This window comes from Vigna angularis, chromosome 1, assembly GCF_016808095.1.
Source record: "Vigna angularis cultivar LongXiaoDou No.4 chromosome 1, ASM1680809v1, whole genome shotgun sequence".
Lineage (NCBI taxonomy): Eukaryota > Viridiplantae > Streptophyta > Magnoliopsida > Fabales > Fabaceae > Vigna > Vigna angularis.
In genome coordinates, this window is record NC_068970.1 from 27,205,521 (window position 1) to 27,349,699 (window position 144,179).

At 33.4% G+C, this 144,179-nt stretch overlaps 7 protein-coding genes and 1 non-coding gene across 18 annotated transcripts in view; 6 read left to right on the forward strand and 2 right to left on the reverse strand.

Moving 5' to 3' along the window:
- LOC108343510 (probable magnesium transporter NIPA1) overlaps positions 1-4,676 on the forward strand; it is a 5,839-nt gene extending 1,163 nt beyond the window's left edge. For all 3 annotated transcript variants that reach the window (XM_052867556.1, XM_017581835.2, XM_052867558.1), the window contains exons 4-9: positions 848-938; positions 1,071-1,231; positions 1,342-1,469; positions 1,542-1,679; positions 2,251-2,343; positions 4,111-4,676. In XM_052867556.1, coding sequence (XP_052723516.1) covers positions 848-938; positions 1,071-1,231; positions 1,342-1,469; positions 1,542-1,679; positions 2,251-2,343; positions 4,111-4,278 — 779 coding nt within the window. In that variant the 3' untranslated portion in view covers positions 4,279-4,676. The remainder of the gene's footprint in view (positions 1-847; positions 939-1,070; positions 1,232-1,341; positions 1,470-1,541; positions 1,680-2,250; positions 2,344-4,110) is intronic.
- An 8,132-nt stretch (positions 4,677-12,808) lies between these two features.
- Positions 12,809-12,890, reverse strand: TRNAS-AGA (transfer RNA serine (anticodon AGA)). Its single transcript has one exon. It is a non-coding gene; the product is annotated as a tRNA-Ser (tRNA).
- A 71-nt stretch (positions 12,891-12,961) lies between these two features.
- On the forward strand, positions 12,962-14,995 carry LOC108341755 (stress response protein NST1). Of its 3 annotated transcripts, none has more exons than XM_017579401.2 (2): positions 12,962-13,115; positions 13,215-14,995. In XM_017579401.2, exon 2 carries the CDS (start codon positions 13,369-13,371, stop codon positions 14,713-14,715), a length of 1,347 nt encoding a protein of 448 aa, XP_017434890.1. In that variant the 5' UTR covers positions 12,962-13,115; positions 13,215-13,368; the 3' UTR covers positions 14,716-14,995. The 3 variants fall into 3 exon arrangements, with proteins under 3 accessions (XP_017434890.1, XP_017434889.1, XP_017434891.1); XM_017579400.2 differs by having other exon boundaries at positions 12,963-13,115; positions 13,193-14,995; XM_017579402.2 differs by having other exon boundaries at positions 12,970-13,115; positions 13,272-14,995.
- A 24,770-nt stretch (positions 14,996-39,765) lies between these two features.
- On the forward strand, positions 39,766-68,535 carry LOC108342797 (beta-galactosidase 9). Of its 3 annotated transcripts, none has more exons than XM_052873425.1 (19): positions 39,766-40,150; positions 40,625-40,720; positions 40,853-40,965; positions 42,018-42,084; positions 42,501-42,593; positions 43,516-43,659; positions 43,849-43,937; positions 44,818-44,923; positions 49,488-49,575; positions 49,671-49,792; positions 52,413-52,616; positions 53,512-53,744; positions 54,359-54,474; positions 55,961-56,058; positions 56,941-57,051; positions 58,000-58,107; positions 66,914-67,122; positions 67,454-67,868; positions 68,251-68,535. In XM_052873425.1, the coding sequence occupies exons 1-19, from the start codon at positions 39,902-39,904 to the stop codon at positions 68,404-68,406; spliced, it is 2,817 nt and encodes a 938-aa protein (XP_052729385.1). In that variant the 5' UTR covers positions 39,766-39,901; the 3' UTR covers positions 68,407-68,535. The 3 variants fall into 3 exon arrangements, with proteins under 3 accessions (XP_052729385.1, XP_052729388.1, XP_052729390.1); XM_052873428.1 differs by having other exon boundaries at positions 39,768-40,150; positions 67,520-67,868; XM_052873430.1 differs by having other exon boundaries at positions 40,081-40,206.
- A 318-nt stretch (positions 68,536-68,853) lies between these two features.
- Positions 68,854-85,786, reverse strand: LOC108342913 (uncharacterized). 4 transcript variants are annotated; one of them, XR_001833446.2, is made up of 17 exons: positions 85,328-85,784; positions 85,137-85,238; positions 84,893-84,959; positions 84,031-84,212; positions 83,340-83,588; positions 82,941-83,024; positions 82,797-82,844; positions 82,642-82,706; positions 82,239-82,287; positions 80,140-80,398; positions 78,606-78,727; positions 77,804-77,884; positions 77,609-77,683; positions 77,067-77,257; positions 76,774-76,924; positions 72,036-72,323; positions 68,854-70,915 (listed from the first exon to the last, which is right to left on the reverse strand). XR_001833446.2 is itself a non-coding variant. In XM_052876345.1 (17 exons), exons 1-16 carry the CDS (start codon positions 85,697-85,699, stop codon positions 72,510-72,512), a joined length of 2,109 nt encoding a protein of 702 aa, XP_052732305.1. In that variant the 5' UTR covers positions 85,700-85,786; the 3' UTR covers positions 72,184-72,323; positions 72,472-72,509. The 4 variants fall into 4 exon arrangements, 3 of the variants coding, with proteins under 3 accessions (XP_017436305.1, XP_052732304.1, XP_052732305.1); XM_052876345.1 differs by lacking the exon at positions 68,854-70,915 and adding an exon at positions 72,472-72,521 and having other exon boundaries at positions 72,184-72,323; positions 85,328-85,786; XM_017580816.2 differs by lacking the exon at positions 68,854-70,915 and having other exon boundaries at positions 71,869-72,323.
- Positions 85,787-116,266: 30,480 nt separating this feature from the next.
- Positions 116,267-116,904, forward strand: LOC108341391 (uncharacterized). Its single transcript, XM_017579078.2, has one exon. It carries the CDS (start codon positions 116,412-116,414, stop codon positions 116,784-116,786), a length of 375 nt encoding a protein of 124 aa, XP_017434567.1. The 5' UTR covers positions 116,267-116,411; the 3' UTR covers positions 116,787-116,904.
- Positions 116,905-131,602: 14,698 nt separating this feature from the next.
- LOC108343456 (peptidyl-prolyl cis-trans isomerase CYP40) lies at positions 131,603-136,151 on the forward strand. 2 transcript variants are annotated; one of them, XM_017581761.2, is made up of 10 exons: positions 131,603-131,707; positions 131,870-132,129; positions 133,515-134,015; positions 134,215-134,302; positions 134,426-134,478; positions 134,587-134,691; positions 134,827-134,902; positions 135,205-135,242; positions 135,550-135,610; positions 135,759-136,151. In XM_017581761.2, the coding sequence occupies exons 2-9, from the start codon at positions 131,959-131,961 to the stop codon at positions 135,601-135,603; spliced, it is 1,086 nt and encodes a 361-aa protein (XP_017437250.1). In that variant the 5' UTR covers positions 131,603-131,707; positions 131,870-131,958; the 3' UTR covers positions 135,604-135,610; positions 135,759-136,151. The 2 variants fall into 2 exon arrangements, with proteins under 2 accessions (XP_017437250.1, XP_017437249.1); XM_017581760.2 differs by having other exon boundaries at positions 131,624-131,711.
- A 4,870-nt stretch (positions 136,152-141,021) lies between these two features.
- The window catches only part of LOC108343197 (CDPK-related kinase 5-like), a 4,879-nt gene continuing 1,721 nt past the window's right edge, over positions 141,022-144,179 (forward strand). The window contains exons 1-8 of the mRNA XM_052878899.1: positions 141,022-142,011; positions 142,237-142,367; positions 142,638-142,679; positions 142,792-142,900; positions 143,388-143,466; positions 143,564-143,860; positions 143,943-144,055; positions 144,138-144,179. The exon at positions 144,138-144,179 is cut by the window's right edge and continues 66 nt beyond it. Coding sequence (XP_052734859.1) covers positions 141,460-142,011; positions 142,237-142,367; positions 142,638-142,679; positions 142,792-142,900; positions 143,388-143,466; positions 143,564-143,860; positions 143,943-144,055; positions 144,138-144,179 — 1,365 coding nt within the window. The 5' untranslated portion in view covers positions 141,022-141,459. The remainder of the gene's footprint in view (positions 142,012-142,236; positions 142,368-142,637; positions 142,680-142,791; positions 142,901-143,387; positions 143,467-143,563; positions 143,861-143,942; positions 144,056-144,137) is intronic.

The following is a 144,179-nucleotide window of genomic DNA, read 5'->3' on the forward strand; positions in this document are numbered from 1 at the left end:
ATTTTACAGTTAAGGGTACAAGGATGTAGAATAATTTCTACTTATTTGGGCTACCAAAAATTCTTGATTTCTAATCGATTTCTATCTCTAGTACAAAGTATGCAAAAGTAGAGGTATTCCGATCCTTTTACTCCACCAAGAACTGCATAAAGTGATGGTCTGACATTATTAGTCCCCCCTCTCTTCTTACGAAGATACAAACAGTGGAAGGATGATGACTATTTCCTTCTTCCATTCTTCTATAATTTGATGACTGTTGACTTTATGTTTTATTTGTTTTTTCTTTTGATGGTAGTACATTAAAGGTTAAGAATAAAAGCAACGAGCGAAGTAGGTGGACTTGACTTGCGGGTTTTTATATTTGACGAAGCTTTGAAAGTTCAAAATTGGGACCTGTTTTTATCATAAACTAATGAAAAATTTAGTCAGACGAAGGACTGACTGGGGTTTCATACTTTTACATGATATACAGTTGGGGGATATCTAATACACCCCTTTTTTGTTTTACGTTGGCTTCCATATTCATGAGACTTTATGAAAGAAATAAGCTTCCAATCTATTCATACCTTAAGTAATATTGAGTACGTGTCACTGCCCCTGTTTACTACTGTTTCAAGAATTGAAGTTTCAACTTCATATGATTACAGAAGATGCCTTGGCAGAGATCGATGTTGTGCAATCTTACGCACGCATATATGTGTGTGTGTGTGTTTTTTTTTGTGTGTGCATACATATACATCTTTGTACTCTATAACCAGAAATAACGTATCTGCAAATATTCTCACTTCTTACTAATCTGATGAAAAATTCATCTACTAATTCTTTATGTATGCTTAAATTTTCGTAGTGATTGTTGGAGAAATAGCCAATTTTGCAGCCTATGCCTTTGCTCCTGCACTACTAGTAACTCCTTTGGGAGCTTTGAGTATCATTTTCAGGTACAGAACATGGTATTCTGATGGCATTTGCTTCCTTTGAGACAACTGTGGATGCTCATCATCATCCATCAAATTTGAATTTGGATGCTGTTTTCGTTTAAGAAATAATTGCAAACTAATATCACCATGCAGTGCAGTACTAGCTCACTTTATACTAAAGGAGAGATTGCACATATTTGGCGTGCTTGGATGTGCTCTCTGTGTGGTAGGATCTACAACTATTGTGTTGCATGCTCCCCATGAAAGAGTTATTCACTCTGTTAAGGAAGTGTGGGAACTTGCTACAGAACCTGGTAACTTTTATCCCTGATTGCTTGGTTTCAACATTCTTAACCATTGAATGGATTCAAGCATTCATGTATGATTAATTAAGCTGTCATTGACTTCTTTTATTCATCAACAGGATTTTTGATCTACGGCTGCATAGTTGTGGTTGTGGTTTGCATCCTTATTTTCTATTATGTTCCACGATATGGGCAAAGCCATCTGATTGTATATGTTGGAATATGCTCTCTCACAGGCTCAATTACGGTATCCATTATATCTCCAATGCTCATAATATAGCTAACCTCTGTAAAGTTAACTTTGTTCCTTGTTGGGTAGGTTATGAGTGTGAAAGCAGTTTCAATAGCTATGAAGCTTACATTTGAAGGCAACAACCAATTCGTTTACTTTCAGACGTGGTTCTTTACAATTATTGTCATAGGATGTTGTCTTTTGCAGATTAACTACTTGAACAAGGTAAACTTTAATTAATATCTGTTACTACATGTTCCTTTGGTGACATGTTCCGAAGTACAACTCGATATAATTATGCTGAAGTTAAATTTATTTTTCAAAACTTTCTATTGGTGATTAGAGTGCTAGCATTGAAAATACTATTTTTGTTTTTTCGAAGATCTTTAACATTTGAACTTGATGATTAGTTTGTAATTTGTAATACTTAAAAATATCTAACCATGCTTTTGTACAGAACTCTATCATTTGCTAAATGGAAATGTCTGCACTTTTAATCTAATATTTGGCATTTGGAAAAGTTATAAGTTATAACAAAAGGTTTTCTGTGGTTTATTTATCTTAATTGACATTGAACTAGTTCATTTCCTTCCATCTTTAGTTAAAAACGAATAATACTCAACATGCAATACTTTAGAAATGGCATGGCACATTCAGCATACTCTGTACACTTTCTTTAATAATTAAAATCAAGAATGCTAAAATCCTTGAAATAAGTGTAATGAGTTACTAGTCAAGACAATATGCTTATTTATTGTAATGCTATTTATTTATTTATTTTGGAGACATATTTCAGGCTTTGGACACTTTTAACACCGCAGTTGTATCACCAATTTACTATGTCATGTTTACATCATTCACCATTTTTGCCAGCATAATGATGTTCAAGGTAACTAATTTTTTTCTATGGTTCCATATTACACATATTTTATATTGTTTTATACTTTTTCTTTAAAATGTGCTTGGGGATGCTACTAATTGTTTCTATTAAGCAAGTATGCACTAGCATCAGTATATTGTCTGCAACCCCAATTATGTTGAAACATTATATTTCATCAATAATCTGCAACATACTTAGATATTATTAGTAAGAAAAATAAAATATAGTCTGTCGAAAGTAAGTCAATACATCTATTATCCTCTCTATATATGAGATGCTTGAAACCTCGTCTTCATAATGGCCATACAATTCAACCATCTATTGAAAAGTCTTCAAGGAATACAATATTAGAACTGGTGAATGCGTAGATTGCACTTGTTGTATCACTCACTCTCAATCCATAATTTTAACCATTTCTTTCCGTGAGTAATTTTAATAGCATTCATTCATAATAGCAAAAGGCTCCGGTTTAACGTCTGTGTCCGTATAGAGAAATAGAAAAACAACTCATCATAGCAGCTCTATAATCACAAAAAATCCCACTACAAGCTGCATTCAAGGAATCATCCATCGCTGTTTTCCCATCATTAGTACATTTCACCCATCCACAATCAGGAAGTTCCTAATTAACTTTACATTAGTTGCCTTCTTGGGATGACAATCAACTGAAAAAGCTTTGATAAATTCCCTAATGGTTCATACAACCCATGCAATGGTATTCGGCTATATTAACATAAGAATAAATGATATTCTCATAACACACTAGATTACGGTTATACCATATTTCAGAGATAGTATGTATAACAGTGGCAGCTGAGACAACTTTAGCTTGATCACTCCAATAATTTTGCAAAATGGAGGATAGAACCAATTGAAGAACAAACATATTAATCTGCATCAGACCATTAAGCCATTTCCAAAGTTCAGCACCCATATCATATATTAATTTAAAACTATCAACAACAAAAAGCCTGCTTTCACTTGGTGGAATCAGCCACATAATCAAAAGATGCCATTGTGCTTACAAATCTACAAATTTTGTAAGAATTATGTTTTATATTAAAATGCCTAAAGGATATATAGCACGATAAGGACAAAATCCAATTTAGGTACTTCAGATATAAGATTCTTGTTTCACCTTGTTTTAGTTAGACTACGAAGAAAACAGAACTACCGCGGAGTAAGAATTATTTGAGGGAAAATAACATTTTTCCTTGTCATGATTTGCTTATAACTTGACGGTTTTTATTTGTATATTTCAACTAGAGTGGTAAAATTTCTAGAATATGGATCGAGATCAGGGTTTATCCCCTTCGAAATCATGTTTAGAATAGGATTTTTAATAGCATTTAAAAGACCAAGAGTATACAGTGCAGTCTAAGAAAAATTGAAGTTCTAGTAAAAAGATATGGCGACAAATAATAATTCTTCTAAGGTTAAATGGATTTAACATTTATAAGAATAGGTTAGTGATTACCTAGAAGATGCTTGAGTATGGTTTTTACAAATTTATAATGAGCAATGAGATCATTAGAGAAATCATTACCGTACACCCTAGAGGACTAATAACATGAATAGAATAATGGGTGATGAGATTTTGACAAGGCTACAATGCATGATTAACATCTACGATTGGTCAATTATCTGAATTGCTGTATTGTCTTCTAGACTCATCTGATCTGCAGTATAATTGCTCTTAAATAATATCTTCAATCGGTAGTTTGCAAATGGATTGCAAATCATTAACTGCTTTTCTGCTTGGTTGATTTTCTACAGGAGTGGGACACACAAGATGCATCACAAATTGCTACTGAGGTTTGTGGCTTTGTTACAATTTTATCTGGGACCTTTCTTCTTCACAAAACCAAAGATATGGGTAATAAACCCATACAGACTCCAGTTTTTACAGCTCCAGAGCATGAGGATAATAGCACAGCGACTTGATATCCATGTTGTTTTTAAACTCTAGCCTGGAAAACAGTGGTTTTTCATCTATGTTTCCAGACTACAGAGGGTTTTCAAATCCTATGAAGATTAAGCTATGTATGAATTTCAAGAAGAAGGTCAAAGAATGAGTGGTATTTCTTGGTTTTAACAAGCTTGTAGTGTCAGGAAAGGCAAAACAGAAAGTAAGAAGTGATAAAGGTTACAAGAAGCAGACAATATTAGAGATTAATATCATAATTTAGTTTCCTGTAATCTTTTCTTACGATTTTCCTTTTGGCAATTTCTATGAGCAGATGATTTTTTTGTGAAATTGTGAATAGCTAATACTCTAAAATTTGTCTTCATATGAGATGACGATCCTTGAAATCCATTTGAAAGTCTTGTTATGGTCTTCACACCTCAATGTTGTCTTGACTCATGAATGAAATATAAAAAGTTGAATATTCATTTTGGCTGAGTGTACTTGTATATAAGATCAATTAAAAAGGGTAGAGTCAATTTTCTAAAGATTTATTTTTTCTAGCTAGGTCTAATGTAACATTAATAGAAAGGTCGAAAATAATAAAAAAATTGAGATAATTTGTTAACTCAATTTGTATATACTCTGTTAGAATTATCTATGTTTATAGCAAGATCAATCTTAGCTGATATAAGGCAGTAATAGATAATTAACTATATAGCAACTGTCATATAAAGTTCCTCCCCTCGAACTTAGATTAACCACTCTAGTTTGGTGGTCAATTCACAAAAAATTGAGTATGTAAAAAGAGAAAAAACAAATTACATAAGGAGGATTGAATTGTATATCTAAAACTTTTTGAATATTTTCGTCATTCACCATGTGAAGGTATATCATTAGACACAACTCTTGGCTTGACATATGCATTGTCAATAAATTGTCACAAAACTTGTTTATGAAAGACTCTCCTTTTTGTTAGATGCAAATGAGTAACAAATAATATGAAAGAAGAGGTAAACATGATTTGTTAATGAAAGATTATGTCTAATTCTTCATCAACACAAACAAATTTCATTAAAGCATACTAATAAAAAAAAAATACAATTGAGTTCTTTGGACCTTAGTTATTCCATGCTAAAAACCCAAGTATTTTTCTTAAAAACAATCATTTCGGATTAAATCACTTCTTGATATCTTGAGTATTATTGATATCTTGAGTATTCTTTAGAATGAAGTCATTTCGAATTAAACAATTGTGATTTAAAAAGATTACATATTTTGTTCATTAAAAGGAGATAATATGTTAAGACAAATACAAAAAAGTTCGTTCTTTTAAAATATTATTGAACACAAATAATATTTTTACTCACAAACTTAGAGTTTAAAAATACCTTGATCGCTTAGAAAAAAATGCAATAGAATCTTTTATAACCTTTACTTCTTAAGAAAAAGGTTGAAAGAAAAAAATTGTTCAAAATCCTTTAGAGCCGTTTTGAGATTTTGAGATTTTAAGAAGTTCTTTTACTTCATCTTGCATATGTCCACATTTAAACTTGAAAATACATTAAATATTATTTATATAATATTAATTGCATATTTCTTCCTCAAATAACACTTTCATATACTATATAACTTATATCAAGCCTAGGTAATATAACTTTTAATGCAAAACCCTACACAACTGGTATTCCTTGCAAAATTAACATACTCTTAAATCAAAGGAGTTGTTGATGGGATTTTAGGTTTTGAAAACATAGGAGACGTGTTATATGAAAGAGCTTTTCATTTTATTTTATTCATATAATATATATATATATATATATATATATATATATATATATATATATATATATAATATCAAATATTCATAATATCTAAATCTTAATTTCTTAAATATAAATAATAAAATGTGTTTCTTTATGTAATTTCTTTTTAAATTAAAACATTTCCTAAAAAATAATTTAAATGAAAAAAAATTAAGTATTATCAATAATATATTGTTGACATGAAGCAAATTTAAGTTCATTTTTCAATAAATTCTTGAGGTAGATAAGTTTTCAGGAAATCCTTTTGTTAGAATGAGAAAAACAAACATTCTATTCATAAATAAAATAAATACTTATATATTTGAGTACATATAATGAAATGCTTACGTATGTCCAAACTTAGCTTATTAATTAGACTAAACTATTTGTGTCTATTATGATATGATGCTTATAAAAGCATATTTTACGCTTTGTTGTAAACAGTTAATCAAATCAACTTGAGATATTTATAGTACATCTTTTAGGTTTGGAAATAATGTCTACAATAGTTATGAGATAGTATAATATGTAAATTTTATTCAAGTGCATATTTAAATCCATGCATTAACTATTTTTAAAATTTTTAAGGCTTTCGTTATTTATTTATTTTATTCAATGTAGTCTCAATACTAATAAAAGTTACATTCATTTGCCTATTTAAAAACGTTACTATATGGGATGATTTTTCATCTAATTAATAATAAAAAATTGTCAATAAATAAATATTAACGATTTCAATTCACATATATAATCTATAATAAACTTATAATGACCCTTTATAAAATTAATAACAACAATTTCAATAAATAAAAGGTGACATTGTTAATAATAATACTCTTGTTAAGGTTCAATCGGTTTTAATATCTTTCTAGGTGGATTGCTTAATTTTTAGGCTAATTAACCAATCAAACTCATTTTCTAACTTGTATGATTTTTTATATTTAATTTTGATGTAACATGATTTTTCATACACTTTATGTAATTTTTTCATGTTTCTTTTAAATAATAATACTTGATGAAGTGTTAATGGTAATTGTTTTTATAGAACCGGTCCTCTCCGGTTTGAATGGGGGATTGTGCCTGCAAGACACTCCAACCTTTAAATAAGCCAAATGCGATTGAAGATAATAAATGTTCTAATGGAATATATAATTGATTTATCTTATATATTATGTTACTTATATTACGAACTTTTAACTGGAGCTAATCTTATTGATATAACTAATCATTCTAATTAATCTTTAGTTAATCAAATTATTTAATCATATTTTTACGATGTTAAATCAAGATTTTTAAATATCAATTCCAGATAATTGACATGAATTCAGCTAAGCCATATTAATAATAAACAAAACATTAGGGCCAAGTACTGCATGGATAGGTTATGTATCTTCGGACAGATATCGTACAGTAGTGAACATTTAATGCTCATGGGAATTAACTGTGTTTTGAAAATAACAGTTTAGTGAGAATTAATTATAGACTAGAATCAGATCAGTAGAATTTTGAGTGAATAAAATATCATTAACATACACTAGCTAATGTAGAAGCAATATAAAAAGAGTTAGGATTAAAATAATAATTCGTAAATATTATTACCATAAGAGTACACTGTACATACATATCATATCCCTTAACAGTAAAGGTAATATATAATATTATAAGTTAATGTATTTAGTTGTAATTTAAATAAAAAAAATAAAGGGACCAAACTGTAATCCTCAAAACCATTTGGTCCTACCATTGGATGGATCAGACTTGCATAATTTAAATGCAGTCCCAGTAATTTATAAGCAAACCTTTCAACCACACCTTTGGTGGCTGTTTTAGGGCATCTAATGATGTAGCTTTCATTGGCAGCTGTCTCATGTTATTGAAAGCGACAACTAGATTGATCATGATATTATAATAGTTACATATTGGCAGCACAGCAGAACCTCCCCAAATAACTTTATCACTTACATATGTTATTATGAATGAACATAAGTATGAGAATATATGAGAGAGTTTGAATTTCATAGTTAAATATGGAGTTTTTTTTTTTTCCAGTAGTGAGATATTATATTTGTATATGAATAAATAAATATAATAAACAGATTCTTTTATTAGATGATAATTTTGAAAATATTTGATAATCAATTATTATATTATAAAATGTTTTATAATATTTTTAAGTATCTACAACATATATTTTAGTTTAGCATTATTTTTTGTGAAGCTTTTAACTTCTTATTTCAATTTCACATTAATACGAAAGTTAAAATAAAATATAAAGTGCTAGTAGATTTAATTAAGTTTGTGAGATTATACTGAGTCATGACAGGTAGTTGTATGAAGATATGTGATAAATTTTTTAAAGAGTTAAATATGTTTTAGTCTTTAATTTTGTACGAAAAATTGATGTTAAATGGTATTTTAGATTGACATTTAAGTTTAAACGGGTTAAATAGTATAAACAACTCAAAAGATAATATAAAATGTCATCTAACACGCCAAAAAAGTTTTATGTAATTGGGTTAAAAGGTTCATACTTATTATTTTTAAAGTTTAAGAACCAAATTGTATTAAAGTTTGAAATATGAATGAATTGTAATTTTGAGTCCAAGTTTAGAGACTAAAAACATATATTTAACTCTTTTTTTAATTATTATTTTTAATTGATGTGTATTTGAGGATTTTGTGTAATGTTTTTAAGTTATATCTTTGTTAAAAGAACATTATTTGTTAAATATGTAAATAAATTGAGTTATAATATAAGAGTTATTCCACACGACAATTTATTAAGACAAGAATAAATATAGTGATGTATTTAAAATAAAGTAATAAGTGTGTTTTCATAAGTTGATGTAGAGGTTAGTTCATACATATAAAAAACGTTTTGTGTAACATCCTAAAATATAACATAACACTATATCATAGATTAATCACATATAATAATAAGGTAGATCAGTTCATCAAGGGTTAGTAAAGTATTTAACATTACAGTTATCCAAAATAACCATAAAACTAAAAACTTTACAAATCAACATAAGTCTGATACAAAAATACAGACATAAACCGAACGGTGATACAACAGTCTGTATAACCCGACCGGTTTACAAAAGATAAACTAAACCTATTGACCGAACGATCCAGTCTAAATCTATACACACCCGATGACCGAGCGGTCTTAACTTAAGCAACAGGGTCCTCGCCTTCCAATGCTTGTTCCACCGAACACTCATCACCTTCTGCTCACATCCACAGGATGATCATTGCAAAAGAAAAGATAACCAGACAAACAAAACAAGACAACAAGAAAGTAGGGTAAGCTAACGTAATTTAATTATAAACACATATATACAATTCATGCAAGTTCAATACGTACAAAGGCGAAGGTACATCATGCAACACATAATACATTTAGTCACATACAAAGCGAACACCACCATTCATTATATATATATAAACTGAACACTATGACTTGACCATCCGGATTGTATGAATATGTAGCTAGAGTCGTCCTTGCACTTGTGGTAGTGTAACAGCTGACACTAATCAAGCTACTACCCAAGGTTAATCTCATAATACCTACCCGACACCTTGAGGTGGTAGGACCTCCTGCTATTCTCACAAATGAAATACCTCTCTGTGTGTGAGAATGATACTCATAGAATTTCAGGATGAACGCCAGCTTAGCATATCCATATTCATACTTTACAATTCCATAACCATACACGAGACATTCCGCCTTGGAATTCTCTTCCACAGTATAAATACGTCCAAAATTCTCATATTAAACATAATATGTCATTCATCAATTATATTTTCATTCATATAATAAAGAGGACATGTGAACGTTAGAGACCAAACACTTTCCCACTACCCAACCAAGAGAACCAAATGCTTCGTAAGAGACAGAACAAAAGAAAATGACCGAACGCTATTATTGAACGATCGATATAGAAACTGACTACTAGGAACTTAATCCAGTTCTGAATAACTTACACCGCACACTCATAACTCAAACCGAACTCTAGTTTAATATCAGAAAATTGTGATCAGACCGAACGATCATACTTAGATAATACCTCTAATAGACCGAACACCTGTAAATGATTAAGTACATAACACGGCCAAACGGTCAATCAAAGCAAAACTCTGAATAATACTTCTTAAACCAAAACAAGACATTTTTCTTAATTTCTAAACTTCCAAACTTGATTTCTAAGTTATTTTAAACCTATTCCACTGAACCTATTACACACTGCTCACCACTCATATTTTCACATGCTCTCATTCCCAAACCAGAAATGACCAAACGTTCTACAACAGGCAAACCCCAGTCGAGTTCACATGTCTAGGCCAAACACATAATTTGAATACAATTCAATCAAACACACCATTATTCATACATGCAAGCGTCCACACATGAATTCCAAACACAGAAAAATATAATTAAATCATTAGCTTCCCTTACCTTGAATAAACTATGCACTTCCTAAGCTTCCACCACTTGACTAACCAACAACCACTTTCTAAATCAGCCTACTACAATTCCGATCGGTGAAAAAGGACCAACCAAAGGATTAAAAACAGAAACAAGTTCAGAGAGAGATAGATGAAGAACACATGCAAGCTGCACAGTGCTTGCATGTTCCAGAAAATACCGAAACTTAAAAAAAACGAATAAGTTTACTTACCCACTTCACACAACAACTAGATTGATGGAAAAGAACTTCTTGCCACCAAGGAAGAACTCTTAATGATGATCAAAAGAAGGAGAAAATGAGAATTTTTAGAGAGAAAAAGGAGAATTGTAGAAAGAAGGAAGAGAAACTCAGAAAGTTGGGAGAGAAGAGGTGCATGCAAAAGTGGTTCAACGTTTGAAAATTTTGCTTATATACTACCGTCAAAAACTGATCGGCCAATCAGCTACACACACCTGTCTTTCACTTTCTGAATTTTCTAAACCCTTTCACCTACACCTGGTTTCCACTCACAGCTGAAATTAATAGTTCTAACATTTTGTAATGATATTTCTTAATTAATAATTTCGTTTTTATATTTAGGCCTAAGGTTTATTTTTGTTTTCTATATATTTTTTATTTAATTGAGTTTTAATGTTTTTTTATTAGATTCAATTTGATTCATTAGGTTAAATTGACATTTGGAAGGTGTCATGTGTCAAACTAGATAAGTCATAAAGTATAAAATGACACATGACACATTTTAAACTAGGTTAACACCTATTTAATAAAAGAGATAAATTATTTTAAGAAAATCAGAAAATCACAATAAATCTTATTTAAATAATAAGAACTCAATTAAATAAAAAAATTATAGAAAATAAAATAAAACCTAAATATATAAACTAAATTACTAATTAATTTTTTTTTATTTGTAAAGTTGAAGTTGTTAAATAAACTCTAAGATGACTTCAAAAGATTGTATGAGAGACTTGTGTAACTATATCGAAATGTTCTAAACATTGTAACCTTGCAATGTAATTAAACTAAAACATCACTTGATAACAATCTACATGTTGCAAGACATACATTTAACATAACCTTGTAGAAAAAATTGCAAAAGTTTATCTCGAAATATATGCATTGATGCATTCTTTAAATTAGACTTAATATTTTTTAATATAATGTATTTTATTAGAAAATATTAATTTAGAATTATAAATATAAGTAATTATGTATTAAATTTTAAATTTTGAATAATTATGAATTAAATTTGAAGATTTAAACCTTTTAGAAGCAACAAACACAAAAAAAAAGTCAAGACTACATATAAAATTTATAAATTGTAGTGTAATGATTTTAAGTTATATCTTTTTTAGAAACATTATTTGTTGAATATGTAAATAAATTGAGTAATATGGGTCATTTGACATAATAAACAATTTATTAAGATAAGAACAAAGTAATAAGTATGTTTTGATAAGTTGATGTATAGAGCTATACATATGCAAGTAATTTGATTTTCATATTTACATTTATAATTTATTTTGGTTCCAATTCAACGAAAGAGATAAATTGAATCTTTTTTAAAAAAATTAAAAAATTATAATGAGTTTTTAAAAAATAATAAGAACTAATTAAGTAAAGAAAAGTTAGAAAATAAAATGAATATAAAAATCTAAATATATACATTATTAATTAAGTTTTTGTAAAGTTGGAGTTGTTAAATAAACTTGAAAATGGACTTTAAAAGATTGCATGAGACTTGTATAACTATTGGAATGTTCTAAATAATCTAGATGTTGCAAGACATACGTTTAACGAAACCATGTAGAAAAAATTGCACTGTGTAGATTAGACTTAATATTTTTAAATATAATGTATTTTATTATAAAATATTAACTTAGAATTTAAATATAAGTAACTATGAATTAAATTTGAAGATTTAAACTTTTTAGAAGCAACAAACACAAAAAAGCGTTATGACTGCATATAATTTTTTTATAAATTGTTGTGTAATGATTTTAAGTTATATATTTGTTAGGAGTATTATTTATTTAATATGTATATAAAGTAAGTCATTTTGCATAATAGATAATATATGAAGACGAGAATAAAATATTAAGTATGTTTTGATAAGTTGATGTATAAATTATATGTATATAAAAATATTTATAAATTTTTAATTAGTAAATTTTTATTATATATTTACATTTATTATTCACTTTTGTTTTAATATATTTTTCACTCAATTAAATTTTAAATATATAATATATTTTATTTTAAAGAATAATTTAGAATAACAAAACAAAAATCGTGAACAGCAGGATTCGAACCTGCGCGGGCTGAGCCCACATGATTTCTAGTCATGCCCGATAACCACTCCGGCATGTCCACTACTTTATTAAGTGATATCCAACTAATATATATAAAACTAATACTACAAAAATTTAGTATTATTCTGGAAACAAAATTGGCCGGAAAAACTTTGGTTGCAGCAGCTTTGGAATATAGCTTCTGGTCACTTCATTCTCCAGTGAGTTATTATTTGGATATTTTCTCGAGAAAAATTAACTTTTCCGGGAAAGTCAAGCCGCTCCTGTAATTCCAATTCCGAAAAGGGTAAGCGAGCTCCATCCTTCTTCTTTTTCATTTTTTTTTTAGATTTCGTAGAGGACATTCGATTAACTGATCACTAGGTTAAATTCGCGGATTGAAAAGGCGAAAAAAAAAAAATTAAAGCAACTTGCTCGATCTTGGCGTTCTCGATGCAATCAGATTCGCTATCGGAAAAGGTTTTGGTGCTGACGGAGGAGGAGGGGGAAGAAGAAGAGGAAGATTGCGCAAGCGTTAGCGTAGTGATTGTTGGTTCCCGATGATTCCTCCGAGGCGGAAGAAATGGACCGAGGCCGAGGAGAAAACCCTAATCGACAAGTACGGGGAGATGGTGGCGGACGGTTCGCTAGCGAAGATGCGGACTCGCGAGAAGAAGTTCAAGCCGATTGCTTGTCACGTGAATTCGGTGCACCACGTGCGCGATCCTGTGGCGTACCCTTGGCAGTGGAGTTGGAAGGACGTTTCGACGAAGGTGCAGAACATGAGGCACCAGTATCTACTGGTGAAGCAGAAGATCAAGAGGCCTGAGTTTTCGGGGTCCGGAGGAGGTGATTGTGATGATGGGAGTGAGTTTGATTGGGTGGAGGGGCTTACTCATTGGTCTAACTTTCTAAGGTACAAGGATGTGTTTGGGGATGTTGCACTTGTTGTTGGTGGTCATGGTGGCAATGAGTTGATGGCAATCGAGGATGGGGATCACGGGGATCACCATGGGGATCATGGGGATGGTTTTCTTGCTGGTGGTGGGGGGATGGACATGGTTGAGTTTGGGCAGATGGGTCATTCTGGGGATGGGGATTTTGGGGCTGCTATGGATGGTGTTGACAATGAGGTGATGGGATTGGGGTTTGAGTATGAGGCAGAGGAAGGGGAGGTGAATTACAATGGGAGTGGTCGGGAGAGGGAAGATGCGGCGGAGAATGGTTTTGTGTTTGAGGAGGAAGGGGAGGTGAATGGGTCAAGTTTGAAGAAGAGGAAGGTGGTAAAGGGGATGGAAAGGAAAGTGTGGCGGATTCTTGGTAACCAACTGGGGCAGTTAAGGGAAATGGAAGCGCGGTTTGAGCAGCGTGAGGTGGAGAGGGAGCGTGAGAGGCAGAGGAGGGAGAACTTGCGAGTGGAGCTTGATAAGCAGTGGGAGAAGAAACTGGAGGAGAGGGAAAAGGAGAGGGAGGAGAGGGACAAGGAAAGGGACAAGCTTAGGAGGCAGAGAATGGCGGAATGGGAAGCTATGGAGAAGGAAATTGAAGAGATGGAAAGAAAAAGAAGAGAGGAAGAATTGATTCATGAGAGGGAATGGGAGGAAAGAATGAATTGCAGGAGGCTAGAATGGAAGAAGAGGGTTGACGAGATGCTAAGCCAGCACCGAGCAGAAATGGGCCAGATGCAGACTCGGTTTCTTCATGAGCAACAAAATCTTACTAGCCAATTGCTTGGTCTATTCTCTCAATGGCCTGCCCAACCTGCTGGCCTATCTGATCATACGAGTGCCAGCAACCATTATCTTTCACAAATGATGCAAAATTTGCATCATGTGAATGGAATTGTTCATGGTGACACTAGGGTCGAGGGAGATAATCAAGAAGATCAATTCATTGTTGATGGATGATGTATCCCTCCTGCCATTTTGCGCATCTCTCTATGCTGGGGAATCCGGAAACATTTCTGTCACAAGAAGTGTCAAAAAAGTGCACATAACTGTTGAATGCATTTTTCATTGTACTTTCTTCAATTAAGTATGATTGTATACCTTGTAGTTTATAATATTTTAGTGTAACTAATTGATATAAATAATGCTCTTCATTTCTTGTTTTTCTCTGTACCAAACCAAGAAGCGGAGTGTAAAGGTAACGGTTGTTGTCCAATACATGTTTTAATGCTTCTATTCACACTTTATATAATTTGAAGCCTATAATATGTTCATGCATTTAAGGATTAATTTTCTTTTTGATTTTTAATGTGCTATTCAGCCCTTTATAATGCTTAATGAAACAGCAGATGATATCTAGACTTGTTCATCCTTTGTTACTGTTTCCTGTTACACTTTAACCGAGTTCATATCCTGTATTGTATCCAAATTTTAACCATAAGGAAATCTTGCCCTTGTTTAACCCTTGTGCATGTGTCAGATGTGTATTAAAGGGGTTCTCATAGAGTAATGAAATTGAGAGGTGTATTTAGATTTACATTTAATTGTCCTTTTCCTTCCTTACTTTTATACATAGTTAACTTGTACACTGCCATGTTCTCTTTGTAATCGTTAGTTACTGGTGTTCTTCATATTTGGATTTTCTTGTGTTGATTTCTAGTTTTGTTTTGCAAGATTATGGTGATGAGCCATGAATGAAGTTGATTGGTAACTTAACTAGAAACTTTTGTATAATATTTTTTAAATTGATATAGCTCATCTCGTCGTACCCTAACAGAAAATCCTATCTCAGCATTCACCCTTGTTATACCAATACCCAACCAAGTCAAGTGATTGGGGCTGACTATTAGCAAACAATACCTATTCATGACTATCTGTCCCGTCTACTGGAGTTTCACATTCTTTGCTAGTTGTTTAACTGCAAGACACAATTGTTTTATTTTACAGTTACTAACATCAACTATTGGTATCGACTTTTAACTTGCAACAATGTTTATCCCTGTTAAATGTTGCCTAATGATAACTTTTGGTCTTCTGTCATATTATCCTAACTTCCCTATACTTTTTGGGGTAGAAGTTTCCATTATTTTTAAAAGTATACACAAACGTGTCAGTTTGGGTAAAATTTCATAACAAGCATTTATTGATGAAGAAAATTCATTGAACTTTTTTCAAGAAGTTAGGCGAGAGAACTTGAACTTGTTAGAAAGTTGAGGTAAGTTAATTTTATATTAAAGTAACAAGTTATTTTATGTACATAGTTTCTTATGCAGGTAAAAATATATGCTGTTAACTTGTAATAAATGATAAAAATATACTAACTTCCAATTCCTAACCAGAATATAGTTTGCGAGAGCTCCACCTGAAGGCCGTGGTTATTATTTTGAGATCAGTTATGCATACTGAAAGCCCCACCAGAAGATTAAATAAATTTCTTTGGCTTTACAATTTTTGGTTGCGACAAGGGAATTCCGACAATTGGCCAGCTTTGTGGTGTTATTTTTTAACGAACTTTTTCATAAAGGATTTTTAAGAGAAAAAATAAATTAACTATTTTAGAAGTTAATTTAATTTATAGAAATTGTGTATAATTTATAAAAAAAACTTGGAGATAAACTAGTTTTAACCTCTGGGAATTTTATTTATTTTATTTTATAATTGTTTTCTTGAAATTCTTTTTGAAAAGGATGATTCTGGAAGGACTAACTGTCTTGTTATCTCTTGCTATGGTTGGCATTGTATTAGCATGAACGACACGCATGTCCATATAAAGCAGATTGATTTTCTGGGCAAACAGTGAGATTTATCTCTATTTCAAGAATTGAAGAAATAACCGCGACTGGTTTTGATTTATCTCTCTGACTGTTTGAAGAAGTTGAACAAAGCTCCCGATGCAGAGTGCAAATTTGGAGACAAAGTAGCAGGAGCAGCAGACACACATATACATACACTAAAGCAACTTTTTGGTAGCTTTTTAGGAATTTTTTTCAGGCCTTTTCAAAATATGTTGGAAATGTTTTTTTATACCTCAGCAGAGGAAAGGGAAAGGGGGAGTTACATACATTTTATTTTTTCTTTTCTGAAGCAATGGAATTCCCTTGACCTTTTTCTTAGTTCTCATCCTATTTTCCATCTTAACAATGACACAATATTAGTCTTTAGTAGCTTTATTCACTGCATTAACGTCTATTCTACTATTCTTTTGACTTGAGTTCAGCAATTAGTACAATTTCTTTATTCTTTAGTTTAGCTCAATCATTGTTTTTAAGTTTAACGTTCAACCCAGTTTCCTTGAGCAACTTCATTAAAGCTATTTTCCACTGAGTTCACTTTGAAACCGTTTCCACTATCAGGTTCTTATTCTAGCTAGTTGCTGTTTTTTTTTTCCATTTAGTGTGCTATTTTAATTTATTTAGTTAATCCCATGCTTGTTGTCCGATACAACAGTTTTTATCTTGCTTGCTGGTTCTTCATCCATGTTACTCTCGGATTTCGTTCATCTTTCCTAGTTATGCTTTGATCTCTTGTGTGTTCTCTTATGCTTGTTTACTTCTACTAAAGAAGCTCTAATCCAGTGTTTTCCAAGTTCTTAAACTTCATTTTCAGTCTATTGTTGCACTGGCCCGTGTTGAACACTGGGTTAGAGTAGTTGTTGTTGACATCTTCTTTTAATATTTCTTTTACACTTCAGTCTAAGCATGTATTTCATCCAGTCTGCATTGCACTTTACATATCAACTTTTCACTTTAACATTCTAATTTTAGTGATGTGCATGTTCATTGTTTTTCTCTTATGTTTGGTTTCATCTAATACTATTTCCCTCTAGTACTATTTCTCTCTTGAGTAGATTTCAGTTTTAAGTTATGCTCCTCTTTTATGGTGTAACCCACATTATCGTCATTTTAGATAAGATCACCGGAGACACCTAATTACGTTATATTTGATGTCTGAAGTAAAAATTATTCTTTTGGATTGTAACGATCTTCCAAATATGGTGAGTGTCTATCGGTTGGATGATTGAAATTTTTTACAATGGAGACAGTACATTCCAAGGATTCACAAGAGACATTCAAGACTAGATCACATAGATGGAGGAGGGCTAGGATCAGACAACACTCATTTTTCAATTTGGGACAATGAAGAGTCACTAATTATGACTTGGATGTAACATTCCATGATTCTTGCGATAAGTCGAAATTATATGTTTCATTCTTATGCCAAAGAGACATGGGATGATTTATAGAATACTTTAAAAAAGGATTTGGTTGCATGCTATGACATTGAAAGCATGATATTTAATACAAAATATGGCTCCCTTTTCGTATCAGAATATCACAAATCCTGAATGGACTTTGGATTGACTAATATCAGAACCAAACAATAAAGATGTGCAAAATAGATGCTGCCACACTTGCAGAAGCCATGGAAAAAGGAAAAATCTTAAAATTTCTCCATGGCTTGAATCATGAGTACGACCCAATCTGGGTACAAATCTTAGGAAGAGAAAAATTACCATCCATATCAGAAGTTTTTTTTATGGTAACAGGAGAAGAAACTCGGAGAGTTGTCGTGCTTGATGAGGGGATCTCCAACAAAGGCTTTGCCATGACAATAAAAAAGGGAGTCCATAAGGGAACAAATGCTGGAGGAAAGTTATTTGAAAAAGATACTCATGGGGACTATTGTTCATACTGTAAAAGATTTGGACATATCAAAGAAACATGCTTCAAACTCCATGGAAGAAATAATATTCTCGAGCTTATGGGAAACAATAAAAGGTCTACTTAAAGATGGGTAAATCATACTACCTCAGAACAGGAAGCCATCAATCAATCTAGTCATTCACAACCACTAGATCTTGAAATAAAGGCTTATAAGGAGGAACTCGAGTGCTTGAAACCAATGGTTGAATTAATGAGTGAGCCCTCTAGATCATGTACTTTGTCCATGAAAGGTAAGATTTGTCTCAATAATGTTGGTCATGTGTCTCAAGGTATTTGGATCATTGATTCAAGAGCAACTGATCATATGACACCTTTTCATGTGTCCAACTCATATGATAAAAGAAATAGAGAACAACTTAATATAGTTATGAATGGTTAGGGTACACCTATTTATGGCTCTTGGAATATAATTTTCAACTCATCTATTGTATTAAAGGATGTTTTACATATTCTACAATTAGCCAATAGTGTTATCTCTATGCAAAAACTTACAAAAGATTTAAATTGTTTAGTAACATTTTTCTTAACTTATTATGTTTTTCAGGACCTTGCCATAGGGAAGACGATTTTAGCTGCTAAGGATCAAAGTTGGTTGTATCTTTTGGAGTCTGATGACCAAAGCAAAACAAAAATCATGAGTCAACAAGATACATCTAAGACGTAGGAAAATTCCTAAATATGTTTGCATCATCAAAGGCTTGGACATCCTTTATTCAATCTTATCAAGTCCTTATTTCCCCATTTTGTTTACCAAGACGTCTGTTGAGTCTTTTAATTGTGATATTTGTTAGTTGTCAAAATACCATCGTGTATCTTATCCTATTAGTAATAAAAGAGTACTTCTCCATTTGATTTAATTCACTCTGATGTTTGAGGACCTGTCATAAAATCTATTTTTGGAGCCAAATGGTTTGCTACCTTTATGAATGATTGTACTTGTGTCATGTGGACAACCATATGAAAAATAAATCAGAAGTTTTTCAAATTTTTGTTAATTGTTTTCGTCTTGACCAAAATCAATTTGGAAAAAAATATCAAAAGAATCAGGTGATAATGGTATTAAATATATGAATCATGAATTTCTCAATTTTTTGTCTCATAATGGTATTGTTCATGAACTAACATGTGTAAACATCCCTCAACAAAATGTGGTTTTAGAAAGAAAGAATCGTCATCTTTTTGAAGTAAATAGAGCTCTCCTTTTTCAAATGTTTTTTCCAAAAATTTACTATGGAGAAGCTATGTTAACTGCCACATATATTAAATGGCATTAGTCCTATAGAGTCTCTATTGTCTTTTGTTCCTTCTTCTTCCCTAATAACGAGTCTACCTAGTCAAGTGTGTGGATGTATTATTTTTATTCACTCTCATCATCCTAATCGTAGTAAATTAGATCTCAAAGCTCTTAAATATGTCTTTATTGGGTATCGTTCTAATAAAAAAAGTATAAATGTTATCATCCTCATAGTTGTTGCGTCTTTATCACAATGAATGTCACCTTTCATGGAACATAATCATTTTATGTCAGTCCACCACTTCAAGGGGCGAAAACACTTGAAGTGGATGAACTCTCATTCTTGTCATTACTTTGTTTGTCTTTGCAATATGCCCAAGATCTTAGCAATGAAGCTACCATAGTCTACAATGAGGAAGAAGTGGAAGAAGACAAATTGTTTGGAAAAAAATATGAAAGAAGAACCACTTTGACTCTCGAGCAAGAAAAATTGCCTAATCCGAATGTGAGGATCCTTGAAGATATGAGTGGGAGGTAAGTATTACTAAGGATTTACCCATTGCATTATGAAAGGAAAGAAGATCATGTGCTAAATATCCTATTTCTCATTATGTTTGCACTAACAATATCTTTAATAAGCACAAAAGCTTTATTATTGCTATTGATGCCACAAAAATTTCTACCTCAATCTAGGAGGCCATGAAACTTGAACATTGGAATCAAACCATGGAAGAAGAGATGAATGCATTAGAAAGAAATTCAACTTGGGAGATTGTGTATAAGCCAAGAGACAAGAAGGAAGTAGGGTGTATATGGACATTCACAGCGAAACATAAAGCATATAGGACAATAGAAAAATATAAAGCTAGATTGGTGGCAAAAGGATATACCCAAACATATGGGATTGACTACGAGGAGACATTTGCCCTAGTGGCAAAGATGAATACAATTCGAGTTGTTCTCGCTTTGACTGCTTATTTTGGATGTGACTTACACCAGTTGGATCTAAAAAATGCCTTTCTTCATGGAAATCTAGAAGAGGAAGTGTACATGGAGATTCCCCCAGGTTTTGATGTGAAAAATGAAAGAAACAAGGTATGTCTCCAAAAGAAAGCATTGTATGGTCTTAAGTAATCCCCTAAAGCATGGTGTGGAAGATTTACAAAATTAATGGTTTCCTTGGAATATGGACAAAGCCAAGGAGATCATACTCTATTCATAAAACATTCTTGTATAGGTAAACTTACTATATTGCTTGTTTATGTGCATGCTATGATTATCGCAGAAGATGATGAAATAGAAAAATTGGCGTTAAAAGAAAAATTGGCAGCCCAATTTGAAATGAAATACCTACAAAAACTCAAATATTTTCTTAGAATAGAGGTTGCTTACTCTAAGAACAAAATTTTCATCTCCAAAAGGAAATATGTAAGTGATCTTCTCAAAGAAACAGGAAGCTGGGATGTAGAACCTTAATAGTTCCTATAGAACAAAACGAAAAAATTGGAAGTGAGGAAAATGCTCCTGTAGAGAAGGCCCCAATATGAGAGATTGGTAGGAAAATTGATTTATCTATCACACACAAGACTAGACATTGCTTATGTAGTTAGTGTAGTGAATCAATTTATGCATGACCCAAGAGAGAGACACATGTAAGCAGTTGACGAAAGAGGCTATTATTCAAAAGGGAAGATACATTGACTATGAAAATATATATATTGATGCTGACTATGCAAGTTCTATTACTGATAAAAAATCTACTGCTCGATATTGTGTGTTTCTTGGAGATAGTCTGCTAACGTGAAGAAGCAAAAAGCAAGATAAATTATCTCGTTCTAGTACAAAAGTTGAGTTCCAAGCTCTTGCTCAAGGAATGTGTGAAAGACTCTAGATTAAAATAATTTTGGATGACCTTAAAGTCAACGTGGATAACTCCATGCAACTACACTATGACAATAAGTCTGCCATGAACATAACCCATAATCCTATACAACATGACAAGACTAAATGCATTGAGATTGATGAACATTTCATCAAAGATAATATAGGGTAAGCCTTTGTTATTACAACTTATGTTCCTACCAAACTTCAGATAGTAAATATTTTTATAAAGGGCTCCCTCCAGGTAGATTGCAAGATCTTGTAGACAAGTTGAAAATGATTGATATTCGTTTACCAACTTGAGGGTTTATTTACGAACTTGAGGGTTCATTTAACAACTTGAGGAGAGTGTTGTAATAAGAGGAAATATCTATAAAATTTTCTTAATTAGATAAAATATCTATAGAATCTTCCTAATTAGAGAAAATCGGTGTATGATCTTCTAGATTATTTTTCAGTATATTGCTTTCTTATTTCCCTTTTTTAGAATATTAGATTGCTACAAATAGAGGTAATGATAATGTAATTAATATGAATTAAAATAATAAAATCATTTTATTTTTTAAGTCCTAGCCTTTTTCCTAAGGGTAATTGGATATCTAAGTCCTCATATAGAGGTCTTGAACTGGATTCAAGTTCGTGTACATTTGGAAATCAAAGGTTATTCAATGTATATTAAAGGATTAAGGGTAGTTACCTCAAGTAATGTTGGGTTGGATTGTTGGAAATGGACATATTATGGAATGACCTTTGTCTTTCTTGTATAAACCAGTTTTTTCCCAAATTTTACATCAACCCCATCTTGAGTGGATTTCGTGGGTTCCTTATCAGTTGTTACACTTTTAGTCCCTATTTCTGGTCCTAAACTTAAGCCAGGGAGCATAAAGGGATCATCTTCATTTCTGGAAGCTTCCCCCTAAAGATGATCTTGGTTGAAGTAACTTTTATGCTAAAAAAATGTGACATTTCTAGAAACAAATAATTTTTGGGATGGTGGGTGATAACATTTATGTCCCTTTTGTGTTGATGAGTATCCTATGAAAACACATTTTAATGCTCTAGGATCAAGTTTACCTCTATCACCATTGTGAACATTGACAAAAGAGACACACACAAATATTCTTGGAACAAGGTGGTTGGATGTGGACACATTAGAATAAAAAGTGGACAAAACCCGTGTGACACGAGTATAGTCATGTATAAAGGTAAAAAACCAACGGGCACCAGAAACATTTAGGACAGTTGAGGAACCCCACACATCAATATGAATTAAATGGAAGGAAAAGTGTTTGTATTATTACTAACTGGAAAAGGAACACGTTTATGCTTAACAAGCTCACACACTTCACAATTGAGACTTACCACATCTAATTTGCTAAAAAGGAAGGGAATGACGATTTTATGACCCTAAAGGAAGGATGTCCAAGGCAATATTGGTGTAGGAAGATCTTCTTCTTGTTGGTCTTTATTGAATTAAAGAAAAAAAGAGGTGTTGTTTTCCAAGTTTGGTGGCAGATTTGGATGATCCAAGTAATACAAGTCATTCCATTCTTTAGCATGTCCAATTGTTCTCCCTGTTGGTCTTTATTGAATTAGAGAAAAAAAAGGTGTTGTTTTCCAGGTTTGGTGGCAGATTTGGATGATCCAAATAATATAAGTCATTCCATTCTCTAGCATGTCCAATTGTTCTCCCTGAGTACTTGTTCTGTAGAATACAAACATTGTCATAAAAAATAACATTACATGAGAGATCTTGTATGATTTTTTTATAGAAATCAAACTAACAGACAATTTATGAATATGAAGAACATTTTTAAAGGTTATGGATGGACTTATTTTTAAGGGTTTATCATGTTCAAGTGAACCAATACAAACCTCAACAGAACCAACACAACTAGAGTTACAATCCCTACACCAACACCTACAACCTTGGCTATAAAGACCAACCAAACCTTAGATATGGACCAACACACATTGAGGAGTGGCAAGGAGCTACAAAAATATGCTCATAACAAAGGAAAACTCTATTAACCAAGAGGTGCAACAACAACTACCATCACAATAGGCATAACTAGTGTCATTGCCCTTCCCATCAAGAGTTACATCAACCTTTAAGAAAGTAAGGGATGAGAAAGAGTTAATGGATATCTTGAAGAAAGTGGAAATTAACATTTGACTGCTGGATGCAATCAAGTAACTCCCTAAGTATGTGGAATTTTTGAAGGAGCTATGCATATAGAAAAGGAAATGTGAATAACCAGGGCACTTTATTATCCCCTACATTATTAGGGAAATCACTATTGCTAATGTTCTACCAGATTTGGGAGCTTTTATCAATGTCATGCCAACTGCGATGTACCAAATGTTATTCCTTGGAGACTTAAAACCAACCAATATGGTGATCCAAATGGAAAAAGAAAAAGCAAAACTCAAACTTTGGAAGTGGTAGAAGATGTGTTGGTAAAAAGTAAATAGGGGTTAATTTTTCTAGTTGACTTCTACAATTCTCGATATGCATGATAATCATTCAATGCACCGAGAAGACACAACATCAATGAGACATGAGCTCAACTCACACATAAGGGATTGACACCACCTCGAACCCAAAACCTTAAGGTAATGAGTTTATGAGTCTTCATCCTTGTATGATGCTTAACTTTCTCATTTTTATTCAATGTGAAATTTAGACTCAAGCATTGTCTAATGCTTTAATTATTCCTCCATCATCTAATGACTATTACTCATCATATCGTTTACTCAATATAATTACACTCAACATCTAACTAGTGTATTGTACACCCTTTATCTATTCTATGTAAAATGCATCCAACGTTTATCTTGTGCAATTACATCTTTGTACCATCACTTATTCTAACTTTGCATTTCAAGCTAACTTTCAAACATAGCATCTAGCCAATTTAAACTACACACTTCATCTTCTTATATTTTGATACACATATCTTCTTATGCTTTCACAAACACAATCTTTTGATACATAACATTCCCACACACGAGTAGTATTTTGACCCCAAGTCCAGGCTCTACTTAGCCATATCGAAAATCACTGTGTATGTTCGACTAACTTAGACCACTTCTCGGATCCTCCCTTGAGTCTCTACTCAAGCTCAATAGTTTCAACCCCAACTCTAGCACCACTCAACCTTCTTGAGCTTCTTGCTCATCACCTCAGTGGTTTTGGCCCCAACCCACACATACACCAATAACTCTAATTCTCCATGGTATGAGTTCAGAACTATCTACCCCATTACTCGTTTAATGGTACCTTGTCTAGTGATCCACTAGATCACCACGTGTCAAATCGCTCTGGTTGTCTAATACACAAGGTCGTCTAATAGCCAAGTTGTCTAACAGTCCAAGTCGTCTAATGAACTAGGGTCATCTAATGAGTACCAAATTTGGTTTGACCCATCAGATTAACTCTTGTTCATTAGATACACTTTCACTCATGGTGTCTTGTTTAGCCTTACATTTAAAGGTGGTGCAATTACACAGATAAAAAAAAAAAATATTGCAAGATCGACAATGACATAAAAATTTGGTACTCTTGAAATGATTGAAAGTTAAGTTGAGTGGTTGAGAAACTTCCTATTAAATGTTCTATTAAGAATGAAACCAACCCTATTAGTGTCGATATATTATGATTTTTAGTCAATAATAATTGTAGCTGAAAACAAGTCTTATATCGAAAAAAAGATACACACAATTGAAACATGATTTGATAAAGTAGTTGCTAAGGAGTTAAAGAACTTTCATTGATTATATTAAGTTAAAATAAAATCTAACAAATCCTTTGATGAAACCCTTGAAGAGAAACACAAGTTTAGAAATATCAAGGGGAATGAAACTCAAGCCAACTAAAAATAAAAAAGTAATAAAAACCCTACTTTTATGATTCTAGATCCCACTAATAAGGTTCGTATAGGTAAAAATAAAGTCACTTGCTAGTTCTATTTACACTAAATTGATTTAAATCAATTTGGTGCATGCCTATAATATGTCAAAGTGTTAGATATTTCATTATTAGGATAACAAACTTTGTAGTTAAATTCCATGTCATATGAGGAATCTTAATTTTTAACAAAGTTTTTAGTGATTTTATAAATGATATATGATTTATAACATATAAGTAACAAAATAATATGTCAGTATTAAGTGAGACCGCTTGTATGAGATTTCTTTACAATATTTGTAGAACACTTGTAAGTAATAGACACATGACCTAATAAGTGTAACGCAATGATAATAACAAGAATTATGGGATATACTTTAATTAATTAACTCCTAATTTTTATTCATATAATTTATTACATAAACTACATCATGTAGGCTTGGTTTATAACTTTGTTATTTTTTGTTCTTTTGTAATATATGGATGATTGTTACAATTTGAGAATTCAAAAAAGGCACCGAATATTTCCTAGTTTATTTTCTTTCGAGGAGTTTGCATACCAAGACACTTTATATAGCTTGTAAGTGTATAAAAGTGATAGTGAATGTCACAAGTATGATGCTACGAGTCTCATTTAAACTTTTTGTGCATGTTTCAATTCAAACTCTTGCCAATTTCCCCTTGCGTGTGCGATGAAGAGGTCTAAGCCATTTGCTTTATTTATTTTTATCTTTTATTAATAATATAAATCCTTATCTTTTATTAATATGAATCTTTATCTGTTTTTCTATGAGCTATCTTGGTTCCATGTTTGTGGGATCTTGTCCTCCACATCTCACTTGTTGGACGTTGCATGTAGAGGTGTCATTTGAGCCCCTGGCCCATGGGTTGACCCTAACCCCTTCTAAAATCAAGCCCCAATTTTCTAGCCCCCTTAATAGGGGGCTTTTTAAAAGCCCCAACCCATAAAGCCCCACATAAAGTGGGTTGGGGTAGGGTTAGGATGGGGCTAGCCCCCAAACTAAATTAATTCACTTTTAATGTTTTTTTAGTTATTTCTTTTATTTACTTTACAAGTTCAATAATTTTCAAAATTTACATGATATTTAATATCTTTTTAATTAAATATAAATGTATAAATATTGATTTTATAAAAACTTATTTAAAATAATTTTTTAATTATAAGTATATTTTAAATATATAATTTTATTATTTTGGAAAGTTAAAAAAGAAAATTTTTATTATTATTTTTATTTAAAAGAAAATGAAAAAAATTTCAAAAAAGAAATTATAAAAGTAACACAGTTGAAAATTTGATTTTTCAATAATCGAATTCTGATATCTATATAAATATTTGAAATATTAATTATGGATAGATTTTAAATTCAAATCTACTGATTGGATGAATTTTTAATATATGTGTAAAATTTTTATTTTTTATAGTTTGTCATATAAAATTCTTTTGTTGAATGTTTTGTATAGATATATATACATTAAAAAATTAAACCACAAACTTTGTAAAGTTTAAAATTAATTTCACGTAATAAAATAACTAACTTTTTAGTGAAAATCCTTATTAGGCAAAATTCTTATGAATATCATATATGTTAGTATACAAGATCTAGATGTAATCCCAGTGGTTATAAAATCATATTTTTTTTCTAACCTTTTAAATTAAATTAATATTTTAAAATCATACTTATCTTTATCCAACAAAGATCATTTTTATTGAATTATTTATCATAATTGAGCCGATTGTAATAAAAAATAATTAAATAATAGATACAATATTTTTAAATAAATATAATATTATAATTTATAATACTAAAATTAAAATTATTATTGTATTTAATTATTAACATATAAAATAAATAAAAATTATAATAATTATAATAATAAATAAATTACATCAATGTCTCTTAATAAGAAACTAATAAAAAAGACAAATGAATATAATATAAAATATATGAAAAAGACATAAAAATATATAAATTGATGTAAATGACTAAATTATACGTTTCATAAATTTTTTTTAAAAGAATTATATAACTTTGTAAATAATAAATATTAATTTTATTAAATTTGGAAAATTAAAAAAGTTAAAAAGTTATTAAGTCAAAATTTTAACATGTTCACACCAATTAAAAATAATGTAATTTTGATCACAAATCTTAATCGAATGATATTGATTTAACCTAGTGACAAAATAGATTATCATCTATAAATAAATTCGTTAGTCTATCAAAATTTTACAAATTAAATCAAATTTTTTAACTTTTAAACCTATTTTATGTGGATATCTCTAAACCGTCAAATTTACAAACCAAAATTAAGAAACCAAAATTAAGATGAAAAAATTATCAAAACAAAATTTGAAAATTAAGGAATAATTGTATAAAAGCATTATTATTAAACTAATTAATATAGAAACAGTTATGAAGTAGAAAATTAATTTTATTGGTAAAAAAATATAATTATACATGAATCAATTATGGTTATAAGTTATTACTAACAAAGACAAAATGAAAGCTGGATAAAAAATACACATGATTTGTGATTACTTGTATGATGATATTGTTTCTGGACTTAAATTTTGGAAAAAGGAAAGCCCATGGGCTGGCCCTGGCCTATAGGGCTTTAGGGGTTTTTAGCCCTGTGGGCTTTTTTAATAAAGAGTTATTTTGGCCTTGTGGACTTTTTTGGCCCCAACCCACATGGGCTAGGGCCAAATCTTATTAAAGGGGCTCATTTGACAGCTCTAGTTGCATGGTAATGTTAGGGCGTTGGACGTTCTATGTTATCTTTGCACACATTACTTCATTCTCTTATGTAACGTTCACCCTTAGTTGGTGCAAGATACATGTCGGTAGTAGGAATGTGTAACTGTGTAGATCATGTTTGTTTTCTCAAGTAGTTTGAAGTAATGTGATTATTGAAATACCATCCATGAAGTTTCTTCTTGTACCAGAAAGACTTACATAACATTGCAGACAAGTCTCATCAATGCCCAAGAAAATAATTGTTTTCACTACAAAATCTTTTAAATTAACCAACAAAATAGTAAAAGGAATATATTTCAAATTGTGCATAATTTGTATTTATACTTATTATTTTGAATTATAAATTGGAACATAGTTAGAAATATAAATTGTTTCGTTGAAAAAGACAATTCCAAATTACATAAGAAAACGTGTTGGGAACTTGCTACTCGACCTAAAAAAAATTCATTCATTATTTGAACGGATGCTCGTTTAAAAAATATCTGTGGATATTTTACAACTTGCGGATGTCAGAGCGGCTGCAGCGGAATAGTTAGCGTGGAAACAAACCAAGAGGGGGGGTGAATTGGTTATATTCAAATATTATCCCTTTTTAATATTTTTCTCTTAATTTCTTACTAAGCAGATAATTAAAGTTAAATAACAGAGTAAGGGAAAGAGAAAAATTACACAGGTATTTTATCCTGGTTCAGATCACTAGGATCCTACGTCCAGTCGCTTATCTCAAACAAGATAAACCTTTTTCACTATCACAAAACTATTACAAATATTAGTCACACAGAAAAACAATTTGTAACAGTTTAGAAATTACCACCTCTCTTGAAACCACAAGAGATGAACTTACACCTCCTTTGAATCTTCACAAAGGATGATCACCTCCTTCGAATGCTTCACGAAGGATGATTCTCTTCCAGACACTTCCTCAGACACACCAAGGATGATCAAGCTATTCCTCTGTCACCGCAGTACCACTTCAGGACTTTGCAGACAAGAGTTTCCTTAGCTTCAGCAATTTCACAGAGTTCTCAAAAGAGTTCAGAGTACTTGAGCACAAGGGAAGAGTTGTTGTTGAGAGAAAATGAGAGTCTATTTATAGACTCATCAAAAGACTCTTCCATTTTTCGTTTTCAGCCTTTCTGACAGTGTTAATCGATTAGCTACAGTGGTTAATCGATTAACATCCCAACGGATACTTCAACGGCTCTTAAAAAACGGCTAGTTTTTCAAACGTTCACCTTGTTAATCGATTAACAGCCCTTGTTAATCGATTAACGCTAATCGATTAACATCCTCTGTTAATCGATTAGCACTGCACTGCTGGGCTTCTTCATGGCGCACTGGAACAATCGATTAACACCCTCTGTTAATCGATTAACGTTAATCGATTAACACCCTCTGTTAATCGATTAACACTGCACATAATTTTGCTTATGATTTATTTTTACATCACTTTTGAATACATACATGAAACTACTAATTTTCCTATGTTCATACAATTATTACAAAATATTTCAAGTCTACAAAGATCATTCTTCATGAGTCTTGATTGTTCTTGACTTGATTTGGACATCATCAAAACTTCATCTTCATCATTTTGCTAATAATCTCCCCCTTTTTGATGATGATCAAAACCTTCTTGTTTTAAAGCTTTTGGTAATAATCTGTATTTGAAATACAACTTAAGGAAGAAATAATTTGTTAGTGAACATAGAGATAATTTGAAGACTTTAAATATTTCTCCCCCTTTTTGATCATTATTAAAAAGTGATGTAGAAGTGCTCCCCCTAATTTGATTAGAAATTATACTCCCCCTTAATAAAAGCAAGTATGCATAGAAAGAATAAGAAAAGACCACATACATTTTATTGAATATTAAGATGCAAGCATACAAGGAAATATAAAGGGCACACACTAATAAAAGCATAGAAACATAAATTTCCTAGGGCTCATCATCGCTATCGGGTACATAGAGTTTTGCCAGTTTGTCATCAATCTCCTTAAGATGATTATCAATTGCATCATATCTAAGAGCATGATAAGCCATCATATCATCCATCCGTGATTGCTGCATAGAAGCCATATCTGCAATTTGTCTAGATATACTCTCTAGACTATATTCTTGGGGAGGATGGGATGGTCCAGCAACATTGGTTGGATGAGGCATAGGTATATCTTCATCTTCTTCAGCTGATGCATCATCTTCTGGTGCAATATCATCTGCAGCACGAACAAACAAATTTCCTTGTCGTATAAAGCCCATTTGATGCAAAGCTGATTCCTCAATTTCATGACTTCTTAAGACGGAGAGATGTTTCTCTCCCGTAACATCAACTCCTTTATACACACATATTAAGGAAATAAGGAGTGGATATGGAAGATGACCTCTATCATACCTCTTTGCCCGGACCATAGTGTCGGAGATGAGATCTGCCCAATTGATTTTGATATTTTGAGTAATGGCAGACATGAGCATGAGATCAATTTCAAAGCATTGGGCTAGGTTTGAGCCTCTTGGACACAACAACCATACAATAAGATAATGAAGAACCCTTTCCTCCATTCTAAGATTTCCTACAAGAAGATATCGCCTATTTGGTAGAGGTTGTTGAGGGTTGCGCATGAAAGAACGATATGCCAAAATTTTGTTAAAATCACCAAAGTCATTTGGCACATGCATGGTATTTTCTAAAATGGGAAGATGAGCAACATTTGTCCAAATGTCATTATCCAGAATGATATCTATCCCTTTTACACGAGTGTAAACAATACCATTTTGGGATTTTAGATTGTAGTAGAATACTCTTACCAAATCTGGATAATAATGCCCTTGAAGTTGCATTAGATGCTGGACGCCTTGCTCAATCAATTGCTGAGAAAATTGAAATTGATGTGTGGTGAACCAATTGAGATTTACAAATTTTTGACGAAGAATCTTGCGTTCTTTCCACATTTGTAGATATTCGTCATGCTTTCCATCATCGGAAATCCACCCATGAATGTTTGGACCACGTGCAAGAGGTGTGCTTTCCGATCCATAGCTTCTTCTTCTTCTTCTTCTTGATGGTTCAGCCATGAGAGTGTGAAAGAAGGTTTGGACAGCAAAAGAATGGAATTTGAGTGAAGAAAAGAAGTGAAATTGAGTTGGAGAAGGATGGGTAAAGTGAGTGGGTAAAAATGATGGATAGAATGGGTTTAAATAGGCCTACAAAGGACCCCCCAACGTTCAAAATTAAAAAATGACCGTTTATAGCCGTTTATAACGGCTAGATTCTGCAGAATTTACTGCAGGTTACCGTTGTTAATCGATTAACAGGGTGTGTTAATCGATTAACGTTAATCGATTAACAGGACATGTTAATCGATTAACAGACGCTGATTTCCGAAAATCAGCAAATTTGTCCCTTTGTCCAATTTTAAGATATTTTTAATATTCCTAAGTCTCTTCTAAGCTCATAGAATCTATCTTTAGGCAATGCTTTGGTGAAAATATCAGCTAATTGATGTTGGGTATCAATATATTCTATTTCACAATCTCCTTTTTGCACATGATCTCTAAGAAAGTGATGCCTAATCTCAATGTGCTTGGTTCTAGAGTGCATTATGGGATTCTTTGTAAGATTTATTACACTTGTATTATCACACTTAAGTGGAATATGATCTAAGTGAATGTCATAATCCTCTAATTGCTGTTTCATCCATAAAATTTGTGCACAACAATTTCCAGCAGCAATATATTCAGCCTCAGTTGTTGATAAGGCTACACAGGCTTGTTTCTTAGAATGCCAAGAAACTAAGGAACTACCTAGAAGATGACATGTTCCACTAGTGCTTTTTCTATCTATCTTACAACCTCCATAATCAGCATCTGAAAATCCTACAAGACTAGGTTCCGTTCCAGATGGATACCATAAACCAAATGATGCAGTTCCCTTAAGATATTTCAATATTCTTTTAACTGCAGTAAGGTGAGATTCTCTAGGACTAGATTGATACCTAGCACACACACAAACACTTTGCATAATATCTGGTCTACTAGCAGTGAGATATAGCAAAGAACCTATCATACATCTATATTTAGTTTGATTTACCTCTTTACCTGACTCATCTTTGTCAAGATAGCAAGAGGTTCCCATAGGAGTAGATGCTTCCTTTGCTTTGTCCATTTCAAACTTCTTAAGAATTTCTCTACAATACTTAGTTTGAGAAATGAACGTACCTTCTTTCATTTGCTTAATTTGAAGACCAAGGAAGAATGTTAATTCTCCCATCATAGACATTTCAAATTCACCCTGCATAGTCTTAGCAAATTCTTCACAAAGAGATTTATTAGTTGATCCAAAAATAATATCATCAACATATACTTGAATAATCAAAATATGTTTTCCGACTCTTTTAATAAACAAAGTGGAATCAACTTTTCCTCTATTAAAATCATTTTCTAAAAGAAAATTGCTAAGTCTTTCATACCAAGATCTAGGTGCTTGTTTTAAACCATAAAGTGCTTTCTTTAATTTATAGATGTGATTTGGAAATTTAGAATCTTCAAAACCGGGTGGTTGTTCAACATACACATCTTCTTTTATAAAACCATTTAGAAATGCACTTTTAACATCCATTTGAAATAATTTAAATTTCATTATAGATGCATAAGCAAGAAGTAGGCGTATTGCCTCTAACCTGGCAACTGGAGCATATGTCTCATCATAATCTATACCTTCTTCTTGACTATATCCTTGAGCCACAAGCCTAGCTTTATTCTTGGTGATGTTTCCATCTTCATCCAGTTTGTTTCTGAATACCCATTTTGTTCCAATTACTTGATGAGTATCTTCTCTAGGAATCAATTCCCAAACTTGATTTCTTTCAAACTGGTTGAGTTCTTCTTGCATTGCAATACACCATTGTTCATCTTGAAGAGCTTCCTTAATATTCTTAGGTTCTATCTGCGACATGAAAGCTACATTCATACAAAAATTAACTAAATTTCTTCTAGTGTTTACCCCTTTTGATATGTCGCCAATGATGTTGTCCAATGATAATCCTCTAGGTTGTTGCCATATTTTGTTTAGATCTTCATCATCTTGAGGATTATTCATTTTCTCTTCATTGGTTGTCTTTTGCAAGTCTTCATTTTCACCTGCATCTGATTCATCTGACTCAAGAGGTTTTACCTCAAGGTCCACAATTTCATCAAAGACAACATGCACAGATTCTTCTATGTCAAGTGTTTTCCGATTAAAAACTCTATAAGCTTTGCTAGTTAGAGAATATCCTAGAAAAATAGCTTCATCGGATTTGGAATCAAATTTTCCTAAATTTTGTTTTCCATTATTTAAGACAAAACATTTGCATCCAAAAATTCTTAAATGTGAAACATTTGGTTTTCTACCTTTAAAAAGTTCATAAGGAGTACATTTCAAAATAGGCCTAATAAGCATTCTATTCAATACATAACATGCAGTACTCACAGCATCAGCCCAAAATTGTTTAGGAACACTATATTCATTTAACATAGTTCTAGCAAGTTCCTCTAAGGATCTATTCTTTCTTTCTACAACTCCATTTTGTTGAGGAGTTCTAGGTGCAGAAAAATTATGAGAAATGCCATATTCTTCACAAAAAGTTTCAAAATATTCATTTTGAAATTCACCTCCATGGTCACTTCTAATAGCCTTTATTTTCAAATCCTTTTCATTTTGAACTAAATTTGCAAACTTTTTAAATTCTTTGAAAGCTTCACTTTTAAGAGTAAGAAAGAAAGTCCAAGTATATCTTGAATAATCATCCACAATAACTAAAGCATAATAATTTCCTCCAAAACTTTTTATCCTAGAGGGACCAAATAAATCCATGTGCAAAAGTTCTAAGGGTTTTTAACTAGAAACAACATTTTTCGAATGGAAAGATGATTTCACTTGTTTTCCCTTTTGACATGCATCACACAATTTATTTTTCACATATTTTAGTTTTGGTAAACCAATTACTAAGTCTTTAGAAATGAGTTTATTCAATTGTTGCATATGAATATGTGCAGCTCTTTTATGCCATAACCATGGATTTTCTTCTTTTACTACTAATCATGAAATATTCCTATTTGATGCATTTTCTAAATCAATCAAATAAATATTGTTATGCCTAATTCCTTTCAAAGCAATTTCAGAAGAATCATTTTTATAAATAGTGCAAGAATTTTGTTCGAAGGTTACCTTGAATCCTTTATCGCATAATTGACTAATGCTAATTAAGTTATGCTTTAATCCTTCCACATATAGCACGTCTTTGATCATCAAGGTATCTTCACTTCCAATATCTCCAATTCCAAGGATTTTTCCTTTGTTGTTATCACCATAGGTGACAAAGCCTCGTTCCTTTTTCCGGAAGCTTGTAAATTTCTTTTTATCTCCGGTCATGTGTTTTGAACATCCACTGTCAAGACACCACATATACTTCCTTGGTTTTGATAATTCCTACAACATAAAAAGAACAAGCTATTTAGGTACCCAACTACTTTGTATGGGTCCTTTGGGTTAGATTTAAGAAGATTAAAATCATTTTACAACCCAAGCATATCTACCACTTGGAACACCATAATGCTTAATTTTACATTTGTTTGATGTATGACCCTTTTTCATACAATAAAAGCATGATGCAACATTTGTGTTCCTATAAGTTGTTCCTTTTTGTACCCAAGTTCTACGGGTTCTATGATTATGTTTAATTTTAGGAACATACTTATTTTTAACATCCTTATTTTCATTAGTTTTACTACATTCTCCAGTGGTTGTATTTTCAGAAAAATATTTGAATTTTATGCAAGATTCACATTCATTATTAGCAACATATTTTTCTTTTTCATAATATAAAACTTTACTTTTTAAATTTCTAATTTCTTCCGCTTGATATAAAAATTTATTTTTCAAACTTCTGTTTTCTTCAGAGAAATTTGTAAATTCAGTTTTCAAATTATCATTTATTTTAGAGAAATTTTCAGAAGTAATTTTCAAATTTTTATTTTCTTCAAGAACATTTTCAAAATTTAATTTTATCTCTTTGAAATCCTTTTTCAATTTCTTATGAGCTATATCTAATTTTTCGGATTCTACTAATAAAGCAGCATAAGTATCATGCAATTCAGTTTCACTATCATATTGACTAGAATTATCTGAATCGTTAGATGTACTTACTTGGCTTCCAGAGTCATCGTCATCCGCCATTAGACATATGTTTGCTTCTTCATCAGAACTGCTCGAGTCAGAAATTGATTCGTTGTCATCGTCCCATGCGATGTATGCTTTCTTTTTCTTGAAGAACTTCTTTTCTTTCTTTTCTTCACCCTTCTTTTGATTTGGGCAGTCTGCTTTTAAGTGTCCTTTTTCTCCGCAACCATAGCATCTATAGTTTGAGGAAGATCCTTGATTTTCTCTCTTTTCATTTCTGAATCTTCCTTTACCTTTTGATTTCATGAACCTATTGAACCTCTTGATGAGTAAACTCAAATTTTCATCTTCTTCTGAGTCTTCATCTTCCATTTTGCTTTTGTTCTTTTCTACCTCAAATTTGAAGGCTAGAGTCTTTTTCTTAGTTTTTGCTTCTTCTTCATCTAGTCTTCCGAGGTCAAGTTCATGCTCTCTCAACTTTCCAAATAATGCAGCCATTGTCATTGTGTTGAGATTTTGTGACTCAGAAATTGCAGTCACTTTTGGTTGCCAAGACCTGTCTAAAGATTTCAAAATTTTAATATTAAGCTCATCAGTATCGAAAGACTTACCTAATCCAATAAGATGATTTACGATGTTGGTGAAGCGTTTCTGAACATCTACTATTGTTTCCCCTTGCTTCATCCTGAACATTTCGTATTCCTGGATTAATGTATTCTTTCTTGCTCTCTTAACATCATCTGTACCTTCATGGGTTACTCTAAGTACTTCCCACATTTCTTGTGCAGTTTTACAAATAGAAATCCTGTAAAACTCGTCAACAGTTAAAGCAGATGAAATAATATTACGAGCTTTTACATCATTACCAAATTTTCTCTTTTCTTCAGTAGTCCATTGGTCACGGGGCTTTGGTTCCTGCATATTGTTAGTTGGAACAAAAGGACCAGATGCAACAGCATCCCAAATATCTATATCAATAGATTCCATAAAAATTTGCATTCTTACCTTCCAGAATGCGTAATTTTCACCTGTGAATAGTGGTGGTCTATTGATAGAAGTACCCTCTGCAAAGGTTTGATGTGATCCCGCCATTTGAATGACTATCAAAGCAAGTTCTGATACCAATTGTCAGAGCGGCTGCAGCGGAATGGTTAGCGTGGAATAAACCAAGAGGGGGGGTGAATTGGTTATATTCAAATATTATCCCTTTTTAATATTTTTCTCTTAATTTCTTACTAAGCAGATAATTAAACTTAAATAACAGAGTAAGGGAAAGAGAAAAATTACACAGGTATTTTATCCTGGTTCAGATCACTAGGATCCTACGTCCAGTCGCTTATCTCAAACAAGATAAACCTTTTTCACTATCACAAAACTATTACAAATATTAGTCACACAGAAAAACAATTTGTAACAGTTTAGAAATTACCACCTCTCTTGAAACCACAAGAGATGAACTTACACCTCCTTTGAATCTTCACAAAGGATGATCACCTCCTTCGAATGCTTCACGAAGGATGATTCTCTTCCAGACACTTCCTCAGACACACCAAGGATGATCAAGCTATTCCTCTGTCACCGCAGTACCACTTCAGGACTTTGCAGACAAGAGTTTCCTTAGCTTCAGCAATTTCACAGAGTTCTCAAAAGAGTTCAGAGTACTTGAGCACAAGGGAAGAGTTGTTGTTGAGAGAAAATGAGAGTCTATTTATAGACTCATCAAAAGACTCTTCCATTTTTCGTTTTCAGCCTTTCTGACAGTGTTAATCGATTAGCTACAGTGGTTAATCGATTAACATCCCAACGGATACTTCAACGGCTCTTAAAAAACGGCTAGTTTTTCAAACGTTCACCTTGTTAATCGATTAACAGCCCTTGTTAATCGATTAACGCTAATCGATTAACATCCTCTGTTAATCGATTAGCACTGCACTGCTGGGCTTCTTCATGGCGCACTGGAACAATCGATTAACACCCTCTGTTAATCGATTAACGTTAATCGATTAACACCCTCTGTTAATCGATTAACACTGCACATAATTTTGCTTATGATTTATTTTTACATCACTTTTGAATACATACATGAAACTACTAATTTTCCTATGTTCATACAATTATTACAAAATATTTCAAGTCTACAAAGATCATTCTTCATGAGTCTTGATTGTTCTTGACTTGATTTGGACATCATCAAAACTTCATCTTCATCATTTTGCTAACAGCGGATACTTACGGGTACCCGCAAATATTTAAAAACAATATATTTTAATAAATTATTAAAATAAAATTATAAAAAAATATATAAAATATAATATAAATTTAATTTTAATTTTAATTAAATTTAACCTCATAAATATAAATTATTTTAAATTTAATTAAATTTAACTTAATAAAATATAACTTAAATTTTTATTTTTATTTTTTGTGAGTAACAGATACTCGTGGATACGAATAGGATAATACCCGTACCTCTGTTTATAAGCGGATATCAAAATACCCGCTACCCGCGGGTAACAAATGTTTTTCGTGGATTTTATCTACGGGTACCACGAGTGTGAATGTTTTTGCCATCCCTAGATGTCATAAACATTTTCTTTTACTTCTAAACTGATTTATCTATACATATTTACAAATTATATAATCCAAAAACCTTTCCAACTAATTAATCATGCTTTTTGACATTTTCCATAGCGTAGGAAGAAGGGGCGAGAAAGCAAAAATTATAATTTTAGAATTTGTTCCTAAAGAGAACTATGTTCTAAAGAGTGAAACACAGGAAAAACTATAAAACACTATAAAGGGAATTTGAATAATGTCTTAAAATTTTTTCATAATATAAAGTTTAATAACTTTTGTAGGGGTTAGATGCTTTGCAATAGTTGTTAGACGCTTCTGTGTTTAACAAAACGTTTAGGAAAACATTTATAAAGCAAAATAATAACATACTTATTTTTATAGTGGTTCGCTCCAACTTAAGTTACTTTTCAGTTCTCCCTTAAAACCTCTTAAGGGATTCTATTAATCTTTAACAAAGATTACACGAGTTTTACCACTTTTGGTTTATAATGAGTATTAAACACTCTTGGTGTCAACAGTAGTCAACTGACCATCGTTTAACTCAACTGAGCTAAACATCAAATGTTTTAATTCAATTCTGAATTTACAAGATAACCAAAAAGGTTTTTCAAACAAGATACATATTTGATAACTTTTAAAAAGAGAATAAGTTTTCAATACAAAGCAAAATTTGAAACACTTGTAAAGATTTTCTCTTTAAACGAAAGTATTAGACGATGTAGAGAAAGAGAGATAGTGTAACAACAAGCTTGTTAATATGCACATATTCTTCTTTTTTTCTCTTCATGAAATCATCTATATATAGTCTTTTTCGAGAAAAATATGATAGTTTGAGAGTTGACTTCTATGTAGACTTTGTAGCCTTTTTAGGTAGATAGTCAGATTTAGGTCTACATTGCAGAGCTACTGTGCTTTATTATAACTTTGACAAAAATAGATTTGTACAATTCTATAGAGCTTGAAGCTTTAAGGAAAATTCCCAAATTGTTTTTCTATCTCTTAATGTTTTTATGGATCTTATATATGAATTTGAGTAAATTCTTATACTTTCATGATCTACACACATAAAAGGAACAAAACATATAATAAAAATAATGTAATTTTCGTACATGCAATAAATGTTTTAAAACATTTTCACACATGTCAATTCGTTGATAGAAACATAGTTTAAATTTAATACATAATCTTTAAAATGTTAAAAGTTTATATTATAAAAGTGTTTGTAAGTTATATTGGTCAGGGAACTTTTCTAAACGATTCTTTTCTTTTAAATGATTAGTTTCAACCTATAAAATTTTAAACTTCATTATTTATTTGAGCGTACACTTATACATTTTTTTTTAAAAGCTGTTTGTTTAAAATTTTCTTTTAATCGATATATGTTGAAAACGCTATTTGTATAAAATGTTATTTAAAAGATAATTTATTTATAAATGTTTATTTAATTTATTTATTAAACTTTAAAATATAAAGATCTCTGTACGTTCTTGTTTTAACAAATGTGTTAACAAATTGATATGAAAAAAAGTGGTTGGTTTTTAATAAATAATTATGAATATGATGTTTTTTAACCTCTTTGGGGTTTATTATTGAAAAATAAATAAATTCATGTGATAGTTTTACAATTAAAAAGGTGAAAATAGAAATAAAATTTCAAGCAAACTCCTCTATATTTTTTTTCTCTCATGTTTATATATATATAGTAATAGTTGTTGAAAAAATAAATAGCAAGACGAAAACAATGGATAAGTGCAAGGCAAATTTCATTGTCATCTTGAATAGATTCTACTAGAAGAAAGAATCAATCGTTTATTCCAAATTTTATATAGTTTTCAACGGTGGTTGCTATTGCGAACACACTAAAAGTCTCTTGGAGAAGAGCAATGTTGAAGAAGATATTGCGGAGTTCCAGTTGCAGAGGAGGATTAGGAAAGAATAGGAAGGAGATGATAGTGGCAGTGATATTTTTTTGCGTTTGCTTAGTAACAATCGAGTGTGGAGTAAGAGTGACGGAGGCAGAAGAGTATTTCAAACCGTTCAATGTCACCTACGACCACCGCGCTCTCATCCTCGACGGCAAACGCCGCATCCTCATTTCCGCCGGAATCCACTATCCTCGCGCCACTCCCGAGGTCTTAATTCCTCATCTTAATTTAACTCTTCGCCGTGGATGAACTGTAATATAACAGTAAGATGAAACCGCAACTTAACTGAATCATTGAAGTTTTCTCTCTCTGTTTAATTGAGTTCTGTTAGAGCTTGTTTGCTCTGTTTGATTTTTTGCTATTGTTTCATTGCCTCCACCAACCTAGATCGTTCTCAAAAGTCAATTTAGAAACTAATGCTGTTTTTTTCTCAGCATCGTGAATGAGCTTTTGAAAAAAAAAAAAAAAAACAAGAATTCGATCATCGTGAACATCCGAGATTTTGCATTTCGGCATTTTCAGCACAAGTGAGCTTGTGTTTTGAATTTCATATTTGTCTGCATAGAAAATTGAAAATTCTTCTGAAACTAAATCGACAAATTAATCACAATTCTTTTATCAGTCTCATTTAACCATAATAGGATATGGAGGTGTCTTATTGTGCATTTGGTATGATGTTAGATGTGGCCTGACTTGATTGCAAAGAGCAAGGAAGGTGGAGCGGATGTGATTGAAACTTATGTTTTCTGGAATGGGCATGAGCCAGTGAGAGGACAGGTGGAAAATTATATTTCTCCCCGCTTTCCGGGCAGTGACCTTGTCTTGTATCTTCAACTATGTATTTGATATTTTTTTATTAATACTAAAATATCAATTCCCTTTTCATTTAATGTGCTTGCACATATGCAGTATAATTTTGAAGGGAGATATGATCTTGTGAAGTTTGTGAAGTTAGCAGCAGCTCATGGACTCTATTTCTTTCTCCGTATAGGCCCTTATGCGTGCGCCGAGTGGAACTTTGGGTCTCAGCCTTTTTCAAATATTATCGTTTAGCATTTCTTTTTGTTTCTTAAGTTTGATGTTTCCATATAGAAAAACAAGAGATTGCATGATGATAGTTAATTAATTACACTTCTAAACAGGAAAAATCCTCAATTAACTTTTATGCCATGCTTTACAATTTTTTCATCTTTTCTTGTTGAAAGTCCTTGTAGTAATGGTTTGGAGTGAGAAACAGTTTTCATTTAATCATTTACGTTTTATGCGAGGCAAAACACTAAAATGGTGCAGTTTTATTTGGAAATTACTGATCTGGTTACCTTTTGTAAAAAAATAGGTAAATTGGTAAGTTGTGCTTTTAAGTAGAACTTTGATCCTTTTGTTTTTGTTTATTTATTTTAATACTAAAGTTGTGCTTTGAAACAAGATTTTAGTATTTTTTTAATATAGAAATTGTGCTTTGAAACTTAATTTTAATATTTTTTTAATGTAGAAGTTGTGCTTTAAATTATGATTTTAGGTCTTTTTAAGGTGAAGTTATGTTTACAAGCATGATTTTTAGTGCAAATTAAATTACTCAAAAAAGAAAATCCAGAGTGAGGTTAATTTCTGCTTCACACAAAGGAAATAAACACAAACTTGTACAATGCTGGTATTATAATTGGTACTTGATGGGAACATAAGTTAAGTTTTGTTTGTGATCAATACATGCTGATCTTGCCTGTTTCTCTATTTGGATATTGCCTGTTTTATATCACCACTGTCTTGATTTTTTTTTTGATCATCATCATCACTGTCTTGATGCTACCCATCTGTTATGTATTGAAACCTGTGTGTAGTTGGAAAAATATGCATAGGGATTTCAGATTTTACGTCCCTGCTACACTCATAGATTCACCTGCTTCTTTTGATTTTGCTTGTGTTTTAGTTGTTTTCCTTTTGGTTTTTTTGCTCTTTTGGGTATATTACACTCACCTCTTGTTTGCTTATTTCTCTTCAGCAAAGCTTATTTCTCTCTTTAAAAGTAGACAAGTATTTGACAGCTTGTTGGTTGATTCATGAGCTGTCTTTGCAGGGGTTTCCCAGTGTGGTTGCGTGATATCCCTGGTATTGAATTTCGAACAAACAATGAACCTTTCAAGGTGGACTGCTTTGTTGGTTGACATTAGTCTCTTTTTTTGTTTGTTTGTAAACAGACTTTTGTCATTTGTTTCTTGTTCTCCTTTTTTCATATGTGATTTTTATTCGGTTTTTTCAGCATTCTCAGATGTGAACTGTGATTGACTTAACAACCATCTGTTCTTTATTGGGAAAAACTTAAATCTCACATGGGCTAGAATATTTAAGTAGGGTTTAGCACTAAACCCATATTCCACGATTCTGGAGTTAGCCCAAACTCCTCTTAGTGTGTGCACACGTTTTTATATCCTGTAATGCACCTCAATGTTTGAATCTAGGGGTGGGATTTTTGTGAACTCCTAAAATCATGGAATAAATGTCAATGTAATTGGAAAGGATTGTGTAACATGATTTTGATAGACTTTTTTTCGAAACCTAGGAGGAGATGAAGCGCTTTGTCTCCAAGATGGTGAATATGATGAGAGAGGAAATGCTGTTTTCTTGGCAAGGTGGTCCTATAATTTTGTTGCAGGTGGGAAAAATGTAGATTTTGGTCATTATATACATCACTTGATTTTATTTTTCATAGTCCTGCTAATGAAAAAATTGGCGATGAAATTACAACTGTCTCTATATTATTGTTTTAACTCATTGCATTTGTGTTTCTGTTGGATCCCAGATACTTGATAAACCTTTGCAGGTTTATCATAGGAGAAAAAAGGCATTAAATAACTGACAAATTAGTTTTTTTATATTTGTTACTATTAGTTGAAAATCTTCTATTTTTCTGTTATAGATTATTGAGGAAATGTATTCTTTTATACAGTGCCCTGGTGAAACCAGGTAGGGGATTATAAAATTGAGTATGTGTAAAATGGAGTTTGGTGTATAAAAGGAGAGTGCTCTTTTGGGGGTAAACTCGTTTACCTTGGCATTTTGTATTGTTGGATACTTGAGAAATAGAGGTATTTCAGTGTATTTTTTCTAAGAACAGGGAGGAGCTTTTGTTTTCAAGCAATACTTTTGTAATTCAAGAAAGGAAGTCCTAACAGTTTCTCTGCTAGGTAGGTTTTATTTTTAGTAGGAGTGAACTGCTTTTAGATTATTGATGACTGAATTCAACACTTTTCCTATTTTTGTCTTCTAATTTTTTCCATGTCTATCTAGGTGATGTTATATAATACAGGTATCCAATATATAGAAATTGTATGCGATATTTTAGTTGTTGATGCTTGTTATGTGGTCCTTTTTCTGTATTGATGAATTCTGATTACCGTATCCAATTTTTAAATTACTCAGTTCTCAAACTTATGAACACACTTAAATATTTCGTGTTAGATAACTATTGATTATGTTTTATTCTGTTATCTTGGAATTAGCTCATGAAAGTATTAAATATGATGCTTCCCTTTGTAGAAGGCAATCTTTAACTAAGCATGTGACTGGAATTTCAGATTGAGAATGAATACGGGAACATTGAGAGCTCCTATGGCAAAGGAGGTAAAGAGTATGTTAAATGGGCGGCTAAGATGGCTCTAAGTCTTGGTGCTGGGGTCCCATGGGTCATGTGTAGACAACAGGATGCTCCATATGATATTGTAAATTATATACCTTTCCACAATTGAAAATAACTGTTACTGGCATTTACCTATACTTACTAAAATTAAAATGTGTGCAGGTCTCTCCTATAGATTTTGGAAAAAATAAAAGAAAGTGTAGTTAAAATATTCTATGTTTCAAAAAACTAACAATTCAAGTGGTTAATAAATCAATATTGTTGTACACAGATTGATACATGCAATGCGTACTACTGTGATGGATTTAAACCAAACTCTCATAACAAACCAACGATTTGGACAGAGAATTGGGATGGATGGTATGAACAAATACATCCTTCGAGGGACTACCTTTTAATATGAGCAATAGGGCTACTATTGTGACATAGCAAGGTGCAATAAAGGCCACCGGTAGCTGCCATAGAAGCTGCTATTCTCTTTCCTGAAACCCTATATTCAACCATATTAATTGGCTCTTTTACTGAAATGGAGTTCTATTGCCCTCAACAAGCAGTGGTCTTTGGCAGCAACTCGTGGCTCAGTTCTTACTTCTCAACATGTTAAATTGTCTACATGGTTCTCTGTCCTCTGTATGCATGCTTGTTGTATATGTCTATATCACCTATGGGGTAGGAGAGATTCTAGTTCTTTATATTATATCTCTGGTATGCTTACTCAGTTTGTCCAGTCCGATGGTTTTCTTTCAATTTTCTAAACAGAATTATCAACTCTCTTGTCTTCTTTCTTTGCTATAAGCTACTTCCCAATTTTCCACTGTAGCGTTTTAAGGAGGTGACTTCACTGGGCTACATTCGACCATTATCTCCTTTACTTTCTATATGCACTTCTTGCTTGTTCTCTAATTTTGTAAATTATGCGGTTTGGAGAAGTGTCGTAATAATAGGAAAGTATTTACTAATTGGAGTACCTGAAACAAGGACCTAAAGGGTATATGTCTGATTATACTTTTAACGACAATAAATTCAACTTTACCAATCAATACTCAACATTACATAAATTGCTTATAGACCTTTTAGGTTAGCCACTATGTTTGCATTTTGTGCTTCTGTGTGTGTACTTGCATAAACCTTTGTTGAACTTATGATTGGAAATAGAAGGTAGAAAGAAACAATATGTCGAGAGCTGATTCAGTATTTGACTGTGGCTATAAATATTTTGGTTCTCCAACTGATTTTGAAGGTATACACAGTGGGGTGAAAAATTACCTCATAGACCTGTTGAAGACCTTGCTTTTGCAGTTGCACGATTTTTCCAACGTGGCGGAAGCTTTCAAAATTATTACATGGTATACACTATTCGTTTATAGCTTCTTTGTTGTTCTAACCTGATGGTTGTCTCATGAAGGATTCTTGTCCAATGTTTGTATTTGCGGGCCTTTTATTATATTGTTGTTCTTTTGGCACATTTTGCTACATATGTTCCATGCTTCTATCTTACTTTTTCCCATTTCTTGTTAATAAATTTGCTTTATATTTTGAACATCAAATTGAAACTTTTAGGCAAGAGAATGAACTACCCAAACAACTTTAAAAGTATATGTTAGAAGACATAACAAAAGAGGAGAATATAGGTGTAGGGTAGTTACGGGGTTTTATTAACTCAAAGGTATAAATATGGTTAATAGTAAGTTATTAGGATAAAGGTATCTGATAGGTTGGGTCAAGACAGGTTTGGCATTAAGAGGAGGAATAAAAATAATAACTGAAAAATGATAGTTATAAACCTTCTGTAGATGTTTTTTCTTTTGAGAACCTCTCGAAAGTCCCTCAAGTGTGTGTTCTTCCTTTTTCTACCATATTGGCAAAAACATTGCCGTTCCTTATGAAGTTTACCAAGAAGTTGTCTTGGAGTTATCTTCATATTGATGAGGAGAAAATGTTTTTAAAATCTTTCTATTCATTTTAACATATTTTTACATTCTTATTTTAAAAAATGAAATTATTATAAAGGTGATGTTAGGAATTCAAATGAGTTTAAGTCTCACATTAAGTAGAAATGAGAAAATTGAGCATCATATAAAGAAGAAAACCCATAAACCCATTCCCAGAAGGTTATGTAGGCTTGGTTCATGTTTCATTTGTACTAAATCTCCCGGGTGAATCCCCTCTAAGACCCAACAGTGGTATCAAAGGCGATGATTCGACTTGATGGGCCAGCTTAAATGAGTCAATATGATCCTTTTTGAAAATCTCCTAATAGAGATTTAGGAAAATGTGTCCTATTTTCTTTGAATGGCGATACAAGTAAGGGTCACTAGTAAGATACTCATGGTTGTAAATGCTTTTGCTTGAGCGAGATGTACCAATGTAGAAGGGACTTAAAATTGTGGGAGAGTTTGATAGAAATCTAAGCTTGAGTCTTAGTCTCACACTGAGTAAAAATGATAAAGTTAAGCACCATAAAAGAAAGAAGACCCATTCATAAACCTATTGTCTTAAGGTTCTAGTTGCAGATGATGTCAATCCTTATGTGGATTTGACTCATGTGTTATTGGATCTCCCTTGTGAATTCCTTCTCACGATGGGTGATAATGCATTTCTTTATTTCTTTAACTAGTTCAAGTATAATTAACCCTCTATGACTTGTAAGGATTGGTAGCTTTCACATATAAAGAGGATGGAAATGACTTTTTTTTTGTAGGGAGTGACCCTTGAATGGTTAGCAAGGGAAAAGTTCTTTTAGGTGTAGTAGATCTAGCCTTAAGCTTAGGTTAACTTTCATTAGTATGGAGGGAGCAACAATTAATTATTTCTAATTCTTGCATAAAATCACATGAACCATTCTTGGGAAGACGTTTTACCAATGTTATTGAGGAGGTTTAGGGAAAGTTGTTGACATAGTTATAGAAACTAGATCAGAAACTTAGAAACAAGAAAGAAAATTGAAATAGAGAAAACTGAGAATTTCATATAGCATCTTCTCCCTCACACCGAGGCATATACTTCTCGAGCATAGAACTAAACATTAATGGGTGGTTCGACAACAGGTTGAACAATAGACCCAACAAGCAATGAATTTTGCTGGTATATGTTCTAACCCATGACTCTAATACCATATTAAGAACTAAACTTTAATCTTAACTCATACTCATAAAATCGACTTGTAAGGTGAGGTTTGCAAGTTGAAAATAGGACTGATTTTATCATTCTCAATCATGAAAATACATTCTCATATTCTCTATTTGTAATATTATAATTTTCCTAAAAAGGAAATTAGGGAAACTAGGTAAACAAAATAAAATAGAAGATCATATATCTATTTTCTCTAATTAAGAAGATTCTAAAGATATCTTCTCTAATTTCAACACTCCCCCTCAAGTTGGTAAATGAATATCAATCATTCCCAACTTACCTACAAGATCTTGAAATCTACCCTGAGGAAACCCTTTTGTAAAAATATCTGTTATTTGAAGTTCTGTAGGAACATGAGTTGTAATCACAAAGCTTCTGTCAAGATTATCTTTGATGAAATGTCTGTCAATCTCAATGTGTTTGGTTCTGTCATGCTGTACTGGATTATGGGCTATGCTCTTGGCAGACTTATTGTCACAGTGTAGTTGCACCGGGTTCTCCACTTTGACTTTAAGATCATCCAAAATGATTTTCATCCAGAGTCCTTCACACATTCCTTGAGCAAGAGCTCGAAATTCAGCTTCTGCACTAGAACGAGATACTCTATCTTGCTTTTTGCTTCTCCATGTTACCATACTATCTCCAAGAAACACACAATACCTAGAAGTCGATTTTTTTTCAGTAATAGAACCTGCATAGTCAGCATCAGTATATATTTTCATAGTCAATGTGTCTTCCCTTTTGAATAATAGCCCCTTTCTTGGACTTGACTTCAAGTATTGGAAAATTTTGTCAACTGCTTGCATGTCTTTCTCTCTTGGATCATGCATAAATTGGCTCACTACACTAACTATATAAGCAATGTCTGGTCTTGTGTGTGATAAATAAATCAATTTTCCTACCAATCTGATATTGGGCTTTCTCTACGAGCACTTTCTTCACTTCCAATTCTGTGATTTTGTTCTATAGGAACTGTTGGGTTCTACATCCCAACTTTCTTATTTCTTTGAGGAGATCAAGTACATATTTCCTTTGGGAGATGAAAATGCCGTTCTTGGAGTAGGCAACCTCTATTACAAGAAAATATTTGAGTTTTCCTAGGTCTTTCATTTCAAATTGAGCTGCCAATTTATCTTTTAATGCCAATTTTTCTATTTCATCATCTCCTACAATAATCATATCATCCACATAGACAAGCAATAGAGTGAGTTTACCTGTAGAAGAGTGCTTTATGAATAAAGTGTGATCTCCTTGGCATTGTCTGTATCCCAAGGAAACCATTGCTTTTGTAAATCTTCCAAACCATGCTCTAGGGGATTGCTTAAGCCCATACAATGCTTTCTTCAGGAGGCATACCTTGTTTCTTTCATTTTTCACTTCAAAGCCTGGGGAATCTCCATGTACACTTCCTCTTCTAGGTTTCCATGAAGAAAGGCATTCTTCACATCCAGCTGGTGTAAGTCCCATCCAAAATGAGCAGCCAAAGCAAGAATAACTCGAACTGTATTCATCTTTGCCACTGGGGCAAATGTCTCCTCATAGGCAATCCCATATGTTTGGTATATCCTTTTGCCACCAATCTAGCTTTATATCTTTCTATTGTCCCATCTACCTTATGTTTCACTGTGAATATCCATCTACACCCTCTACACCCTACTGCCTTCTTGTCTCTTGGCTTATCAACAAACTCCCAAGTTGAATTTCTTTCTAATGCATTCATCTCTTCATGCATGGCTTGATTCCAATGTTTAAGTTTCATGGCCTCCTGGATTGAGGTAGGAATTTCTCTGGCATCAATGGCAGCAATAAAACTTCTGTGCTTATAGAGAGATTGTTAGTGCAAACATACTGAGAAATAGGATATTTAGCACATGATCTTCTTTCCTTTCTCAATGCTTATCAAAGGTAGGAATTTCTTGGCTTTCTTGATGTTTTGCATACTGACTTTCACAACATCCCTACCCATATTTCCCTCTTTATTTCCTTTCATGACAAATTTCTCACTTCTTTCTGAGCCCTTTCTATGAATCTTGGATTTCTGCAGCATTTCTTTTATTTCTTAGATATTTCTTCTCCATTATGCTATCACCCTTTTCTGTTTGTTGGCTCCCCTCTCCAATGTATTGACTCTTCCTTCCATGCTTCCATCACTTCTTGATCTGGCAGGTCAGACCTATTTGATAGATTTCTTTAGTATAGAAATCAATCTCTCGGACCAATTTGATAGATTACTTTAGTATGGAAATCAATCTCTCTTACACTCAGCACACACACAGAATACTGGACAAAAAGATTGTATATAATTCTGGTAATCAAACGTCCAAAACAATCAAGGGAACACTTTCCCTCCATAGGATAACAAGGTCCTATCTGTACACAGAATTAACAAAAGGTGACCTTGACTTAAGACCTCCTTGCCTTCTTATAAAGGCCCCCCAACCAACTAACCAACTAACAACTAATTCTTAATTTATTTCCTTCTATCCTACACACATTATATCCTATCAAATGTCTTATTTGGCTCTTGCATTCTATAGGATGCCCTGTTCTTTGTTTTGTTCTTCCATTTATCTGTTTATGGTAACAACTTTTATGAAAATAACCTTAATAATCAATATGGTGATATCTTCTAATAGCTGTTTTTCTTATTATATTTCAAAATTACTTACGATGAGTATATACTGATATAAAGGGTTTATCTATATATGATGTATATTATAGTCTTCGTAGATATGAGTATCAGTAACCCACATCTTGACAAGCTATTTTATGTTACAGTATTTTGGCGGAACAAATTTTGGCCGCACTGCAGGGGGCCCCTTGCAAATTACAAGTTATGATTATGATGCCCCAATTGATGAGTATGGTATGTGGAAGAATAACAATAAGACTGTTTTAGATGGTAGCTAATGATTATATTGTGTATAGCATTAACATAGTTGATGAACCCTGTTTTTCTAGGTCTGCTGCATGAGCCAAAATGGGGTCACTTGAAAGATTTACATGCTGCATTGAAACTTTGTGAGCCTGCCCTGGTTACTGCCGATTCACCAACATATATAAAATTGGGTCCAAAGCAGGAGGTTCGAGCCTAGCATGAAATAAATAAATATTTCATAGAAGTTTCAATCATTATGATTTACTGCATTTAATATTTTATTGGTAGTAGCTACACTTAGAGACCTACCAATATTTATTAGTAGTAGACAGTGACTCACTAATAGCTTATATCTCTACAAAGTCTTTTGATGCAAGTATTTTCGGGATTTGTTAAAGATATTATTTGAAAAGATAAAACATATTCAAGATTTATTTTCACTTTGAAAAAGAGAAAGTCATTTCCAGAAGATACTTAAAAGCCTTGTCATAGTTTACCAAGTCTCTCAAGAGGTCTTGTGTTGATGATATTTGTAACAAGCTTCTCTCCTATGATACATATGCTTCAACTTTAGGAAGAGTTTTATAAATGAGTTGATTATGTTAAATATTTGATTTGATTATAATAAATATAGATATGATACGATGTGAAAGGAAAACGACTTGCTAAATGTTTCCCATTATTAGATATTGATTTTGTTTCGTATTATTATATCTCTTCTTTAATATAGATTAGAATACTTGTATATTGGGATGACAAATGAACCCATTTTTTTTTATATTGTCCGAACCTGTCCCAATTTTGATGGAGAATCCTTACATTGATTGGGCACATGTATAAGTATGCAAAATGTTTGACTTTTTAGATTGAGTATGGAATAGTGATAGGTAGCCTCAATTTCTGTTTCCTTTAGCAATGCTTCGGTGGTTACAACTTTCTTGGTTAGTGTTGGGTCACCCCTGATCATAATCTCTTCCTCCCCTGGCCAAAACTCATAGTCAAGTTTCTCCAATTGATTTTAACCTCCCTTAGTGATGCCAGCCAGGTTACCCCGATCAATCCACACCACCGATCTCAAACAAATAGAACTTTTTTTTCATCTCTAGACCTTCTAGCATTACTGAATATTGTGACAGCATACACTCGTGACCTTCTTAAACCCATCTCCCAAGCAAACTTTATAGGGAGGTGTTTCTTCCACCATCGAACCCAACTCAGCCACCAAATTGGTTGAAATGAAATTCTGGTTGGCGCTGCTATCGATCAACATTAACACGCGTCTCCCTTTCAGCCACCCTTGCAATTTCATTGTATTGGACTATGTTAGTCCCCCTGCCGAAAAAACAGAAAGTTCCATCTGTCTTTGTTCCATTTCTTTCTCCTGTTCCCTTTCATCTTCCTTCTCATCCTCAGCCATGATCAAGACCCTACTATTCTTCTCTTGGACACTTGTGGCCTGGGCTGTAAGGACCACCACAGTGGAAACATCTTCCCTCTTCCCTTCTCCAGATATATTTTGGGTATGGCAAATTCCTTATTCCCCTGCTTCTATTATCTCCTGCTGAGTTACTTCTTATCTTGGAACTCACCGTGGTGTTAGCACCCTCTTTCCTTGTGGTGCTTATGTAACTCGAGGTATCCTGTCCACTCTTTGCCCCTCTGTACATTTCTGTTCTGGATACAGCCCTAAACCCTCCTTGGTATCTTCCAGAAGATTGAGTTCCCCTATTGGTCCCTCCCCTGTCCTGTTTGGGATCTGTTGTATCCTCCTCTACATCCCTGGCTATCTCCATAGCCCTTAGCTATTCTCTGGGGTTGTGGGACCTGATTTGGCTCCTAATATTCCCTTGCTTTCGCACGCCTTTGTTTTTGAAAATATTCATGAAGCTGTTCCAGAATTTAATATGAATGAACGCAACCTATTAATCAAGATAAAATTGACCAAGAAAGAGTCGATTGAAGCCACTATAGAAAGACATGATGTTGCTTTTCCAACTGTAGTACTCTAGATTTTCATTTCTTGTTGCATGATCGTCTTCTGTGAGAAATCTTATCTGAATATCGGATTTCACAACAAAACATTGAAGTTTATGGGCTTTTAATCACCGGTTCAATTTGTTGCCTCCATTGAAGAAAATGGGAGTGATTTAGTTTCTTAGGATTTGGATGAAACAAAGGAGTAGTGTTGGTGAAGAACACAAGATTTTGAGACAACTCCATTAATGGATCTTTGAAGCTCTGGATACAGTAACAGAAAAGAGGAACAAAAAGAAAGAAGAAGATCTATTGAACATAAAACGTAACAGAATTTTATTGTATTTAAAGTTTGATTACAACAGAAGTGAAGACTACTAACGTATCAAAGTAACATGACAGCTGCTTAAAGTTGACAGTTGTTCTTTACACTAATACATACAAATTCCTTGTATTTCGGTATTGAGAGATTTTGGAGTTATGCAGGACAAAATGGCAGAAGTAGGATTTTAGCCTGTTAGTATACGTAAATATAATTAGAAAATAAGCACAAAACTATTTTCTGTGGTTCTAGAAATCTCATTGATAACCTATGCCTACTATTTCCAAAATTACATTACTGTTATCATTCCCAATATTTGTATTCAATTTTTCTATGCTTCAATAGACGTTCACAAAGAATGTATTTTTACTTAGGGACAATGCTTCTGCATATTTTTCTAGTTAGTTTATTACCGCATGTCTTCACAAGCACATGTAGCCAATCCCACCATGTGCTGAGGTTTGCTTGTTGTATGTAAAATTATATAGGTGATTTTATTTTCTGAATCGCTTTTGTTCATCAATTTCAGGCACATGTATACCAAGTAGATGTTCACCCTAATGGATTGAATTTGTCTTCCTTTGAATCTCCAAGCATATGCTCGGCATTTCTTGCCAACATTGATGAAAAAAGAGAGGCAACAGTGACATTTCGTGGTCGAAGATACACTATACCACCATGGTCTGTGAGTGTGTTGCCAGATTGCACAAATACAGTTTTCAATACTGCCAAGGTTAGTTTATGCAGGGGAACATTTTGAGTTTGCAAAAGTGTTGGCTTGACATAAATTTGTTTCTCCTCTCTATATTATATATGTATGAAAGTTATTTTATTAATGATTTACTTTTGCTTAATGTTTTAGAGATATTCACCATCATACATATGTATGTATATTTATATGTATGTATGTATATATGTATGTATGCATATATGTATGTGAGAAAGGATAAAGTTAGTAAAAGAAACCTTTTCAAAGTTATATTCATCCTCACCCTTTACTTTCTTAATCTAATTGTCAATACTTGTTGGAACCATTAGATTAATAAAAAGTTAAAGAGCTTGTAAAGTGAGGTTTGATTCTACACTTATACTTTAAATTGGTCTTATCTTTAGTCGATGTGAAACTTCTAACATACTCCCCTTACGCTGAGGTATATACATCTCGTGTGTGGGACTAGTCCAATGGGTGGTCTGATAGCGGGTGGACTTTAACTCATGAGTCTGATACCATGTTAAGAAGTGGACTTTAAGCCTAACCTAACCCTACAAAACCAGCTTGTAAGGTGAGATTTGCACCTACACATACACACACATATATATATATATATATATATATATATTTTAAATTGTCCTTATTTCTAATCGATGTGAAAATTCCAACAAGATTTTTTTAAATACATAATTTTAGTTTTAATAGCAAGATACACTTGTAATAACGAATAAAATTACAACAAGGACAAAATAAAAAATTTTCTAAAATACATATGTGCTGGATGGTTTTGACAAAGCGAAATCCTTGTTGTCTATTGATTTTGCAATTTGTATTGTGAAAATGGTCAATACTACACTTATAGGATTGTTATATTATTTTCGGGTTATCTGAAATTTTCTTCTTTAAATTTGCACAGGTTAGAGCTCAAACTTCTGTCAAACTAGTAGAATTTGATTTGCCAACTGTCTCCAATATTTTCCCAGCCCAGCAAAGTAGGGACCACAATGGTATCTACTACATCTCAAAGTCTTGGATGACTACAAAAGAGCCACTCAATATTTGGAGTAAGAGCAGTTTCACTGTTGAAGGTATATGGGAGCACTTAAATGTGACAAAGGATCAATCTGACTATCTTTGGTATTCAACCAGGTCATTATTCCCTCCTGAATACTCTGCAATGATACCAAATGTGTCACATTATATATTTTTTGGCTTGTTTTACTTTCACTATATGGTACATGCGGTGTGTATTATGCCTTACTTTTATTAAAATGAATGTTTTATGTGTTATCTGTCTTCTTTTAGATAAAGAGGAATTCACTATAGCTATAGGTTTGAAGGACCAACTTTCTTGAAAACTTAAGGTTTTAGGTGAAAGGTCACAGAGTGTTGAAGCATGGACAATGGACAGGCCCACACTACTGGCTTAAGTTTAGCTTTTTTCATTACAATGGCAGTGACAAACTACTTGGTCATAGAATGTTACAGTGTCAACGACTAACTTTGCTAAAAGTTGAAGTTAGATGATGGTTTATGAATGATTTTATTTCTAACAAAAGAAGCATGACAGATTATGGAGAAGATATCTTCTATACAGTTTTCCGTTTGAATATCTGCCAAAGGAATTCCATCGATGGAAACATGATTTGAATTCCATAAAGCTGCAATAAAATAAACAAAAAATTCATCAAAATTTAAAGCATTTTTAAATGTTGATTCAATGGTTTTCTAATTATTTTTTCATTAATGTGTATATAATGCAGAATATCCGTTTCTGACAGTGACATCTTGTTTTGGGAGGAAAATGATGTCCGTCCAAAACTTACAATAGATGGTGTCCGTGATATACTGAGAGTATTTGTCAATGGCCAGCTTATAGGTAACTGTAGTATTATTTCTTCTGTTTTAATCGAAGTTCTATTGTGGATAATGCACTTTATTATGCAACTTCCGTAGAAAGATTCTTGGAAGGAACCTTAGCATGTGCATTTTGTTTTGAAGTTCAGCGATGCTTGGGAAAAATAACACTCACGATCTAGATAGTGTTTGTCTGACACATCAGAGGAATTATATTATGTACAAATGGTTTATTTGTGTTTATTTATATTAGAGATATGATTTGAATATAAAATGCCCCAAACTCCAAAATAAAACCAGAGTGGTCATCATAGAAATATCCTTCTGGAAGGCTAGTAACCAATAGCTCGGCTAGTAATAAACGAGAGAACCAAAATATAATTAAGGGCATAACAACCTGGGTTCCTAGAAGGGGGAGCAGTAATGGATGAGTAATTTATTCCCTTCAAAACAAATTATAAATTACTATGAAATTGAAGATAATTACTCCAAAATATAAAAGAATTATAAATTAACCGATGTAAATATAATGGCATTTGTGTCACAGATGCATGACAATTTGTGAGAAGAAAATAAATTAACAATTTGTAAAACGTTTAAAAGGTGCATAGTAAAATACTATATAGGTTTAGCTACATGAGAGAACCAAAATGAGGTGGCTCCAGCCTTGTGGAGGGCATTGTGTCTCCTCAAGAAGATGGTGATTTAACAGACAAGTCTTTCTACTCTCTAATTAATTATTATCATCTATTTTGTCGTGTCATGTCATGTCATCTAGGGGTAACCCTCATCTATAGCTCATGCCATGCACAGGTGGCTCCATTCAAGGGTAGCCTTCTTCTGAATCATATGACAAGGTCCACACCAGCAATTACCCCCCTTAATATCTATGAAATTACAACACATAAATCATAGAGTTTTTCTGTTCAAATCAAATTTATTGCAAATGATCAGTGTATCATTCTCATAGTTTTCATATACTGATGCCACTCAACACATTTGAAATAATTTTACCTTTAACAGTTAAACTAAAAATTTATAATATCTGCATCTCTGTGTGTTCAAATAAGATATGAAAGACTTGTTTCCCACACAAAAGATATTAAATGATGATTCTATGATAAAATAATTAAAATAGGAACAATAGAAAGAAGAAATAAAATAGAAGCTATTCATCATGATCATTACAATCTTACTAAACCACTCTTTAGAGAACACCAGATCCAGTGAGTTAGTATTCCAAGAATATGAAATATACCTCTATAAAAATATGCTAAAAATATATTTTTTCAAATTTGTAGATTGTGGTTATACCACACTAATAATTTTTTAAGGACTAAGTAGTGTCATTGTCTCTATAAAGCACTATCCCTAACTTCAGACAATGGGTCCCCCATCTTTTCAAAACAAAGCATCAGTTGTATCATAATTGTTGTGCTTTAGAGGTTTAATATTTATTTCTTTTGTTTATATATATTCATGTAGTTTAATTTCTTGTCCAAGTGAAGGTAATGCTGTTGGTCATTGGATCAAGGTGGTCCAGTCTCTTCAATTTCTCCCAGGATACAATGATTTAACACTGTTAACTCAAACAGTGGGTTTGCAGGTGAAATTCCTGATATATTTTTGACATTTATCCTTTTGTATAATGCAAAACTTATCTATTTTTCTAGTGTAATGTGTTGTGTAGGTGTATGGTGATTGCTTAATTTTCATAATTCATACACTGATATTGTATTTGATCAATCAAACTAGTTCATTTCGGTAAGATGTATATTAGTAATGACAGAAGAATTGAAGAGCATAATGTCAAATATTATGCCTACGTAATGATGGAAAATATTAATTACATCCATTTGTCTATTAATTATTGCATTTTATTATAATTTATAGTTGGGGTCTATTTCTACCTTGCAAAAACAGTTTCTAAAGTGAGGTCTATCCAAACATTGCAGTCGTTACTAAATCCTTGTGTCTAGTTGAGGTGGAACTATATCCACCCATCAAACCTATCACAATGAAAGTTCAAGACATATATTAAGGCGGGCCCAGGTTGTTGTTAATAAAGGCACATTCCAACATAGTTTTTATCTGATAGCTCTATCATTATATGGTTTTAGTTATGTTATTCTTGAGAAAGAGAATGAATTTTATTATTTTCATTCATGTCTATTATATTTTTCCTATCTCTATTTATAGTAATCTAATCTTCTAAACAAGGGAAATAAGAAAACAATATGCCGAAAAATAAACTAGAAGATTTTATAGATATTTTCTCTAATTAAAAAGATTTTATAGATATTTTTTCTAATTAGGAAGATTTTCCTCTAGTTACAACAGTTATGCTCTCTAATGTGTTCGCATTAATATGAACAGGATATTCTTGTTCATCGTTATGTGACTTTTCTTTAGCATATTCTCCTATAAAACAATTGAGGGATAGAGATTACTAACTATACGTATATTCTCATTTGAAACAATATTGCAGAATTATGGTGCATTTATTGAGAAGGATGGAGCAGGGATCAGAGGTACAATAAAGATCACTGGATTTAAAAATGGAGATATAGATCTTTCAAAATCATTATGGACCCATCAGGTATGTATATAATATTTAAACCCTGTACTCATACCAAATAACTATATGAAATATTAGCTGTTTTTTAGAGGAAAATATTACTAGGTCTACGAGTAGTACACTACAGCTTTATTCTGAAAGATTTAGCAAATACACAAGCCCAATGCACATGCTTTCTCTATCTGTCGTTTCTAGATGGCTTCTTATTGAATTTGGATACTACAATTGACCTTCTGATTTAAATGACCAACTTTCAAATATTTTCTAGGGCGAGTCAATCAGTTAGTTACACACAAAGTGCTATTACTTGATGTACATAAGCTAATTACGAATACTCTAGCTGAACTCTTTGTAAATAAACCTGTGTGCACCTATTAATATTCAAGACTATTTCAAAGATAATTAACACCAATTAGTCAAATCAATTTACAAGAGAAAAATGAAGATACCAGTACTTCCTAAGATGCATTGAACTTAGCTATACAAAGCATCTAGGCTCATCTAAGCTACCTGCTAAAATAAACATTAAAAAAGCTCTTATATCACATATTTTCCCATTTCGAACAATATTCCTGTACAAAAATAGGATTTTGAATATTAATTTTCTCTTACATGCTCTTGTAGGATTAGGTTTTAAAGTTTTGCCTGTTTGAGGCTTTTTTGTATCTTTAAGGATTTCAACCTTCTCATGGTAAGTCTGATAATATAATTTTGGAAAACAAAATTCTCAGTTTTGATTTTGTATGAGTTGGTCATTCTAGTTCTGCCTTCACTCCATAGAAATTTAAAATGCTACTTTAGTGGTGTGCTTTCTAGATGTGTGCTGGTTTGATTATCTTTATTCGAAGCTCATTTAGTTATTCTATACTTTTCATCTTATGTACTTACATTCTATATTTGTGGAATTGTACTTTATATATTATGAGGAATTTGAAAATATTGGTTCCACTTTATTTGATTTTATCCCAGGTTGGGCTGCAGGGCGAGTTTTTAAAACTTTACAGTGAAGAGAATGAAAATTCAGGGTGGGTAGAATTAACCCCTGATGGCATCCCATCCACATTTACATGGTACAAGGTAATTATAATCTGTCGAAGTGATTTCTCTGTGAGAACTGTTGTAGAGTGAAAGAAAATAAAAAAGGAAAAGAGCCTACTAGTTATTTACATTGATTTTGTTATAAATATCAACTCATTCATGAACCTCCACGAGGACTTAAGCCCCTTAGAATGTTGGTTCTTGGCATGGTATTAGCGCCTCTATGACCAAGTTAGAAGTTTCATACTAGCTTCCCTCTTTTTCTCTTGAGGAAGCTTAGTTTAAGAATGCCAGAATACTAACAAAATATTTAAAAAACAAGAATCATGCAAAATGATTAAGATAATTTCTGTTATGCTGGTAATTGTATTACCTAATTTTTACTATGGTAGACAAATTCATGAGTGACAGATAGGGCATATGGTCAATGATTAAGATGATTATAAATTTATGCACAGGCCTATAGTCATTGATTAAAAAAAAATTTGTATTTAATTGTAATTGAAATACTCTATTAAAACAAGATAATTAAAATTTCAATAAATTTGAATTTTCTTGTCCAAATAAAAATGTAACAATGAATTGAAAGCTATTCAAGTTCAATGAATTTTAATTTCCTATTCAATCACACGGTTATAGTGTGATAGTGAAGTTTTTGGGGAAGAAGTTTTCATTAGGAATTTAAAAATTTAAGGATGAGATTTTTGTTGGTTGGATCAATTCTCTTGTGGCCAGTGGACATGTTACAATTGAATCATAGTGCTTAAGTTGTTATGCTCTTAAGTAGAAAGAGTTACATTTTGACAATTACTTATAATTTTTAGCATAGTGGTAATTGTTTGATTGAACAAGGTTGAAAGTGTATTAATCAAGTAAATATTAGTTATCAAAGCATGATCCATAAAATTGTAAGGAAGCATAGATTGAACAAGGAGTGTGAAACCATGTTCAACCCCATATATGTGCTTTCTTCCAACGACACCATTTTGATGGTGTGTGAGAACAACACCATTCTAATGGTGTGTGAGAGCAAATTAATCTATGATTAATGGCCAGTTGATTGAGATATTGAGTAAATGGACGAAACTCACCACCTGAGTCAATTTGAAAAGTTTTTGAAGATTCATGAAAGCCAAAACCCTAAAAACATTTAAGGACTAACATTTGGCTTTCAAAAGATAAATTAAGTAATTCGTGAATAATAATCAACAAAGTTTAAATAATATAGAAGAAGCTCAAGAAGGATGTGTAAACAATAGAAGATGACAAAAGTTTTTGCACATGTGGACTAGAATGACCTAGATATGAATGCCTCAAATGGAAAATATTTAGAATTTGAACATGATTTTATACAATCAGTTTTGTATGCTACATTATTGCAAACTGAAACAGTACAAAACAGTTGAGGAGATCGACATTGCTGCAACTGAGTTGGGGAACTGATATGACCCATCCACGCCTAGAGAGCCTTCAAACACCACTTTTAACTGTCTTGTGATATTACAAGACAAAATGTTGGACGTAATTCAAAAATGATATTATTATCACGTGCATAATAATGACTAACAATCATTCAGTTCTTTTATGTTGAAGAGACACCAAATTATGGGAGGGCGACATTTTTGGATTGATAGTAGAAGAGAAAAGAGTAGAACCTAGTGTACATGATAAAACTTAGTGCACAACTCACACTCAAGAATGTACACTTTTCACAACTATAGCCACAATTGATAAGTGGAAAATGCAAGTCCACGACTGTCGTTAAGTAATAATATTGAATTGATAAGAACCACGTGTTTGAATTTGTAATTATCACAATTTAATATTATTTAAAAGGAAAAGAAATTAATTGAACTTCAGTGTTGATTTTGAAATAAAGAATTCAAGAAAAAAAAAATCAAGAATTGAAATAATAAGCAAATTAATTGGGATAAAATTAATATAAGAAAACCTCCAGGATCAGGATTCGCACCCAGGATTCCTTTTAATTTAATTTCTTACCCAGTTATTGATTCTCTTCGAAGTTGAACTCACCTAAGGTAGCCTATATGTTCCCTCCCCCGAAAACATATAAAATTAACCAAACCCTTGGGTAGCTATATTTAATTAAACCCATTAAGTATTTTGATAATTTACTGATTTTTCGAAGAATCAAACTTAATGTCGTGATTTAATACCTTAGTCTCTCCCCTGTAAAATATGTGTCTGCAAAACAAGCATGACCAAGGCTTAACCTGTACTAAGAAAAATTGGAAAAGTAGAATAAATAAGATTGAAAACTAAGTATTCAGTATGTAATCGATGAGATTGTTGGGTTATTCCTCGAATTCGGCAAGAGAAGGTATAAAACAATTTGTCAGAATATGTGAATTTATTGCACAATTAATATAGCAATTATGTGTAATCCCTAAAATTAAGGGATTAGGATTAGTAATTATTGGGCAGATTTCCTTTTATTAAGATCAGGTATTATTGGGTAGATATATCCTGATTTAGAGAATTTATTTCAGGAGATTTTTTACCTTAATTAGACAATAGTTTGTTTCTTTTTAAACACCTATGTATTGTTTCAAAAGCATGAATGAGAGAATAATTAATTCCAGCATCCTACTACTGTTTTACAACATGGTATCAGAGCTCTAGGTTTTTCCTGGAGCCCTGGTCTTTGTTTTTTTTCTCACGGCCTTCATTGCCGTTCCTCAACTATTGCTGGCCTTCATTGCCATTCTCGTCCAAAAAAAAAGGGGCAACCTTAACTGCTGCTGTTATTCTTTCCGCTGTGTTAACCTAACATCCGATTACAATGTCTGGTGCTACATCAAGTAGAGAAATCTCTAGTCCTTCACACAAAAATGGAGAACTCCAAGGTCTCCGAGCGTCATACAAATTGGATGGAAAAAATTTTCTCAAATGGTCCCAATTTGTTAGAACCTATCTCAAGGGAAAAGGATGCCTGGTTCATCTCCTTGAAAATGGTCCAAGCATGGAGGATCCAGCATTTGCAGCATGGGATGAAAAAGATTCCATGATTATGTCTTGGTTGTGGGACTCCATGGAAGCTACCATCAGCGACACTTGTATGTTTCTTAATACAGCTAAAGATATTTGGGACTCCATAAACCGCACATATTCTAAAGCCAATGATGCTGCCCAAGTATATGAAATCAAAATAAAAACTGCAGCCACAAAACAGGGAAGCAGAGGAATCACAGAATATGCGGCATTGTTGCAGAATCTATGGCAGGAACTTGATCATTACAGAGTTTTTGAAATGAAGTGTGCTGAGGATGCAATCCTCTTGAAGAATTTCATAGAGAAGGATCGTGTGTATGATTTTCTTGCAGGACTAAATCCTGAATTTGATCAGGTTAGAGTGCAAATTCTAGGAGAAAGGATACTCCTTCACTAGAAGAAACCATCTCTATTGTTCGTGCAGAAGAAAGTCGGAGGAGTGTAATGCTTGAGTCTCAACCAATAGATGGGTCAGCTCTACTTACCAAACCTGAACTGGTGCAGAAAGGAAATGAGCAAATTCCTAATTCTCTATGGAAAGGAAACAAAGATAATTTATGGTGCACCTATTGTCAGAAACCGAGACACACAAGGGAGAAATGTTGGAAATTGCATGGCAAACCTCTAGGAAAGGAGTGGGTGAATCGTGGAGGACAACAAAAGTCCCAAGTGCACGTAACAAACAGAGATTAAAGAATCTCCAGCAGTAGACAGTTTCAATATGGAAGAAATAAAGAAATTGAAGAAGCTATTGGGGAATATGGAGGAACCCTCTGGATCATGTTCTCTTGTTTTCTCAGGTAAAACTTCTTGTATGAATACCTCATATAATGTGAACTCTTGGATTGTGGATTCGGGAGCTACAGATCATATGACACATTTATTCCACTTGTTTCATTCTTATACACCCTCACCAAGTAATAGAAAAATTATTGTTGCAAATGGGTCAGTAGCTACTGTTGCAGGATATGGTAATATCCAAGTAAACCCCAACCTTATGCTTAAAAACGTTCTCCATGTTCCCAAACTCTCAGCCAGTCTTCTCTCCATAAAGAAACTAACCTCTGATCTCAATTGTTCTCAATGTTTTCCCCATCTCTATGTGTTTTTCAAGAACAGGACTCGGGGAGGAGGATTGGACTTGCTAAAGAAAAAGATGGTCTTTACTACTTGGAAGTATCTCAAGAATCCCAAACCAACCAAGCAAAATCCCTTCACAGTATAACAAATAAGGATGAACTATTGTTGTATCACTATCGTCTAGGACATCCATCATTTAAGGTGCTACAGTTTATGTTTCCTCATTTGTATGAAAACTTAGATATCTCAAAACTTCATTGTGAAACTTGTGAGTTAGCGAAGCATACTCGTGCTTTTTTTCCCAACAGCAATAATAGAAGCTCTCAACCTTTTCAATTGATTCATAGTGATATATGGGGACCGTCTACAGTACCAAATATTTATGGGGCCCGCTGGTTTGTAACATTTATTGATGATTACACTAGGGTTACTTGGCTCTATTTGCTTAAACAAAAATCCGATGTCAGCACTATCATTCCCATATTTCACTCAATGATTAGAACTCAATTTGGAGTTAATATTAAAAGGTTTAGGACCGATAATGCTAGAGATTATTTCAACCAAACCATATCCTCGTATTTCCAATCTAACGGGATCATCCATGACTCTTCATGTGTTTATACCCCACAACAAAATGGAGTGAAAGAAAGGAAAAATGGGCATTTACTCAATATAACTCGGGCTCTTCTTTTTCAAGGGAATGTTCCAAAAAATTATTGGGGAGAAGCTGTTCTTACTGCATCATATCTTATTAATAGACTTCCCTCTCATGGCCTAAGTAATAAGAGTCCAATAGAAGTCCTAAATAATTTCTTTCCTCACTTTAAGAAATCAAATGGACTGATTCCTAGAATATTTGGATGTACAGCCTTTGCACATGTCCCTGTTCAAGCTAGAGATAAACTGGATCCCAGGGCTGTTAAATGTATTTTTTTAGGATATTCAGCCACACAAAAAGGGTATAAATGTTATGATCCTATCATTAAAAAATGGTATATCTCAGCTGATGTTACTTTTCTTGAAACTAAACCTTTTTTTAACAAAACCAATCCTACAGAACAATGTCTAGAAGACCCTCATGAAAATGCTGAGTTCTTAACTCTGCCATATATCACAACCAACAGATCTGAGCCTCCAACTATACAACATAATTATGAACGAGGATCAGAAGCTATGGATACAGATTTCCCCATTGAAGCAACTCGAATAGAAGCTAACAATCCTCCGAGATTTAACAACGTTTACACCAGGAGAAAGCAAATTCCAGAGATGATGCAAGTCCATGAATCCAATCCAAGTTCTGCACCAGGAAATGAAGAAATACGTGAACTAGAAAATGAGATTGACCTTCCAATAGCCCTCCGAAAAGGTACTAGAAATTGCACTAAAAAACCTCTCTATCCTCTCTCAAATTATGTTTCTTATGATAGATTATCAGCTAACCATAAAAGCTTTATTGTAAACTTGAATTCTGTGGTTATACCAAATAATATTACTAAAGCACTAACAAAGAAAGAGTGGAGAGATGCTATGCAAGTGGAAATGACAACATTAGAGAAGAATAACACTTGGGAAATTGTGGATAAACCCAAAGAAAAGAATATCGTTGACTGTAAGTGGATATTCACAGTAAAATATAATGCTGATGGGTCACTTGAACGATACAAAGCAAGATTGGTGGCCAAAGGATACACTCAAGCATATGGAATAGACTATGAAGAGACGTTTGCACCAGTTGCTAAAATGAATACTCTAAGGATTCTTCTATCCTTAGCTGCTCATTTTGATTGGAAACTACTACAGTATGATGTTAAAAATGCCTTTCTTCATGGAGACCTAGAGGAAGAAATCTACATGAATATCCCACAGGGGGTTGAAGGAGATAGACAAAATAAGGTGTGCAGACTTAAGAAGGCACTATATGGACTGAAACAATCTCCTAGAGCATGGTTTGGAGGTTCTCAAAAGTTATGAAGGGATTTGGCTACAAACAAAGCCAAGGAGACCACACGTTGTTCATAAAACATTCAGAAAAGGGGAAGGTAACAGTTCTTTTGGTGTATGTGGATGATATTATAGTAACTGGGAATGATGAAAAAGAAAAGGAAAAATTGAAACAAAGACTAGTCCAAGAATTTGATCTCAAAGAGCTTGGAAAACTGAAATATTTTCTAGGAATTGAAGTAGCATACTCTACCCAAGGAATCTTTATATCCCAACAAAAATACATAACCGATTTGTTGGCTGAGACAAAGACTATTGGATGCAGACCCGCAACAACTCCAATGGACCCCAATCACAAACTGAGTAAATCTGGAGATGAACCAGAAGTAGAAAAAAGGATGTACCAGAGGTTGGTTGGAAAATTAATATATTTGGCGCATACCCGACCAGATATTGCCCATTCGGTAAGTGTAATAAGTCAGTTTATGCATGAACCAAAGGAGTCTCACCTTCAAGTTGCCTACAGGATTCTACATTACTTAAAAGGAACTCCCGGAAAGGGAATCCTATTCAAGAAGAATGAAAAATTGAACCTTGAAGCCCTACACCGACGCAGACTATGCAGGATCTCTAATTGATAGAAGATCGACTACTGGATATTGTACTTTCCTGAGTGGAAATTTAGTAACTTGGAGAAGTAAAAAACAGAATGTAGTGTCTAGATCATCAGCTGAATCAGAGTTCAGAGCACTTGCTCAAGGAATATGTGAATTATTATGGATAAAAATGATTCTGGATGATTTGAAAGTTGATTTGAAGGGTCCCATGAAACTGTACTGTGATAATAAATCAGCAATAGAAATTGCACATAATCCGGTTCAACATGACCGGACAAAACACGTTGAAATAGATAGACACTTCATCAAAGAAAAAGTAGACGAAGGTCTATTATGCATGGCGTATGTCCCATCGAGGCAACAAGTAGCTGATGTGTTAACAAAAGGTCTCAATAGCCCTATCTTCCAAGATCTTATAAGCAAGCTGGGAATGACCAATATCTATTCCTCAACTTGAGGGGGGTGTCAGAATATGTGAATTTATTGCACAATTAATATAGCAATTATGTGTAATTCTGCAATTATGTGTAATCCCTAAAATTAAGGGATTAGGATTAGTAATTATTGGGCAGATTTCCTTTTATTAAGATCAGGTATTATTGGGTAGATATCTCCTGATTTAGAGACTTTATTTCAGGAGATTTTTTACCTTAATTAGACAATAGTTTGTTTCTTTTTAAACACCTATGTATTGTTTCAAAAGCATGAATGAGAGAATAATTAATTCCAGCATCCTACTACTGTTTTACAACACAATCAAACAGAAGAGGAGGGAGAATCATGTGGAAACCCAAAATATGGTGGGAAAAAGAGGAGGGAATTGAGCCCTAGTCTTCGTACCCTGCTCTACACACGATGAAAGAATCCAGAGAACCTTTCAATTGAATTCCAACTTGATAAGAAACTGAATTTTGTTGAAATAAAACTAGAAACTCGGTTGTCCGTTTTGTAAGTTTTACTTGTATATATACAGTCACTGAGTATTTAGCCGAAGAAGTAAAGACCCAAACCACTAGTTGAGAGAGAAAAAGAAATAGCAGTAAACCACGCCAAAATTTTATACTAATAGCTAGTATATAAGATCTAATACCATCTTCACAATTTTATCAGAGCTAGATGGGTCCCTGACTTGATCAAGGTTCTAGGTTAGTGGGTCACTGATGGCACCAATGGCTTGCAGCATCAACCTGTACAATAACACATACATAATTTTATACTAAAGAAATTGGATAAAACTTACTTTTGTCATGTATTTAGCAGAAAACCATCTTAGAGTAGTGGTTATCTTGCATTTATGTTACCCTTGGTCTTGGGTTTGAACCTGTCTCTCGACCAAAAAATTTTCTCCCACCATATTTAAGTAGCAACCAACAGAACAGCTTGGAGGGTGTGCAAGAGTAAATGTTTGGGTAGGCTAGTTTGTGAAATCTTCAACTGTAATGAATGTTATATGTGCCCAGGACAATTGAAGCACAGAATTTTGTAAGCGTAAATGTTTGGGTAGTAGTGAATGTAGGATATTTGATGAGAAGCAGGTTTCGAAAGCTTCTTCAAAGTATGTTTATGACAATCTTTCCAAGTAATTAAGCAGAGGAAGAATAAGATACGACTTTATGACTTCTATCGCTGACATTCTAACCAAAAAATATTAGACCTTTCAAATTAATTTTCAACTTGTTTTTTCTATCCATTTTAGAGGATTCGGGAGTGGAAAGGGTAGGGTACTATGAATTGTGGTTTCTGCTGGAGTATGGTGTATTGAGCTGGATTCAACTCCAGAATGTATTCTCAGAGAAGCCATCTTCCTCATTTTGTGGATAGACTTGTTTTCTTATATTACATGGGGCTCATGGCCTTCCTGACAAGGTTTCCATGTCTGATGCTCAAACAATTGTTTTGACCTGATATAGTTCCCCTTTTCAATATTTGTGTGATCTATTTTAGGAAGACTCATGATTCCTGTGCATTTTACATTGTATTTTATATGTGTTTGCCTCTAAAAAATTGTTTAGTAATCTATTTATTGTAGTTATTATACCCAACGCACTACTACAGAATTAGTGAATCTAAAATCATGATATGAATACTGAGATTATGAAGGTGCAAAGTAAGCCCATTGGTCATTCTCTCGTAATGCTATTTTTTTTTATCTTAACGCCTAAGTAACAATAACACCTATTTATTTTAAGCAGGCATACTTTGATGTTCCTGGTGGCCTAGATCCAGTTGCTCTTGACTTGAACAGCATGGGGAAAGGTCAGGCTTGGGTGAATGGTCACCATATTGGAAGATACTGGACTCGGGTTTCTCCAAAAAGTGGATGTAAACAAGTATGTGATTATCGTGGAGCATATGATTCTGACAAGTGTTCAACAAATTGTGGAAAACCGACCCAAACATTGTATGTACTCTCGAAGTGGCTAAAACTGTTGGTTTCATGATTTCATCTAATTCCACAAGACTTTACTTACGAATTATAAATAGCCGCTCCCGGCATCATTTATCTCATGTTGATTATGTACATTGTACACAAAGACTAATTAATTACTAAATGAGGAAAATATGTTCCAATGATATTTAATTAATACTGGTTTGTAATATAATGCTTCCTTTATTAAGTTTGTCATAATTATTAGAATGATTTTGAGGAGTATACAGCATTACTTCTGTACATTAATACGGGAAATTTCTAGTATTGTGCTTTACTTAACTTCTGACTTATTGGTCTACAGGTACCATGTGCCACGGGAAATTTCTAGTATTGTGCTTTACTTAACTTCTGACTTATTGGTCTACAGGTACCATGTGCCACGATCATGGTTGAGAGCATCCAACAATTTACTCGTTATCTTGGAAGAAACGGGAGGAAATCCCTTTGAGATTTCTGTAAAGGTACATTTGTCCAGCATAATATGTGCTCAAGTGTCAGAATCCAACCATCCACCTCTGCAGAAGTTGGTAAATGCAGATCTCATTCGTGAAGAAGTTTCTGCTAATAATATGATACCTGAACTTCAGTTATATTGTCAAGAAGGACATACAATATCCTCCATAACATTTGCTAGCTTTGGTACCCCCCGAGGTAGTTGTCAGAACTTTTCTAGGGGAAACTGCCACGCTCCGAGTTCCATGTCAATAGTCTCCAAGGTAAACTAACTCTATTTTGGATACCTTTTCACACTAGTCCTTGTCTAGCACCTCTGAAAAGTAAAATTGTTGACAGTTTTTATGCAAGAAAGCAAATGCTCCACAAGATTCTGGCGTTGTGGACTTGGTAAAAGCTATGATGCAAGACATTTTCCAAAATGCTTAACCCAATAATTTGTTTAAGTATTACAGTTAAAAGATATTGTTATTATAGCTGGATAATCTCTAGGCTTAGAAAAGTAATGCTGCCACTATACGTCTTATTAGCTGTAGACTTGTAAAGCTTGAAGAGAGGTGAAAAAAAAAACGAGGCTAATAACAGTAGTAAGCATGTTGCCTGGTTTTGGTTGTAGACCCTACTGACACTTTTAATATTTTGCAGGAATGCCAAGGGAAAAACAGCTGCTCCATCAAAATCTTAGATACTGTATTCGGAGGTGACCTATGTCCGGGTGTTGAGAAAACATTGTCTGTGGAAGCAAGATGCACATCGTTATTGAGTGTTAGTTTCTTTCAAGAGGCTGTAAGTAGCTCCTAAAATGTTGTTCGGTGTGAATCTAATGCATAAGTCAACCGACTAGATAATGGTGCTAGCCTGAAAAGGTCCTTTCATTCTATTGTGTGTGTACACAACGATACTTCAATAAATGTCATTATTTAGTGCATAGTTCCTGGTCTTTAAAACATCTGTGAGCAAATAAGAATCCGTTGTAGGGTAGTGTTTAATGAAGGTTACAGATTTTAAAAAGATCTCTTCCAACCTACAACATCTTTGAAACGGAAGGATTCCCTAGCAATAAAAAAGTACAAAAAATTGACCTTTACATCACTGGAACATCCATCCAACGTAATATTTTTAATCTTGAAATTATACAATCCGCATTTGCTTTTTCACCGTTAAACCGTCTGGTTTTTTAAAATAATATATTCAAACAAGGTAATTTAAGGGCAATAGACCACAACAAATAAACAAATGTTACTTGAATTAAAAGTGAAATTTGTTCTTTTGAATTCATAGAAATGTACACGGTAAAAAGTAACACTTTTTTTTTCTAAAATTTTAAAAGTCATACTCAGCTTACAAAAGAGGAATATTGCTCTCTCCACCACCACATTGTAATCCTGTACCTCTCCAACTTTTCTTATTTTTAAAACTAATCTTATATAAATATTTGTTTTTTACTTATTTTAATCTAAAATCTTAATCCCATTCTCATTCCCTTTTTTTTTCACTGCTGCAGTATCTCCACACCCTCACATAACCTTCATTTGTCCCTTTCACTGTTTTCTTCCTTTTCTCCTCTTAGCTTTCTTTTTTTTTTTTTTTTTTCGTTTCCTCCAACATTTCGGTTGACTTCCTCGCATCTTCATCCCACACAGTCGCAGGCCTATTCGTAGACAAAAGCCCCAACGATTTCAACTTCCTCAAATACTCCTCGTCCAGACAAAATGGTTGAGGCAGCGAAAAATAACACAAGAATTTACCCTCGTGCTTGCCCTTCTTCCTCATGCTAGAAAACTCTTGGAAGGAAGATCACTGCTTTGACTTTACCTCCAATGCATTTATTCATGTGCTCCACATCCAATACTCTCTCGTACTCATAATCTACCTTGAAGCTGGAATAACCAGGACCCGGTTAAGGAGAGCCGCGAAGAACATGTGCTTCTGCAAGCACATCAAATGGTTCGACATCTGCCCCGAGACGCACACTGCAACCAAAAATTTATTAGCCTCGGGCCTCCACTCGATGGTCCTCCTTTCTCGCAGGTTCTGATCCACTATTCCACATGAGGCGTTCCGAAAATAAAGAGAGGTGGCAGGGGTGTAGGGACTGAGAAGAAGCTGCTGAATCTGTGAATTGAGGAAAATCTAGTTGGATAGAAGGGATTTGAGAGTGGGAGTTTGGGAAGTGGAATTGAGAGTGTGGAGAAGCCCTAATTGCTGTTGGCGCAAGAGGTAAAGGGCGCGCAATTGAGATTCCTCGGGTTGATGGTGGCGGAGATTGAGGTTGACGGAGGAGAGGGAGAAGAGCGAGTGGGAATCGGGGATGACGTAGCAGAGGAGGATTGCGAAGAGAGGGAGAATGGCGAAGAGGTATCTCTTCTGAAAAGGGAAGTTGAAGTTGGAAGTGATTCGCGAAGTGAGGAGTTGGAAGTGGAAGGAAGAGGGAGACGTAGGCGCATTCCTATCCTTCCGATGGATGGACTCGTCTACTTCGTCAGAAGATGAATCCCTTTCCATTGCTGCCTGGCGGTGACCGGTCACCGGAGGAGGAGGAGGATGACTGTTGTGTTAGTGTCACAGTGGAAGTTGAAGGAAGGAAGAAAATAACGTCTTGTCCTGTGAACGAAAACGAGAGTGTTACTGAAGAAGTTTCTTAAACAAATATTCCGTCCACGGATATTAACATAAACGGATCTCTTATCTCTTATCCTAAGTAGATATTTGGAGTAATTCTCCCTACACCTATCTGAATTCTTCCTGCATCTCCAAATTTAGTACATTACCCTTCCTTCTGAATACTTCACAATTTAAAAAAAAAATGAAAGAATCTTTTGAGATTACTTTTCAAAAATTGAAAGCCGAACCTTACACCCCCAAAACCCATTCCAATTTCCTCCCACCGCACTCCTTCTCTTGCTCTCTGGGGGCGGCTCTGTTTCCTTCTTCTCTCTACGCTCCTTGTTTTCCTTCTTCTCTTGCCACTCCTTGTCTTCCTTTCTATGTCGCTGCACCTCTCCCTCTTGCTTTCTCATTGCATCTCTCTGTGTCTTAATCGCGTTCTGCACTAAGGTTGGTGCTTCGTGTGTGTTTTTCCATTGATAATAAAAGGACAATCTCATTCCGGCAGAATCATAATCAACGTTGAAAATGCGATGTACCCTTAACCGGTGTTCGAACTGTGGTTAAGGGTCGTCGGTGTTCGAAAGGATCGCCGGTTCGAATTTCGGTTAGCCGTACTTCAAAGTGCGGTTCAACGTTGTTCCACTGTTCTAACCTAAAATAGACTCTTTAACTTTGCTTGCTCGATGAAGAGTGCTTCTCCCTGTAAATAATCAAAACAATTACAGATTAATAATAAATTGATAAAGAATTAGAAAAAAACTACAACAAAAGTAAATAAAAAATTTGAAGCAGTGAAGTGCAATGAAGTGCTTCAGCCATAAGAGAAGCAAAGAGTAATGCAGTGCGACGAGAAAGAAAGTGAAGCGCGGTGAGAAAGAAAATGAAGTGCGCTGATAGAGGAAAATGAAATGCGTAGGGAGTGTAAGAATTGTGTGTGATGATTAAAGATTCTTCTGAGACAAAGTTTATGGAAATTAAATAAAAGTTGGAAGTGCAGAATAAATTAGGTGTAAGGAGAATCACTCAAATATTTGTCATGTTGATATCTATTCAAGAATAATACGGATACTGACGTCCGTATGAATTATGTTGGTGAAAGTTAAAAATTTTAATCACAAAAAAGGACAAAAGAACTCCGTATGAATTATTATGGTGAAATTTAAAATTTTTAATTACAAAAAAGGACAAAAAAGGAATGGGAAAGGTGAAGGGAGCACACGATGAAGGGAGTAACAGTCATAAATCAGTAGCATTTTTTTATCATCATCAAGGGTAGTTGAAACCAATAACTCAGATTATCATTGCAAAGTACACATGACTCTCAATACAAGCATTTTCCAAAAGGCATAAAAACTATTACTCATTTTACGTATTTTCATAAATGTTTGCGATAAAATGATCAACTTTTGAATTATTTTTTTAAAATCATCCCAACGGCAACCCCCAACACCTAAGGATACTTGCCAACAATTGATAAGCAGTTTCCTTGATATTCACCTCCTGGGGTTACAAGAGGACAAACTTCAAAATTATTTTCTGGAAGAATAATTTTAAATCTTCCTACAAAAAAAAAGAACAAAAATGCATTTCATATATGTAAAATATTAAATGCTTACAAGGAAATAGCATTAACCTTCAAAGAATTCTAAAGTCTTCACAGGAAAATTTTCATGGTTAGCCAAACATTTAGACCAAAAATATATTGCCTAGAGAATAGTATTCACAGCGAGCTACTCTAGGGAACGTTATCTAACCCTTAAAAGTTGAGCAAACACACATGAAATAAAGGGTGACCGTGCTACAATATAATCAAAACTCACTTAAACATCAGTCTAGAGAGTCCAATACACAGATCAACGACAAATATTTGGCTGAGAAGACTTCCGCTTTGTGAAAGCAAGCAAGTTTTTTCACTTTAAACGTCTGATCTTTTTTGTCGCATTGATAATGTTTTGACCAATCTCTGGGTGTTTAAACTCCAACAATTTATGAAGTTTAATAGAAGCTTCAGAGAAACAGTTATCCTCAATACAGGACTCCGATTTGAGTGCAAAATGAACCTCATTGACGTCCTCGTCAAGCTGGAGACAGAAGAGGTGGCTGAAAACCTATATAAAGACAAGACAAAAAAAAAACAGTGAAATTACAGAATTACTACACTTTAAGCACAGTAAAGACCTTGATTTCGGTTGACAAGACATGGTGAAAAAATCATTCCACAATCAATACTTCATAATTAACAAAACAAATATTTACATAGTCCATAACATCATCCAGGGGAAATGGCGAACGACCTAAAAATGTCTCTGCATAAAAAATAAATGAAATATTATACAAGAAAAAATAGGCTGACATTTTTTATAATACTTAAAATAGAAATTGTCATTTGAAACCGAAATGATGTCAGTTACCAAGAATGATATCATCTCATATTAGCTATATAACCGAGAAAGCACTAATAAAATATTAGGATGACCGGATCAGGTTAACCTTGGCCCATCTTTATAAAAAGCCCATTAAAACCGTAAATAGGTAGGCATTTTCAGGTATAGTTTTCATTGATTGCACATTTACTACTCATATCTACCTATCACTTGCATGTTGGAGTGCCTTATACAGACATACCACCTTCTTGGGCATTCGAATAAGAGCACATCTCCGACTAACAGAACTTGTGAAGGTCTTGGCCGAGTTAGAAGAGGAGACATTATCTTGTAGGACCATCTCGGCTCTTGTAAGTACAGAAGCAATATGTGTATAGCATTTGTAATCTTCAACATAGAGGCCATTCTACTACCCCAATATAGGATTAATTCTAATAGGTATATTGTACGTCCATCTCATTAATGCAAATCAAGATAATTAAACCAGGATTCAAGTCGTGAATCAAAAAGTAAATTCTTAGAATCGGATAGTTGAATCAAAAATTAAAATTTTAGAGTCGTAAATTGAATTATGTATAGAAGGCAAAAAGAAACAAATGTGAAATGAAAACATACAATGTTTTTCAACCTCATGTCTATATGCACTATCAAGGTTGTCATATCATATCCGAAATATTGTTCTAGAACTAGGTGGTTCGTCACGGTCTCAATCTGAAAAGGCACCTTCATGGGTTAAGGGATGAAGGTACATAAACAACCCTTGACCTAGATTTCTAAATGATACAGGATTTTAGAGCTATTCTAAATGGGTTGGAGTGACCTCGGCCACTACTTGGCACACCAATATTCTAACCTAGTGTCTACTTGAATAGTAAGTTACCAAATCTGACATTGTTTGCTTGAATTGAGTGTCATTGTTGGCATACCTCCTAGCCATGACTAAGAACATTCAAGAAGGATTGAAGTCGTCTGTGGAAGATGGATCTAAACTCTTTCTCTTAGGCCATCATGGAGCATATAGTAAAATAGGAATAATTTGGGTCTTGTATTATGGGTCAAGTAGTCTAGGATTTCCTTTTGGGTCCTATATTTTAGGTCAAGTAGTCTATGGTTTCTTTTTGGACCTTGTATTTTGGGCCAAGTAGTGTAGGGTTTTTGGTCAACTTGGGCCAACAAAGGTCAACACCCAATGTTGACCCAAGTGGACGTCTTTAGTGTGTGTTGAAAGTTTTAACCTAACTTGGTGAGCAAGTGTTGGACATCCCACCTGTGGTGAGTGTGGCCATGTGTCATGCTTTTATTGGAGAGGATTTTCCATAGATAGTGACCACATGTCTTCTTCCTAATGGAGAGGATTTTCACTTTGGTCTTCAAGTTAGGCCAAGCTTGTGCTTTTAGGGTTTTTCTTCTACAAATTAGAGATACCATAAGCCTATAAATAGAGGAGTTTCCACCCTCGTTTCTCACTTTGACATTAGTAATAAAATGTTGTCAAATTGTTGAGTCATTCATATTAATCTCTAAAGTCAAGGTTAGAGCATTTCATGTGGCCTCCTCTAAGCACCTTCCTTTAGAGTTGGTCCAACCTCTCTAAGAGCACCAAAAAATACCATCCCACCATCACCTAATCACCAAAACCCTGAGCATCATTACCCTTTATCCACCTTTGCTTCCACCATTACCCTTTATCCACCTTTGCTTCCACCATTACCCTTTATCCACCTTTGCTTCCACATCTTTACCATCACCATAGTCTCTCTTCTAGTTTGGAATTCCTTGCTTGGAGGAGGAGGCTATCAGTCATCGTATCTAAAATATTATCCACTTTAAAACTTGATGGTTTAGTCACAGTTTGTCCTTACCTCAGCATGTTAAGGTTGGGTCATACGACCCCACCCACTTTGGGTGTGACCCGCTTCTGTCCAGAATCACATGATTCAGTTCAATTCAGGCTGCAATTCAGCCTCTGGAGTGATTCAAAAAGCAATTTGCATTCCCAGAGGTCTCAATAGGACGAATCATATTGTTTACCTGGCACTAACTACACCTATGCAGATGATACCATTAATAAGATATAAGCATGAAAGCTTTCAAACAGCTGAGAATCTCTATCTGAAGACTTGGCCAACAGGACATTATTATATTGGGATTACAATTTTTATGTTAATAACAAGTATTGCCATTTCACAAAGGAAATATGGTCTGATACCCACTTGAACTCTTCAGAATAATTCTGAATTTATCTCAGCACCTGTAAATTTATATTAAATGATAACAATTCAATTCCCCAATAAAAAATAAGTCATAAACGTTAGAAACAACCATAGAAAACAAATTTTAAGTTTAACTCAATCTTATAAAATCAAATTGGTAAGATGATATTTGCTCACTATATGTATACTATAACTTGATTATATACGAGATCTTCAACAAACTCCCTCATAGCAAGGATTGAACATCTCAAGTTTGTGAATAAAGGAGTCCAATAGCAAATGGCATGATAAGTCCTTCCAACCTTGTAAGAATAGACAACAATAATCTTTGATAGCATTCTATAAAATAGACTTTAAGCTTAATTCAACCTCAAACTTGTAAGATAAGGTTTGCATCCATTTATATAATATAATTTGACCAAATATTTAGTCAATGTTGGATCACCAATAATTAATATATTCGGTTGTCGCCACAACAACAGTACTATGGATCCTATTTGAAGCTTCTTTCAGGTCAAGGGGCACAATTGAAAAACCTTGAAAGATATCATCACCTATTAGACAGACTTAATTACATTTATGTCACTAGACCAGACATCACATTCACAAATGCAGGTAGTATAGTTCGCCAATTCCTAAAGGTCCCATGTGATGGTTATTGGAATGTTGTGATACACATCCTTTGACGCATCATAAATGCACCAGGTCACGGTTTAATATATGCAGATAAAGTCAAATCCAAAATTGTTTATTATTCTGGTGCTGATTAGAATCACCGTTAGATAGGAGGTCCACTTATGGTTATTGTGTTTTCATTGATGGGAACTAGATTTGTTGGAGGAGGAGCACGAAGAAAACAACAGTAGTTGTATCCAGTGTTGAAGTTGAGTACCAGCTATGGCAGCAGCTGCTTACAACATTACATGGCTTAAATAACCTCTCCATCTCTTAAATTTCGAGATACACAAGATACTCCACTAATATGTGGCAATGAAACTACCATTTACATTGCATCCAACCTAGTCTTCCATGAGCAAACTAAACACAGAATTTATTATCTTTGTGAGAGAGAAGATGCTCTCTAGAAAAATCATCACTAACTTTCTCAACTCCATTGACCAACTTGCGAACATGATCACTGAATCCATAAAGAGCTCTCAGGTTGATCACATTTGTAACAAATTTGGCTCATATGACATACACTCCAACTTGAGATGAAATGTAAAATATATAATTTGATTTTAGTAATTAGGGAAATATGTATAACTAATAATTAAATATTACCCATTACTAGGTTTCCCTATATTATACTTTGAATGATTATAATTAAAGGATTTACTTGTGTAATTAAACAAACAGAGAAACTCTTTAATAACTAATAATTAAAGCCTCAAAATTTGGAGTACTTTTCTTTAAGAATTGAAGCGGTTTTAGCAAGAGCAAAGTAAGTGAATTTTTCAAAGTGTGTTGATAGTGTTTGGTGTTTGCCATCATTTTGTCATTAATTGGATAGAAAAACTTCAAAGGAAAACATATGCCCTACCCTCTAAGTATGTTAATGTTTCCATGGCCACTTGGGACTTTCATGTTTATACGTACTGCCACTTCACGATCTCCTTATATTACCCAACCCGGGAACCTTTGGCCATTATAAATTTTGCTTCTCTCAAGAAAGAAAAGGACAAAGCTTATATGATTTCAGTATTACATTCCAACTATGATTGAAATTTTACCGGGTAATCCACATAGTAAGGGTTTGAATAAAGGGTCAAGTGATCAACATAAGTTTCAGTCCAAAAATACCAAAAAAAGCACCAAAAAACTGCATTTAATCAGTTCAAAGGGAAAAAATAGAGATGCTGTTAAACATGCTAATAATAAATCTTTAATCAAACAAATTAAAGATCCAGACATTAAAACTCGGTCCAAACTGAATATCATGACACTCATTTATTTTTTACCTTTTTCATTTTCGAGAGAGCCATATCCTTAATGGCTTGGGACCGTGACACCAAATTGACGACGAAGAGACCATTCTCTGACAACTTATCCTTTACAGTCTCAAGAAAAAACTCATCCAAAAAATCTGGAGCAGGGCATGTCAATCCCGAGCTGTACAAAACATGTAATAAATAAATAGGATTCTCTAAAATCACAGAAGATATTTTTTCAAATCCCATGACGGCCTAATACCATTTTTCTTGGCCATTCTTTAATATCTTAATGTAATAACCAAATGCATAATTCAGTTCACCTTGGGTCCGAAGAGTCCACATCAACAATAATGATATCAACTTTTGTAAGTTCTACACCAGCATGAGACACAGTAGAACTTTCATTTAAAGGAGACTCTGTGTAACTACAGTCATTACTTTTTCCATGAATTTGAGCCACTCCAGAATTGTCAATCTCTTGGACAAATTGGATCCCATCAGCTATGTGCACCTGGATTCCCCAAAGTCACAAGATTCAATAAGTCATATTGTGATCTCCTATCATGAGACAAATTCAAAAATTCTTAAATTACAGTGTTTTAGTATTCTGGACACAGTCCCCCACCCCCCACAAGTAAAATATAAGTTGTTCAGTCTGTAGTTGCACATTTTTGCATACACGCACATTTGGTTTTAGAAAAGAAAAGAAAAATCATGAAATCAAAATTACTTGCCACAGTCAACATTGTATGATTACAAGGGATGGGAAAGTTAGCAATCAGCCTTCACTTTGACCAGTCCTAATTTGACATTAATGTTCCACAATATGTCAAGAGAAATACAGGAATGCATATTTAACTACCTTTAGTCGTTCATCCTCCATAAAACTGAAGTAGTCCTTTGCAATATCAACAATCACGGGGTCTAACTCCACAGTCTGTAGGTAAAAATCGTTATCAAACCATGTGATATTAATCATCAGAAGAATTGATCATTAGGGACGTGGTCTGAACTCCAACTGTTTCCCCTCACGGCACAACAGGGAAAAACATATTACCTCAATCTCTAAAAAGGGGACACAACCATGAAGAAACATGGGAAGTAAACCTGCTCCAAGACCTATTATTACTGCTTTTACCTGAGATATGCCACTTGAATATATCAGCAATAATGAACAAGAGAATGTTTTAGATCATGAATCTTTTAAAGAATTTGAAACAAGTTAATTTGACTTGTATTTACAATTACCAATTATTGGAAACTACAGTACTTAATGTAACTAGAAAATAGTTTGTGCATCACTTGATAATTTATCCTTCCATACATGAATTTTCACTCCAACAAAGACAAAATTCCCTGAACTTGATATTATATCAGACAAGTGAAATTTCCCAATCAGCATCACGATAGCCAATTCCATCAACTTTATCTATCATGTGTTCCCACCTACTTAAGATATGCACCAAAAAATTGATACTTATGCAGTTATTTCAACACTAATCTCTCCACCCATAAAAGACACTCACTTCAACCTTAAGGAGGTAAATAAATCCCTTAAAGAGAATGGCCTTTTACATAGCTAGGACTAAAGTGATTAATACTAAAATTTAGGGACTGCAGGTTTACTCTAATAAAATTCCTTAAAAAATGAAGATAAAGCAGAGATTGCACCATAAAAAAGTTCTTGATAAAAACAAATATATAAATAATTAGAGAATAGTTACTGTAATAAACATCAAGTGCTCTTTGCACATATCATTAACCAGTTGAACAATTAAATTGTTTAACAGTGGAAATATTTTATTGAAACCACAGCTCATTTATTGCAATTTCCCTAAATAAAAGTCAGAAATACTTGCCATTTTCCCACTTGATGCCACAGTTTCCATATAAGAAGATATCAACATGAATCCAGAAATAATTCCTGTATGATAAGAACTAGCTACATAGCCATGGTAGACTGTCAACTGGTTACTTGCTCCTGAAAAATCAGGAAAAAAATTACAGTGGCAAGAAAAACACAAGCAAATATTGCAAGCTAAAAAAGGAACAGTGTTGAAACTGTAAAAATCCGCTCTCTAATACTGTTGTTAAACAATTTTTAACATATCATTTTCATCCAAAATCCTCTTTGCATGAAACAAAGATTATAAGTACTTACATTTTATGATTTATCCATATTATGTAATATAATTATTTACTAATATTTATACTTTTTAAACAGTTTTAAATATTTTAAGTACTTTATAATCTTTCATGGTATAAAATATAAATAAACCCTCCCGGAAAAAAAATTTGTACTTATCTATGCTTAATTAATATTGTTGGGTTGGACAGTGGCCAATCTAAGTTGCAGGCCTAATACCTACCGCAAAGTCTGACATAAAAAGCAACACCCACTCTGACCCAACAAGCAAAGAAACCCTTGTCACAAATAAGCTTTGTTTCATGGATGTCCCCTATTTTTATCTGTAGTAGTAGTTGCCTAAGCCACGTATGCTCTCAAGTGGCTGCTGTCATAGCATGATTTTATGCTTCTGCACTAAATCTGGCAACTATATTTTGCTTCTAGCTTCTCCATGAGATAAGATTTCCTTTGATAAGAACACAATACCAGAAGTGGATCTTCTATTTGATGGTGATCCTGCCCAATCCGCATCTGAGTAACAAGTGATCTTAGTATTGCCTTTGTCTTCATACAATAATCCTCATCTTGGACAATTTTTTATGTATTGAATAATGTGTCACAGCATCCCAAGTGGTCAGCACGGCCTTGACCCTAAAACCATAGCTGGACAACAGCGGCGCAGGAGCTATAGTTGCTTGTCCCGATCAATTTTTCACATAGAATTAGCGGAACAGTGGTAAAAGTAACTTCAAAGGAGGTACTTGAGTGTGAGCTTCCAGAAGCCATGGGAAAAGTACTTGAAATGGGCTTAAAAAGGGTGTGAGGAAGAAGGCAGAGAGCTCGCCGGCAAGTGGGTCATGCCGAAACAATGAAAAATACACAAGCGGAGACAGACTGCCGGTAAGTGCGTCATGCCGAAACAATGAAATATACACAAACGGAGACAGACGTGTGAAACGAACGTTCCAGGAAGAGGTCAGGCATGTGGGTGCGTCTGGCAATGGATTGGAGCAGGGAATGAAGCACAGTGGTCCCTGGAGGAAGACCTATACAAAGCCTCACTTCCCACCTCACCTAACTGCTAAACAGTTAGGTCATTAATTCTTTCTCCTCCTCTCATACACTCTCCACTCCCTAACAAATATGCATTATATATTAACAAACTCAGGCCTTGTCACTAATGTCAAAGCAACTCTTGCAGGAGTTGCATCAGCAATAAACATTGAACAGTTTGAATACACGAGAGTCAAGGGGAAAATAATTACCAGCATTGTGTCTCTGAGATCCACTTTTTCTGGATTTGGAAGATGCATTCTTTTTCTTCCTCCCCAACTCACTAACCAATTTTGTAGGCAGCGATTCATCTTTTAGAAGAGCTTCAGACTGCACCAAATTTGCAGCTCTCTCGAAAACGAGACGACGAAAGACCAACTCTCTAGAAGGAAAAATACAATTGACTTCACTATCAACATTTTCATAAATTACATCTTCAACAATAATTGATCCAGTTAATGAAGATGTGACCTACAAAACACAACCACAATGATATTTGCAAAAATCAATCTCTCAAAAATAAGGAAACAAAATATGCTAAAATAAATGAGAAGATTCTAAAGATATTTCATCTTAATACAAAGATCCTGAAGAAATTTTTGTCCCAATAAACCCTATTTACAACACTCCCATTTAAGTTGGTAAATGAATTTTTCAATCATTCCCAACTTTCTCACAAGAACCTAATCTTCCATGAGGAAGACCCTTAGTGGAAACGTTTGTTATTTGTAGTCCTATAGAGACACAGGTTGTAACCACAAGGCCTTTGTCTAGAGTATCTACATGGAGTGTCTGTCACTTTCAATTTGTTAGATAATTATTTTCTATTGCAATAGAAAGAAGTGTTAGAATAATTATATCTATGTATCATCATTAAGGCTAAGTAGGATGTAGTATGTTAGACAATCTATTAGTTGTACCTATAGTCGTACCTAGTTCTGTACCTAGGCGTCTGGTGTAGTCTCTTAATCTCCCATATATTCTTTCATTATATATAGAAGATTATGAGAGAGGTCTCTCAAGCCCTCCAAAATATATTTCGCTGTTTATAATCTTAAGTAGAAGAAACTCAAAGGGTTGTCATGTATGATGAAGGAATCTCCAACATAAACTTTGCCATGACAACAAGAAAGTTCTAGACATACTATGACAACCAAGGAGAATATTATTCATAATGTAAAAAATTTGGACATACTAAGGAAAGGTGTTTCAAACTCCATGGAAGGGATAGTCCTTGAATGCGAGGCAACAGTAGAACCTCAGAGATAGGCAAACCATAAACAAATCAATTCATTTCTCCAACTCAACACGACCATGATATAAAAGCCTACAAAGAGGATCTTGTTTCTCTACGAACAATGATTGAATCAATGTGAAAGCCCTCTAGATCATGTCCTCTATTAGAATAGTTAATACCATCTTCTAAGAAAAAGTTGTTTTATGTTGTATCTATATGTAACCTAGCATCCTAGGGTTTACATTTTCCACTTTTACTAACCTTCTATTCTAAGCAATTAATCCTTAAAAATATATGAACAAGTAGAGAGAATTAAGTAAAGATCTCTTAAGATCTTTTTCTTGTATATTCTCTTTAAGTATTTAGTCTCACACTTGAGATATCTACTCTTTAATGTGGAAGGATGCATTAAAGATATGACATCTGCTAAAGATATGACAAATTATAATATATAAATTGGTGCAAACCTCAACTTACCAATTGGTTTATAAGGTTGAGTTAGATTTAATTTACACTTTCTAAGTTCTCGTTACAATAAAAACATACTTATTGTAATGGTGGCAATTTTTCTTTTCTTAAGATTTGATACCCTATTTCAGTCATACTCATGGTTCAAGCCAAACAGAAATTTGAAGATTCTTCCTCTTTTCATTTGTTGGAGATCTTACATTGACTAGAGCTAAGACTTAATAGTATATAAATAGATACAAACCTCATCTTACAAGTCGGTTTTATAAAGTTAAGTTAGGCTTAAAGTTTACTTAAGATAATATCAAAGTCATCAAAAGCCTATCTTACCAACTTGAACTACACAAGGAAACAAGAAAATAATTTTGTTGATAACAATGACACCAATTACAATTGAGCTCCTCTATATGTAGCAATCAATCTCTCCAAAATAAGGAAACAAAATATGTAATATATATATATATATATATATATAAAGATTCTTAAGATACTTTATCTTAATGGTACCTTTATCTTGAAGATATTTTTATCACAATAAACTACTATTTAAAACAAAGTTCATCAAAAGAACAAAACAGAAACAATGTTATGTTTATAGTTACTAACCTTGTGAATGATGTTTCGTTCCTTGAGCCCCTCACTTGCCATCATGAAACTGTAGGCATGTATTCAAGAATTTGTGAGAATAAATGTAATTCATAGTGTTCAATGTGAGTTTGTTTCAGCTTATTCTGAAGAAATAAAAGCTTGTTAGTCAACTTCTAGGGAGAGATTTCGACAAAAACGAAATAATTACTTCCACAGGAATAATCTGATCCAAACATGCAAAAAGTAAGACTACAGCACTTGTCAAAAATGGTTTACAGCATAGTAACAACTATAATGCATAATAAAACACATTTGAATACTTTGGTATCCATAGAAAAAAGGAAAAAAACTAAACATTTATGTTAACATTGTTAGAAATAAATGACAAAACACAAAAAGTGCAATTGTACAAGATACAGACGGTATTTGAGCTCCAGTGTCATTTTCTGCAGGTGCCAACGGTGTAACCAACAGAGACAAATCCTTCTAGAAAGGGATGACAAACACAATTCAGTAAAAAACAGCACAGTTAATATTTAAATGCCATGTCCATGAACTATAACTTGATGTTTCTACCTGAATCTCCTCCATGCTGGTATCTGAATGGCTGGCATCCAAGAAAACCTGAAGTCACAGATCAGCTAGGAAGCTTAAATTACAAAAGTAACGTGACATGTTAAAAAATACCAGCAAACTGTAACTTTATTAATAGCATGGTACCATTATGAGCCGAGCAGCTTTGGAGCTTCTGACCACCATCCACTGTCCTTCTTCAGAATAGAAAAGCCATTCCCGTGCACGAATCTGAGATTTAACATTCAGTCATCAAATTCAAACAGAAAAACTTCATAATTGGAAGCCCTAGGTGTAAACTGCAAATAGATATCAAAGAAGAGTTGACATCTGTAGAATCAGCTCTATAGATACATATTGACGCACATCTTACTCAAATAATAAATAAATAAAATTAAATGGAAAGAAAAAAAAAACTAAGATATAGTTGAAACCCTTCTATCTGCCAACTAACCAGCATCCCTACCTCTATAATAAACATGCACATTCAAAAACAAAACTATAATAACATCAAAAAGGTAAAAAGATATCTCTGCAAAAACACACCTTAGGCACAATGAAAATCCCACAATGATATGTAAAAGGGTCAGCCAGTTCCTCAGCATCAAGAATTATAGCCCTATAAGAAAAAGTAGAGCACCCTGGTCCACCCAAAGTTATCTGCAATCGCCGACCTTGAGAAAGCTTTAGCAGATCCTCTTGCAGATCTTCCACAGAATATAATAACCCAGAGTCATTAGAGTACTTTTCACGAATTAGGTTTTCATTTTGAAGGGCTTCAGTAAATCCAGAAACCTTGAAAAATAAAAACAAAAACAGAAAATAATAAAAAGTTAAGATAGAAATAGAATATCTAAAAAATATCATAGAAAACCTTCACAGCATTTTTAAAATATCATGCATATATTACTTGATTAACTGGTCCTCTAAGCTTTAACTAAGAAGCAATCTTAGGAGATGTTTTCAGTTTTATTGTGTTTCCTGATGAGTTTAGGATTACAAATCCTTTTATTCAGTGGTTTGAACTTGCCTTAGTAGTACTTTGTATGTTTCGTAAAATGAATTCCATATCACAATATTCAGAGCCCTTTATCTACTCCTCCTTCCTATATAAAACTTACAACTTTAGCAACTAATAACAACTGTAAAACTAATCATCCATGAATACATATTTTAAGAAAGCTCTTACATCTGTGAGAACTCAACAAAAAGTAGTAGTGTAGTGCAGATATTCTACCTGTTTTGAATTACAATTAAGAGAAGAACTATGAAGCAATGATGTAATCTGATGCACAACAGTAGATAGCTCCTTCTCCGCAACCACCATAAACGTTTCAAGGCTAGGTTTACCAGAAGACTTTAAAGGTATGGCATCAACACTCATTTTCCACCCAAGTCGGAACTTTGAGAAAAGTAGATCTGTAAATTGTGAATTAATTATATTTCCAATCACACAAAACCAAGCATGTCAAAAAATGAAAAAGATTGCATGAAAACCATTAGCAAATAATTTCATTGCAATGCAGAGGAAAAAAAACAGATACAATCAATTGAAACAGAAACTAAGATAACAACATCTCCTTTAGTTTTGATAGCATGTTTCTTTTCTAGCATGTCATACAGGAGATAGGAGGTATTATGTGACAAACAGTTTATAAGGGGTAACTAACACAACAGCAAATTACAAATTATGACTCCATGTTCTGTGGATGTCATAGAATGCAGTAAGCAAAGCTCAAACAAAATCAACCTTTGGTCCTTTATCTGGTATTTCCAGATCATGGGTAATATAACAGATCAGAAAGGACAGTCAGGTTGATGTTGTTAAACATGCTTGGAAAGTGATACTTCCTATGATAAGAATGAATTGAATGGTGCCTGTAAGAACAAACTCAACACTAGAACTAAACCCTATCCAGATTTAATTAACGACAGACAAAGCTTCAGAGTTCTATTAAAGAAAAATAACAATTCTGCAATTGAAGCAAGCACTAAAAGCCAGTCAAAAAAATACCACCACATAGTATTCAATTATATAATCTGCATATCACATTTTTTTCACTAATATTTTATGGCAAAAAATTATTCAGAAAACTTACTTAGTACATGAGATTCAGCCAGGGTGAGGCACACAAACTTGCCCCCAGGCTTTAAAACTCTCTTCACCTGAATATTAAGAGAAAAAAAAAACTAAGTTACCAACACACAATAACCAATCCACAAAATCAATTATTATTCAGGCCATGTTTGTATCTCTCCTATATAAGCAAGGAAAATAAGAATGCAACAAGATGATCCGATAGATACACACATAATGGTAAAACAAAATAGAGAAAAACCTACCTCAGATAGGTACTGGTTCCCCAACTTGGGGCCAAGCTCGGGCTCCATCAAAGCATCTAATCCACCTTTATCAATAACCGCAATGAAGCTCTCGTCCTCAAACTGCACCATCCAAAACAAAAGAACCGTTAAGAAAAAAGAAAGTCAAATAGAGCAGGAAAACTAAAAGAGCGGGCGGGCGGCGGAGAGACCTGCATGGCGGTGATGTCCATGACGCGCCAGCGCATGAGAGGGCGGTCGCGGACGTTGCGGCGGAGCATGTCGGAGATGACGACCTTGGAGAAGTCGACATTCGTGATGGCAGTGTGGCCGGCGTCGTAGAGGTGCTCGGAGAGGCGGGAGTTGCCACAAGCGGGGACGAGGAGGGGGAGGGGGAGAGGGTGTGCGAGGGTACGGAGGAGGGAGAGGAGAGGGTCTCTGAGGTAGGGCCACTCCGCGTACCACTCGAAGGAATCGGCGCGGAGGGTGAAGAACTTGTCCCAGTTCTCTTTGCTAGTAAAGTCTCCGAGGGTTTCAAGAATGTCCTCTGCTGCTGAACCATTCTTCTTCGCCTTTGATCCCATTTTCTCACCTCTGCTTCTGACACTATCCCATTAGGCGTTTCACTTCGCTGTGTAACTTCGCTATATGCTCTACTAAAACCCTCCCAAATCCTAATTCATAGTTCCACAAGGGTCTCACTCAAAGTATCTCTTTAATTTAATTAATCTTTTCTTTTTGTTTTTAATTATTCTTTTTCACTTCAAAAATTTCTAATCATGTATTTAATTATTTTAAAAAATTATTTTCATTGAAATCTTAACAAACATCAATCTATATCTACTGAATCAATCTATATCTACTGAGAATCCACTCTAATAAAATATATCAGCACTTTTTTTTCAACAAACTTTCTAATGATGATGACTCAAGTGAACAACATTTCTTATTACATAATCACTTAATAATTATTTTTGTTTATATTTTTGTTAGTTTTATTCAAAGTGATCTTGCACTTGCTTGACATTTAGAATGATTCTAAATTTTGTGTGATTATAAGTAAGACTTTACTCACACGTTAAATTAGCAAAAAGTTATGGACAACCTTACAAATGTATAGAGTGTAATATAAATTATTTTTCTTTGTGCATTTTAAGTAGTACATAGTTGAAATGCATGTTGTTTTCTCTAAAGAACTTTATATTGTAAATAATTACAATTGGATTGGTTTCTTTGTTGCATATTAGTAAATGACTACAAGGTATTGAAATAGTGTGTTTTCTGTGAAATTAATATACTTTGGATGAAGGATTGTGTTACTGTGTTCGAGTATGGTCAGTTAATATTGATTGTCATACTAGATTCATTTTGCATTATAGGTGATTCATGCTAGTATGAATGTAGGCCTTGACTGTACAATGTTTAAGTCGAAGATTATCTTATAAAGTTGAAGCATGACAGTATGCCTCTTGTTGCGAGTGGTTATTTGAAATATTGTTTTAATGAGTATAATGTTATAATGTAAGCATGATCAACCTGCATTTGGGTGTTTAAACTTGTACATGACGTCATGTCGATGTGTTATGAATTATAGGTGGTTGTTAAGTGGGCATGCTATGGTTTGGAGATCTATATGTAAATTGTGGTAGAATTGATTTAGTTTTATGGTGAATTTTTGTAACTTGTTTTTTGCATAATGGGAATATATACGTAAAGTTTTCATGTTATTTATAGTTGTGAATAGATTCTAGTTTTTGTTTTATATGATGTAAAATACATTGAGCAGTTGTTGTGATGTTCTTTTGATATGTTCAGGAATTATTGTTGTTATTGTATTATGAAAATTATGTGCTTAAAGTTTATGAAGTTTAGCATTTTGCATGTTTTCCGATGACTACAATTTTCGGGGACGAAATTTCTTCTGAGGAGGGGTGAATGTAAGACCCGTGAAAATAGGGGTCTTAGAAATAAAATTGTGTTAAGAGTTGAGTATGTTTCTTTTAAGAGTTAAGGATGAGTGTTGGGATGTACTTGAGTATGTGATTGATAAGCATGAGAGTGGAGGATAGGTTTACTCGTTGTACCTAGTAAATTTTGTTTTTTTATCTATGTACAAGTTTTGGTTATTCGGGTATTAAACTTGCCTTATGTGAGGGTGATGGTAGCTTCTTTGTTCTTGTGTGGCAAGAACGCATGTTCCTTAGCTGGATTGCAGGACTACTCAAACATATCTTAGGGGAGGCTACAGATTGGGCTATAGGAGCGCCTATAGTCGGTGAGGTAGGGTATATGAGTGAGATTGATTCTTTCCATTATGGTGTTTATGGTATTGAGGAGGCTCATGGTGATGATCATGATGGGGTTAATCATGATAAAGGTACACATGTTGATGATCGTAGTGATGATGAAGTTTTAGGGGAATGTTATATTGATAGTCATGGTATTAAGTGAGGTAGTTAACATAGGTGTTTTCAAACAAGTAGATTGCGGTCTAGGTGTGTGATAATTGAGGATCAGCGATCGAGGATCGAGGATGGAGTATCGAAGCTCAAGAAGCGAGTAATCAAATATGATTGATTTGTTGTGTTTAGAGGATTAGGAATCCTGTTATTATTAATTATATGTATGGGGTGTTTGATTATGATTGATATAATCAGTAGGTATGTATCTTAATGTGTGTTTGATTATGGATGATATAATCAGTAGGATTGTATCTTGTCGTGTGTTTGATTATGGTTGATATCATATGTATATTGTTTTTAGGTTTAATACCTCTTTTGGTCCCTCGAAAGGGGGCAAATGTTCAATTGGGTCCTACCTTTTTTTAGAAGTTCAATGTGATCCCAAATTTTGTAAAAAGTGTGCAATTAAGTCCTTTTTGGAAACGGCGTTAATTTTTTAACGGAGCAGCTGACAGGGTGGACTGAAGTTTGCTACGTGGCTGTGTGAGGGTAATACGTGGTTTTCCTAATTCGAAAAATCCTAAATTTGAAAATTAGGAACCTAATTAAAATTAGAATTAAGAGGGAAAACTTCCAATCTGAAAGGATTATGAACCCTAAATTGGAAATCCCAATTTCTTTCTACCCTCTTCTTCTTATGTCTGCTTTGTCACGCTCATGTGAGGGAAAGATATAGTTTTCCCTTCTCTTCTTCTCCTTCGGCGCTGCTCTGCAACCATATGGCAGCTTCCTTTCTCTCACGTTGGGACAACTCGCGACAGCTTTGGGGTGGTCCACGGCGGCAGAGCTTGTGAGCGACACAGCGGCAGAGGCGCGACCCTTGGGGTTTCGATGGTGGTTCGCGCGGTGGGTCTCGAGCAACAGGTTTGCGGAGATCAACGAAACTTCGCTGAGGTTGGCCGCTGGATCTCTGGGTTTTGGTTTTTGTTTTTGGTTCTGGTTTTCTGCAGGTGAAGGGCTGGCCTCGCGGTATGGTTCGACTTCTTCGACCTGGTTCGTCGGCGGCGAAGGACGGAGCTTCTGGTTTATTCCTTCAGCGGCGATCTTTGGTCTTGGAATGAGGGGAACTCACAGCCACGTAGCTAACTTCAGTCCACCCTGTCAGCTACTCCGTTAAAAAATCAACGTCGTTTCCAAAAAGGACTTGATTGCACACTTTTTACAAAATTTGGGACCACATTGAACTTCTAAAAAAAGGTAGGACCCAATTGAACATTTGCCCCCTTTCGAGGGACCAAAAGAGGTATTAAACCTTGTTTTTATTATTGTTTTATCGGTAGTTTACCACATACGTGTATGTGTTTGTATGTTTGTGAAAATGAAATTATCGGCGGTGATCGTATAATGTATTATACATGAGTAGATGATATTGTAGATAAATATGACAGATATGTGAGATAACAAAGACAAATTTGAGTTTTTTTTTTAAATTCTTTTGATTTAGACTTTTGAAACAATGTAATTTGAAGTTATTTCTATACATTGGTTATTTAAAATATTTTCAAGTAATTTGAATCTTTCTTATGGAACAAATGCAATTTAATTTGTTTTTCGCAAGTTTTAAATATTGAGGTTTTTGAAATATATGTTTTCGCGATATAAGAATGTTTTTAATATTCATTTTTTTTAAATATGCTACATTTGAATTCTTTTTATTTTCTAAATAATTTTTTTGAATAGAGTAATTGTAATATCTTACATTTTAATTTCTGGTTTAGATGAAACAATTGACATTTTGTTATAAGATAAAATTTCATTTTAAAAATATTTATATCAATATATAAAATTTTAAAATTAAATTTTAAAAAATACTAGTTAACTTAAAATATTTAAATAATATTTAATAATTTAATTATAAAAATATTAAATTTTAAAAATATTAGTCATTGTAATATTAATTAATATTAAATAACTTCAAAAAATATAAGTAATAATATGCATTTGTATGAATATTAATTGATTACATTAAAGAAATATAATATTATTTATTTATTACTTCATTTATCAACAATAAAATCATTAAAAAATCACAAATTTAATATATAACATAAAGCACAATATCATTAATGTGATATAATTAACTCCTAATTATAACATAAACAACTAAATTGATATCAAAGTATATAACTTTGTAAATTATTTTTCTATCAAGGTCTACAATTAAGATGTCAAACATTTTACTATGAAAAATAACATTAAATAACTTGTTCAAACTTATATTTTCTTATTTAATATGTGTTTTATATCATCATCCAACTAGTAAATCTTTCAACACCGTCTTTCAATTCTCTTCAACATGTGTTTGACATACGAAAGTGCAATAAAATTGATGAACCATAGTGTTTTACAACTAATACAAATGTGTAGAATACTTAACCAAATATCATGAAATTAATCAATCACAAGAAAATATACTTTAGTTACCATGATTTAAGTGGTAGAAATATATATTAAAATATAATCTTCCTTCTACTCAATTGGAAGGAATTTCATGATAGCAAATTGTTTTGGTATGTCACTAACCATTTAACAACTTTAGCCCATTGTTTCTTACTAAAATTTGATATTAAAGACATCTCATCTAACGCTTTTTTTTATTTCATTTTCATCAATCTTTTTACCATATACATGTATCAATCACTTAAAATACAACCATATCTTTCATTGAAGTAACTATTTTCTCTTTTTTTTCATAATCAATCTCTTTTGAGATTTGTGTACTAGTAAAACTTGAAGATTGTGCTTTTCTTTTCTTTTGAAGTTACAGTTTGGTTCCCCTAAATCTATAGTGGCATTGAAATCCTCCAAACCCACAAAATCTACTTCGTTTATCTTTATACTCATGACTTCATCAACATCCATAGCAATTTTAACTCCATGACCAATAGCTCTATCTTTAGCACATAAATCTATTATATCATCTCCTTAAGTTTAGACCATAAACCATTAACACATTTATAAAGATACCACCCTTTCTATTATGATATTTATGCCTATCTTTAAGAGAAAATGTTATCAAAATATTAGTCTCATTAAGTGCTCCAAGAAATTTCTACAAGCAACATACATTTATTAATATAAAGTGTCTAAAAAATGTGTAAAGTTAATTAGTCTAGTATAGTCATTGATAAACTTAATTAGAACCATATCCATGAACCTCCATTATGACCTTTTAGGTTATAGGTATGAAATTTCAAATAATCCTTGCTCACTTTCGTTATCGCTCTTAAGACATTATTTGTTGTTCATTCCTTACAAGAAGAACTTAAGAAAAAAAAATGTAACTCAAATGACCTATGACAAAATCAAAAACCAATAACTTGGAAGAACAAAAATCATTGCAAATAATGATGCTTCATGATGATGAGAATTTAAAGAACAAGACGATTATGGCTTAGAACATGAGGATTATGGCTTAGAACACACTTAAAGAATAATTTTTAGGAAATCTTAAGTTTTGTAATTTTCTTTATTTTCTTTTTTAATTTTCTTTATTTTGTTTGCGTATGAAAATTATGTTTTCAGATTTTATTTTATGTTTTGGGTTTTAGTCTTTGTTTTAGGGTTTTTTAAACTTTTGTAAGATCCAAGAAAATTAGATATCTAATGTGGTAGTCATGAGAGTCGTTATGTTTATTTCTTGTTGTTTGCATAATATATGTTTATTTGTTTTATTATTTGTTTTATGTGCAAATATGGTGTGTATTAATATTTATAATAATTGTTATGCATTATCTATTAAAGTATGAATGTGTTGTTGTGTTTGTTTAACTATAATTTTAAGTATTTTTCTTAGGTTTTATCCTAGAAAAACATACCTTTATTTTTTTACATTTTTTAGGATGAAAATTGTTTTTGGTGGGGATGCGAGATTCTATAAATTTTAATAATAAACATGGTTAACTATTTTAAATAAAAGATAAAATAGTTTATTATTTTTATTTAAAGGATTTAAAAAGAATAAGATTTTGTGTAACTTTATTAATTAGAAAAATCATTATTAAATATGTTAAATATTTTTAAAAAAATAATATCATAACTATAATTTTTAGTAAATATTACCAAATAGGATCATAAGATTATTTTAACGAAGTAAAGCATTTTGTAATACTCATGAATATTATTTAGAACCTGCCCACCACCAAAGTAACACATAAATAAAGGTTTAAACCCTCAGATCGTCCACATATTTGTTGGGAAATCTCAAGTGGATCCTCATTTTTTCAATTATCTCAATTAGGTCCATATATTTGTAAAATTGAGTCAATTAAGCCCTATCCATTAAGTTTTCACATACGGCGTTAAAATTTGCTGACGTGGAATTTGTTATTTAATTTCTTATTAAGTCTTATATAAGTGTTATATGACGTGTTATGTTATATTATTTAATTGTTCAGATTAGGGATTTCTTCGGATTAGGAGATTTTTAATGAAATAGGGTTAAAGGTGCGTCGCGACCAGAAAGGATCCTTCGCCAACGGTGACGAGATGGTTGTTGAGGGTGGTGAGGGAGTCTTCCCGCAAACTTAACTACTGAAGCCTATGGCCAACAGAACATACAAGACCAATGGGCCCTTCGGGTTTCCCACTACATGTCGTGGCTAACTTATTGATGGAACACTCAACAATGGTTTCCCTGGGTCTAGTGTAATTTCTGGGAGTCCACATATATTTTCTCGTGAAGACAAGGGAATTCTGGCTAAGATGCCCAATAGAAAAAGTTATCGAGTAAGTATCCAACATTCTTGATTACAATAAGGTGAATGTAGTTCACTTTGGAATGTTGAATTCCACATTCCAAAGAGATTGATAACCAGACATTTCTTGTCAGTTACCCAAATAGACCAAATTGTGCATAACCTCTCCTCTGAGTTTCTGAAAGAACCAGACTCTAACCCTCTCTCAGTTTCGAAGCGCCTCCACCTCAGCTACCCTCACATCACTCCAACCCCAGATTTGATTCTCCAAACCCTAAACCTTTGTCCCGAAGCCGGCCGCAATGTATTAGGCTTCCATTAGTGGCTCTCTTCCAATCCCCAATTCACACACACTGACCACACACTATCGATGATGTCAGGCTCACTATCCTGCAAAATATAAATCATGGGCAATTAAAACCTACTGAAACAGAAACAACAAAAAGGTAGTAAAAAAATTAAAATTTCGGGATAAGGTGTTTTCAAAACTTGTGTTTGTGTCACGAGCACATTTGATAGTGGTTAATGAAGAAGAGAATGGAACAGGAAAAAGATTAATTGCGAGATGATGCTTCTTGAATTTAAAAAAATGAAAAAGGGTAACATTGTACATACATTGTCTTCGTCGTGGTCTCTCAATCTCATCTCGAACATCTCTTTGCTAAGCCAATCGGCGAAACTAGAAGAACCCTTGAAGGCAGCGTTAACGGACTGTAACTGCAGGTGTTGGGTGTTGTAGTGTGGAATGAATTGGGGCTAGTTTGATTTTTCTGTTTTGCAGGTTTAGGTGGAGGTGTTACGCGTGGCTACCAAGGTTCTGATGGATGGGTCAGGTTTTTGTGTTCATCTTCTCTCATGTGTTTATCTATTGTGTTCACTAATCAAATCCCTAACTCCCTTTCTCTAACCCTATTTACTTAAAAAAAATTATAATCCTAAGAAATTCCTAACATTACTAATTCAATTGTGTGCCACGTCAAAAACTATTAATTTAGGTAAAAAAATTTCACATAATATAACAGTTTTACATCAACAGATTAAGTGTGCACCACGTCAGCAAATTTTAACATTGTTTGTGAAAACTTAACGGACAAGACTTAATTAGTTCAAATTTTTAAATATTTGGACCCAATTGAGATATTTTTTTAAATATATGGACTCAAATGAGACAGTTGAAAACATAAGAACCTACTTAAAATTTTCTAACAAATAAATATGAGAACGATACGAAGGTTTAAACCCATAAATAAACCTTAAATCTAGACCATTAACACATTTGTAAGACACCACCCTTTCAATTAAAATAATTCAAGGATGTAAGAGAATTACACTATCCAATATATTCATATAGAAAGATATATGACGTGAGATTAGCTTTACAAGTAACGTTTCTTAAAATATAACGTTTCTCAAACATTTAGCCTCTGTTCGTTTGAACCGATTATACTGTTCAAACGGGTTTGAGAGCGAAGAAATGCAACATATTGCGTGTTCGTTTGAGAAGAAAAGCAAAGAACTGCGAAGACGGATTTGCGGGATGGAGAAGTTTTCGATCACCCGCTGAAGGGAAGAGATTTGGAAGGATTTTTAGTAAAAAGTCAGATGTGCCCTCAATGTTTTATCAAATTCCATCTGTATATATTACTTTAATATACATCGATTTGTTTTTATGCAGATGGCACGAAGAAGAAAGGGGTTGAAGATGAATGCGCGGGTTTGAAGCAAAAGAAGATGATGAACAATGTTTGAAATGAAATTGAACTCAAGCGTATTTGGTTCCAATAGAGTGGTATTTGATTCCACTGCTGCGAAGGATTCACAAAAACACTGTATTCGGTTCCAAGCTGCAGTTCCATGTTTCGGCGTGAGGTAAAATCTGGGTTCGGAAGGAGGTGGAGGAAGCACAGGGGCTCTTCTGAAACACGCGTGAACGGCTCTGTTCGGCCCAGAAGCGAAACGACCTTCTTGAACTCGGAAACCACCACGTCAATGACAGCTCCATAATCAGATTCAATTTCCGTGGAAGACTTTGCATTGGTCGCGTGCGATTGTTGTTGATGTTGTCGGTGTTGTTGCAGCTGAGCGTGTGACAACAACCTAATGAGCTTCTCCACGCTCTCTAGCCTTGACACGACTTCTCGATCTGCATTCTCTTCGGCGAAACTATCGTTCCTATAGCCCATCATGAGCTCCACGGGCAAGTAGCATCAAAGAGGGAGAAAGGGTTTGGAAAGAGCTGTTCAAGACAAAAAGAAAATAAAAGAGGCTCATAGGCTACCCTGGTCAAATGATGCCAAAACAAAAATTAAATATTAAATATAAAATATAAAATCAAAATTGAAAAAAATGATAGTAGCTTGTTTGGTCCACTGGGTCCATGTTTTGTATTTCTTCAATCTCACTTTCATACAAAAAAAAATCATATTATAAATTATATTACAAATAAATATTACATTTAAAAATAAATTTATTTTACTAAATTATAATTTTGTTACTTTTTAAAAATTAATTTTAATCATTATTTTTAATTTTTTACTCTTTATAAACATTTTTACAATTAAATATAACATTAACAACTATCATTTTATTACTAGGGGTATTTTGGTAATCTTTAATTTCTATCAATTAAACAAATTTTTTAAATCTATCCCATCAATCAAATTCTACACTAATTCTCACAAACTTTACTTCCAAATCCACTCTCAATTACCCACAAATCCACTCAAAAAAACAACTAAAAGATTACCCTCAAATCCATTCAAATCATCTTCCCTAATACTCCCAAAAGAACACACCCTTATAGATTTTAGGAAGAATTAATGACATTAGTGTTTTAAATATTAACATATAAGAATATAGAACTTACAATTCAATCAAAAACACACTTTAATTATTTTAATATTGAGGTGTTATGTACAATATTTAATTTTAAGTGTCAGTCAAATGTCCAAAAAATTAAAATAAACACCATAAGGTTCTAAATGCGTTCGACTCTCTTTCCAATACACTACGCTTATTGTATTTAATTAATGATTTTAAATACTGCTTTGATTTTTATTTATAAGAAAAAAATTATCTTTATTAATATAGGTAATTACACCTATTACGAAAATAGGTAATTACAATAAATTTTATTAAATATTAATACGCTTATGGTAAAACGAATGTATATTATGATATATAAACAGAGGTTGGACAATAACTAGTACTATAATATTTAAAACGCACACATATATATGTAACTAAATGAAGTAGACCTAGCTAAACGGTGTAATTATTTTTATTTACTCAAGAACGGATGCAAAATCTACAATGTAGGCAATATCCTTAAAATAAACGAGAAGCTAATTAATACTTTTCCTTAATATAAGATAAACAATCATTTTGATCCTGAATATGTATTTTCAAGACAATTTAACATTTGAAATAACACAAAATGTTATTTAATCTTTCTATATAAAATAAGTGTGATAATTATAACTAAAAAATATTGTCAAATTAATAACTTAAATTTCCGATTAATTATGAGATTGCTTCTTGAAAAAAACTATTTCTTAACTATATAAAATATCATAACACTCATTCACTCTATTTATATTAACGGTATAAATTTATTTAATTTATTTCTAATAATCGTCTCTATAGTATTATTGTCATTATTTTATAAAATTAATCTGTCCATTCTTTTCTTAGAAATTATTGTCATACAATTATATATTATGAGGTAAAGTGATTCGAGTCAAAATACTTTTTTAAAAACCTATTTCTTAACTCTATAAAATTCAATAACGAATTAAGTAATAAAGTAACAATTGATTATTAAATATTTGAACTAAATTTTCGTTACCAATATGAATTTTCTTGTTAAAGGAAACGCAGTCAAATAAAGGATAATAACAAAAAATAATTTGTTTTTTTTAATATATTTTCCTCTAACATTTTAGTTACCATTAATAACGAAATTGATTAAAGTAAACTCATTACTACTATCAATGCGAGTTATTATTACGTTGAAGTAGCCTCTTTAGAAATTTCTTTTATTTATTAATGTTTGTAGATAACATAAAATTTCAAATTTGCATTTGGATTCATAACACATGAAAAAAAAAACATAAAGATAATATAAATGATGAGATTTTATTTGAAATTTATGATGCCTCTACAAAACAATTTATTCTAAATGAGATAAAACTCCATTTGTTTAAATTCAAGAGCAAAAAATATCTGATGAAATGGGATTTAATGGAAATTGGTGGTCCCAAGCATATTTAAATTTAACAGCATCTCCGTAAACAGATTCACCGTTGTTAACTATGCACCCATTTTTTGAAACCTTCAAAATTGAAGGGTTTATGCGTTCAAGCGATTGAAATCCTTTACAGTTTAACAGCACATTCTTTTGAACGCATGGACACTTGTTAACGATAGTCACAGACCATTCTTGTTTTCCTTGCACTTTAACTCCTGTTGTAGATTGACTTACCGATAGATCTTTCAAGGAACATTGGCTATAACCTGAAATGATGATATAGGAAAAATTATGAATAATAATTTTATTAGAATAATTGTCTCATAGAGGAAAGGAATCATCACCTTGAGAAACAAAAATAAAGAAGAAAACTATGCTGAGAATATTGACGGTTGAAACAGCCATCATGGAAAATGTAAATACAAGCTTTGATATTTCAATAATTTATTTAGGCCAGTATAACATCTGTGTTATTTATAGATGAATGTTACTAAAAGAAAATATCTTTATGGTGTGAACACATTTATGAAACTTTGACTTTTTGAGTCAATATGAAACTAAAAACAATGTACATGATTGTTACAAATGCTCATAAATTGTATAGGTTTGATACTATAAGATTTTATTCTTTTTATTTTCTAAATAATTTGTTTGAGTAGAGTAATTGTAATATCTTACATTTTAGTTTCTTGTTTGGATAAAGCAATTGACTTTCTCTTATAAGATAAAATTTCATTTTAAAAATATTTATTTTAATATATAAAATTTTAAAAAATACTAGTTAGTCATTGTAATATTAATTAATATTAAATAACTTCAAAAAATATAAGTAATAATATGCATTTGTATGAATATTGATTGATTACATTACGGAAATATAATATTATTTATTGATTACTTCATTTATCAACAATACAATCATTTATTATAAAAATCACAAATTTAATATATAACATAAAAGCATAATATCATTAATGTGATATAATTAACTCCTAATTATAACATAAACAAGTGAATTGATATTATTATTATTTTTCTATCATGATATAAAGTTAAGATGTCAAACATTTTACTACGAAAAATAAACACTAAATAACTTGTTCAAACCTCTGTTTTCTTATTTAATGCGTGTTTTATAATTTTTCATCATCCAACTAGTAAATCTTTCAATACCCTCTTTCAATTCTCTTCAACATGTGTTTAACCTACGAAAATACAATAAAATTGATCAACCATAGTGTTGTACAAATAATACAAGTCTGTAGCCAAATACCATGAAATTAATCAATCACAAGAAAATATACTTTACTTACCATGATTTAAGTGATAGAAATATATACTAAAACATAATCAATCTTCCTTCTACTCAATTGGAAGGGCTTTCGTAATAGCAAATTGTTTTGGTATGTCAATTAACCATTTAACAACTTTATCCTATTGTTTCTTACTAAAATTTGATATTAAAGGCACCTCATCTTTTTTAATTTCATTTTGATCAACCTTTTCATCATATACATGTATCAATGGCTTAAAATACAACCATATCTTTCATTAAAGTAACTATGATCTCTTTTTTCATAATCAATCTCTTTTAAGATTGTGTACTAGTAAAACTTGAAGATTATGCTTTTCTTTTCTTTTTAAGTTAGAGTTTGGTTCCTCTGAATCCATAGTAACATTGAAATCCTCCAAATCCACAAAATCGACTTCATTTATCTCTACACTAATGACTTCATCAACATCCATAGTTGTTTTAGCTTCATGACTAGTAGCTCTATCTTTAGCACATAAATCCACTATATCATCCCAGTTTGGAATTGCTTTGAATAAAAAATGCATAATGTTACCATTGAGTATGTCCGACCGATCGGTCGAACTTACCATGTTAGAACGAATGAGGTCACTTGTTCCTAGTCGGTCATTAGAGTAATATTCGTGGAGAACCTCCTACAGCCGTTTGCTCGAGACAACCTTTGAATGTCATTAAACGCACAATTAATGATGTAACGGTCATCGTGGAATTGATTCTCATTAAGAGGTAAACTAATGGATTACATTCCTTTACGCCCTATAAATAATGATTTATTAGGAAGGTAAACTCTCTAATTTTATGATTTTAATAGACTTGCGGAGATAAATTCTGACTTGAGCGTCAGAGTGTTTCCTGCAGGACACCCCATCTTGAGATTTACAAAGGGAGATCCAGGCATTAAGGCAGAAGTACGGAGGACCGACCGGTTGAAGATAATGGAAGTTGGAGCATTCCCGAGCAGAAGCAGCAGGCGTTATCCTCGTCCTATTTCAGTAGAAACACATAACCTCCTTATACGACTTGAAAAAGAAAAAGAAGTAAATAATAACATAACTACAATTTTTAATAGATATTACCAGATAGGATCTTAAGTTTATTTTAACGAAGTAAAACATTTCGTAATACTCATGAATATTCTGTAGAATCGTTCCACCTAGATAAAACATAAATAAACCTTAAATCTAGACCACAAACTATTATCACATTTGTCAAGACACACCCTTTCTATTGCAATATCTAAGCCTATCTTCAAGAGAATTTGTTATCAAAATATTCATCTCATCAAGTGCACCAACACATTTCTACAAGCAACATACATTTATTAATATATACTGTTTAAAATTTTAAGACAAGGTCGTCTAATAAGACAAGACCATCTAGCAACTCTTGTTTTGAAGTTTAACAAATGAATAATTAACGAAATAACGTTTATAGTGTAACATCCCAAATTCTCACATTAATGTAACATCCCAACTTTTCACATTAATGTAACATCCCAAATTTTCACACTTGATAATTAACATTACATTTACGGTAACATTCCGTAATCTCACCCTTTAAAATTTCCTAGTTGATATAAGTCTATACATGTAAAAAGATTCTAATTATAGTTCTTCTACTCCTCCCTTTCCTTGGTACTATGTGAGGCGACATTCCTTCATCTGCTCCCGTATAACGAATTATACGATCATCGCACATACCCAAACACAAAAACACAAACAAGTAGGGTGAGCTAACATGCAACAACTCATTTATAAGACATGCATAATTACTTCGATACAAACATCATATAATAATTATGTCAGACACCCTCATACCATCGTACCACAATTCCTATTAGACACTCGTCCCACAATACCCAATAAATACCATAATACTTAATAGACATTCATTCCATAATACCCAATAAACACTCATCCCACAATACCAATAAACACTCATTCCACAATACCCAATATACACTCATCCCACAATACCCAAATAAACACTCATTTCATAATACCCAATAGGCACTTATCCCCACGATATTCAATAGGCACTTATCCCAACGATATGTTGATGAGCGATACAACGGAAGGTTTTTTCACTTGTGATGTCATTCTTAGTCCCCTCACTATGTCCAAAACCGGCACATAGACCAGGACATTCTGCCCTCCATACCATTCATAATGTTAGTCCCCTCACTATGTCCTAAACCGGCACATAGACCAGGACATTCTGCCCTCCATACCATTCACAAGGTTAGTCCCCTCACTATGTCCTAAACCGGCACATAGACCAGGACCTCCTACCCCTCTCACCACATAATTCATCATTCTCTACTTGAGACTGATTGTTTATTAGAGTATCAGGATAACCTCCAACTTCATGACCCTCAACATCAACATATACGCACATACCATGTCATTACAGAACCTCTCCACGAAACTCATACAATGCTCACATTCCTTAACTCATATTATACCATTACGAAATCTACCCATAATCCTCATACACCTACCATGACATTACAGAATCTCTCCGCGAGACTCATACCATACTCACATTCCTCGACTCATATTATACCCTTACGACATCTCCCCGTAATACTCATACATGTTCAGATGCATAAATTCAAATCAAATAAACTTCAATCATTTCAGAAATCATACAAACTGAATATATTCCAACTAGATATATTACATGATAATTTAACAGTACATAATCTGTACACAAGATTTAAGTTAAAAACCTGTCGAGTAGACTTCCAGGAAAGAGAGGTGCGTCACAATGGACAACTTAAGTACCAAGTCTTTCCTTAGCCAAAGTGTTCCTCAACTAGTTTTTAACAAATTTCTTATTAACAGATTCAAAACAACAACATATAATATTTACACCGAATATCAATATAGATAAACACACAGTAAGCATTAACAATATTCATACATAATTTCAAGACATGAATAGTAATAAAACAGTACTAAATCATAATATAAAAGCTTAGAAAAATTAGCTCCCCTACCTCTATTCCAGACTTAATCTCCTGCTCCGAATTTGTTTCCCCGAAAACTCTTCAGAACCTCTACTCTTCTTGCAACTAAAAATTTCTCCCTAACTATTTCTTCTCTATTTCTCAAGCTCTCACTTGATTCCTCTTCTCTTGGTGCAAAATACCCTTCCCTCCCATGGCTATTTATAGTAAAAAAAAAAATTTACTATTCCTTAATATTTTAATATTATTTATTATTTTAATATTATTTAAAAATAATATTTCAATCATTTTCTCACCAAATCTGATCCTAATTTCTACCTACTACTTACTTCCATGCTAAGGAATCCAAATGCTGAAAATTTATTTTTACTATTTACTTTTTACTATTTACTATTTACTTTTTACTATTTACTATTCACTATTCACTTTTTACTATTCGATTTTCTTAAAAAAAAAATACTAAATAAGTTATCAAAAATTTTAACCTCTCCTTATAAAATTACTATAATTTTATATCCAAAATTTATATTTTTCTATCCATTAAAATTATTATTACTAATAAAATACTAAAATTTACTATAAATATTTTTCATGGGTCTTACATTCTCCCCAACAACAAAAATTTTCGTCCTCGAAAATTCGAAAATTCGACATAAAAAAATAAAGTTATGATTATTTCACTTTATCTTCTAGTTTCCTTGTAAACTCATTTACTCTACTTATTTTGTGCATAAAATTTCTAGCATCTCAAATTGAAATGTACTCACGAAAAAATTAAAATCATAAACCTTCCAAACACTCTTACTTTTCACTTTTAGCCCTATCACAACCATCATTAAACCTACCTCACTAGTCTCAAAACAATCCATTAATGTTTTAAAAGAACTCATTACTCATAAACTATTAATCACAAAATTCCAGAAAACTTTTCATTCCTACTATAACCAGAAAGTGATTCTCCTTATAGATCCCTATTTAAGACTTTCATGACCCTGTAAAACTCTAAGAATCATTCTTTTTCCGTAACAACCTTCCATTATATTTTCTCAACACAATTTCTACTCCTAGAAATCGTACACCTCTAAAAGCCACTTATGTTTACCAAAATTATACTAGATTGTTCCACCTTACCCTCTACTTCTATTCTCCGTAAAATTTATAATTACTCTGATGATTACACGAAGTCCAAAACACTATTACTAAACAATTCATCCTTTATGTTTTTCTTTTCTATACCCATTTAACAAGAACTTGTCCAAAATAATACCTATTTTGAGTATGCTTTATAACATCCATAGAAACCCTTCCACACTTAAGATCATGCATCATTTCCTTCACTCGTCCTTGATGAACTTATCTGATTCTCGGTAATATTGCCTTTACCCTTAACTACAACAGTCAACTCACAATTCTTGAAGACCATAAACTTCTAAAAACATATTGGAACATGACCAAACCATCCTTTCGATCATACTCTAGACTACAATATCTATCCTTCACTTGCATTGGTCAGATATCCCTAAAATACTAGTCCTCATCCTTTATTTAACCTACACTAAATGTTGAACCACTATTTTCTTCACCTGATAAACACTTCTGAAATACTTAACAAAACTAGAATAATCAAACTTCTTTCGAGATTATACTCCAAATTACCTCAACCTTCATGTAATTATTTTCCTAGCAAACATTACTAGCCTAACTTAAAACATTCTTCAAGAATTAACTTATAAACTCTAAATCTTAGGAATATAAACCTTGTCCTCAAAATACCTTCCCACATCCTAAGCTAATATGAATTCACAAACTTAATGTTGTCTCTAATCCAGTACCTAACAATTGTGTATCTCTGATAAGACTCAACAGATCACTCAATCAACAATGTTATAAATTCTGAAACCACTTATTTTAATCTCAATAAGGCCGAATTTAAAACTAACTAGATTCCTTATCAGTACTGCACCCACTCATTTAAATAAACCACTTATGCCACATAAGTTAAATGATCTAGAGAGATTATCAAGGCAATCAACCACAACCAACCTCAATTATAACGTGCTTCCCTAGATCAAAACCATATCCCCTGGATATTTAGTGTTAACCAAATCTCAAATTTTTATCTTATGCGAACTAAAAGTAAATATAAATAAGTTCACTCACTCGCATGACTGGTCAGAGATCAAGGTGCGACATATAAATCTTTACCCATCCTTTACATCACCATTGAGGTTTGAATACTACCATATAACTATGCCTGATGAAATTGCTCCAATCACAACCTACAACTTCTTAATTATTCCAAATTCCCTAATCACATTAGTATTGCAACTCTTCTTTTTATCTATTTCCAAACTCTTCTTCTTCCTTATCTTGCCATGTTCATAATATTAATTCCACTTACACTACCTCTACTAACTTTAATATTCCAAAATCAATAAGATTTTCAACCATAAATCATGACTCTTTAATCCTCTCATAAAAATACCAAAACTTTGCATAAGCTGAAAGCCAAAATTTTCGTACCTGGATTTTCTCTACCACTCATCATACCAAAATCACATACTCTCAAATTTTATCTCTAATACATTTACTGGAAAAATTTAACCATCTCTTTTTGATCATCCATTTAGCTTAGAATCCATTTAATACTTCATTCTCCTCTAAAGACCTCGTGTTCTCTTAACTTACAAATTTCTCCTCCTATTAAACTTTCTCTCAATCCTCTTTATGCCTTATACCACTTCTCTTCTACTCTTCTTCGTCTAATATTTGATTTATCCTTAATCTACTTCAGTATTCCTATCCCTTTTTATTTTAAACTTTATCTTCAAATCTTCCACCATTTTCTTTCTTCAGATTCCAACCATCACTGATACATCAATCCATGTTACCAATCTCACACAATGCCACTCCGTTTCTCACCAACACTTCCCTCTCTTCTGACTTCTAACATTACTGATATACTAAACCAAACTGATTTCTCAAACCTTGCTACATTCATGCTTATCCAAAGCTTCTCTTAATCTAGCCTTTGAACTTAACTCCTTTTTGTGAAACGTAAGATATCTAATCTCCTGATTTTGTCCTGCAAACATCTTAAAACATAACTTCTAAACACCAACATCTTCACTTATCCTTTGAAACTCAAATTCTAGTATTATATCTCCCTATGAAGGCTTTAACTAATTATAATATCTTTCATAAACCTTGAGAATTAAGAAAGGAAAATCATCTCTCGTAAAAGTCATGAGTAGTTAGACACAATACTCTACTATCTAGACTTGGAGAAAATGGTAAGTATACCATTTAGACTCAATTCTTCACAGAGAAGACACAACAGACCCACGACACAGAGGTCATCCTAAGGACGAACTGCTCTGATACCATTAATGTAACATCCCAAATTCTCACATTAATGTAACATCCCAACTTTTCACATTAATGTAACATCCCAAATTTTCACACTTGATAATTAACATTACATTTACGGTAACATTCCGTAATCTCACCCTTTAAAATTTCCTAGTTGATATAAGTCTATACATGTAAAAAGATTCTAATTATAGTTCTTCTACTCCTCCCTTTCCTTGGTACTATGTGAGGCGACATTCCTTCATCTGCTCCCGTATAACGAATTATACGATCATCGCACATACCCAAACACAAAAACACAAACAAGTAGGGTGAGCTAACATGCAACAACTCATTTATAAGACATGCATAATTACTTCGATACAAACATCATATAATAATTATGTCAGACACCCTCATACCATCGTACCACAATTCCTATTAGACACTTGTCCCACAATACCCAATAAATACCATAATACTTAATGGACATTCATTCCATAATACCCAATAAACACTCATCCCACAATACCAATAAACACTCATTCCACAATACCCAATATACACTCATCCCACAATACCCAAATAAACACTCATTTCATAATACCCAATAGGCACTTATCCCCACGATATTCAATAGGCACTTATCCCAACGATATGTTGATGAGCGATACAACGGAAGGTTTTTCACTTGTGATGTCATTCTTAGTCCCCTCACTATGTCCAAAACCGGCACATAGACCAGGACATTCTGCCCTCCATACCATTCATAATGTTAGTCCCCTCACTATGTCCTAAACCGGCACATAGACCAGGACATTCTGCCCTCCATACCATTCACAAGGTTAGTCCCCTCACTATGTCCTAAACCGGCACATAGACCAGGACCTCCTACCCCTCTCACCACATAATTCATCATTCTCTACTTGAGACTGATTGTTTATTAGAGTATCAGGATAACCTCCAACTTCATGACCCTCAACATCAACATATACGCACATACCATGTCATTACAGAACCTCTCCACGAAACTCATACAATGCTCACATTCCTTAACTCATATTATACCATTACGAAATCTACCCATAATCCTCATACACCTACCATGACATTACAGAATCTCTCCGCGAGACTCATACCATACTCACATTCCTCGACTCATATTATACCCTTACGACATCTCCCCGTAATACTCATACATGTTCAGATGCATAAATTCAAATCAAATAAACTTCAATCATTTCAGAAATCATACAAACTGAATATATTCCAACTAGATATATTACATGATAATTTAACAGTACATAATCTGTACACAAGATTTAAGTTAAAAACCTGTCGAGTAGACTTCCAGGAAAGAGAGGTGCGTCACAATGGACAACTTAAGTACCAAGTCTTTCCTTAGCCAAAGTGTTCCTCAACTAGTTTTTAACAAATTTCTTATTAACAGATTCAAAACAACAACATATAATATTTACACCGAATATCAATATAGATAAACACACAGTAAGCATTAACAATATTCATACATAATTTCAAGACATGAATAGTAATAAAACAGTACTAAATCATAATATAAAAGCTTAGAAAAATTAGCTCCCCTACCTCTATTCCAGACTTAATCTCCTGCTCCGAATTTGTTTCCCCGAAAACTCTTCAGAACCTCTACTCTTCTTGCAACTAAAAATTTCTCCCTAACTATTTCTTCTCTATTTCTCAAGCTCTCACTTGATTCCTCTTCTCTTGGTGCAAAATACCCTTCCCTCCCATGGCTATTTATAGTAAAAAAAAATTTTACTATTCCTTAATATTTTAATATTATTTATTATTTTAATATTATTTAAAAATAATATTTCAATCATTTTCTCACCAAATCTGATCCTAATTTCTACCTACTACTTACTTCCATGCTAAGGAATCCAAATGCTGAAAATTTATTTTTACTATTTACTTTTTACTATTTACTATTTACTTTTTACTATTTACTATTCACTATTCACTTTTTACTATTCGATTTTCTTAAAAAAAAAATACTAAATAAGTTATCAAAAATTTTAACCTCTCCTTATAAAATTACTATAATTTTATATCCAAAATTTATATTTTTCTATCCATTAAAATTATTATTACTAATAAAATACTAAAATTTACTATAAATATTTTTCATGGGTCTTACGTATAGCCCATTTCGTCTTAAGAATATGTTTGATAAAAACAATGTTGAACAAGTAAACAACTCATTTATGTTGTATAAAATATTATAGAACTCATAAACAATGTTTGACGATAACACGTTTAACATTTCAACTGTTTAAGACAAAGGTTTTACTAAATGATATATCTTGTAAACAATATGTTACTCAATAGAATAGACTTGTGCAATAAACGCAATGTACATGTAACATGCTTAAACTGTATACAACGCTTATAACATTAAATGTATGTATGATTTGTAATCATTTGTCTATGGTGCTTTGCTTCTCTTTATCTGTGTAGATCATGACAACACCAAGCTTTATTCAAAAGTTTGTACAAGATCATAAGGACGTTAAGAGTTAGGAAGACATTCTTAGAGTGTTTCATTAATGCTTTTTACTTTGAGGAAGTTGTACTCACCACCATGGATAAAGAATTATTGCTTTGAAGCTACCTAGCACTTGACTTCATACGTAAAGGGCTACATGCTCTCATCGAAGTCAACTTCATGAGTAACAAATCCTTCTCGAAGAAGGCTATATAAAGAAGACTGAATGAAGAGAAGAATGCAATAACAATATTTGAATCTTATGCTTTTATTCTCTCTTTTTAAGCATACGAATCATTATTTTCTTCACTTCACTTAGTTTATTGTGCAAGAATTAATCGGGAAATTGTGCTTAAATGTCCAGTATTTTTCCGTTTTTACTAATTGTGCTTAATTTGATCGGAAAATCTTATTTTAACTAATTTGAATTATCTGAGACTAATTTTTTACATTTGGAAGAATATTCATTTGCACACTTTGTTATTTAATTGGAAGAGGCTACGCGGCATCGATTTATTTTGTGTGTTGAAGTAAATAATAAATGAAAAAGATGTTTGGTTCATGAAACTTGAAGAGGTTTTGGTTTGGTTGCTTCTTTGCTGGAAACAAAGTGGTTCACGAAATTAATTGGCAAACCATATCTTCCAATTCTTGAATTGTAAGAAGCTTTCACTTTGAAAAGAAGTAACACGTTAACGATGCAGCATGGCACAAGTTTTATTTTAAGTTCACAAATGCTTATCATAGTTGGAATAGCATACTGACACATATGGCCCCTCTTTTGTCTTACTTATGGTTAAATTGATTGAAGAATTTTGTAACATGCCACACACGGCCTACCATCCACAAAAAGTATTCTTTTATTTCCTTATTAGAATAAAAGAAGAAGTGCACGGTGATTACATCCAAAATGTAGCAAGCACATGGAAAGTGGGAGCCGCGCCACCTAGGATTGAAGAATTCTTCTTTGCTTAAAGAAATGAAAAGCATGACACATTAATGAAGGGACCACGGCCATTGCAACGGCACCTTGAAACCAAGTTCACGGTTTTGTAGTCATGGAAGGAAATGCTTGGAGGGCCCCTTGCTCACTTTTGCACGTAGAAAACAAATTGGCAAACATATTTTATTGGACAACATATTGGCCCATCACTCACGGTTTTGTTGGAAAAAAAAATGTCCACTATCACTCATTTCAGAATTGCTTTGAAACAACACACACCACACATTTCAATGAGAAGGAAGCCATACGTCCAGCAACTACCACGTCCTGGAATGAGAAGCAACTCTCTGGATTTCGTCTAGCTAGTGCACGGGTTTTGCTGGCTGAAGCAAAGCACATATGGCAAAAAGAAGAAGTTGTTCCAGCATCCAGCTGAGGGCTTCACGGGGAGTGCTTGAGAGGGCAGCCATGGTCCAGCAAGTCAGCAGAGAACGTCCAGCTGCAACCACCTTCTCGGCCTAGAGTTGGAGCAGCCACCAATGTTAGCAAGCACTTGGAAGAATGAAGAAGAAGAGGCATGGAAGTCCACGGTGGCTGCTGGAAGTAAAGAAGAAGGATGATACTGAGAGAGAGAAGGAGTTTCACGGCCTTCATCCAGCAAAGTGGCCCTAGCAAGAAGCTACCACATACACGGCTGGAGCAACCACGGTCTTGAGCTGGAAGAGGAACATCACGGTGCAGCAGCTGCAAGCCAACAGAGAGCTACACGTCCAGGAGCATCCACAACAAGAAGAGAAGCCCACATTGACACCTTGGAGGAACGTGATTGATGCTGGAGGCACGGAGGAGTATGTGCACGGAACAAGAAGACAAGAGTGGAGAATGAAATGTTGAAGGGAGCCATTCACGTGATTCATCTGGAAAGAAGAGGAGCCCACGATTGGAATGGTGTGCAAAAAGTGATTGAAGAAGAAGACAAGTTGGCAAAAGGAAGGAGGTCACGGGAGGCAGCAGCAGCAACAAAATTCAGAATTTTAGCTATAAATCCACCAGCATGCAGAGAAGCAAATTCATTAGATTTTAGGAGTAGATTAGGAAGCACCATTTACGTTTCTGTTCTGAAGTTCATTTTCCCCCTCCCCCTTGGGAGGTTTAGGGGTTTTGTTTCCAGTGATGTCCAGTAATGAATTTGGTTTTATTTCAGTGAAGAATTTTATTTGATGGACTCTGCGTTTCTTAGTTGATGCTGTTGATTTTCATCTGCAAATTACCTTCTGTTTACAATTCCATTGCATGTTTAATTCTTGAATCCAATCTCTGCCATTTTCCAATTCACTGCAAATATCATTTTTGCTCATTTAATTCACCCAATTTCCTGATCGGTTTTCAAGTTGCAAATTTTAATTCTGCCATTCATTTTCAATTTACGTTTTCAAATTGTGATTGATGTTTCTCAGCTTTATTTTTTACTGCACTAGTTAATTTACGTTCAACTTTATTTGGTGATTTACGTTTTCTTGTGATGTTTAAAAAAATAGACAAATTTCGTTTTTACTTTTACAGTTTGTTAATTTTATTGTCTTCAGTTTTTAATTCTGTTTGCTGTTTTTAAATTTCGGTTTTAATTTAAATTTAATTTTTCTGCAATAAAAACAAAACAATCACAAACCCCCCCACTTCGTGATAAATCTAAGACTGAACCACCAAAATTGGTCTTTGAGAGACGACCTAGGAGTCAAATCCTAGCTATACTGCATTATTTAATTGCAATCAAATTTGTATGACCGCGACAGTCGCATCAATCGTCTAACACATTCTTTGTGAAAATAAATTTTTTACAAGTCTTCAGATTTCATTGTATTGAAAACATACTCAATTTGAAAGATTTTATTGTGTTTATAAATTCTAAAGAGAATCAAAACACTTGTTTGTTTAATTTAGTTGAACTAAATGATCTAGTCAGGAAGTCTAGAGTGGAACCAATTGTGGTTAAACTCGTATCTCCATATTGGGTAGTTGTAAACCAAGAGTGGTTAAATTCATCTTTGAAAATTTTAGTGGAACCCCTTAAGAGTACTCAAGGAAGAACTAGACATAACTTAGGTTGAGGGAACCAGTATAAAAATAAGCTTGCCTTATTTGCTTTCCTTTATATATGTTTTCATAAACGCTATTAAAAAACTTAAAGTGTTTAATACATATTTGCAAAAAGTTTTTAAAAACTCTATTCAACCCCCCCCTCCCCCCTTCTTCTATAGTTTTTCTTGTATTTCAATTGGTATCAGAGCTAACCTCAAGGGTTAGTTCTTGATAGGACTTGAGGAAAGATCCAATGGAAAATGAAGGATATGTTATAAATTCACTAGTAAGAAATACGAATGTTAATTCATGCATTTGACATCGGTTTTGATACAACCGAAGCGTAAAATGACGCGGTGACATTTTTACAATTATCGCAAACATATATGCCTCGATTCACAAAGAACTGAATCCTAAATAGGTTTATGACCTTGATCGTTTAGAGAACCGGGGCCATAAAGTGCTTATGCTTTGGTTATGTTGCAAACCGAAAAATAAAATAACTGAAAATATTTTTTTGAGAGGCTTTAGGCAGCGATTCTTAATAGAACCGAGGCCATATAGTCCTTATTGTCTCAGTTAATAAAATAACCGAGGTAATAACATGTTTCTAGGGTTTAATTTTGCGAACAAAGCCTCTTGCACATTTCAGACATAAACCATTTTCTTTGCTGCACCATTCTCTCGTCTTCCATTTTCGCGATCATCATCTCCAACATTTTTTACATTTTTTTTATTTCATTTTACGTTGATTAAGTGCTTAAGTATGATTTTCTTTCGTTTTAACCGATTGATTTTGTGCACAAGTGTTCTTTGGATAGGCGTTTGTGATGTTCATTTCGTTTTGTTTTAGCACCAGACTCACCTTCAAGGTTAGTTTCATTTTAGGTTTTTCATGTTTTCGTTTGATTGTGTTTGTTCTTCATACACCGTACACATTAAAGCATAGGTATAGGTAAAACTAAGAGTATTCTAAACGAACTTCAAATGACCTGAAAATTTGATGGAATGACCAAAAAATCATGAAAACCCGTCACAAAAAATTTCAGCTCAAAATTCAAAGTCTAACTATTTTAAATATTTTTGTAAAGTTTCAAAAAAACAAAATAAATTTCTGAAAAATGGAAAACAACATTTTCTGGAAAATCTAGAAGGATTAGCTAGCTACACAAGCTACCACGATATTAAATATCTTTTTCTAACCCACATCCAAATGTAATAATGCAAAAACTGTTAACGAGAGTGAAAGTTAGAATAATTTTAAGATTTGAAATCCAAATAATTTTTAAACTTCATATTCACCCAAAATAAGGGCTCTGAAATTTTTCTCCTGAAATAGGAGTTTAAAAGAGTGGTAAAAAATTTTTTGTTCAAAAATAATAACCATAACTATCAAAACCAAAAATCACATTAAATAGTTATATGGAGGACTGTATTTCTGGGTTGTGGATACTTGTTTTTATGTGTAGGTCTGTTTCTGTGTTTTTGGGTTTATGTGATATGATTTATGTGATATAGAATATTTACAGCAACGATCATTTTTTTTAAATACTTTAGACAACGATTCTGGTAAACACTAAGGTAAAAAATGGTCTATTGCCTCGTTCTGGATCCAACCGAGGCCATAGCCCTTTAATTAATGAATTTTAAGGGTCTACGACCTCGGTTGAAACCAGAATTGAGGCAATAGACTCAATTTTTGTTTCTTGGTTTACTGTTTTTTGTTTTTTTGAATAGGAGCAAAATCATAACCTTTTTTGCTTCAGTTTTTGAACCAAGGCTAAAAGTTCCGACTTTTTACCTTATTTTAATATACCTCGGTTCTACAACCGTTGTCATAAACCCAAAACAGCCGATGTCATATCCCTTCGTTGCACTAGTCATCGTCCTCCTGCATTCAAGGGGGGAAATTTTGACTATTGAAAACGAAAAATGATAGCATGCTTTGAGTCCTGCCACATCGACGTGTGAGATGTGGTTGAGAATGGTAACTACATACCCCTTGATTAAGAGGGAGAGCCCTTGTCTAGAAGCAATGGTCCAAAGAGAGAAAACAAAGATATCTCTTAAACTCAAAAGCTCGAAATTCACTAATGTATGATCTATCTGAATAAGAGTATAGGAAGATTCATATCTAAAGGGGCTAAAGAATTGTGGGACACCCTTGTAATCATTTACGAATGATCAAATGAAGTAAAGAGGAACAAGCTTAGCTTATTGACCCGACAATATGAGTTGTTTTCTATGTTGGACAATAAAACTATTCAAACCATAATCAACGTATTCCAGATGATCCTAAGCAAGCTAAAGTCTCTTGGTAAGTCATATGATAGTTTATATCATATTGAAAAAATGACCAGAATCATATTAAATGATTGCAATATACCTAAATACATTTGGGCAAAAGTAGTAAATACAATATGCTATCTTCAAAACAAAATTTATTTAAGGTTAATCATAAACTAAACTCCATATAAATTATGGAAGAATACAAATAGCAACGTATCTTAAATACTAAAGTTAGTCTTAAAATTTTTTGACTCAAACAGTGACAAAATTATCATACTTGACTATTTGAGAAACCTCGAAAGTGTTTAGAGTATATAACTCTATAACTTCCAAGGAAGAAGCCATCCATGTAAAAATGTAGAAAAAAAAATCACTAAAACACACATCACTCTGCCCAAAAGGTTTTGTTTCACTGCAAAAAGTTAAATTGAGGAGAAAAATTTGAATTCCAAAAGAATATAAAAAATTAACCTATTTTTATTATTTATTAAATTTATTAAACACATAAAATATAATTGCCGGTAAATATGAGAAAAAGAAACATTCAACATATCCACTATGCGTAACCACACAGACTATATTTTAATACTAGTGATTATAATATAAAGTGACAAGAATAAAAAATTTCACTAATCTGAAAATTTATTAAGATTAAATCAATTTAGAAAGAAATAATCAAATTGGACAATTGTTGATATAAATTATTATTTTGAACTAAAATGAACAAAATAAAAAACAAACAATTAAACTGCACTAATCTATATATTTTGTGTTTGTGTTAGTTAAAATATTCATATAACCGTGTTAATATTCTTTTTAAAAAAATATTTAGCAAAAATAAAAATGAAACTAGTCAGTGTATCTATTATTTTAAATTAAACAATTTAATATTCATTTATAAAATAATTAAATATATTAATAATTAAATTGCATGTCAATATCCTTTCTTTATTTCAATTTCACGCTCATCTCACCTTTACTTCAACGAAAAAAATTGTAATAATAACTAAACATTATCCTCTAATCATACTTCAGTGTCTATACTAAGTTTATTGAATTTTATAATAATTAATTTGAAAGTTATACTGTAATAGGTCAAACAGAATGAAAGTATAAAATATTTTACACCAATATATACTGTTAAATTCTTTATTTTACAATTATCTGTCTTTCATCCCATTTATATTTTATATTTTCTCTCATGTAAGGACTTGAAAATAGAGTAAATGGTGCTTTAAATTAATAGGATCCGGCTTTAATTGGACTTTTAAAACATTCTGGTCCACTAGCTCAACACACTGCTCTCTCTACAAACTCAGTTTCAGATTTTCTCCACCTTTTCTCTACAACATCTCCTCCTTCTCTCTTCCATTTCTTCCCTTTGAGCCACTGAATTTCTGTGTAGGTGGTGCCAAAACGTCCGCAGCGTAGAGAACTTCGGAACCATCCGATTAGTTTTGGGTTTTAAGTTGGTAAGTCCCTCCATGCAAGCCCTTCTTTGTCCTTGAACTAGCACATGCAATCTCTGTAGTTGCATGTGACTTGTGCTTTCATTTTTCTTCCGTTTTTCCACTATATTTTAGCCCTAAGAGTTGTTTCTGTCACCAGTGTTCTGTAGGGTTTATTGAGTTCTCACAACTCAAGGTATTGTTGAGGCGAGTCTTTGGGTTGAGCTGTGAAAACTTGAGGTAAGGGGGAGCTAGCTTCTTTTCTATGAGTTGTATGAACAATATAGGTGCTGAAATCTGTAATATTCTGCTGTTTGGATTATATTTTAGGTTTTGAGTGTATGAAATGGTACGTACTGTCATGTTCATATGTGAATCTATGAAACTATGTTATGATGTTTGAAATTGATTTGGATGGGTTTGGAATTGTTATAATTGATCAATTGGAAGTGAGTGAAGTGTGAAATCTGTATAACCTTGGTTGGATAGAAAATTTGGAGCTTCTATAGTTCTTAGGTCACTTTGAGAGGAAGTGAGGTTGTGACTTTGAGTACTGGAGGTTGTGGGTGTGTTTGGGCTGTTTGGGTGGCTCAGATAGGTCAATTTGGACTTGTTAGGAATCTCAAAATGGTCTAAAACGAGTTAGAAGTATTAGAATTGGATTTGGGTCCCTAAGTTGTTGATTTTGGTGTTCTAGGATAGAAATCGAGTCTAAATAACTTTAGAATTGTAGTAGGAACGTTTATAATCATCTAGACAAGTCTAATTGGGTGTAATACAGGAATTAGGGGTGTTAGAAGTTGATAAAAGCGCCTATAATTGGTAAAGTGTGTGAGTTGCATAATTCTGCAGAATTCGTGTTCTGCAGATTATGCAGACTCGCTATGCGAGCTGTCTCGCATAGCGAGACCCTGTAGAGAGTGCTCATTGTCTGAGTCATTCGCTGTGCGAGCTGGTGCATTATGCGAATGACCAGAGTGTGTTGCTCTCTGTTTGTGGATTCGCCTGGCGAATCCTGTCGTTGTGCGACTGATGGTGGTCCGGAACCACGACCTATTTAATTCGAAAGGCGAGTGGCGCATAGCGAGAGTTTCAGGGGGGTTGGTCTCTGTCTTGTCTCTCGCATAACGACCTGGGTGCGCTATGCGAGAGGTTGAAGGTCTGATGCACGCTGCGAGTTAATTCGCATAGCGAATTATGTGGGTGCGCTATGCGAGGGACATGAGGTACAACACCGCAGTGAGTTAATTCGCCTTGCGAGTGGGGGTGCGCTGTGCGAATCCTTTGGGTCCAGTCTTCTCTTTTGCTCTTGCTTTGGGTGAACCAAGTGTATGGAATGATTGAAATGCATAGCATGATGGTAGTAATGTTATTGAACTGATAGTATGTGATGGTATGAAACATGTTTGGTGGTTGAATGTAACAAGTATGGTTGATGGACGTAATTCCATGGATCTCTAAGGAGGCTACATGGTAGTGCCCTATAGTATTGGGCGTAGTTCATGGTCTTCAAGGAGAAGATTCATGGTGGTGCCCTTAGTGTTTATAATGATTTGCATGGTAGCTCAGTCTTGGGGGTTATCCTGGAACTACAATGGTTGATCATTCTCAAGTAGAGAGGATTGAACCATGTCGTGAGTAGTAGCAGGAGGTCCTAGTCTTGGGTGCTTCCAGTATGGCCCAAGATGAGTGATAACGGACTAACCTCGTGAGTGTGGTAGGGTGAAACCCATTGGCAATGGCTTTGCAAAGCAGTAGAGGCCACCACGAGTGCACGACCCGCCATAGCTCGACAATCATTCTAAGTCTGGACGAGTCAAGTTTAAGTGCAATAAGTCATGTTTGTGTAGTGTAATGTATCTGTCTTTACTTGTATGTTGCCCGTGACTACTATAACATGAGTTTTATATCTAGCTCACCCTTGCTTTTGTGTTTGTGTTTTGCTTGGGTATGCTTTTCTTTTGCAATGATCATCCACTTGGATGTGAGCAGAGGCGGATGAGGTGCCTCTGGAGCAGGCTTTGGAGGAAGACAATGCTGCTGCTTAGTTTCACTAGGACTTTAAGTGGTTCTTATCTTTTCAAATACTCTAGTATGTTTAAGTTTTAAATTATGACTCAATTCAGGATGACTGTAAGCTTAACAAACTGTATTTAGAGTATACTTTAACTGTTCTCTTTTATTTAAATGTGGACTTACTATATTATATGCTTTTACGTGGATGTTACATATTCAAATTACATTTTAGTTGTGAAAACACATATTTTTTAATCAAATTAAATATACTAATTCTTAAATAATACATTTCTTTAAGTAAAAATTATTATGTAGAAGATAAATTTATTCATTCTTATAGTAATTTTAGAAATTATAATAACATAAAAATCTTATCATTATTATTATATTTTACCCAAGTTATTTTTATCATTTGAAGTTTTGATCTGATCATGAATGTATCTTGCTTGCTAACACTTCCCTTGTCGGTAGTCAAATGATTCCCTTGTCCAAAGCTTTCTCTCCAAGTCATTAGTTGTAGTACCAGGAAAAGCACATAGAAAAAACCACACCTCTCTCTCTCTCTCTCTCTTATTTTCCTGCTGTTACCCCCACTCTCCCACCCAAAAAATTCCTTCTTCTCTTTAATCTGCTCCACACTCAACCCTACAGACTTTCCACACTATCATCAACACAACACAGTAACCCTAAATACTACCCTTTCAAATACAACCTTGCCCTTTTGCTACAATTTGGGGGCAAAAGTGAGAAAAAGGGCACCCAAAACACATATGCTAGGTTGAAATCGACACCCATTTTGGAAATCCCCATATTTCTCATCTTTCCTCTCAAACCCACCAATGTCTTCCCATTTTCAACTATTTGAAACTTGAATTTCTTCAAAAAGACTCAATTTTTTTTCTCTCTTTTCAGTTAAAGTTGTGTTTTTTATTTTTATTTCAAACTCCTGTCTCCCATGTCGACACCTTTTGTTCAACAGCCACCATCCATAGAAATAACCCAGCAAGCATACACCACCCATTTGGATCACGGGTCGGTTGGACCTGTCATAGCGGTTCTAGCAGTCATCACCGTCTTAGGTGTCATTGCTGGCATGATTGGTAGGCTCTGTTCGGGTCGTCGGATCATGGGTCACGGAGAGTTTGATGTAGAAACTTGGATTGAGACCAAATGCTCCTCTTGTGTCGATGGCAGAATCGCACCACCTCCTCTTCCACCTCCTCTGCCGCCGGAACCTGTCATCCAGGACTTGTCGTCTGTCCAAGCCCCTCAAGAGATCAAAGTAGAACAACATCCAAGGCAAAACTTACATGCCCACAGTGATAGTTAATTCACTACTATTTCCTAGTTTAAGGTAGTCCTAGCTTATTGTTGATATTATATTTGAAAATGTTAAAAAGAAAGCACTTGGATCCATCAATTTAGGCAGTGACATGTTATTTTTCAATTTAAATTTACATTTTATCTAGATGATCATTAAATTAACCGTTGTTATCTGGGTAAAATATTCATTTTAATTAGAAAATGACATCAGCATTGTCTATGCTATGATAATATAATTTATGTTCTATTGATTCTCTTAGCTTCTTCAGTTAAGTTCTTTAGAGTATCTGCATTTTTCTCCAAAGTGAGAGCTTTGAATGAGAAGTTGGTGAATTTGGTATCTCATGATGATTGTTTTTTAAAGACTTATTTTGTTCTGTTTTGAGTTACATGAAATTATGAATGGTCTTTAAAGGAGGCAGTTGAAGCTTTGAATTTCTTAGGTGAATGATTTGTTTGTTTTGAAGATGAGTTATTCAGGTGGTCCTTAGATGTTTGCATTGAGCTTTGAATGATCACTGTTATTTTTAGTGTTTGGTAAATATTTCTCTTTTGAGTGCTTCGATGAAAATGGAGATGTTATTGATTAGAGTACTACTTTTGTGAACCATCCTCGTTGGATTCTCAGACGGTGAGCTGTGGACTAATTATGAAACATCACTTTTGGAGAGACAGAAAAGACAAAGAAAGTGTACTTTCTAGGTCTTGTTTTATTAGTCTCTACATATTTTTATGCTGCATATTTATAATTTAAATTAAGTCTGAAAAGTTAATGTGAATAGCTTACTCTTTATGTTAAAAATGTAGGTTTTAAAATTTTAAAACAGGGGCATATATTGGTGTTTGAAACTCTATAAAAGGATCTCAATTTAGGTTTTAGTAGTCTTTTATTATACTTAATTCAATCTAATTTATTTTTTTATTGGATTAGAGAGTTAAATAATTTGGTCACAGTTTTTAATTTCTTTTCATTATTTTTTAAAATATATCCTTTGAGTTCTAGAATAATTTTTTATTTGATTTAATTATATTATTTGATATTTGAGTAATTTAATATTTTAGATGATAAAATAATATTTATATTATTATTTTATAATTCTAGATATCTTCATGATTTAATATGCAAAGTTTGTCATTGAATCAATAAGAGGTCGAGTTTATTTTTGTCAGGTGGTACTACCATAAAAGGCTTTTTCAGGTTTGATATTGCTTTTATTGTTTGTTAATAATAATTTGACGTTATACAAGTTATATAAAATTATATTAGGAAATTTTTTTGACGTAAATTGGATCTAAGAATATTTTATGGAAATTTACGTAAATTTCCAGTACATTAAACACAATAACAATAATAAATAAAGAGATAATTACAATAGAAACATTCATACATTTTTGTTATTAAGAGTCCAAAAAATTCAGAGATATAAAAAACATATCTTAATTACACACTTAACTCATAAAAATATCAATATAATTGGAGTAATCACCATAAACATTCACAACCATGAGAAACCTATTAATAATAAATGGAGACATTATTAAGTTCCATAAAAACAATCGTGATTTCAATATAAGTTAAATAAAGATTTAGACAACTAATCAATAAAGCTTCCACTAGACCCATGGTTTTCACCGGAGAAGAAAGAAATTGCGCACTTAAATTTTCCAGAAAGAAGGGAGAAAGAAAAATTAATTTAGTTTGATTATATCCTATTGAGTTACCGTCTTATTCATCACAATGAATTCCTTAATTTTAAATGATTAACCAACACATTATAAATATACATATTTTATTATTAAATTTTAATAATTCTATAATTTTTACCAATAAACTTTAAATGACATTAATTGTATTATCTAAATCTTAAAATTATACACTATATATCTTTCTGTTGACGGATGGATTTGTGATGGCATTGATAGTAAGGTGATTTGCCGTTAGAATAAAAATTTAAATATGTTTTAAATTATTCATTTTATATTTTATTTTAGAATTATACTACTTATGTTAATTTTATTTTTACACTTTTAATGTGAAATCCAAAAACCTTCATCTTTTGTTTTTTCTTCTTCGTAAATTTCTTCTTTTTGTTTTTACTCTTACTTCTTTATTCATTGTTCTAAATTCCATCTATTTGATTCTAACATATTATATAACAGGCCAAGAGTTTATGATCATTTTTAATTTATTAACTTCTTTAATAAAAGTAAGTTCTTATTTGTTCTCAAAATCTTTTATTCTATTTCTATTTTTTTTTAAATTTTCATCATTCACTTTTGTTGGGTTAGTTTAGAAAAGTCATTATCTAAATTTATTAAGTTTAATGATTCGGTAGGTACTAATTTTGGAGCAAAATCTTAAATAGGATCCCTACTTATTGGTTTTCTCAATTTTTGAATAATTGAAACAAATAGAGTCATGCCGTTAAATTGGACAAACACCGTTAGACTGACGTATACGTGACATGTTGACGGTAGTGTTTTAAATGACGTGGCAAGAATTAACTTAGTCTGACATGAATTATTGTTTTTTTAAAATTAAAGAAATTGAGAAAAGTTATTTAAACTCAGTTGTTTTTAAAAATTAGGGATTTTGTTCATTTTAATTACACTTAGCCCCTTTGTTCGAATTAAGATTTGCAAAAATAAATTGGAGAAAACTGAGTGCTTTTTCAAATTAGGATTCCTTTAGAATCAAAGTTTGTCCTTCTCGCCGCTGATCTACATTAGAGAGAGAAACTGAAGTTAGAAAGAGACGGAGAAAGAGAAAATAACTAACTAGAATTTTTATTTACCATCCTCGTTGAACTCCATCGAACTAACTTCACATTTTCACCACGAATCCTCCATCGTCATCACGCAACATTGCCTAGACGAACCTACAACCAGATTTGTTACCCAGAAAACCTAAGACGTAGCAAACACAACAAACCCAGAATCGCGTCAGCCTCCAAAATCGTGTTTATCTTTTTCGTGCTCCATGGACGCAACCTGCAGGGAATTCAGAACAAAAGAAGAAACCTCCAATTTGTCAAAGCAACCACCACAAATCGCCATTCAGAGTCGTGAAACAGAATCATAAAATCGTGTCACTTCGCGTAGCCCTAATTCGCGACGCAAAAGCTCATCCATAGCCACCGAGAACCTGCGAAAACCAAATTATAAACCCTAATCGTGGGTCTTCATCATGTCGTCAACATCTACATCCTCTTCAACGCAGAAGAACGATAAGCCTGGAACGTGAGTCGCGTCTTCTCCTCCATGCTCACGTGACAATGTAAGAACCTAAATATATATATATATATATATATATATATATATATATATATATATATATATATATATATATATATATATTAAAAGATGATGGGGGTGAAAAAAAATGGATAAAAGGAATGTGACTTTGGAGGAGAGCACGCGGATGTCCACAAATGGAGGGTCCCCTTTGCTTACTTTTGGCACATATTGATTAAAGAAAGTCAAAAATGAAAAGGGTCCAGAGGGGGACAATGATAATCATCATCTTCTTATTGGACACGACACTGAGGATGGAAGGGGACGACTGAGGTTCATCCAGCAGCACAAGGAAAGGGGATTAACTTCTTCATTTTAAGGACACATGAGGGAGGGAAGAAGAAGGGGGGAACAGAATAAGCTAGACACGGTTTAGCAGAGAGCAGAAAGCTGCAAGGGAGCTGGAATATACACAGTCTAGTAGAGATATACAGTAGGGGTTGGACAGAGGGCTGGAACAGTAGAGGAGAAACATAGTACAGAGATTGAGGGATACTGTTGAGTCACCTTGAACCATAGGAATTCAATTCTGGTGCTACCCAAGCGTCCGCGGAGTAGAGGGCTTCATTTCTACCGAACGTTTTCTTCTTTCCGATCGGGGCAGGTTGAGTTCTTAGCTGTGGGCAGTTGCAATAGATGTGCTTGAAGAAACCCAGGTAAGGGGAGCTAGATCCTTTTCTATAGGTTGTAGGAATAATACATGTGTTGAGATCTGTGATATTCTGTTGTTTGATGAACAATTTTGTGTTTAGAGTGACCTTGTTTCGTATGAATCTGTATGAGTGATTATAGAACTGGGTTGTTGAAAAAGGATATGGGGAAAAAAGGATAGAAATGATGCCCTGGAGTCTGGTTGCGATTCTGCATAATTCTGCAGAATGCGAAAGGTAGCGTTCGGTCAAATGGTTAGTTGTTACCGTTCGGTCAGGACTAAATGGATACTGTACGGTTAAGTATTGATTTAGTACCAATCGGTCAGGAATTGATTTAGTACCGTTCGGTCAAGAATTGATTTAGTACCAATCGGACAGGAATTGATTTAGTACCATTCGGTCAGGCATTGATTTAATACTGTTCGGTTAGGTGCTGATGTGGTACCGTTCGGTTAGGTGTTGATTGGTACCGTTCGGTTAGGCATTGATCTGGTATCGTTCGGTCATGTGTTAATTTGGTAGCGCTCGGTCATATGTAACGCTCGGTCTTGATGGTGCTCGTTCTCAAGTAACGCTCGGTCTTAGTAACGATCGGTCTTAGTGGTGGTCTTGATAGCGTTCGGTCAAGACTCTAAGTGTTCGGCCAAAAAGGCTCTAAGTGTTCGACCTCATAGTGTTCGACCTAATAGTGTTCGATCTAATAACGTTCGGCCTAATAGCGTTCGGCCTAATAGCGTTCGGCCTAATAGTGTACGACCTCATAGTGTTCGGCCTAATAGTGTTCGATCTAATAGCATTCGGTCTAATAACATTCAGTCTAATAGCGTTCGGTCTAATAGTGTTCGACCTCATAAGTGTTCGGCCTAATAGTGTTCGATCTAATAGCGTTCGGCCTAATAGCGTTCGGCCTAATAGTGTTCGACCTCATAGTGTTCGGCCTAATAGTGTTCGATCTTATAACGTTCAGCCTAATAATGTTCGACCTCGTAGCGTTCAGTCTTGATGGTGCTCGTTCTCAGGTAACGCTCGATCATAGGTAGCGTTCGGTCTTCATGGTGCTCGTTCTCAGGTAGCGCTCGGTCTTAGTAACGATCGGTCTTAGTGGTGGTCTAGATAGTGTTCGGCCAAGACTCTAGGTGTTCGGTTCCAAGCTCATTTGCTCTTATTTTGGTTTGAATTAAGTGTGCGGAATGATTGAAATGCATAGTATGATCGTGGTAATGTTATTATACTGAAAGTATGTGAATGCATGAGATATGTTAAATTTACTGTGATAATATGACTGCAAATTTAAATGATGAATTTGAGTATGAATTGGACATCTCTAGGTGAGATGATTGGAAATGGTTGTGGGAATTTGTTGTTGTTCTGTATAACTGTATGGAGCTCTGAATTGGTATGTCTATCCGTACACTCAAAGCACTGTTCATACTCAAATAGAGAAGAACAGTGTAAGTGGTGAGAGTAGAGGGAGGTCCTCGTCTATAGTCTTAGAGTTTAGACATAGACAGATTGGGAGATTTACCTTGCATAGTGTTGGGGAGAGCCAGCTGAACTATGCAAGTGCAAAGACGACCAATAGTTCGACAGTTATACTAATCCGGATGAGTTGTGTTGAGTATATGAGTCATGGTTTAAAGGGTATGCTTTAATTGTTCTTTTATATGTAACTAAGCATGATGACATCGATTGATTGTACTATATGTTTGAGTGATTTTGCATGTCGTGTGAGATTGAATAACATGCTTTTTATATCTAGCTCACTCTTGCTTCTGTGTTGTGTGCTGTTTGGGTATGTTTCTTTGGCGATGATCATCCACTTGGATGGGAGCAGATGTTGTCGAGGAGGTTCCCTTGGAGCAAGAGTTGGAGGATGCTGACGCTGCAGTATAGTCTTTTTAGGATTTTTAATTCAAGTTGGTGTTATCTTGAAATACTATAAACTGTTAAAGTTTTAAGTTCTGTCCTTTATGTGGATGACTGTAATGTCAACTACGAAACTACTATTCTACTTTAACTGTTCTCTTTATTGGGATGTTGATGTCTTTATTATATAAGTTGTTATATAATTGGGATGTCACATTAATGGTATCAGAGCGGTTTCTTCCTTAGAGAACCTGTAGGTTGTGGGGGTGCATTGTTGTGTTTATGTACTTTTAGCCATGTGTAGGTGGTTATGTTAGTTTCCCTGAGTTAGGCTAATGGTCTTTTCTCTCTGTGTGAACAGAAGATGGCACCTAGACTTCCTCCTCCTTCCCCTCGGACTGAGCCGTCTGACTCGAACAGAATGTTGGAGTCTGTGCTTCAAGCATTGCAGCAACAAAATGCTGCTTTGGTGCAACAAAACACCATTGCATTACAAAATCTGGAAGCCGCAAGGGTATCTGCTGAGAACGCTAGAGTGTCATCTGAGAACACTCAAAGGCAGTTCATGGACGTGTTGGCTAGTGGCAGGGCCACTCTAGGTGCTTCTTCCTTCGCTACTCCTGTCTAAGAGTGGAGCTTGGAGAGCTTCCTCCAACATCACCCAACCAGATTTACTGGAAAGTGCAGCTCTGATGAAGCTGACCATTGGTTTAGGGACATGGAGAGGATATATGAAGCTAAGGGGTGTCCTGATGAGAAGAAATTGGCCTATACTCAATATCTGTTGACCGGAGCGGCTGGCCACTAGTGGAGCAGCCTGAAGATGATCCTTGAAAGGAGCAAGACTCCTATTACTTGGGAGTTGTTTAGGGTCAAATTCTACACTGAGTACTTCCCAGTCAGTGTGAGATTTGCAAAGGAAGTAGAATTCCTGGAGTTGGTACAAGCCAACAGATCAGTGTTAGAGTATGCAGATCGCTTCAAACACTTACTTCGCTTCAACACTATGGCAGTGGATGAAGAGTGGCAATGCAGAAAGTTTGAGAATGACTTGAGGAGTGATATCAAGCTGCTTGTAAAGGGGTTGCGCATTAGAGAGTTCCCTGCTCTGGTGGAGATGTCCCGTGATCTAGAGAAGACGAAGAGGGAATCTGAGGGACAGCAGAGTCAGCCTGCTAGGAGTGGAGGATGCTGACGCTGCAGTATAGTCTTTTTAGGATTTTTAATTCAAGTTGGTGTTATCTTGAAATACTATAAACTGTTAAAGTTTTAAGTTCTGTCATTTATGTGGATGACTGTAATGTCAACTACGAAACTACTATTCTACTCTGACTGTTCTCTTTATTGGGATGTTGACGTCTTTATTATATAAGTTGTTATATAATTGGGATGTCACAGACAGCGCAGAACAAGTAGCCTCAATCTGCAGGTGCAAAACCCTAATTTTGCGTAGAACAAGCAACATTGCCGCCAACAGCCACTGCCAGCGCCATCGTCAATGCCCATCGCCAACGGATTCCAACCACGAGCATCAACTTCCTTTTTCACCATTGATGTATGAACCCTAAAACTCTCGAACAAAATTTCTAATCCTAGAAACAATTCAATTTAATTAACATTTCTCTATTTCTTTAATTAAAAAAAAATCCATGTTAGACTAAGTTAATCCTTGCCACGTCATTTAAAACACTATCGTCACCATGTCAAGTATACATTAGGGTTCTATTTGTTTCAATTTTTTTAAAATTAAGGCCGAATTGAGAAAATCAATAAGTAGGGGTCCTATGTGAGATTCTATCCCAAAATTAGGACCTATCGAATCATTAAACCAATTTATTAAGTTCAAACTTAATATTTTTATAATTGAATACTTTGATTTAGACTTCTAGTTTTTAAGTAATTTTTATATTTGAATTGGAACTTATTTTAGAGTAAGAAATTACAAACTATTTATGTTTTCAATATAATCTTACAATATATAGGTGAGGTTAATGTGGTAATAATTAATATCTTAACTTTTATGCTTTGACCTTTAATTTGAAATGTTTGGTTAGAAGTTGTTTTAAATTCTTTGAATATAATACATTTGTTGAGAGGTCGATAGTGACTAAAATATGCATATTAAAGTATAAAAGTTTTTAAATTGATTTTTTAGTATAATTTAATGACTAATGTTAGTATGTATTTTTTTCATATATTATTTTCTGAGTTTGATCTAAATGAAAATACATTTTGAGTTTGACGGATTAATATTGAGTTGAAATTAACAAATGATGATATTTGAGTTAATTATTAATGAAAATACATTTTGTTTTGAATTTTATTTTATTTTCGATCCTTTTGTTGTCGTTTTTAATTACAGTTATCATGGTATGTTTTCGTTTGTTTTTTATTTTTATATCTAACTAGTTATATATACTCAACCTAGTTGTTATTCTGTGGTAGATTTTATGTTTTCAATGTACTAAGTCTTGCGACTATTTAAGGCCTACGATATTCAATCAATGATATACACAAAGTAAAATAATCCAATATCAGTATGTGTGTATTGTTTTTACTTTTACAAATTGGCATCAGAACTTTATGCTTGAGTGTCTAAGTAAGAGAGAAAAGAAAGAGAGTGAAACAGTTTGCTTGATTATTTGAGAAAGAGAGAGAGTGAGATGGAAAATCTTGTGAGCGGTATGTCCATGCTACAATTGACGAAGAAAGCCAATTATGATAATTGAAGTCTATAGATGAAAGCTCTTCTTGGATCCCAAGACGTGTGGGATGTAGTAGAGAATATGGTGTCCCAGATTGCTACATTGGGAAAGATGTGAGTAAAAGACAAATCGACTTTGTACCTATTGTACATAGTTGTGGATGAATCAGGCTTTAAGAAGATGAAAAAAGCTGCATCTTCAAAAGAAGTGTGAGAGATCCTGAAGATTCCGTACATAGGGGACAACCATGTTATGCAAGTCTAGCTTCAAACTCTTGAAGGCGAATTCGAAAACTTAAAGATGGAAGACAAAGAATGGGTGACCGAGTACATAACTTGGGTAGAGACAATGGTAATCAACTGGACAGGAATGAAGATTCGTTGCCAGCTGTCGCAACCAGAAAAATCGCGACGGGACGACGATCCGAAAAAAGGAAAAATTTGATCGTTTTAGAAAGAGAGATTTGGAGTCGCCACCATAGTTTATTCTAGAAAACTACGGAAAAACCATAAAATGATAAGGCATGGTCTGCGAAGATGAGATTCTTGGTTCGGGAGTCGGTTACGCGTAGGGAAGGTATTAGCACCCTACAACGCCTGCCTGAAGGCAATACCTTTAATTAAACGTGCAAAGTCGATGTGGTTTTCAAAATGATTATTATTCCCCGAATATAAGATTACAAGACGATGCAAAGAAAAATATATTTTTTATTTTTTAGGAAGCCCGACAAGGATTGACCTTGCTCCTACGTATTCTCATGTGAGAAATCAGGGGTACGTAGTTCTTTTTAGAAACTGCTTGAAAATTTGTTTGGAAATTGTTTGAAAGATTTATTTGATTGATTACGGATAAATTTGGATTTTTGGGAAAGTGAACCTGACAAGGACTAGCCTTGCTCCTACGTATCTCCACTTTTGATGGAGAATCAAGGATCACGTAGTTCTGGCTAGCAATATTGATTGTTGTTTGAAAATGTGGATGTTTTTAGTTTTTGAAGATTTTTATATTTTATGGTATTTTTTGATGTAATATTTAGATTTTTTTTGCGTAATGAGCACTAGGCTGATGCGTACGATCGCACGAGCGCTCACACGGCTTTTTCTTTGTTTTTTATTGTTTTGCGTAATGAGTACTAGGCTAATGCGTACGATCGCACGAGCACTCATACGACTTTTTTTTATTTTTTATTGTTTTGCGTAATGAGTACTAGGCTGATGCGTACGATCGCACGAGCACTCATACGGCTTTTTTTGTTTTTTTTATATTTTGGGTAACGAGTACTAGGCTGATGCGTACGATCGCACGAGTACTCATACCGATATTTATTATTACATGTTTTTTAAAGTTTTATATTTTTTTATTTTTTTATTAAGAAAGAGAGGTGAGTTGAAATATCTATGACGTAAAAATATCAAAAAGCATAGGATAAAATTGTGGTAGAAAATAGGATAAATTTATAAACTAAAAAATGATCAAAATGAATATAAGTAGAATGAAAAGAAAATGTGTACCTTGTTAAAGATTTGAAAGATGAAGTAAGACTTTGCTTGTAATAAGTTGTGAGAAGAGGTAGATTGATGGTGAAGAAGATGAATTTGTAGTAGAAATGTGGTATGAGATTTTATATGTATAGAGAGATAGTAAAATGTGAGAGAAAAATGAAGTAGAGTTTTAGGATGAAGAGGTTTGGTGTGTGAGAGAAAGAAGATGGATATTATGTAACTTTTTTTTTTTTTGAAGTGAAGAGAATGTAGGTATTTATAGAGTTAAGGATGAAGAAAGTTGATGAATAAAAATAATATAATAAGTTGGTGGAAAATTTAGATGAAATAAAATATAATAAAAAAAAGATGAATAGAAAAAGTTAATGTGGAAAATAAGTGAAAGAAATAATATAAAAAGTTTGTGGAAAAATTAGGTGAAATAAAATATAGTGAATAGTAAAAGTTAATGTGGAAAATAAGTGAAAGAAATAATATAAAAAGTTGGTGGAGAAATTAGGTATGGAAATTAAGTGAAAGAAATAATATAAAAAGGTGGTGGAGAAATTAGGTATGGAAATTAAGTGAAAGAAATAATATAAAAAGTTGGTGGAGAAAGTAGGTAAAATAAAATATAGTGAATAGTAAAAGTTAATGTGGAAAATAAGTGAAAAAAATAATATAAAAAGTTGGTGGAGAAATTAGGTATGGAAATTAAGTGAAAGAAATAATATAAAAAGGTGGTGGAGAAAAATGGATAATAAAAAAATGTTGATGGAGAAGATATAATTAAAAAATGTAAGTGGAATAATTAGAAAAGTTGATATATAAAATTAATATGGAAATGATGTGGAAAAAGTAAATGAAAAAGGTAGATGATGTGGAGGGTGAGGTGGATGGTGATGTGGAGAATGGGGTGTGATAAGAAAAGATGGGTGGTGAGGAAGTAAAAAAAGTGAGATTATTTTGGGCCATTGGATTAAGTGTTTAAAAGAAAATTTAGGGGTGCAAAAAGTAAAATAAATAGTTTTTTCATTTTGGTTTATTTTTGATTATTTTTTTTATTATTTTTTTTTTTGATAAATTATATTTATCCGGACGAAATTGGGTGTTGACACCAGCCAACCAAGTTATGGAGAAAAAAATTGAGATCATTAACATATGATTTCAAAATCATAGTATGTGACATCGAGGAGTCCAAGGACCTGTCAACGCTCTTAGTTGAAGAGCTTGTTGGGTCGCTTGAGGCTTATGATCAAAGGAGAAGGAAGAAGAAGAAGCCCCTTGATTAAGCAATATAAACACAACTCGAATGGAAGGGAGGAACTCAGAGCACTCAAGGTTGAGGTCTTAGAGGCAGAAGCTGAGGTGGTCGAGGATGAGGTGGACGTGGCCGAGTGATCTTGAGGATGATAGATAATAGACCAGGCTATAGAACTGGTGTGGCCATGGTGAAGGAAGAGGCCGAAGAAGTTAGTCAAAATCAGAAATGGAGTATTTCAAGTGTAGTAAGCACGACTACTAGGTAAATGAGTGTAGATTGACGAGTTGCTACAATTATGGTAAGGTTATCCATATTGTGAGTTCTGTCAGGTTGAGAACAAGAAGAAGAATATCTTTACAAAGGAAGATGATGAAGAAATAAGGATTATGATGATGATGAGGTGCTCGAAAGCCGAGCTGCCAAGCTATAGACCAAATGTTGAGCTGAGTCTAAGATCTGTGACAATGAGGAGGTCGAATACCAAGTTGGATTCGGGTTGCAAGAGGAGAGAGATATCATATACTAAGTTGAATCTGAGCTATATGGAATCAAAGAGACCTAAAACGAGGCTATGCTCTAATGTAAAATCAGAAGTCAAGCTCAGTCTGATATGCTCAAATAACCTGGTCTAGTACTTAGACATGGATCAAACAATCACATGTTGGAGATGAAAGTTTTTTTCCTGGTAAATTCAAACGATTAACTCGTGTTTAAAATAGAGTTTTCCCATCGCATAATTCATGACAACTTGATTTAGAAAGTTGATTAGTTTCTAGTGAAGTTATTTTCCTTTAGTTTAATATTGATATGTTGATCAAGAATAAAGTTTTGAAATTACTAAGTTTTGGCCAGGAGTGCAAAAGGATAAGTGCGGGGGTGTGATGAGTGCACATTTATGCCCTCATTTAGCCTTTAATATTGGATTCTTAATTCGTTTTTGTACTTTAATAGAATATTTTAATTAATATTTGTTATAATTGGGTTTATTTAGCATGACACACAAAAACATGTTAAAAGTAACTTTTTTGTTGCATAAATGTTCATTGGATATTTTGAGGTGTGTTGAGCTTATTAAGGTGTGAAAATAAATTGGTTAAAGTTCATGACACCTTAAAGATAAATTCAAGAATAGAAAACAATCAAGAACACAAGAAGTCCATCCAAGTATAGCATGAAAAAGTGAAGAAATTTGGCTAAGCCAAAAAGAGGGAACAAACAACAAATTTTGGATCTTGCGATTTTCTCTATTTTTGCTACTAAAAAGGGCTTTGATAATTAATAAATATTTATTATAAAATATAATTTGGGAAAAACATATCTTAAGATATTTTATTTGATATTGTTAAATAATTATCTTATTTAACAATATCAAACAATATCAAAATATAATATTTGCCAAATCTGTTTTTAATCTAGCAAATATCTTCTCAAACATTTTTAGATCTCCATAATAATCTAATATATCTTAAAGATATTGAATTATTTAGACGATCATGGTGTGAAAATGATGATGTTAGAAATGATAGCGTTGTAGATGAAGGTTTGTTGTTAAGTTGTACTTATTTGCTATACACACACACACACATATATATATATATATATATATGTGTGTGTGTGTGTGTGTATGTATATTGTCATTGGTTGTGTTAACGGTAGGTTACCCATACTTGTTTGTGTTTGTGTGTGTCTTGTAACGATCGTATGACCTTTGGTTATACGGGAGCAAAGGATGTGTAGATGATCGAGATGCATGATAGAGACACGAGAGTGGGGGAAAAAACTTGGTTTATTTAATGTTTTTGTGTTATAAATTTTAGAAACAATGTAATTGTGTTTATTTTATTTCTCTGTTTATTTTATTAATTTCAGAACTATGTAATTAGATAATATTTTTGGTAAAGTTAGGACTTCATTTTAATTTCGCACCTTTTAAATGTTGAAGTTTTTACTTAATATTGGTTTTTGCGCTTTAAGAATTTTGAAAGATCTTAACTTTAAATACGATTCGTTACATCCTGAATTGAGACATTACAAAATGGGTATGTAGGAGATATACCACTGAGCCACAAGTTTCCTAGACTCAAATTGTAAGAACAAAACATTAGATGAGCTTGGAAATGGAATGAAACTAGTTTGAAATGACATATGTAGTATGAGGAGAAAATGAATAGTTTGGGAAGCAGGTGAATAGCATGAACTTGAGCAAATTATATCAAATAAATCTTTTAGAAAAGAAATAAAGGACACATGGGCTTGGAAAAATGCAAATGACATAATGTTTTTGGTTAAATCAACTTATACCATTGCAAAACAACCTAAGCGAGAAAAATACTAGTATGTTTAACTCTTAACAAAGTGTGAGGGCTCTTCCAAATGTCCAATACTTTAGATGGAAAGTGTTGATAGATAACATCCCAACAAAATAAAATTTAGAAAGAAAAAAAAAGAATACAACTAGATAGTAAATGTAAAGAAAGGATGAGATCACATCTCATTTATTTTTCTCTTGTAAAATAACCAAAAGATTGTAGGAGTTGTGGGATACGAGGATGGGAGCAATATTTGTACATCATAACCAAGCCAAATTGTATTTTCAACACTTTTATCTAATGGATTTAAATGGGAAACAAAACAAAATTTGGAAAAAAAATGTGGATAACAGTTATTTAGACCATTTGGAATCATAGGAACATGGTTATTTTTAGGAAAAAAAAAAAGGTATATGCGGAAGAAATATTTTGTATGACTCAATTTAATGCATAGATATGGATGAAACATAACTTAAACAACGTAACAGTGACATACTCTGCTAGTACCTCTATCAATAACTTGAAGACATTATGGTAGAAAGGTCGAGATTGGATATGAAAATCATATACACTGAAAAACTTGTTTTGTTTGGACCTGTCAAAGTTTTATGCAAGATTATACTCTCAACAATTGCAAGCAGCATATTAGCAAGCATAACAAAAGCAACTAGTGCAAGGATTCATGACTATACAAAGAAATTCACATACCAAGATACAAGGAATAACCAACATGCAGTGTAATAAATTTAAATATAATAATCAATAAAACATATTACAATACATATTAAGCTTGATCATGAAATAAAATTTAAATTTATAAACTTATAAACATTTAGTAACTTATGCAAAATGGACTTATTATTAGGGGGACACTAATTAATGTGCTGTTCTTTCAAATGGCCATGTTTCTTTTAAGTGATTAAATATTCAATTCTCATGATTATATGATATATAAGTTAAATAAAGAAAGGCTAACGCCTTAGATAGATTCTATATTTGAATAGATTAGTGTCTCTCTTTCATTCCTAAAAAGAACAAAAAGAAAGAAAAGAGAAAGAGTATCCATTCTGGTTAAAATTTACCCTTTAATCTACGGACCCTACATATATCCAAATTTGGCAATCAAGATCTGAGAAAACAATGCAAACGCCTTACCTAGTTGCCATACAACACTCGTTTCAGACACACACGAAACTAAATTAATTTATTAATAATTATTATATAAATAAATAAAAATAAATTTTGAGGCTTTTCAAAGTTGAAGCTGGTAGGGATGAAGCCAGGGGTTGAGTTGAGAAACAAAGTAAAACATAAACTAAAAAAGCCTTAGCAAGCATCAGGGTTGTGTTGTGTTGTGTGAGTGAGGATCTTCTCAACTAACATCCCAAGACTTATGTTTTTTTTTCTTTTCTTTTTTTAACTTTTGTTTCTTCAATTATTATCTGCTCCAACTAATTTTCCCAGTAATTATTTTTCCCCTTTTTTCACACTCTGTTTGTTACGGATTGAACTTTGAAGAGTGACCTCAGAGAAGAGTCTAGAAGGTCTTGTAAGCATTCTACTTCATCCCAGCCAACATCACAGTGAATCACATCGCAGACAGAGAGATGGGGAGAGGAAGGTGCTTTTTGGACATCGGCATCGGGGAAGAGCTTGAAGGAAGGATAGTGGTCGAGCTTTACGATGATGTTACTCCCAAAACTGCTGAGAACTTCAGAGCTCTCTGCACTGGTGAGAAAGGCATTGGTCCAAATACAGGGGTGCCCCTTCATTTCAAGGTCTTTTTTTTTTTTTTTAAATCTTTCTACCTTTCATTTCTCACTTTATCCATATACCCTTCTTCTATGTCTATTCAATTCTCCCTTTTCATCTCTCAAAGATTGCTTTTTTACTCTTGTTTGTCAAATGGTTTATGCCCCGCTTCATGAATTCTTCTGTGTGAATCCTATATGCTATTTGAATGAAATAAATATATCTTTTTTGCCATTAGAGTGTAACGGGGGCGTTCAAAACTTGATATTTCGATTTAGAGCATTGGTTGGATGTCTTGTTGCTCCCTTTTCATCACCGTATCTTGATGATTTTTAGAATTTTAGCTGCTCTAAGATCTGAACTTTGTAGTACTCCAAGGGTTGAATTTGACGGTGCTTTTTATTTCATCACTTTTGGACGAAGAGTTTTGAAAAGCCGGTTATGTCCTGCAAAAAGGATTCTTTTACCTTATTATAGTAGATTCTTTGATTGTACATACCTTATTATAGTCATTCAATTTTTACTTCCTGCAAAAGGATTCTTGTACTTGTATCAATGTTGGGGTTGATACTGTTTCTTCAATCTAAAACTTTGTTTTTTCCCGGGGCGAATTGCTTTTGAAATTCCATAAATTATTTGTATTTGAAAATATTCGTCAACTTAGTGTATAGTAATTGGCAATTGATAATACATTATGATCCAGGAGATATGCCAACCTTCCAGTGTTCCAGATTTTGTTTTTAAAATGATATAATAATTAACGTAGAATTTTATCTCACCGATGCAGAAAGGAAAGAAAAAGATTACTGCATATGAACAGATATTGGAAGATTTAATAGTTTAAATTTTAGTAATTCGTGTTATATCGGTCTTGAAGAATAAAAATTGTTTTTTGTTCATCTTGATTAATACTACAGCAGGGAATTCATTATTCTTCTGGTGTCTGTTCTTAGTTCATTGCTCAAGAATATCGTGTAAAATGAGCTTAAATTGGGAAGAATTTTACTCAAGTATATATTGCCCAGTTGGCTCTGTTGTGCTATGTTTTGATAGGAAGTTCTGAATCTGTTGGCTTTGGTTTCAGCATCAAACGAATCAAAATATTCATGTGTGCACTGTTCTTTGTGATAATATATTTGGGATTTAAGGTATGATGATAAATAGTTCTCATCTCTTAACTTATTTGTTGAGGTTCCTGAGAGATATTGGCGAGATATTTTAAAGTATAAATCTTGCTTATAATTAAGCAAAATGGCAAACAAATTCCTCTTGTTATTTTCTTAATTAACGTCTTGCGTTATAGTCTTGACATATAATGCTTCTTCCATGAGATATTGTCTCCACAAGAGATAAATCTGATATTAGTTCAAATGTCAATTTCTGAAATTGATATGTTCTGTTGTATTTTCAGGGATCTTGCTTTCATCGCGTTATTAAAGGCTTCATGATTCAAGGAGGAGATATATCTGCTGGAGATGGTACGGGAGGAGAATCTATATACGGAGTTAAGTTTGAAGATGAAAATTTTGAGTTAAAGCATGAAAGGAAAGGGGTGCTATCAATGGCAAACTCTGGTCCCAACACAAATGGTTCACAGTTTTTCATCACTACTACCCGAACTTCCCATCTAGACAGTAAGCATGTTGTATTTGGAAAAGTAGTTAAAGGAATGGGAGTCGTCCGATCAATCGAGCATGTTGCAACCGGAGAGGATGACCGTCCCACTCTTGATGTTAAAATTGTGGATTGTGGAGAAATTCCTGAAGGCGCAGATGATGGGATATCTAACTTCTTCAAAGATGGAGACACCTATCCTGATTGGCCAGCAGACCTTGATGAGAGCCCTAATGAACTTAACTGGTGGATGAAATCTGTGGACTCAATTAAAACTTTTGGCAATGAGTATTACAGGGTATTAAAACTCAGATTATTATTCTGATATATTATTTCATACCCTGACCTGAAAAGGCTTATATTGGTTTTCTGAGATATGAATGAAATAATTTTTCTGTCAGTTTATAGTTGTGGAGTGCTTATTTTGCAGTAGTTGCCCCCCTTTTCCTGTAATTCTTAGTAGCAAGAAAATAATATGATTTTCATTTTTCTGGCAGAAACAAGACTACAAAATGGCTCTAAGGAAGTACAGGAAAGCTTTACGCTACCTGGATATTTGTTGGGAAAAGGAAGGCATTGATGAGGGTATGCTGCCTTTATGTACTATTTCTTTAGCTTAGTTGTGCATTGCTGTGGTTTTGTATGCCATAACTTCATTTCACCTACTCTGATAACAAGAATGTATTACTGTATATATTGGCTTTGCAGAGATAAGTTCAGGATTGAGAAAAACGAAGTCTCAGATTTTTACAAACAGTTCTGTAAGTTGGGAGTTAATATGTTGTACTATTATATTCATTTGATTATGTTGCCATATTAACTAAATTTTCTGTTTTTCACCTAATTGTTTGTGTTATGTCTATTTCAAGGCTTCGAAATTAAAATTAGGGGATATTAAAGGAGCATTGTTGGATACAGAATTTGCAATGCGTGAGGGAGACAACAATGCTAAAGCCTTGTTTCGCCAAGGACAGGTTGGTATTGTAATTGAAGTGCTTTCTGTCAAAAGTTTGGAGCTTTTGTAACCCTTTATTATGTCAGTATGCGTTACTGATATTTAATACGTCCTGCTTTTAACTCTGATAACTATGTTACTTCCAATTCACCAGGCATATATGGCACTCCATGACATTGATGCTGCAGTTGAAAGCTTTAAGAAGGCACTGGCCTTGGAGCCAAATGATGGTTAGTTATGAACATACAATTTTTGCTCTGTCCTTTCTGTCATCTACTCTTCTGTGTTTTAATTGCTATGCTAAATTTCAATTTCTCGTTTATTTTAGTCAAGCTATTGATGCAAAATGGAGAGACAGAGTTAAAAGTATAGAGGAAGAAAAAAAAATCAATGAATATAATGGCCATTTTACAAAGAACTGATGATAATGATGTGATTTTGTATGGATAGTTTTACTAAACTTTATAGTGTAGTTCTGCTACTTAGTAATCTAAAGTTTCCTTTAGCATAACTGATATCTTGCTTTTTTCAGCTGGAATTAAAAAGGAACTTGCTGCTGCTAGGAAGAAGGTGAGTAATCACTTTTCACAGCTGTTTTTCTTTAAAGAATCACTTTTCTTTCAAAGTGCTTTTTTTGTGATTATTTCAACTTTTCAAAATAACCAGAAGCCGTAAAGATTACAAAATCCAAAGTTATAACTTATAAAATCAGCTGCTTCTTTTAAAAAAGTTTATTTTATGATCATGAACAAACGTGAATTAGCTTATGTTTTTTAAATAACTGAAATAATCACTAAACTATTTTACTAAAACAAAACACTTTTTTTTTCTATCTAAATTGAACAAGCATTATATAGTTGATGCTTTGTTGTTGCAGATAGCTGATAGGCGTGACCTAGAGAAAAAGGCATATAGCAAGATGTTCCAATAACACTCTGGTATGTTTTAATCTGTCAGCTAAACAGATACACAGATAAATTAAAGACTGTATGAATTGAAATGATGTCGTTTTTTAGCTACTCTGTGACAATTGCTGATACGTGAAGTTCAAACGAACAGTTCATAACCCATATCCTCTCGTTTCAGGCTAAGGAAAACAACCAGATGATTGCAGCATATACATATGGTAAAAGGTTCAGATATGAACTCATTTTTACTCAAGTGTTGGGAGTGGGGCTGAGATGAAATAAAGTGGATAAGGATTGATATTGTTACATATGAAAATTTTAGCCAACAATTTTGTCAACCTCTTCTCTTACAAATTACTATAAACTCTTAACATTTTATTGGGTGTTCACCATTGAGATGCAATTAATTAATATAGCTGATGGACAAGGCAATGTTCTAAGTGATTTTGATAGTTGTTATTGGAAACTTACACTGAAGGTGTTATGTAGCGCATTTATTGGTCAGAAACCATACAAATACTTTGTTGGGTTTTTAGTGTTGGGTTGAAATGAAAGGACTACATTTTTGTTCCTTATGAATTCTAAATAAAATATACATGAAATTTACGTATGATATCTTAAAACCAAGGCTTAAATAAATTTTTGTTCCTTTTATCTCTTTAGTCTGTAATGGTTAAGTGCATGACAACTTTGATGTTAATGTCATGGAATACAATAGAAAAATATTAAATATATAGATGTTAATGTTATGAAATGCAATAGAAAAATGTTGTTCAATTGTATTTAAGTTTAATTATAACTTATATATAAATCTTAGAATAAGTTTTTAGAATTTATGTATCAAATTATTTCACTTAAATATTAAAATTAATGTTATTTTATATATGTTTAATTTTAATTAAAAAAATTTACATGTATTTATTACATTAAATTTATAAATAAGTTAACAAAGAATATTTTTCTTGAAATTATTTCAAATATTAAAATTATAAGTATCGTTTTGTATTTATAGTTTTAATATTTAAAAGAAATTATAAGTTTAAAATAGAGGTTTTTTATTGAAAATTAAAAAAAAATTATAAAATAAAATTAATTTTAATATTTAAGTGGAGTAATTTGATGTATAGATTTATAGAAATTATTTTAATATGTGTATAATTAAATTTAATTATTAATTTGGTCTATTTTAAAGAAAAACAAAATTGTTTATTTAAAAAAAATGGGGTTAAATTAGGTCAAAATTTATAGATAAATTGAATACAAAACATTCTCATATTATACTAACATATGGCGTATAACATTATCATGTAATAAGTAACATCTCATTACAATTATACAAAACATAATCACAATTAAATTTTATATACAAAATATTAAACTCAAAACTATGTACAAGGTTAGTTATCTAAATCAACAATGAAAAAATATGAATAATTATATATACTAAAGCACTACACATATGTACCGTTTCCACCTAGAGCTTGTTCCACAAATATGTTATCTCTCTCTACTCACATCCACTAAATAATCATTGTAACAAGAACCAAACATACACCAATAGACAAACACATAAACACACAAATAGAGTAAGCTAATGTAAAAAGAAACACACATCACATATTAAGATTTCATTATACATTCGATTATCATTAGTTGGTAATCGATTATCCTAAGTGAAAATGAGGTTTTCTATTCGAAACAAATTTTAAGACAACTAAAGGCAAACAATACATGGAATCAGAAATAAACCACAACCTATCCATGATTCTACTCAATTACAAAAGCTTTAACATAAAAACAAGTCTTCAAGAAGATCTTCTTGCAACAAGAGCACTTGAGACATATTTTGAGACATCATCAAAACTTCTGAGATTCATCTTTATGCTAACAACAACAAACAATTAGAAAAAGGTAAGTGTTTGAAGTCCCATATCGACTAGAGATAAGGCCAAATTATGATATATAAGTGGGGTGCAAACCTCACCTTACAAACCGGTTTTATGGAGTTGAGTTAGGCTTAAAACTCACTTTTTAATATGGTATCAGTGCCAAGGTTAGAGCCTATCCTAGCGACATTTATTATTTCTTAGGCATATTTATTCCACCCGTTGTTGGGCCGCTGTCGGACCACCCATTCTACTATCACGCTTGAGATGTCTATACCTCAGCGTGAATGGGGTGTGTTGGAAGTCCCACATCGACTAGAGATAAGGCAAAATTATAATATAAAAGTGGGGTACAAACCTCACCTTACAAACCAGTTTTGTGAGGTTGAGTTAAGCTTAAAGTCCACTTCTTAACAATAAGATTCCTCATACCTTGGCCAATGCTTAAGGTTTTTCCTTAACCACAAGGATCATAGCAATCCTAAACTTCTCACATTACTGTAGTTGAATCCTCCCTTTCCCATGTTCAGTCCTTTCTTCCGTCTTTCAAAAACGTTCTCCCTATCTTTGTTTCTCTCTTTTACGTAAGGTTTCTAAAAATGCAGCCCCACCCCTCTCCTTTCTCCTTTTATCTCTATTTTATTTTCAAATTCTAACTTTATGTTTTTAGAAAATCTCTTTCAAATCTTGAAAACCACCCTATCACATCTCTTATTAATATCCCCACTGATTTTTAAATTCAATTCTATCTTAAACTCTCTTTCTCTTCACTTTCACATTACCCCTCATCTTATTTCAAATTCTAATTTGTCACATGGACCCTTTACTTCCCACACCCCCTTATTTAATTTTTGCACCAATTAATAATGATAAAAAGACCATTTTGTCCCTATGTATAATAATAAATAAAAACTAAGGTTTTCCTTAAACTTTCTCCTAGGAATTGAACCCACTCACATTCGATCCTAGACAAACATCTCTACCAACAAGCAAACATATCATATTGATAATAACACACACATATCACAATCCAACAAACAAACCAACATGTGTTTCACTTTTATTAAAATAACATCAAAAAAATATGATAACAATTATGTTCTAACCAAGATGTACACACACAACACCTTGTTAGACATATAAACTCTTAAAAGAAAACATATTCAAGTTTTAACAAAACTTTATTCCTAAAATCCCTATATTTCATGGGTCTTACATTAACAATATGAATATACTTATTGAAGACTCGATACCGAACATTATTATTTCCACCAACCACTATATCTTCCACTATATTTATTTCTTCCTCCATGATTTCCATCAAAGGATGATTAATTAATGTTGAGGTGAAGTTACCATTATTTGGGTTTACATACTTTACTTAAGGTTGTGAGTCCAGGCACTATTCTTATTTTCCAATGCAACTTGAGTAATGTTTACATATTTTACTTAAGGTTGTGAGTCCATGCACTATTCTCATTTGCAACTTGAGTAATGTTGAGCAAAAGTTATTTTTCTATATCGCTTCAAACATTCAATGTGAGATTATTAAGATACAATCAAAGATTCAATCTAATTAAACGAGAAAATTTGTAGTTTATTATTGATAACTACGTCATTAATGAGAATATTGTTCTTTGGCTTAGAACCAGGTTGGTGCCCATTATTATTCGGATGGAAAAATTTAAAAATTTAAGATTTTGCAAAAGGGAAAAAAGGTGGAATCTACTGCCCGGAAGAATTATATGATTCTTTGACATTAAGTCGTGTTAAAAAACGCTTTTGTGGGGGAGAAAGGAGGATCCCTGAAATAGTTTTGGTGATAATTTCCATCTGGGTCTTCTCATCGGAATGAGTATGTGGTAGAATCGTGAAATTCGGTAGAATGATTCAAAAGGGGGGTTGTAGAGCAATGGAGTGGAGACTGCAATTGATTAGTAGGTGGAACCTCCTCCTGGATTGACGGCCGCAAATGTAGGAGGGAGAGTGGGAGGAGCAACGACCTTATCGAGACCGAAGAGGTAATCGACATTGGAAGGAGTAATGGGAGGGGTTTTTGATGGCGTCAGGTTGCAGAGGAATTGGAGCAGAGTTAAGAGCATCAACGAAGCGATCACGATCTGAGGAGAACGAGGAATTAGGGTTTGACGAAAGCGTGAAGAGAAAGAGTCTCATCTTAACAGGTTTGGAAGGGCGATAGAGATGGTCGTACTCGTGCATCATGTGTTCCAGGTCGTCATCGTTGGTAACGGAGATTAGGGCATCGAGGTCTTCGCTAGGGAGTTGGTACTTGAAGGTGAGCTCTTGCGGCGTGGCGTCGCAGAGAGCCGTGAGCTTGGAAAGGAAAGCGGGAAACTTGATGGCATAGTCGATGGCGAGGATCTTGGTGTTGCCGCCGATGTAGGAGAGCTGATTATCATGGGTTCAGGGATGGTTTTTGTCGTCGTAGCTGCACACCGTTGTAGCTGCACATTAACTTATTTAAAAATTAAAATAAAATAAATTCCACTTAAACTGTGCCACATCATTAAAAATTACACAATCAGCAAACCAACACACATAACTTTTGACGTCGTCCAGTCCAATTAACGACAAAATTTCAATTGAGTAAATTTTACAAAAATAAAGACCTAATTGAGATTAAATAATATGCGAGGATCTATTTGAAAAAATTGCACAAAATAAACCTAAAAGCAAAAAGAAATAAGTCTGCATGGTAATTGCATTTAGAACAACGAAAGAAAAAGGATGCAAGGGATTGCTTACTAATCACTCACTGTAATTTGTATTGAAGGTTGCCCTCACATGGGTGAGAACCTCCAAGTCGTGTTGGTCAGGGAAATTTATAAAATTGTCTTACGTGCATTGTTAAATCCAGAGTTTGCATGTGAACAACAAATCATATGCTACTGCCAAATCAACTTACTTCCATGTACCAGATCCGTATCTGAGTCCCAAGATAAGAAAACAGATCTCAGACTCTATTCATCACATAAAATATTAACAAATCCTTTAACATTATATAATATTATTATTGTATACTTCAATTCAAACTGCATTCAATTTTTGTATCAGTATGCAGAAGCTGTGTTACTCGAGCAGACAGAGCATAAGTGAGACTTTTTTGACACCATTTTTTCTTTCTCTCTTTATAGGTTTCGGAGTAAAAGATGTTTTTCAAAAGGTGATACGTGTGATTTTGGTGTTGCTTATTTACGTGTGACATCTAACAAAGTGATCTCAAACCGTCGCTGTTGTTCACTTCACAGTTGGAAAGGGAATACCACATTCGGCCTGATTTCTTGTTTAAGCCAAACAAAGAGGGAAGAAGCATGCCCAAACTATTTACAAAAAAGTGGTTAATAAGTCAAGAATATATTAAATTAGCTCTTGAATTGGACTTTACTTCAACCGAATAACAAGTGGTATGAACAGATAACGTGTTTTGTTTTAGTCAATTGGGAATTGAAAGATTTTTCATCGTGACAGTAACAAATAATTTGATTAAAAGATAAGAATTTTCTTTGTTGCTATAATAATGGTATATTTCTCTTGGTACGGCAGTGTTGGTGATGAGTCAAAAGGGGGAACAATATGTAGCCAAACCTGTGGCAAGAAACAATAGAATACAACCCCCCTTTGCCATCTTCTTACCCAAGCACATCACTGTTCTCATCATCATCCTCTTCCTCGTTAATTCAATTTCAGACCTTCCCTTCTCTCCTTAGCTTCCTCTCTTTACTTCCCAATTCAATGAACACCCAAAACCCAATACTCACGTGCATGCCACGTGTCGCGTGAAATCACCATTCTTCTTCTTCGTCGTCTTCTTCTTCTTCTTCTTCCCCTGCCTCAACAAATCCACTTCTGCCCTCTTTAAAACCCTCTGCAGAGTTCGAATCTTTCGCAGAAAACACCAAGACCCAGAGGAAGCTTCTCTGCAATGGCGTGACCAATGATTGATTAGCTCTCAGCTTCTGTGATCTTTCAGTGATGGGAGTTTGCACATCGAAGCCACAGAAGGCGAACCCTTACGCGCTTCGCGAAGCGGAAGCCGAAGCCGACCCTTCGCAAATCCCAAAAGCCCCACTTAGTCCTGCCGCAGCCGAGAACCACCGCCGGAAAGATGACGTCGCCGCCGGGAAACAGTCTCCGTTCTTCCCGTTCTACAGCCCGAGCCCCGCGCGCTTCCTGAAAAAGTCTCCAGCGCCGGCGGGAGGGAGCAGGAGCGCGGCCTCCACGCCGAGGAGGTTCTTCCGGAGGCCGTTCCCTCCGCCGTCGCCGGCTAAGCACATAAGGGCTGTGCTGACGCGGCGGCAGGGAAAGAAGGCGGCGGCAGCTGCGATATCGGAGGAGGGGGAGGATGGCGGTGGAGCTGCGGCGGATTTGGATAAGAGGTTTGGGTTTTCCAAGGAGTTCACGAGTAGGTTGGAAGTTGGTGAAGAAGTGGGTCGAGGGCATTTTGGGTATACTTGTTCTGCTAGGTTCAAGAAGGGTGAGCTTAAGGGTCAACAAGTGGCTGTTAAGGTCATACCAAAATCAAAGGTTAATCTTTTTTATGTTCAATCTTAATCTTAATCATCATATGCCCTTCTGCCTTACATTTGGTGCGTCACTTGGAACACTTGGCAGTTCTGAGATTGTCGTTGAGTTCCAACTAGTTTGGGTCGTTTACTGGAGAAAACTTGAGGTTTTATGTCCTTTTCGATGATTTTTTGTATAGAAGGAATTAGGACTATTGTTTTCATCTTCACCCTCTTTTTTTGCCAGATGACAACAGCAATTGCTATTGAAGATGTGAGAAGGGAGGTGAAAATATTGCGAGCTTTGAATGGACACAGCAATTTGATACAGTTCTATGATGCGTTTGAAGACCAAGATAACGTGTACATTGTAATGGAGTAAGTTTGGGATGTTTGTTTCTGTTTATCTTCAAAGCTATGTTGTAGCTGTAGTGCTCTCGGGCCATCCTAGTGAAGTTTAACAATAACTTTTCTTTTAGCTCAAATAAAATATCTTATCATAACAATATATGATACAACCTTTTTAGTGACACCTGCACTATGTATTAGGTTATCATATTTTTGTTTATAGAATACCTATTGGTCGTTGATTTTTCTTTTTTGCTTTATACTGTTTTTGTAACCAGCTGGATCTTATTGACAATTCAGGTTATGTGAAGGGGGGGAGCTCTTAGATATGATATTATCAAGGTAATTTCATTTAACAGACCTGCTTTACTTTACATTCTATACTGATAAGAAAGTTGACCTTTGGAATTGCGCCTTGCCACTAACTAACTACACGGTTAATTTTTTTCTTTAGGGGAGGGAAATACTCAGAAGATGATGCAAAGGCTGTAATGGTGCAGATTCTAAATGTTGTTGCATTTTGTCATCTTCAGGGTGTTGTGCACCGAGACCTTAAGCCAGAGGTGAGCATATGGTTAAAGCCTCTGAATCTTCTATATTTCCAGAGTCATGTAAACACTAGCTAGGCATGGAAATGGTTAGCTGGGCATGGGTGGATTACCCATTTGTAACTGAATTTTACACCCTTCCCCAAAGAAGCCCCTCATTCTTATCTCACAGGTAAATGTTTGATGAAGCTCTCTAACTTATCTACATGAGGAGTCCTAGCTACAGTTCACCAGTCACTTGGGCACCAGCTCTAACATTAGCTTACTTAATATATATATTTTGGTGGTTAGGAAACAAAGTAAACCATAAATAATAGCAAAGAAAATCCCCTAAATAAATTGCTTTTCTATATATATATATATATATATATATATATATATATATATATATATATATATATATATATATATATATATATATATATTGAAAGGTTAGATTGACTCATTGAATATGAATTTCAACTTGGAATATTATGTAACCTGCTTGTATTTTTCTTTTCAGAATTTTTTGTACACTAAAAAGGATGAAAGTTCTGAGTTGAAAGCTATAGACTTTGGGTTATCAGATTTTGTCAGACCAGGTCTTCCTTTACAAGTCCTTACCTGGTAGTTGGTAGTAGTATCCTTTACATCATGAGACCTTGGGAATGATATTGTTTCTTGAATTGCGTCTTACAGATGAAAGGCTTAATGATATTGTTGGAAGTGCATATTATGTGGCCCCTGAAGTTCTCCATAGATCTTACAGCACAGAGGCTGATGTGTGGAGTATAGGCGTGATAGCATATATTCTTTTATGTGGTAGTCGTCCATTTTGGGCTCGAACGGAGTCTGGTATTTTCAGGGCAGTTCTGAAAGCTGATCCTAGCTTTGATGAAACACCGTGGCCATCTTTATCTTCAGAAGCAAAGGATTTTGTCAAACGCTTACTGAATAAGGACCCACGGAAGCGGATATCTGCTGCTCAGGCTCTAAGTCAGTTTTTCTTTTACCTATATCATCATTCATATCTAGTAAGATATTTTTCAAGCTTCCACCAATAATCTTTAGCTTGCAGGTCATCCTTGGATACGAAATTACAACAATGTAAAAGTTCCACTTGATATTTTAATATTTAAGCTCATGAAGACATATATGAGATCATCGTCCTTACGCAAGGCTGCCTTAAGGGTGCGTGCTTCTGACCACAAGTGTTTGCAATTTAGTTTTCTTTTAGTAATTGACTAATTAATTATATTTGTCTCTTTCACAGGCCTTGTCAAAGACACTGACTGCAGATGAACTCTACTATCTG

Coding starts and splice junctions, on each gene's coding strand:
- LOC108341755 (XM_017579401.2), top strand. CDS start 13,369: ATGATTCCTCCGAGGCGGAAGAAATGGACCGAGGCCGAGGAGAAAACC.
- LOC108342797 (XM_052873425.1), top strand. CDS start 39,902: ATGTTGAAGAAGATATTGCGGAGTTCCAGTTGCAGAGGAGGATTAGGA. Junction 40,151..40,624: donor ATCCTCGCGCCACTCCCGAG/GTCTTAATTCCT, acceptor GTATGATGTTAG/ATGTGGCCTGACTTGATTGC. Junction 43,938..44,817: donor ACAGAGAATTGGGATGGATG/GTATGAACAAAT, acceptor CTGATTTTGAAG/GTATACACAGTGGGGTGAAA.
- LOC108342913 (XM_017580816.2), bottom strand. CDS start 85,699: ATGGGATCAAAGGCGAAGAAGAATGGTTCAGCAGCAGAGGACATTCTT. Junction 77,885..78,605: donor TGGCATCAAGTGGGAAAATG/GCAAGTATTTCT, acceptor GGCATATCTCAG/GTAAAAGCAGTAATAATAGG. Junction 72,324..76,773: donor CTCTCTCGAAAATGAAAAAG/GTAAAAAATAAA, acceptor GTCTTTATATAG/GTTTTCAGCCACCTCTTCTG.
- LOC108341391 (XM_017579078.2), top strand. CDS start 116,412: ATGTCGACACCTTTTGTTCAACAGCCACCATCCATAGAAATAACCCAG.
- LOC108343456 (XM_017581761.2), top strand. CDS start 131,959: ATGGGGAGAGGAAGGTGCTTTTTGGACATCGGCATCGGGGAAGAGCTT. Junction 132,130..133,514: donor GGGTGCCCCTTCATTTCAAG/GTCTTTTTTTTT, acceptor TTGTATTTTCAG/GGATCTTGCTTTCATCGCGT. Junction 135,243..135,549: donor TTGCTGCTGCTAGGAAGAAG/GTGAGTAATCAC, acceptor TTGTTGTTGCAG/ATAGCTGATAGGCGTGACCT.